Genomic DNA, 144,179 nt, shown 5'->3' with positions numbered 1-144,179 from the left:
ATCATTCCCAGAAAGGAAAAGGACTCATCTAAGATAATGAGACACCTCTTCCGGCTCCCAGGTCAGCGGTCTTTCCACCCCCTTGTTCTGCTTTTCCATCTTACCATGGCTGAAACTTTGTTTCAGTGCTAAGAAGGGCATCTTTTAAATTAGCTCCTGGATGGAAGTAAGCACTGGAGATTGGCTGGGCCACCATTGAAAAGCAGGCATTCAGTGCAAAGGTGAGCCAGCGTCATTTGGAGGCCTGAACATCTAGTTTTCTTCTCTCTCTGAGTTACGCTCTGATTTGGACAAGTCGTTTAATCTTTCTGGACCACGGTGTCCTCATCTACAAAGTCAGGACGTAGTAATTGCTTTTCAAACTGTATTCCTCAGAGCTCTAGAAGCTCCATGGGAGCCTTGGGCCTTGATGGCTTGGAGAGGAGGCTGAAATAGGGGAAGGGAGGTAGAGCTCTGGCCCTCACTCTCCTTTTACCTGAACAGTGCCACTTGGATCTGTTTTAGATATTCACTTTTCAGGTAAGCTTTTATTGCAAAAACAAGGTTCTGTGGGCCAAACTTCTCAAGGTTTCCTTTGGGCCATGTGCTTTCCTGCCTCTGATTAGATGTGTCTTTTCAGAGACTCACTTACACAGACTCAAATTTATATGCTGTCGAGCCCTCTGGAGTTTCTATAAATTAGGATGCACATTGAGATAATTACCATTCTGGAATTCTAAGCACTTAAATACAAGTCAATCCTTATAACCCCCTTTTAAACCAATTGCCTCATTGCAGACATGGTCACTCAATATATTTTATTGAACGCCAATAAAACAGGAAACTCGATCCGGCCGTTTTCCCGATTAGATAGCGCAGGCGGGTTAAGGCCAGAGTCCCAGCTGAGGTTCTGCCTGCAGGCTCTTGCTTCTCTTCATGGAGAGTCTGGCTGTGATTGCCAGGCCAGGCACGCAGGCGAACCCAACGCCTTCCATCCTCTGCTTCTGGAGGGTCATGGACTAGACCAACTTGTAGTCCCTTGTCTGGGGGCGGGGGGGGGGGCGGGGAGAAAACTGCTTTTCTGCGCTGTTCAACTATGTTTAACTCGTCATTAAAAGAAACAATACATCTAGGCCAAACATTGCTATCAAAGTTGAGTCTGGGAGTGAGCAGATCAGTGTCAGGGCCTGGGATTAAGGAAGCCAAGGTCAGTGGTGGTCCCAGAGGGCCAGAGAGATGGCTTCTCCAGGGCATCCTCTGAAAAAGAGCTTGGTCCCCCGTGGGACTGAGGAAGAGAATGGCTTCAGGACTCTAAACATGGAATGACTTTCCGAGAAAGCCCTTAGAAATTACATGATGGAGCCTCCTCATTGGATACAGGGACAATCTAAAGCCCAGAGAAGGACAGTACTAGCCCACCACCCACAAGTCAGTATTTCCTGTCTCTCAGCCTGTGTTTGTGTCCTCAGCCATCTCTATGCAGAGACTGCACACTTAAATGAGGTAACTGACCAGAAGTGTTTCCTTCTGGGGTAGAGGGTGAGGGGATTGGGTTTTTCCACTGTGGGTCATTGCTCAGGAGGCAGAACAGTGCTCCATTAGCCAAACCCAGGCCACATTCATCACAGCGTGAAGCTCTGGGGACTTGGGAGAATATCCAGCGTGTGTAGGAACTCCCTCCCTGCCTCCCCGGGCTCTCGGCCCACAACAGTCTGTGCCTGTCGTTTAGTTTATCTGGAGTGGGGAATACCACCACACCGTAAACACTCAGGCCTTGGCCCACCTCTGTACCGAGGGGTTTCTGTTGTGTTTATTACTGATGGAGCACCCTGCCTTTCTGAGGGTGACAGTCTGTGGTGCATCCGATAGGGACGGGGAACTCACACATATCATTTACTTCTGTAACTAGTCATTCAATTAATGAGCATCCACTGAGAAAACGAATGTTCATTTCCAGCCTCCTGGGCTCTCGTATTTGGTTACAGGAAAATGCAGATTAGGCACCAGATGAAATAAAGCCATTGCAGCCCAAAGGACAGCCTCAAGAAGGGTAACTGCCGCTGTCCTCTACAACTGTGGCCGGGAGTGTTTTGCCCTTGAATCCAAAATACCACCCCTAAATCGACAATTTCATTTCTCTTACAGCCTGCCCCCTGCCCCAAAGATCTGCTGAAAAGGCGAGTTTCATCTGGAAGGCACAGGATAATAGGTGAGTTCCATCCATCCATCAGTGATACTAGTCACAGACACTCGCGATGGCTTTTGTCTGCTAGTTTCCCTGAGGATGCACGCTGGGGACCTGGGGTATTTACACTGCCTTTGTGTGTGTGTGCTTTTTAAAATCAGTCCTCTTATTTACTTTCCTGCCTTCACCCAGGCTGTTTACTACCTATGGAGGGGCCAGGCCACTAAGTCAACATGCATTAAGACCCAACATCAAAATGTCATAATGCGAATGAGCAGAATTCGTAAAGGCCAGGGACATTGGCTGCTCTGTTGGGCACTGTTTAGTCTGAGGGTAATGAAGAGCTCACAGATGACCTGATTTCATTAAACTAGGTCAGATTCAGCTGAAAAGCAGCGATGACTCTCACCCAGTTATCCAGCGAGCCCTCCCTCCCCCCATCCCCGCCCCCACCTCAGGGCTTGAATGCTTTCTGGGAATTAACTCTGAGTATTGTCAATACAGTAGCTAAATCTCCGTGGAATAATTGGACCTTTCCCTTTGGCTTCTGTTTGTGCAGTGGCGAGGAGGCGAGGCATGGGAGAGGAGGGGGCAGAAGGGTCGGGGGATCTGAGGTTGCCTTTTGGAAGACCTTAACGCAGGACGTGTGCTTCAGTCGTAGCAGATTTCTCTTGAGCAAAACATTGAGTTCTAGCATCTTATCTGAGGGCTGTATTGACGGAAGCAGCTGAAGCGATTCAAAGAGGAGTTGCCATGCAAACAAGACTTCCAATGTGTGCAGTCTCCCCAGAAACACACGGCCCTCTGCAGCTTCAGAAATCTCGCTGTGGGGGCAGGAGAAGGGCCCCTCTGAGGGCGCGGGCGGGAAGAAGTGGTGTCTGTGTGGCTGTTGGGGGCCAAGGGGCTGTCCTCCTCCTCTGGGCTCTGGAGGGAAAGACTGGGTCAATGTTGGGCATTCCGGGCAGACGGGATTCAGCTCATCCACAGAGAAGGAAGCATTTCTAACAATTAGAACAGAACACAGATCGGATGGGCTGCCAGATGAGATTGTTTAAATGCTAGACTTTGTTAAGCATCTTCTATGTCTCAGGCCTTCTGTTGGGCCCTTCCTCAGGGTTCTACAACATCTCAATTGAAGGTGACTGATGAGGAAACTGAAGTTTAGAAATATGTGACAATTAGGGACCGAAGTGAGTATGTGGCAGAATCAGGATTTGAACTCAGGTCATTCTGTGCTCCTACTCTTTCTACTGCCACCACAGCCCCCCACCTTTGTTCGAAAGCAAGAGATTTGTACATTGCTGGGATTTTCCAGCAGGTGTTCGTGTATGGGATGGACACGGGGCTAGATATTCTCTTCAGTAAACTTTCTCAAGGAACATGGTGAGACTTCAGGATCGAAAAATGTTCAGATTTTTTTGTACATTGAAGACAAGATTTTTGGAAGAAAATAGCGATTTGTGGAATACCACCTCCCTCACCTGCGGCTTGTCTAAATCATCTCAACCTTCTGCTCCATCTCCTCTGGCAGCTTCTCTGGCCACCTCAGGCCTCAGGAGCCTCTTGTCTGCAGCACCCATGGTCCTGGCTGGGCCCATTCCTCCCTGGGCACCGAGCTCGCTGGACGATGGCATTACACTCTGCTTCCTTGGCTGGGAGTCTGGTCTCCCAAGAACTGGCCTAAATGCTGGGCATCCAAGCTCTACTCAGAAGAAAGTGAAGTCTGTGGACATGCAGCTGGTTTCTGAGGACACACCAGGTGTCCCCTCTCCACTCCCACAGAGCAGGATGAATAAATGTTTCCTAAACAGAGCTTGGCATTTGGAGACATAGGATGGGTTCTAGCGCTAGCTCTAGGGCTAGCTCTAATTCCAGTTCTAGCTCTGCTTCTAGCTCTACTTCTAGCTCTAGTTCTAGTTCTAGCTTTAATTCTAGCTCTAATTCTAGTTCTAGTTCTACTTCCAGGTCTAGGTCTAAGTCTAACTCTAGCTCTCATTCTAGTTCTAGTTCTAGCTCTAGTTTAATCTCTGCTTCTGCTTGTAACCTGGTACATCACTTTTTCTGGACTTCCATTTCTTCTTCTCTATAATGGGAATAATAGCATACATCTTACAGAGCTTTGGTCAGGATGATATGTATGCGATCATGCATGTAAAGAGGCTCAGTGGGCTGTAAAGTGCTGGGTAGATGTGAAAAATACCTTTAAGCTGCAGAAACCAGCTTGAGCAAACTTAAGCAAAACAGAGAAAATTATCTTATAGAGGTGGCTTGGAAGTTGCTCTCTGGAGCCTCAGGAAGGACTGGAATCCAAGACTGTAAGTCCTCCTGAGACGCTGGCAGCATTCTCTCTTTCCTTTACCCCAGTTTTCCCCTGTGTGTCTGTTTCCTTCTCCCTTTCTGTTTGCCAGGCTACATGGCACGGAAGGTGGCTGCCCCAAAGCTCCTGAGTTTACCTGTCACAGGACTGAGTCATAATAGGAGAATCCATTTCTCTCTGGTTTTCTCTTTCAACTTCAAATTCCCAAGATAGGACTTGCTTTGGCCCAATTTGGTCATGTCATTACACTCAGTTCCAATCTAATCATCGGTGGCTAGCGGGGTGGAGTTACCTCGTACAAGCAAGGCATGTAGATGGGGTGGGTTTATGTGGAGGAAGTTCTAGAGAAGCAGTGGGGAAGCTGGTATTTCCTGGGCTGGATAAGCATCTCATAAGCACCCATCATACTTGGCCTGGCTAGCAAACTCTGTATAACAAAGCACCCCATGATTCAGATGCTTAAAAACACCATCTATGATGCTTTCTGATTCTTTGGGTCAGGATTTCTAACAGGGGATAGAGGGGTGGTATGTTTTTGCTCCATGATATCTGGGGCTTGTTTGAGTACATGTCTGGCAGTTGTTGCTGGTGGTTGCTGGGAGGTCTCAGCTCTTCTCCACATAGGTTTTTCCATGTGGACTCTCCATGTGGACTCTGCATGCAGACTCTCCATCTGGGCTGCTTGAGCTTCCTCACAACATGGTGGCTGCGATCCAAGGGCGAGCATCCCAAAAGAGAGGCAGGCTGAAGTTATGTCGCCTTTTTGACTTGGTCTTGAGAGTCACACAGTGTCACTTCTGCACCTTGTATTTCCTAGCATTTGTTATATGTTGGAGACCACTTTATGTGGTATCAAGAATTGTAGCCTTGTGAGAGCCAGGCCTTGAAAGGGGCCTGTAAGTCTTGACCAGAAAACTGGGGATGCTGGCGATAGACATGATCCGATGCTAACACTGAGGGTTCCTGTGGGAAATCTGGCCTAAAGAATGCATTCTCCTCTAGAGAGAATCATCTTCTCCTTTTCTGGACAGCAGTTGGTGTCTAGAACAACTCATTATTTCATCTGCAGCGAATCAGAGGACTTGTGGGATGGGGTCTGCCACAGTTGGAAGTGAGTCACTAAGCCTGACTCATGTTCAAAGAGAAAGGAAACTAAACTCAACCTTTTTGATGAGAAGAAGGGCAAGGTTTTAGAAAAATACATAGGACCAGAAATATTGCTGTGGCCTATTGGGGAAAATACAATCTGTCATAATTTTTATAATCATTGCTATTGTATTCTAAGACAGCTTTAGAAGTAAGATGCTAAAAGTGCATCTGATAGGGTTGTAGGCTTAAACCAGAGGTATCCCAAGCTATTTTGGTTCAGGGTGTCCCTAAGCCAAAAGAAACAATCAACAGTTCTGTTAATTAGGTAGTTATATGCAACAACTTAATAATTAGAATAAATAATTTATATTTTATTCTTAAATGAACTACAACTAACAGGACATGTGAGTCTGTTAGGTACTACACAGCTTCTTAGATCTTAGAGTCTGATTGATACCACCATCTTCATTTCCTGTTCCACATTGATTTTCACATAGCACATGCTTGTTATCACTAAAATCACCCCAAACCCAGCTTTGCAAGGATGTGATGTAATTGAAAAGAATGTAGGATGAAACACTGAACGACCTTGAGCTCATGGTTTGTGTTGTCTGATGGATTCAGGTATTGCTCTGAAACACACAATACCCTTCAGTGTTTCTTTGTGGTTTCTGTGGGCATCTGGGCTCCTCAGCACACAGTTTGAGAATCATGGGCTTACACACAGTAGATCCGAATTAGGAACTGATTGATATGCCGAAGGTATAGCTCCTTAACAGATATCCAGCTTCTGAACAAGGGCATTTGTACTTGGGTAACTCTGAGTTCTGGGTGGTTAAACTGATTTGACCAAATGGATGAATTTTAAGGAATCTCTTTCTTTCATGTATAACAGTTGAGATACAACAGTCCAACAGTCCCTTCCCCTTCTCTCGGGGATGGTGAACCATGAGTTAAATATTGTCTTTAAGACATTGACAACTTCCCTGGCAATTGTCATATACAGAGACCAGGGGATGACATGATACGAGGGGTACACCTCTGTGTCTTGGGAACTGCCCAAGCCAGGTGTCACTGGCAAAGCATAGTTTAATTCCTAACTTAAGGCAGTACTCTTTCCATTGCCCTATTAGGCTGCCCCATGCAAGGTGAAATATCACATGAATTGTAAAAAATTAAGGTGAACCTACCCCACCTCTAAACCAAAATAGTTTCTGAAATTCCTGAAGTTAAATTAACCTAGAACATTGACATATGCTCTAAGGCAAGTTCTTATCTAGTTTAGAACATTATACATGACCCCAGTAAAGTCATATTGTGACTCTTAGTTTCTTTAAATAGAGCGCTGAGGACGTAAAAGTCCTTATTTCTCTCTAAAGTTACTAATGTTTCAAATGGAAGAGAACCTATACATTCAGCTGGAGAGTGGCTCACTTTCCAGAACTAGAAAAAAAAAAAATATGGCCCAATTTCTTTCCTCTCTCTCGTAATTCTCAGCCAAGACAATAGGCGTCATGTGATGTGACAGAAAAATTGGGCCAGTTAAAAATAGAAGGCATACTCCACCAAGTTCATTAGAAAGTTGAAGTCTCATTGTTGATTGCTATTAATTTATCTCTGCCTGCCACATGTGTGAGGGAACAGTGACAGACGATCGCCGGTTCTGAGGGCTGGAGCCCCCCGGTCCCCGCCCCATCCGTTGGTCCTATTTCTTCCCCTTGCTGAGCAGCATCACCCAGAAGAGCTCACTGGGACCTGCTAATACCCCTCCCAGCCCCAGGAGCTCTCTCCTCTGGAAGCAGTTTTAGTTGTGAAAAGCCCTGGTTAGCTTCTCCTCTCTCTCAGAAGGGGTGCTCAACATCAGCCTTTCTATATGGGAAATGGAGGTTCCTAGCCTCATTTATTCAGCATGTCGCTTGTATCTTTGCATTTGCTGAATCCTAAAGATGTCTCATGAACCTTGTGTGCATAGCTGCAAGATTTCAGAGGAGTGTGGTCGCAGTGAGACCAGTTTTGTAAATGGAACCAAATCCTCTTAGTACTCCTCTCTGTCACCAGTGTGACAGTACCCACTGTGTGTCAGGCAATGCATTAGCCTTTGGATATAGAAAGGCCACTGACACAGGCTCCCAGGCCCCAGGGTTCACAGTATAGGGGCTGAGGAAGGCCAGTCCAGACCCAGAGCACTCAGACCTGACTCCCTCCAATGGTGGGAATATTCTTCATAAGATTTGTCGATCGTGTCTTTCAACTGGCTATTCCTAAGCTCATTGCACAGGTAAGCATATTGAAGCCCTGAAAGGAGACGTGGTAGGGCTGGACCTGGAACCCTCGCCTTTTGGGTTGGCTGATGTGTCATTTGTGGGGGTCCCCTCTCCTGATGTTGCATTCTAAGCCTGGGCTCTCCTTGGGGGAGAATGCTAGACTTTGGGATGGGTGGGTAAATTCAGGCCCAGACAGTGTTCTTCCTGAAGTTAAAATAGTAGCAGTGGGGTTTGAATGGTGGAGCTCACACCCCTGTGTGTCCCTCAGAGTTGGAGCCAGTTGAGAAGCGGACCTTGGAGTTGGCGGACGGAGGTCCAAGTCTCAGCCTTGGTACTGATGAGTCAGCTTGTTGGGCGTGGCCTGGCCCTGTGGCCGCTGTCTTTCTTCCTATTGCTGCCTGCCCCAAGTTTATACTTTCAGACCCACCCGAAGGATTGGTAGGGGGACTCTCAGCTGTGACTTTTCCCATTTGTTGGCTCACCCTGTCAAATCCGCTTGCGAGAAGCCCAAGAGCTGGAGCTCATTCTGGGTGTGGCAGGCAGGCTGGGCCCTGACCTTGAGCACTCACGGTCACCTTGTGGAATACCCTGTGGAGCACAGGCAGATCATATCAGCAGGCCAGGCTGTGCCAGGGAGAGGCTGAAAGGTAATTCTCCTCCTTCTAGAGGGGCTGAGAGCAGAGGGTGGAGGAGGACCCGTGTATCTTGCCTCTTGATAGTTCCCCTCATAGTTCCCAAGGAGGGGCTGGCTGCCTCTTGTTTCACCTTCAGTTTGCTCTAAGCAGTGGAACCCAAAGTCATGCGCCTCACAGCCGTGGCACCCCCCAGGGCCCACCGCACATGGGTGCCCAGACAGCGTGGATCGAATGACCCACGGGGCTGGATTGAGCTGTGGAGGAGGCTCAGACCACAAGTGCATCACACAGAGAGGATGCCTCAGTGTTCAGGGCCGTGGAAGTCTGAGCACTGGCCCTCACATGACAGGTGAGGCATTTGTCAGAGAGCAGTGTGCCCCTCCTGCTCTCCAGGTAGAGTGTCAAGCCTCAACTAACCACAGAGCCCCATGCCAGCGGGACACACCCTCTCCCTCCCCCCACCTGGTGTGGGTTGGGGCAGCTTCCCTGGGGGCAGCTGTGGAGCAGGAACCTCTGGCGGGATGCTGGGAGGAGGGTGTGCAGAATTGCTCCCTTGTGAAGTGAGACACATGTCAGCCCCTGGCTCCCTACTCTGCCTGGAAACAGCTAGACCGGTTTCTTATTAGATGTCTGGGAAGGGGTGTTCCGATAGTACTTTGCACCTGCTGGGGTAGAGAACGGAATCTTGGGGGTATCACTAAGACTTTCTGAGAGCTTCCTCTTGTTTTTCCTTTTACTGCTCTTTCTAGTTCTTCTTCTCTGCCCATTCCTAAAATATAGGTTTTTGCCGCCAATTGACTGCTCCTGTAACTTGGCCAGCCCCACCCTCTGGCCCTCCAAACCCTTCTGCCTCTCTGCCCCCGACTTTTCTTCTTCCACAGACCTCAGGGGAAAATAAGACTCCATGCCAGAGGACGAGAAGATCCTAGAACTCTGGTCTGGTCTCTGCATTTTATAGGTGAGGAAACTGAGGCCCGGAACAGGAAAATAAAAACATTTCTTGGACATTTTAGGTATATATTGACAGGTTCAAAGTGAACTTGTAGAAGCTGCAGTTCTTTGTAGCGAGGAAGAAACATTTTATGAGCCGCAGTCTTCTTGAGTATAAAAGAGCATCCTGACGTGGTTCTAGCCCAGGTGTGGGACCTGTGGCACATGCTGTTAAATGGGGACATTTGCTTGTCTATGTCACAGGATTTTCCTGAGTGTTGAGTGAACTAGTAGTACACGGAAAAGGGCTACTACAGTACCTGGTACGACGTGCCTTGTAAATGTTGCTCACTCATTTTACAGGACAGCAGTTTGTGGTAGTTCGGGTATTGGTTCTAGAGCAAGATGGCCTGGGTTCTGGTCCCAGCTCTGCAAGCTCCTGGCTCTGTGACCTTGAGCAAGTTATTTTTACCTCTCTGGGACTCAAACTTCCTGTCTGTAAAATGAAGATAATGATCACACTACTCCATAGGGTAAAACAAAGATTAGGTGAACTGTGCCTAGCATATAAGCATTCAATAAATGTTAGCTGCTATAATGGACACTGCTCTTGGCAAACCATGATGCTGTGGCTTTAACTGTCATTCCATCTCCCAGAATGTCAGGACCCCGGGTAATGCAGAAGGCCGAGTGCCTACAGAAAGTTGGGATAAAGAACAATTTCCCCTGCTTCCCATCACTGGGATACCCAGGAATGATATTAAACAACTATTTTTTTTCTTTTTTGGAATGCTGAAAATAAGATTCCTGCATGGTAGGAGAAATGAGAGCTAATAGTCCCTTGAAGGACTCCATGTTTTATGACAACACTGTGAATTTCTGGGGCAGATACTTAAATAAATGTGCAAGGAGATCTCTGTCTTCTCCCACTTATTCACTCAATGCTTCCCGAACACCTTCTCTGTGGCAGCCACCACACAGGTTCTGGCAACCCAGCTTTGCACGAGGTATGGCCTTTGTCCAAAGATGAAGAGACAGACATAGTAAGTCCATGTTTTCAGGACAGTGTGTTGGGTACAGTGAGTTACAGCGTGTGGCGAAGGGGATGCTGTGACTACTTTGGGTGAGCTTCGCCAGAGAAGTCTTCAGGAAAGGAAAAACCTTTGCCCTGGATCTTGCAAGAGCGGTGAGCGGGAACGCCCCAGGCAGGTAAGCGGGGAAGGACATTCCTGGAGGAGGGAACACACCTACTTCTCTGTTCTCCCTGATGGCTTCCTGAGACACAGAACATCATGGATGTGAAATAACAAGTGAGAAACGTTATCAGCAGACTAACGAGTGTGCCTCTGAATTGCAACGAGTCTCGGAGCCCTCCCTCCAGCGTCACCGCCGTAGCGTAGCCATTCCGTTAGCAAGACCTTCCCTGGCTGAGGAGGAACTGGGCAAGAGGGTCTCTCTGTTTCTGAAATGCAGATTGAATGGAGAAACTTGATTTCCACCTTCACCTCCTCTTTTATAAATGTCAAAGAACGGCCTAACTTTCTCCCCACCTCCACCCCCATCTCCGATTTGTTCAAATCAAAAGAGGAGATCGAAGCTTCCACCTCAAAAAGCTTCTGGAATCTAATAACCCCTGTCTTTCTGCCTCTCTGCATCCATTCCCATAGCTCAGTCAAGTGTGGTGTGGGTTTCCATTTACCTGGGATCAGGTATTGAAGGCTGAGGGCCCACCAATGACCTGTACAAGGGCAGGGCCTGGGACTGGAGAATGCAAAGAGCCATCGTGTCAGGTGTATGTGATTACAGGAGAAAGGAATTCAGGGGAAAGACTCGTGGGGAAGGGGAAGACAAAGCAGAGTCTTAGGGTTTATGTGGCCCCATAGGCTCTGTAGAAGGCTTGCCCCAAGTGGGTGGCTTTGGGGCTGTGCCACATGGCTCAACCCCCACCAAGGGCTCCAGCCCGGTGTAGCAGAAGGAACAGGGGGCTGGGAAACACCAAGACTTTGACTAGAAGCATGGTGGTGGCTCTGGTCAACCATGTGACTTTGTACATATGCCTTACTTAAGTCCTTGTTTCCTTACTGATAAAATGAGGATAATAAGGCTTACCTCGGAAAGTAATGTCGATTACACAATATAATGAGAGTCAAGGTGCAGGCCTGGTGTTAGCTACATACCACAGAGCAGGTGGTCAGCAGATGTTAATGTGTCCTACAAGGGCATTTCTTCAACACCTGCTAAGAGCCTTCCATATTGGGCTGATGGTCTCTGACAATCATGTCTAACCCTAAGTCACTTATTCACTCAACAAACATTTACTTGAGATAAACTCTATGTCAAGCCCTGAGACTTGTTCTGAGAATGCAGACAAGAATAAAATGGGTAAGTGTTTGTGTGGAGCTCATGTACCATATAATCTCCGCAGCGTCATCTGTGAGGTTGAAATAGTGAAACCCTGAGGGCCAAAACAAGGGCAATGGTTAAATAGATGATCATTATGTGGAAGCATTCTTATATAGTGACGCTGGCAAGTGTTTATGATGTAATAGTAACTGAAACAAGCAGGAAATGGAATCAACTGTAAGTACCATTGATTCTTAATATGTCTATTTGCAATAGTCCTGTTCTGTAAAGTCACTGCAAACCCTAAATTATTGTTCCTGGGAGAGAGACAGTTAGGTTCCTTTGAGCCTCTGGTGACATTTTCATCATCCGATGTTTTATATGCACTTAAAAAAAAAAAACCCTACCCAAGGACATGCTTATTGATTTTAGAGAGAGAGGGAGAACATTGATGCAAGAAAGAAACATTGATTAGTTGCCTCTTGTACACACCTTGGCTGGGGACTGAACCCCCGTCCGGGAGCCAGACCCACGACTCTGGTTTACAGGATGATGCTCCAAGCAGCTGAGCCACATCGGCCAGGGCTCTGTGCACTTTTGTTTAAAGACACTTTATATAATAGACACTGTTGATCCATTAATATGGAACTTGTGTCTGACAGCACTATAGCTCATGCCTGAAGGACACTTTTCTAACACAGGTGCTTTTTCTGGAACCTGCATTCCAGGAGTGCTGGACAGTGCTATAGCAGGGGCCATTTTAAATAGTGAAATCATCAACAGAAAGCACAAAAACTGAGAGCAACATGGCACGAAACAGACTGTGGAAAAGATACCTGTGTATGGTGGGAGAGCGGAACCAAGAAAGCAGACATCACCACGTTCAGCCTCAGCTGGGAAAGTGAGCATGGGGTGCCCGACGGTTTCACCACCATGTACGCATCTGTCAATGACCAAGAAAGTGCTAGGACTGTGGGTTTTGGGGTTACAAACACACTGTAGGGAGTAGACGAGTCTGCAGATCAGAAGTCCACAAATAATGCGTGTGGACACATGGATGGAGACCGGAGATAATGCAGAAGAATATGAAAACAGCGGCCCTAGGATTGCCACAGGTGCTTTTCTGTCTTAACCTTTTTGTCACTGTCCTCGAGGATTTTTCCTTTGCCATTGTATGATAGATAGACCTCAGGGAAAAGAAACGTGAAGCCCGTGTGCAGCTCCTACTCCCTCCCTCTGCATTCGCCCTGCTCCCAACGGCTTGGTCTGTGGGCTCAGAGACAGCGGGAATGAGGCCGAAGGTGAGTGGTTCCCAGCAGGGGCGCTGCCAGGCCAACCGGTGTTTCTGGAATGGCAGTAACAAGAGCCACGCACATTTAAAACTGTTGCCCCATGACGCTGCAGTCACGCCCTGCCCCGGGTCCCCTCACCAGAGGGCCCAGCACTGACCACTGTCTCTCTGGCCGTGACTGTGTCATCTCTGGGTGGCTGCTCCCGTGACGTCAGCCCCATCAGAAACCCCAGTATTCATTTTCCTGTGTTTTGATGACTAAAACCTGGGAAAACGAATTATAAAGGTACAGTTTGTTTCACAGAAAGAGCCTTCCCCAGACTTGGGCTTTTTAGAGGAAAGGTGAAAACAAAAGAGTGCCTGTGATTGAAATAGTTAGAATTATTACTCTAAATTATGGAAAAGGAACTCTTTTCAGTTCCTTCTGAAGAGTATTTGGCAAGAAGCCAGCTCACCCATTGATGGGACCTTGGGTGCTGTATTAGATTATTCTAGGGGGCTATTTCCAGAAACTTCTGCAACAATACTTGCAGAGGCCAGGAGAAAGGTTGTTCTAATTCCTGACTACAGAGACAGGAAATTCCAGGCCACAAAGGTTGCTAACATTTTTACCTGATTTGCCTCTGGATTTGGAGTTATGTGAATGGCTTGTTTGTCTAACTCAGCTCTGCTCAAATCAATCTTTCATGGATCCCCCGCTAAAGATCACCTTGGGTCAAAGGTCATAGGTCATCATGGTTCTCAAATACCTATCCATTTTGTAAGAGTTCCAAAGTGGACAATTACCCAGAAATTAGTGAGGAGCAAAAGCAAGTATTTCAAAAGACTAATTGGGAAAAAATGAGTACAGCATGTGCACTAATGTTTCAAATATTGTCTTTATGGTTGTCCCAATTAATTGCTACCTTTTCTCCAGCCTGACATTTAAAAACATAGAATGTACTAGAAAGCACCTGCCCTTGATATAGAGTTATATTTGCTGCACGATGTCTTGACCATTGTGATATTCATTCTTCGTGCATCTGTGTATGTTCACATACATGGCATGTTCTTAGACATGGGTGAGTCCATACATGGACATACAGAGTCCTAACAGAAAGATTTCCCTAAAGTAATTAATTCAGGGCCACCACTGAGAAAAAAACATTAGAAGGACTTTCCAAAAATATCATTTTGCAGTCTGCGCCCGATTTCTTAGGGTAAAAAGCTACTAATTTTGAGTTAATAAAAAGTCAAAGTGTTCATGGAAGCAAGCAAGCGATACAAAGGGGCATTCAGAGTATATGGAAAAGAAGAACCAGGAAGGTGAGCTAGGGACAGGCCACGACCGTGGGGCCAGGCGAGCAGAGCAGGTGGGTTATATACGTGCATTTTAGAAGGTGGGAGGTCACACACGCAACAACTTACAGCCTTTGCCTCCTTGAGAGCCAGGGAGTCACTTTTGGATGAAACAAAAATAATATTTTACATGGGGAACAAGAGAGATGTTTGACTCCTGCTTCTTTGAAATGTGACCTTCAAATGTCAACATCAACATGCCTTGTATTTGCCTCCAATTTTTGTCCAATTTTAACATTTTATTGTGAATTTTGGGGGTGAGGATTAAAAGGAAATCCAGGTGTTGATATTTACTAGGGTTAGCAAAAGCCGAGTTAACAGACGTTTGTATGGAAAATAATACAATAATTAATAAATAATAATACAAGAATAAACTGTTTCATGGACTCATAGCTGTACTTACTTTTCCCCACTCCTGTATTTTTCTTGTCCTCTGTTGATCGAAGACTCTTTAGAAGAGCCCAACAGAAAACAACTTCTACCCATGTTGGTTAGGGGCAGCGCATGTGGCTCAGGCCCCTTCCTCCAGGAAAGGACACTCTGGAAGGCAGAACTTGGCAAGTGCTGCCCAGTCACTTGCTTTCTGTAGTCAGCAGAGTCAGATCCCAGAAGTACAGGCTTGGCTCCAAGGTGCTGAATGGATCCATGCCAAACGGTAGTATATTCTCTTTGCATTGAAGGTGAGGGCAGGAGCTTTTGGAGCATCTGCTATGCACTAGACACTGAACAGCATGCCTGTCAATCTCCTGTGATCTTTATAATAGTGTTGCAAAGTGGACGTGATAAATGTCCCTGTTTAAATGAAGTAGCACAGAGAAGTTAAGTAACTTCCCTGCAATCACCCAGCTAAGTGGCTGAGCTGGGATTCAAGTTAGATGTGTCTGTCTTTGTGGTTTCTATTGGGTCACACTTCCCAGAAGCTGAGATCACCATCCAGGGGAGGTGGTGTCCCTGAGAGCCCCCTGAGGGGTGAAGCAGGGGGGTGGTGCGTTGAGGCTCATCTGGCCAGGATGGAGAGGGAAGCAGAGAGGGAGCAGCCAGATGCTGTAGCCTTCTCAGGTCAAAAGAAGCCTGATCCTTTCTCAGCTTGATCTGACCTAGAACTGGGAAACAGATGGGTCCGGGCTGCCCGAGGGTCTGAGGGAGGCTGAGCAGACAAATGGCGCCTGGCCGGCCCTGCTCTTGTTTTGAGGGCCCGGGGCTGGGGCTGCGTTAGGAACTGCGCTCCAGCATGCACCTTTTGACTTATAAACCCTTAGATAGGAATTCAGTGGTAAGGCTGCAAGTCTGGGCAGCTCATCCTCTTGGAGGGCAGCAGACCCAGGGCAAATCTGGGAGATAAGGCAGATGTCAACAGATGCATTATGAACAATGGCTAGTTGCCGGAAGAGGTAGCTGAGGAGATAAACAGGGGCCAAAGAAAGGCGCTCAACGGACTTAATGTTCATTAAATGGCAAAAGCTCATCTTTTCGCAATACAGAGGTTAGATGGTCTAGAAAGGCCCTGCCATTGGATGAGTATGGGGCCTGGCTCCTGGAATTTTACTATATGTGTGTTGAATGAATAAATGAATGAATGGAGATTCATTCACTACTCACTCATAGAGAGAACAACTGTTCTTGTTTGCCTAGGGCCGAGTTGTTTCTTGGACCATGGGCCTTTCCGTGCTAAATTGAAGACTGCCTTGGCACATGAGGGCTAGTGGTCCTCTACTTCCTGAGAACCTGATAGATCAGACCCTGGGCCCCCACGGAGCATATGGAGCTAAATCCAATTTCATTCCTGTTCTCAAGTCCATGTATACTTGGGACAGATAAATGCGACATTATAGTCCATGTCATGAGAGGGTCATGGACAAGAGCAAGTCCATGGAGTTGGAAGCACCCAAGATGGCTTTTAAGAGGAGAAGCAAACCCAGGTGCGGGGAGTATGAAAAGGAAAACAGCTCACCAGGTCTCCACAAGGAGCTTTGGAAGCGACTTGGGGCTGGCCAAGGGACAGCTGGGACAAAGGCCAAGTGGGGTCTCACACAACAATGGTCTGGTTCAAGAAGCAGGAGGCAGCGTATGTATGTGTTGTTGTGTGTTTTGGGTACCTGTGTTAGGAGCATGTTGGGGAGAAATGGTGGAATCCTGAAATTAAAAGAGGTATTTGAGGAACCAGGCGACAAGTAGGCCATGTTAAGAAAAAAATGAAGCTTATCCATTGGAAATAGAGAGCTATTTTTTTTTTTTTTTAATGCAGGCAGAAATAGGCCTGATATACAAAATGTTTCATTTATTCAGTGAACATTTACTAAGCATCTACTATGTGTCAGGCATTGTGCTAGAGGAGCGAACACACGAATGCATGGCCATCTGCCCCAAAAAGTTTCTTTAATTTTCCATTCTCAGTGCAAGTCCTTGAAATCCAGGGCCAGCTGACATGACGTTGGGGCCTGTGGCCTCTGTTTGAAAAATTCTTCCATAGCGAGCAAATGTGACGCGCAGACGGCCGCACTGGCTCCAACTCTCCCCCTTATCTGTTTTTCTTTTTCCAAAAGACCTGGAGGACTGCAGCCGGTTCCACCACAAAACGTTACACAATCTGCCCGGCAGAAAGCGAGTTTCCACCTCAGGGGATGAATGAGCCCTTTCTTTGCTGGAGAGCCGGCCGTGGAGGCCCGGGCTGGGCGCTGCGGGAGAGGCAGTGCGGGAACAGCAGGCCTCGGTGCGCTTTGGGGGCGACTGTTTGTTTTTTCATTAAACCAAGTCTGCTGGCAGGGGCTGTGGCTGCTGGAGGCCCTGGAGGCCGATAAAGCAGGTAGCGGGCGCAAGCCTGCAGCCGCGGCCAGTGAGCGGCCCCGGACCCCACTGCTGCCCAAAGCGTCCATTTTCCAGAGTCTGCGGGTCCCATAAAGGGGACCTTTGAGGAGGCTGCCCAGCAGGACCCTCCCTGCAGCACCCACTCGGCCCCTGGTTTCTGAAAGCTGATTGTCCCTCCTCAAGCCCTGCCTTCCTGCAACATTCCTCACGCTGCCCATTGTCTGCAGAAAGAGGCCATTGTCTGGGGTGACTATCTGCTGACGGAGGCACATGAAACAAGCCGAGCTTTGGAGAGGAAGAAATCCACCCAAAACAACAAAAAACCTGAGCCTCGCTGGAGGGCAGGGCTTAGACGGGCTTGTTGAATTTCCTGATTTGCTGGTGTTCTTCCCAAGAGGAAATGCCCCCATTATGGGAGGATCAGAGTTTTATCTCTGGGCTGGAATGACACCATTTGTGCCTTTGTGTCAACAGCACTGAGAGGCCTTGTTTAGGGTTATGTGGCCGGCGCTGGGAAGGGCTTGTTTGAAGAGAAATAAAGAAAAAACCCAGAACAATGTTTACCCAGGAGGCAGCTCCTGCCAACCCCGTGGAGGCCACCCTCTGCAGCGGGACGTCGGCCTGCTCCCCAGGCCCCGTGGCTGCGTCTTGGCCTTGAGTGCAGCCTGGTGGGCAGACGGCTGGGGGGGATGGGGGACAGGTATGCTGTGCCAGCCCTTAAACCCCGTCAACAGCAGAGTCCCCGGGTCTCCCCTCCCCTTCCTCCACATTCCCCCCTCCCGGGGGCCCAGCCTTAGCTCCAGCCCCCTCTCACTGCAGAACTAAAGCGTAGCCCTGGGGAGCGGAATCGTCAGCTCTGGGAGCAGGCAAGTCCTGAGGCCTGCTGAATTGCTTTGAAGATTCAGCCTCAGAGATTCTTGCTACTCTAAAGTTTCTTCCCAGGACCAGAAGCCTGGGCATTACCAGAAGCTTCTTAGAGAAGCAGACCCTCAGCCCCCACCCCAGGCTTGCCTCATCTGAAGCTGCATTTTAACAAGACCCCCTGGATGGGTTTATACATTACGGTTGAGGAGCACTAGTCTAAATCAGGGCTTCTCAAACACGGCTGCACACTGGAATCATCTGCAGAGCTTTTAAAAGTTACAGTGCAGGCAGCATCTCAGGCCAACGATGATAGCATCTCTCGGGGTCAGACCAAGCATCAGTATTTTCTAAGACTCTCCAAGGGATTCCAGTGTGTCTGCAGGTCTGAGTCAAAGAAGTGAGGATGATGCCCTCTCTCTCCTGTCTTAGGACTGTTCCTGAGCATCTTCTATGTGCCAGGCACCAGCATTGTCTCTGAGGCTTCATCAATAAAGATGGTACATGTTCATGAGTACAACAAACTCCTATTCATACTTCAAAACCCACTTTAAAAACTTCTTCCTCTGTGACTCATTCCTGAATCTCCCAAAACAGGAAAAAAATGTTTCTTCCTCTAGATTCCAAACGCCTTCTGTATATTTCTAATATCTCACTTGCCACATTGAGGTTTGATGACCTGTGTACTTATTATTGGACTAGGACCCCTGAGAGGTCCTAGGGCAGGGCCTGGGTACAAAATTGGTGCTAAGTAAATGTGATTGACTGATGACATGAATACATGGGTGAATGCCTGAATGAATATAAGCACATATGTGAATATACATTCCCTGCCCCTTAAAAATCTAAAATTTAACAGAAGAAACCACCTTGCCCAAAATCAACAAGATGTTGACCTCTGGAGTCTCTGTAGTGTAAAAAGCAGCCATAGGTACTGTGTCAATGATTGAATGCGGCCATGTGCCCATGAGACTTTGTTTCCACAAACAGCTGGTGGGCTGGATTTGGCTCATGGGCCATAGCTTGCCAACCTCTGCTCTAGAAGGAAAGACAGGCGTTGAACAAGTCGCTCTAACTAGGTTGAGGTACTGCTCCTTGTGATTTTTCTCCCCCTTAGGTCACTCCGGAGACTCAGGAACTCAGCGTGGAGGGTGAAGTGACTCCTCAGTTCAGGAGGCATTATCTCCTGGTCCCTGCCAGGCCCTTCCTCTCGCTAACTAACTCCCACCCTCATTCCTAGTCCCCTCCCTTTATAGGCAACTCTTCCAGTGCATCTGCTTTGTACCCTTGAAATGATACACGGCTCTCCAAAGCATGTTGCCCTGTGCAATGTGTACTAAAGTTACAGAAATGCCATGGTGCTATTGATTATACTGTTTCTTTTCACCCCCATTCAGCACTGTGTTTTTTAAAATCTAATGCTGTGTGTATGTCTAGTTCATTACTTCTAAATGCTGCAAAGATTTCACGTGCACATCACCAAATTTTCCTTATCCACCTCCCTGGTGACAATCACTGCATTTGGTGCTGGCTCACTGTCCCCACCAACATCGTCTTATCTGTCCCCGTAAGGCAATGCACATCCCCTCCTTTCACTCTCCACACGACACTTTGTCTTAGCATTTGTCCATTGGATGGGGTGGTGTATTGAATGTCTGCCTCCACCCTGGACTGTTGTGAAGTCTGTTGTCAGATTCACATCTTTACCCTAGAACTTAGTCAAGGATGCCTGGTGCTCTGGAGGGCCAATATTTGGCGAGCCAATTACCGTATTTTGCTGTGTATAATGCGCTCTCATGTATAATGTGCACTCACATTTTTGGCCCATACTTTCAAGGAACAAATCATTAGTTTTAATTTTTTAATTCAATTTTTTATTTATTTATATTTAGACACAAAACTGATTATCATATTTCAGGGTGCTACTTTGCATATGGATATCGTTATCGCTTTATAGAATTCGCTTTTAATGCATAAGCATAAATAAAAGAATTGAAGACATTTATATAGATATGAAATTAGTACTACCCATGTATGATGCACACCCTTATTTTTCCCTCAAATATTTGGGCAAAAATATACAGCAAAATTTGGTAATCTTCGAGGGAAGACTCTGTCACACTGCTCTTGGTCTTCACTCAGTCTAGTCGAGCATCTGGTATGTCCTGGTGGTTCCCCAACAACAGACTGAAGACAATCCTCACCCCAGTAGCACCTTTGCTCTGTGGGACACCTCCCCCCAGTGACGCATGTTCCCATTATTGCTTCATGTTCAGTAAGATTCTGACTATCTGATGGGCTGATTTCTTTCCATATTGTAAACTAGGGAGTGCAATGGTTAATTTTATGTGTCACCTTGGCCAAGCTCTGGTGGAGTTACTTGGTCAAACTCCAGTCTAGATGTCACTGGGAAGATATTTTTTAGACAAGATGAACACTGAAATCAGCAGACTTTGAGTAAAGCAGATTACCCTCCATAATGTGAGTGGGCCTCATTCCATCAGTCAAAGGCCTTAACAGCAAAGACTGAGGTCTACAAAAGAAGAAGGAATTCTATCCCAAGATGGCCTGTGGCCTCGAGACTAAAATATTGCCTGTTCCCTGACTCTCTAGCCAGCTGGCTTGCCCTACAGATTTCAGTCTTGCTGGCCCCTCAATTATGTGAGCCAATTCCTTAAAATAAATTCTTTCTCTACATTGTACTGATCTGCTTCTTTGGAGAACCCTGACTAATACAGGGAGGTTCAGAATAAATCTACTGCAGAGTAAGATCTTTTTCATGACACTTCAGGCCTAACGGAGACTCGCAGAGACTCTGTCCGTGACAGCCCCAGGAGCGGTCTCCAGCACACTGTCATCACACACAGGCACGGGAAGCGCCAGGCAATGAGCCTGACATTCGGACTGAACCAGCGGGCTTTAAATTCAACACAGACCCACATCAATTCTTCCCTACATCTGGCTTGAGACTGTGCAAACCATCTCGTCGATCTGGGGACCAGTCCTCTCCTAAGCCTTGACCATTATTAATCACCCATCAAACCAAGCTTAGCCTCGATGTCAGAATCACCAGGGCTGGCCACGGAGGGTCAGTGCACGTCTCCCAGAGGAGAGAGCACGGGGGATGGTTTAGGGGAACAGGGCCTAGCATCTGATCCCTATTATTTTTCTTAAATTTATGGAACATCTGTTACTGTGTCCCAGGCCCTTGATAAAATACACTTAATTTCACAACAACCCTTCAAGGGCAGCCTTATCAATCCCATTTTATAGACGAGGAAATGGAGACTGGAGATGCTGAGTCTGTCTGGAACATTCAGAAGTGCGTGAGAGTCCTGGGGGCCAGGTGGAAAGCAGGTCATCGGGCTGAGGTTGGGGCGACGAGCCCGTGCATATGGCTGAGGCTGCTGGGATTGTATGGAGTCAAGCGGGAGGAGCTCAGAAATGCAGGCAAGACCACGGAAGGTGGTGCTCAGAGGGCTGGATTCATACCCTCTTCCAAGGACCACCTGGGGCCTTTTTTCAGGGCTGGGCCAAGGGTGAGGAGAGTGAGGAACTCACCTGGGGTGCAAAACTTAAGGAGGTGTCAGAAAACTCAGTCTCCAAGATATAGGATATCTGAAATCGCTGCAAAAATATCCTTGAAGAGCAACAGAGCAAACTTTTATCTAAAGAGAGGACCTGACCCTAAGCTTGCCCAACTCACCTCCCTCACCATACCATCATTGCGGTCCTGTTTCTGTTAAGAGTCCAGATTCCTGGTTCCCCACAGACAGGCTGACAGCCTTTCCAGAGGATGGCCCTATTCTTTCACAGTGCCCTGAGTGATTTTTGTGATTGTGTTTCCTCTTTTTAACCTTGTCTGTAGTTAATGACCACCTGAGAGCACTTGGTCAACATATAGACCCACAAGTCACTCCAGGCCTGAGTCTGAGTTGGCTACCAGAGGGCTCGGGAGCTTGGAAGTTTAGCAAGGACCTTGGCAGTTTCATACTTCATACCATCAGGTGAGGTGGCAAGTATTGATGAATGGCAGTGGGTTCCAGCTTTGGGAAGACCCCTCCAGTAGGCACAGGCCATAGGTAGTATGGGGGCTGATGCTGTCTACTTTGCAGTTTCCAAATGGACAGAAGTCCCAATTGTCAAACGCTGCACACGTGTTATGTCCCTGCAGTATATGATCTAGGAGCCTGTGGAAGAAAGCCTCAACTCCTAGCCATACTCCCACGACCCTGCTCATCTGCCCCCACCCCCTCTCTAAGCCCGGCCCCTTTTTGGGACTGCCAGTCTGTAGGCACCCACTGGCCCGCCTTCCACTGTCCCCGAGCAGACTGCCCAGGCAGGTCCCTCAGCTGAGGGGCCTCTCCCTCCATCCTAAAGGCCCAGAGGAGGCCCTTCCTTTCCTGGAAGCCCCCATGTCCCAGAAATGCTCCAGCCACAGCCTGTCCTCTGTCCTCTGCAGTCAGGCCTCCACCGCTGCCTCAGGCAGTTGCAGTTCTGTTTGTGCTTTTATGGTTTCTTGGGTGTTTATCAGACCCTGGAGGCCTCCGCCTGCCTTCTGCATTCCAGGAGGGTTCCTCCTGAAGCAGCCAGATGCTCCAGAAAGCTCACCAGCTGGAAAATCCGAAAACTTGGCTCTGAGTCTCAGCTCCACCTCTTCCGAGCTTGGGCGACCTCGGGCAAATCCTCTGCCCTTTGGTTTCTTGGGATGAAGTAGAGTTACCTCAGTAGGGGGTGTGAGTGGCAAAGGAGGCAGTGTATGCTACAAGCCGAGAGGGCTCCACGCTAATGAGCTATTATTATTCATTGTCAACACAGTGCCACTCACCGAGGGCAGCGGGCTTCTCCGAAGGCCCCCTGTGGACAGCAGAACCCAGGAAGAAAGTTACTCTTAAATTTCCTGAAATTTAGTGTTTTGTATTCAAGAGAGTCTGGGAAACATGCTTGTACAGAAGGGCATTCGGTGGGAGGTGGAGGAGGCGCGTGTTTTGTACAGGCCTCTGCAGAGTGAACGCCTTTCCAGGAGACATGACTCTCCCAACCAAGTACTGTGTCAGGAGGGACAAGTGTTGTTGTACCCAAACAGGCTGCAGTTGGGACGTGGGAGGTGCTGTGTTGGGGGCCCAGGGTGGGCCAGGGAAGCTGGGCTCCCAGACCCCACGCTTCTCATGTGCGTTCAGGGGGCGGAGGCTGGTGTTAGGCGAACAGATTCGGCGCCTGGTTTCATCTGGGCGGACACGGAGTCAGGGGGGCTGCTCCTTTGTGCCGAGAGCCTGCTGGTGAGCTCGGATGGAAAACTCAATTATCAGTGAGGTTAGGGGCCGGGTGGGAGGTCAGGGCCTCGCTGCCCGCTCTTCCTCTGGGCGCTGAGAGAGGGGCTCTCCTCTCCATGGGTCTGGGGGGAGGGGGCATTGATCAGGGTCAAGGGTCACATGTCATCAAAGGCGGTCCAGGCATAAAGGGAGCCCTTCCCAAGGAGTCTAGAATGGCTCCCGAAAACCCAAGGCCATGCACTCCCTTAGTAAACTCAGCCAGGCCTTATACTTGAGAAGTCCAGAATTCTTATTACCAAATTTACAAGAAAATGTTGCTTCATCTTAGGATAGCTTTCCAAGAGAGGGTGGGAATGGGGAGGATTTGAAAGCATTCTCTTTCTAGCCTCAGCCAAGAATTCAGAGCCCTCTGGGAGAGATACTACATGTCTTCCTTTTTTTTGAGGAAAAACAATTCATTAAAAAGTTCTTTGTATGAGTCTGGACACCTCAAAGATAGGACCTTAGCCACCCTTGTTTCACACTTATCTTTTCCCATGGGAATATTTCCTTTCTAGACGCCGGTGGTAGGGGGGAAGGGGGAGCAATCCACACACAGTGATTTGGAAGTTGAAAGTTAAATTTGAACAATCACATGCCCAATGGATTGTGTAGAAAAACCAGAAAGATGGGGGAGGGGAAGTGTAGGGGAAAGAAAGAGTCTACCAAAGGACAGAGATTTAAAAAAAAAAACAACCCAAAACAGGTAGAAAGAAATTCAGAGAGATAGCAAGTTCATTCCCCTAACCAAAAAAGAAAGAAAAAAATAAAAGAAAAAGAAGGGTACCACATAGGCAGACACAGCCCTTGCTAATCTCGTCAGCTGATTTAAAACATGACAAATATCCCCAAATGCAAGATTCTGAAATGGAAGGGAGAAAGGCGTTTTCCAACAGATGTACCTATATATTTTGATTAATAATTTCTTGTTCCTTACAGTGAAGTGTGGAAAATGAACAAAGGACCCAATTGTGCATATCTGCCTAACTCTCCATTTGTCAAAGCAAATTGAACACAGAGAGGACAGAGTCGATGACACATGAGAACAGGTTTGTATTTCAAGAGCAGATCTGAGTCCCAGCTGAAGAACGGGGCTGACTGAGGGCAAAGGCATGACCAAAGTCAGCAATCGGGTTCCCCTGCCTAGGTGCTCTGGTACGTATACACAGATATATACACAGATGCTTGCATGTATGTATACATACACAAACATATCAAAGTGTTAACAGGAATCTAGCTATACGTAGAAGTCCAGATTATCTGCCTGAGAGAGGTGGCCCACAAATGAGCCCTAGAACCTACTTCTAGATTGCTGGAAAATAAACACAAGGATAATATGTATAAGACATTGTGTTTCTGGACCTCTCCCAGTTTTACTTAATGTAGGTTAACTCTCAATACCCCAGTGAAATGCCACCTCCTCTGGGAAGCCCTCCCCAACTTTCTCAGTGACCTTTCTCTCCATTGAGCTCCTGCACATATCGGTTCTGTCTAGAGCTGCCTGGTGCCAATCCCTCAGCTGTGGGCCTGGCCAGGCCTTGGTGAAGTTTTGTTCATATCTTAGCTCCCTGTCTAGTCTGGAAGAAGCTCTTGGGCAGGGGCCACTGTGAGGAGTTGGGGCTTTGCTGGACTATAGTAGGTTCTCTCTAAAGACCTGTGGGCTAATTAGACAAGACAGCGGCCCCATGTGAATATCAATAATTCTGAATGGAATCCATTTCCTAGGTCCTTGTTTATCTTGCAAGCAGGATAAAAATGTCATTGGGGTCATATCACTTAGTCACGGAAGGGGTGACGTAGTTAGTGCTGCTGCTCATTCAACCTGTGGCTGAGGTCAGCTGGCTCTTTTTGTTTTTTTCATAGTAAGACTTTCTCAGTGAAGGCAGTGAGACATTGACTGACATTCTAGGGCAAGCTCCTTATCCCCCTGATAGACTGGTCACTACAATTTGAGGGGCGATGACAAAGAACCCTCTTCATTTTGCAGATGTGGACTTTGACATTGAGAAAGAAGTAACGTGTCCAAGATTTCACAGCAAGAAGCAGAGCTGCAGTTGGTGGGAGCCTGGGCCTCCGACGCCCAGGTCTATGACAATAATGAAGTGACAGCAGCAGTGTCGCCTGTAACATTCACACGCATGATTACACTGCACCTACAGAGCAACGCTGAGAAGGAAGCAGGACCCGAGGAAACTGAGGCTCAGAGAGGACAAAGACCTGTGCAAATACATGGAGTAGGGAAACGGGAAGAGCAGTGACAAGAGACTGTCCCTGCCCTCCAGGACAGCGTTTGTTCCAACACACCAGGCGTCAGCTAAGCTAACTGTTCTGGTTCTGCTCGCTCCACCCGTGGCCCAAGAAGTGTGGGGATGGGCCAAATCTCCAGGCCTTTTTAAAGTCATTGCAACATACAGATAGAAGTACTACATTCAGGAGAAGACTCAGCAATTGGAGCGCTCCAAGTTCATGGCAGCTCCATCCATCACGGAATTCCATCTCTACGAGGCCCTATGCCTGGACTTCCGTAAGCATGCCTGCTAGCCACCGCAGTCACTTTTGGGACAGAATATGGTAAAGAGAAATACATACATTGAAATTAAATCTCAGCATTTGCACAGCAGCAAGCAAGATCTCTGACACGAAGCACTTAGGAAATGGTGGACCTCATGCCAAGAGTGGGTATTGTTCTTATTTCTAAGCCTGTTACAACCAGCTGTTCAACATTTTTCAATTAAAAATATGGGCCTGGGACACTTGCCCATTAAAAATGTAACACCACCCATAAAAATCTCATTTTTAAAAAATTTTCATTTTTTAAGAACACAAATTAGGCCAAATGAATCATTTAAATGACTCCCCCCCACCCCCCACCCCCCGCCCCGCACCCACTTGCTTTTAAGCAAAGGAAGCCATACACAGGATCTAAGTCCCTTACAAAGATCTGCCTTTTTCCCTGGAGCACATATGCACCGAAGGGACAGTCACAAACAACTCTCTCTGAGATTTTTATAACTAAGGATTCACCAAATGTCCACAGGCCTCCCGTAAACCTCGCCCTGCACGTGGTGAACCTGCGAAGGCTTTATTGCTGCTCCAGCTTCCTGTCTGAATGCCAGCGCTCAGTCGGGGCGGGGCCTGTGCATCAGGATCTCTCTGTTGCCCGTGGTTGTCTAATGAGTTATAATGAAGTGAGCTGATCTGGCCAGTAGGCTTATAATTTGTTTCCTCTTTATTCCCCAGGAAAACGAGGACTCCTGGGAATGAAGTCTGGACTTGCTGGAAGGAAGACCTTGGCTGAGAAGGATGGAGAAAATGTTTGCTTTCTAGACCTGTGTTTTTCTAATTTCAGGGCCCAACAAATATGACCTCTTTAAGAGCATGTCTTTTACGCCCAGTTCCGACTGCAGCCAAAAGCTGAGAGTTCATGGTGGAGAACCCCTATTCTAATTTTAACACTGCTTGGCAAACTCAACCCACAAGTTTACACAAAGATTTTATGGTCCACTGCCTCTGGGATGAACTTGAAACTCCTGGGCTGGCCTTGGGCAAGTCAGTGTAACCAGGGAGTTGGGACCGAGGAGGTGGCTGGAGCTGGGTCCAAACCTTGACTTGTTACTGCCTAACAAGCCCTGATTTCCTCCTCCCTGAGATGGCGGTAACGATGACATCAAAACTCTTAAGACGAAGGAAGGTCATGAACAAAATATAGAACCACCCCAAGCACTGCACGGCTTACTCTCACTCGCTCCTTCCTCCCTGCATTGATTACCCTTTTGTCCCTCAAGATTGGTTGAGGTCATACTCAGAGGCAGGCCCAGGAGAAGACATGGGTTCAGTGTTGAGTCCTGCAAGGTTCTAGTCCTCAAGGTGTGCACACCTGCTGGGACATCCAACTGTGTGAATTAGTGATGTTGTGACACACAGTGTGTTTGTTTACAGGAGAGGGAATAGCTAGCTCAGGCACTTGGTGCTGTCCCTCTAGATCTAGCTGATGCCTACCCCAGTGTTGTGTCTACAGCTGTTTTTATATCCTTCATCCCTCTTACCAGGGGTTCCCAGCAGGTGTCTGGGGAGAGGAGTGTGCATACATGGAAGAGACACTCTCTGTCCCCTGGCCACCATGGTGGGCTCATGGTCTCCAAGGAGAACTAGAACAGGGTACAGGTGATCTGCTTCTGGGCTATCGTCCATAAGGAAGCACCAAGGGGGAGAACATTGTGCTGTGCAGAGAGGGGAGCAGGGGGCCTACAGGTGACAACGTGCAGGACTGGTGCAGGGAAGAGAGGCAGGCCGGAGATTATGACCGTCTGTGGGTCACTTCACAGATTACCAGAAGGGAAGAGGATTCAACTGAGTTCATCTAGAGGAAGAAGATTCAAATAGTCTGGAGCCATTTAAAGCCTCACTCAGCCCCTTTTCTGGGTCTTCAGATGTTCCCAGAGGTGGCTATTTGGGTATTGGGCAGACAGGGCTGCTCAGCAGTTAGAGAAATGGTCCAGAATTGGGGGCCCTCTGTCCACCCAACTCGAGGAGACTTCGCGGGCTGGAGCGCCGGCCCGGCAGACCCTGCCCGGTGGATGCAACTTACTGAGTGCTGCCTGCCCCCCGTCTCTCTCCCAAGCACAAAAGCCTGTTGTCTGGGGAGCTCGGGGAGTGGATACAGACCATCCTCTCTTCTCAGTGTCATTAACGTAATCTATTTGATCTGGAGGGTAGTTTTGTTTCAGTCTCTCAAGGGGTGTGGGGGAGGGGTGGGGGCATATCTTCTGACTTTGAAGAGCAGAATGAAAGGGTTAAGCATGAAAATGAAGCCAAGGAAGGAGACCCATCTTGGGTCCTCTTTTTCTTTTCAGAAAAGAGCTAATGCTTATGTCTATGGGAGATTCACCTATTCTTGGAATGAAGCTGTTTTTGTTACCGTAGCTGCTAATAATACTACACTAGTTTACATTTGTTTATGTACATCTTGTCTCTTTTTCAAGAGGATTTTAATATACTAGTAAAACAGATTTACAGTGAAGAAATGAAGGAATCATGGCTAAGAAAAAATAAAGACGGCAGAAATAAGGTGGTAACAGAGAAAAGATAAGAGGACAAAACTTCTCCTTCAGGGATCTGGGCCATAACTGAGTGAGGGCCAGACTCAGTCCTGAGCTTCCCAGTAGCCACGGGAACGAGCGAAACACTCACATAACATGGTTTACAGCCTCCACAAAAAACAAAACTGCCTCAGCAAAAGCAGACACTGATGATGTATTGGAAAATGTTGTAAAAAATCCTCGCCTCCCAAATTTGGATATTAGGAGACATGATGCTTTGGGAACACCCAAATTTACAAGTACCTGTAGAGCAGCATTTCCCGAATTGTGTTCTGTGAAACACCGATTCCGTGAGACCTCAGGACCTGTCCCTCAAACAGAGACTCTGTGGCCTGCGCGGAAGTGTGGCCTGTGCAGACGACGTGTGGCCTGTGCGGCAGTGTGGTTAGTCTCCTCACTCCTTCCCATCTTGGAGATTTGCAATGCACCCTATTTTCCTGAGGGCTTGGGGGAGTCCGCATAAAAAAACCCAAAACAAACAGAACCACCCTCTGATGAAGTTCGGTCAAACAATCATTCCCCAAAGTTTTTTGGCTGAAAGACCAGAATTTGGGGAAATCCCTGAATTTGTGTGGCAGGACTAATTTTTCTGTGGTACTTTTTGAGAACGGGGGCAACTTCTCCATGGAGCCATTTTCCACAAGGAAAGCCAGGTTCTATTTTGGTAAGAGAGTCACTGAGTCTGTAGGAGCTTCCTGGGCTTTCCCGCCCTCCGCACTCTCTCCAGGCCCTGGCTCCACTCAGCAGGAGGGCAAGATAGACCAGGTCCAACCCCAGCTCTGGCCTTACCTCGAGAAGCCATGCAGGGACAGGTGGCCTTGCGGGACTGAGTGCCTGCAGGACAAACAAAGCCGGCCGTGCCAGTAGCGCCCACTCTCCTTGCGTAGCATCACCGCCAACAGAGGCAGCCTCTCTTTTGTCAGACTCCCGAAGCACCAGGGATGGGGTGGGAGAAAGGATAGAAATGGGACACGCTGACCTGCCTCAAGGGTGTAGCATGATAGACGCACGACACAGATGTGTGGGGTCTCTGTAGGGACAGAGGCTGGCCGTCCTAGGTAGGCTTCTTGGAGGAAGTGACACATAAACAGACATTTAAAGGTCTGGCAGAAGTTATATGAAGGAGAAGGTACGGGGTCCCATTTGGGGCCCGGCTGGAACAAATGGTCAGAACTGGCTTTGGATCAACCAAATGGCAGAGGCGGGGGGTCAGCGAGTGAAGAGCAGGAGACAGTGGGCTTGGCTAACAAGTTTGGGTTTCCTTATCCTGGGACTGGAGGGGAGGTATGGAGGGCCCCCCCTTGGGGGGCAGGTAGCAGATGGCAGGACTTGCCTGTGAGAAAGAGTCTCCTGATGGCTTGTGGCGCGGGGGACATATATGAGCCGGTGAGCCAGGGTCGTGATCCCACGTGCCCCACTCCAGCAGCAGCCGCAGGAAGAGGGCAGAGCCTTGGGCCTGGCCCCCAGTTCCAGTGGCAGACAGAGAGACCTGACAAGCCTGGAGGGTCGGCGCTCCCTCTGGCTGGGCATCAGGACAAATTAAGGGCGCTGTCTCGTAAGTTCCACCTGGTCAGCGGGATGGTCAGGCTGGACTGGCAGGGGAGCTGTGTCCCCGGCAGCATCTTGGACCTTGGCCGCTGGCCTCGGAGCGGGAAAGAATCTCAGTGCCTGGCCTGTTCAGGGAACATGCACAGGAGTACAAGAGACGATGGCAACCGGAGACCTGTGGCTGGGTCTCCGTCGAGATTTCCTGTGCTCGCCAGTGAGGAAAACCGGGCCTCGCGCCCCTGCAGAATTGCGGTTGGTTTATGGAAGCAGCCAGAGGCTGTGGGGACAGGAGACCACATCTTGCATTTCTGTTTTGCTAAGTGCGCTCCCAAGGATTATCTCTTTTGATTTCTCTCTTGGCCTGTTTCAGCTCCTATGTTAAAAATACCATAGACCAGGGGGCTTAAACAAAAACATGTATTTATTTCTCGCAGTTCTGGAGGAAGGGATGTTCGTGATCAAGGGGCCTGCCGATCTGGTGTCTGGTGAAGGCAGGGCTCCTGGTTTCCCTGCCCGTCTTCTGCGGCTTTCTCACACAGTGGGGAAAGGACAGGGGCCCTTATGAGGTCACTAACCCTATTCCCAGGGGTTCTACCGGCATGACCTGGTCACCTCCCAAAGGTCCCACCTTCCTACACCATCACACCGGGGTTAGGTCTCAGCGTAAGAATTTTGGATGGACACATACATTCAGTCTATAGCACACCTCACAACACTTGTGACACTGGATTACACATTTTCTCCATTTTACAGATGAGGAAACTAAGTGGGGACTTAGTCTGATTCCTGCTCCGTGTTCTCTCACCTTCCTTCGGTGTGGAGGGGTCTCACAGCTGACAGAGCACCAGCCGGTGGGCAGAATCTCCATCCCTGCCAGCGTCTCCCCCGAGTTCTGGTACCAGGAAGGCTCGGTCCCTCAAGGTCAGGGCACATCCTGGGCTGGTTCTGGAGTGTGAGGACCCAAGAGAGCTAGAGCCGACAGGGAGACGACAGATCCCATTTCTTCATCCCATGCTTGGAAGTGGCCTTGGAATCGCAGCCAGGCAGGGTCTAGGAGGGGAGAGCCTTCTGGGTGCTTGGGAAGCACCTGGGCCAGGGCTGTCCCTTCACCTGAGCCGCCTCCTCTTGTGTCCCTGCATGGTGCCTGTGCCCCCTGCACCCCTGAGCTCAGAGATCCTGTTATCCAGCTGCCCTCCTGAATCTCCATGGGAAGAAAAGTGAGCCTTTTCTGCGCGTTCACTGCCTGCGGGGCGTCTCCGCTCACAGCACTTACGCCACGTCCAGACCGTGGCTTCACTGGTATCTTTCACAGCATGAAGACAGAGAGGGTGCTTAGCTTACAGGTATATCCCCAGCACCCAGCCTTGTGCATGGCACACATAGGGCTTAATGAGTATTAAATGAATGATTGAATAAAAGAATGAAAGTTTTATTTTCTTGTGGTTATGAAAAACATAGATGCTCAGGCCTTGCAAAAGCTTGCTCTATGCCAGGGGCAGCTGGGCTGGGGGATGTAACTGGGTAAACCTACACAAGGGGTCCACACAACTTACCAAGGGTCCACAGAACTTACCAAGGAGCACGGTGGTTTCTGGTATCAGCCAGCCAGTATTAGTTTGTCAGGATTCTGGGGCAAACCCTTATTTTGTTGAATTATGCAAGGAGTCAGTTGTTGGAATACCGCGTAAATCTTCACTAAGACCTGGTGATGCTTTGAGAAAGTAAGGTGGAACAAGAATAAGAAGAAGAAGAAGAAGGAGGAGGAGGAGAAGGAGGAGGAGGAGAAGGAGGAGGAGGAAGAGGAGGAGGAGGAGGAGAAGGAGGAGGAGGAGAAGAAGAAGAAGAAGGAGAAATCTTACTTGTTTGGAAAAAAGAAATACGTGCTTTCTAGATATAAAAAAAATTAAATGCAGATAAGCAAAGAAGAATAAAATTTAAGAAGCAATATAACCATCATCCTACCACTTAGAGATATTGAGCGTTAGCAGCAGGGGCTTGTTGGACATCTTCTCTGTCTTCTCATGGTCTCCCCAGTATCGTGGCTTCAGGGTAGTTCAAGTGCTTACCTGGCTGCCCAGGGCTCCAAAGGTCCAAGTCCCAAGGACGGAGTCAGATAGAAATGCTATTATCTCTTGCGACTTGGCCTCAGAAGTCACACGGCCTCATTTCTACCAGATCCCATTGCTGCAGACAGTTCCAGAGTTGCACCCAGGTTTGAGCGGAGGGAGCTCAGACCCCGCCTCTCAGCGGAGGGGAGTTAGCCCACAGGAAGACATATGGGAGGGGGTGGGAGAGCCACTGATGAGGCCTTCCTTGGAAGGATATGACTGTCACAGTGCAATCTCAGCATTTACTGTTAAAATGTTCAGTGAGACAACAGTTATTTCAATTGTTATACTAAAGTTAAAACAAAACAAAACAAAACAAAACAAAACAAAACACCCTTGGCCAAACGATGCATGGCTTCTTGGCATTGTACAGGACCCCTCGGGTTTGGGAAGTCTTGGCAGAGCTCCCCTCGTCTGATGCTCATAATTTTCCTCTGGGGATTGTCACCCCATTTTACAGCCATGGAAACTGAAGTCTAGAAAGGAACAAAAAAGAAGTCCTTCCAGCGCCTGACAGAGCTGGAAATAGATCTAAACACTCTGCTTCAGTCCCAGGGTCTCTCCTCAACTCCAGGTCACGCCACCGGTGGTCGGAATCCACTGGGGAGCCACAGCCCACTCCCAGGAAATTGTAACCCTCACCCAGGAGGTAAAACTTCCTTTCGAATATTTTAACTTTAGTGGGGCCTTCAGCCTTTAGCTCTAGAATGGTTTGTGGTGAGTAAATATTAACCCGGTGCTGGGGGACTGGCGTTTTATGAGCTGGAAGAATGCTGGGCAGAAGGGGCTGGGGAGAAGGGTCGCTTGGCTGACCCGGCACTTGGAGCTGGTGCCCCAGTCTTGGGTGAGCAGGTGTCTGAGAGTCCCTGAGGCGTGCTGAGTGGTCTAGGTGGGTGCCTGCATCTCGGTAAAAGCATCAGGACCTACCAGAGAGTGGTCTGGACTCTTGGAAGATCTCTGTGGGCCCTTGTACTCTTACTCTCTTGGACCCTGTCTGACAGCATATCAAGTATGTTACAATGCACTTACATTCCATATTGTGTATAACAGGATTTTTGTTTTTTCTTTGGCTATAGAAAAGTTCAAAAGAACTTCTATACTTTTGCTTTGGAAATTATTTAGCTATGGGTAACAATTAATCTCCCCCCATCCACCAACACCATTTGGAAATTCATGCTAAGTGAGAAAATGTGACCTACAAACTATTTTCTAATATAATGAAATTTTCATGAGTGATAAATTTAACAATTGATAAAGTAGCATATGACACAATGTTACATTTTTTAACATTTAATTAAACATTTATCCACTTTGGTTTTTCAGTTTTCCTGTTGTGTTTTAGAACCAGTAATTCTTTTTATTCAGCTCTCAAATAGTTTTTGTAGAACCCGAGAAGCTTGCCAGCGAGGTCCGGTAGCTGTGGGTCTGACAAATGCGATGATTCTGGCTGCGATGAGGCCAGCGCTTTCCTAACAAAAATAGCCCTGAAGTCCCCATGGTTGTGTCTTCAAAACTGAAGCTGCGAAGGGCAATCCTCCCTCGCTTTGAGCTGTCCTTTGGGCAAAGTTGTGCACACTCCAATGCTCAGTCCACAGAACATTCTGGGCCAGGAAGGTCACCCAGTATCAGATCAATCAATTCTGATCACCAACCCAGATGGATCTGAAACACCAATGGGACAGAGAATCCAATGGTGGAACACCTCTGACAGAGAAGAAAAAGAGCTGCAGAAGGGACTTGCCTAAGACCTGCTGTGGATGAGAGTGGAGAGTTCGGGCACAGTGAAAATTAAAATGCAAAACAGAGCCTGAGGAGCGGCAGAGGCGCTGAGGCGCTTCACTTGGCCCTCCAACAGCTTTTCAAGGTGAGCATTAACTCCACTTTACAGACTGGGCCCCGGGGGCTCAGAAGGGTCAATATTTGCCCAAGATGACTCAGGACAGGAACCCAGGTCTGCCTAATTCCAAGGCTCTGCTTTGTCTTCCTGCCATTGTGACGCAGAGACACGCTTGCGATTTTTAGAGGAAATTATCAGCGTGTTGTAAGATTTGTACTTGGAATACCAACGGGATTAAGGGAATTGCAGCAGCAATATCGTGTAGGGTTTTCTGTTTGCAGAAGCCACAACCCTATCACAAACACTCACAGAACAGGAGAGAAGTTGAGGGTGTAAAAAGAGGCAGCCGAGCCTTTGTCTAGAGCAGGAGAGCCAAGAGCCCAGTTTGTTAACAAATCTTCATGGAACAGCTACTCATGCCGGAGCCCTAGGAGATGGTACCTCCTGGTCTTGGGCCCTCTGTGACAGATACAAAAGTGTGACTGAGGGAGCTCTGGCCTGTGAGTCAGAAGACCGGAATTTGCAAATCTCTCCCCCAACTCCCTGGCCCTGTGGCCTGAGATTAGAAGAGCGTACCTCTTTGTGCCTCAGGGAACTATTTTGTAAGAAGGAGGTGATAATTGTTGCCTAACTCACTTCCCAGGCTGGTGATGTTCTCCAAAATCCTTGGTAAACTAATATGGGGGATTCCTCAGGACTTTCCCTAGCACAGACCCATTGGAGGCAGCGGAAGGGCCTTGTTTCTCTGTCCTCAGCACAGGGCCTGGGACATTGTAGGCAGGCGCTTCTTAAGGTCAGGATGAAAAAGGCTGTGAATGTCTTAATTTTTTTTCCCCCCTGAAACACAACCTTTTCTAATGTAGCCCTAACCAGAACCTTCCTGCCCTGTTGATGTTTTGAACCAGAAAGGTGATTTCTTTTCAAGGATTCCAACTCCTATTGCATGGACCAGCAGTCTCTTCGCTGATGTACCAAGGGCTTCATTAAGGTTGACTTTGCTGGGGGGAGGCAGGAGGAGGTAAAGGGGGATAAATGACAATGCACAGTGACAGGACTTGGGGTGGTGAACACACAATGCAATACACAGATGATGTGTTATAGAATTGTACACCTGAAACCTATATAAATTTATTAACCAATAAATTTATTGGTCACCCCAATAAATGCAATTTAAGAAAAAAAGCTCATCTTTGTTTACCAAACAATGTTATGGCGCTTTAAAAAAAAAATCTGAATGTATTCTGCAGCCATTGCCCTGAAAACAAAGGTTCCCCCTTTCTTTCCTCAACAATTTCCACAAGTACTATTCTCTTTTAATCCACGCTGGCCAATTAGACAAAGATCCTTTGAAACTCCCAGAATCACACCACCTGGGGCTGCCAGCTCTGGAAGGGCGCTTGGAGGTTACAGACAGGCGTACCCCAATTTTAGGGAAGAGTCTGCTACAGAAAGGAAAGAAACTTGCTCAAGGTCAGAGGCCAGAACCGGCCTTAGAGTTGTGTCTGCTACCCTTGGCTCAGTGGACGTGAGGGTCTCCCGGGACACCTCCAGACAAAGGCAGTCCTCTCCGGAATGCTGGGCCACCACGCTGGGCTCTAAAGGAGGTGGATGAGATAAGGCCTCCCTCTCCTCTCCGTTCCTTGCACTGTTGAGTCTATTTGCAAATGTTTTCTGATCCTCCACCCTGCACAGGCTCTGCAGACAGGGACACCCACATGGAGGTGTCTGTGGTCCAGCCCAGCGGAGGGCAGCAGTGTCTGGAGTGGCCCAGCATGCTCTGCGGCATGTGGGGGGACTTCCCTTCATCCCCTAGCCATAAACAGGGCCTGCAGAGAGGACTGGGATCCCAGAGGTCGGCCTGAGAACAGTGGCTGATTGATGGCGACAAGAGCAGTCCTGAATGGCCCGAGCAGTACCTTGATCTGCAACACGCGGGGGTTATTGGCTGCAATCGCAGATTAGTCAAATTCCCAGCTGGCGTCTCTGAGCGGGGAGTCGCGGTGAGAAGGCCTGCGACTTCCTTCCTCCCTCACTGAAACAGGCCTGGAGGATGAGGCCCTCGCACTGTAATTATATGGAGGCAGGAAACAAATAACTAAGACCTGTCTCTAAGTGAGGAAGGAAGGAAAACATCCAGGGCTCTGGGGATCCTTCATCTTCTGTTCTTGAGGCACTGGAATAATAAGAGCTGCTATCTACTCTTAAATCTTTCCCAACCCCGGTGAAAGAGGTATTATTAGCCTTCATCTGCAGATGGAGAGTTCGCTGGGGCTGCAGGGCGAGAGAGTGGTGCCGGGGAGCGGGGGCTGAAGGGCACGTCTGCCTGGCCAGCCCCTGCTGCTCTCCTTGTGTCTGTCCATTTTCTGTGACGTGCACACTTTCTCTTACTCGTGCAGGGTGGCCCCGTGAAGTCGCACAGGATCTCAGGAAAAGGAGGCTGCAGTCCAGCCCCGCTTTCCCTGATAACTGTGCACCCCGAGATTCCTGCATCTGCCAACAAGGCAGGCCACTGCTCCTTTGCACCGAGGTGCCCTCGGCTCAGAAGTCTTGCTCCCGAAGGGCTGCACCCACCCTGCAGGGTCACCTTCTCTAGTTCACACAAAGGCACCAAACAGATGAAGGGCGGCCTTGTTTTAGCTGTTGTCACTGTAACTTCTCTGGGCCTCAGACTTTTCTCCTGAGACGTGGGAATCTTTCTCTAGCCGTCTACACAAGCTCTCTGAGAGCAGGAACTGCTCTGCCAGGCCACGCAGGGTAAGGGTATACCTGTACCCTGCAGGTGGCACAGTGACACATTATTCAGGGTCTATTTCCCTGGGTTCCTGATACTTCCTGTTGGTGATCCCAGTTCCTGGAGAAAGGTCCAGTGAACGCAGGCTGCCCTTGCTGGGCGGTGTGGGTCAGAGGTGGAGGACCCTGGCCCCCTGGCCCTGGGCTTCCTGTGACTGTCAGGCTGGAGAAAGCTGTGTGTGTAGCGTCTGTGGCTTAGGCACCGGCTGTGGTGCTAGCGAGGGAGATAGAACAGCAAGTGGCCCTCCGCCTCTTGTGGGGGGGGGGGGGCTTAAGGAGAGTGGACAGAGTCCAGCTCTGCCCATGGCCCTGCCCCTCAGTCACCATGCAGGCGGACACTCCCTGGAAGGGCCATGCCTTTTGTGGGCACCATTCTCCTTGTAACCGCATTTCACTTTCTTCTCTGCCTGGCAGGTTCCCACTCTTTCCTTGGGACTCACCCTCCCTCCTCTGGCAGCCTCTGTGGACGCCAGCAGGTTAGATGAGCTCTTTCCCCCAGCACCTAGCACAGCACTGTGCACACAGTAGGTGCCTTGGTTATGTTTCCTGGATAAATGGACCAGCAAATGAATGAGCGGTTCTGATCATGCACAGCCATCCCCCCCACCCCGGCTCTGTGACCTTGACTTGATCCCTCTTTCCTGCAGGCTTTCAGCTCTCAGAGCCTGAGCCCGGCCCATTAAGCTGCCATCTTCTCTCACCTCATTATCACCTCTGCCTGGGGGGCCTCTGGGGACGCAGTGAGCCCCAGGAGTTCAGAGGTTTCCCCCAGCCCTCCCACTGGAACTGGCCTCTGGAAGGTCAGACGGAGAAAACCAGGCACCCCGAGGGAGTGTCTTCCCTGTCGGATTGAAAAAGGCTGTCTTTCTTCAAGCTCATTAACCACGCCCCAGAGAGCGGTGGGAGCCGAGGCCCAGCGGGCCAAGTCACCTCTGGTGGCCAGGCAAGGCTTCCCAGAGCCCGAGCCTTTATCTCTGCCCGGAGATAGACCCCAGCGGCTTGGCCCTCGTGCTGGGTGAATGAGGGAGCTGGGATCATAAAGTGAGGCGAGGCTGACAGTTGAGGACGGGATCCTGGGGACCCAAGAGCTTTGAACTCTGCCCTGGACGGGAGGGGGCCTTTATGGCCAGGCTGCTGGGTGAGAGCAGGGCTATTACAGAAGGGGGAATGAGGTCGGAGAGGCCCCCTTTGCACCCCGACTGCAGGGTGGGACAACAGAGCCCTGAGAGGTGGGACCAGCAGCGGAAATGGAGCTCCATCCGCTTTATTGACTTGTAAACGACACCATTAAGAGGAAGCCCCACCTTGCCTGCAAACAGCTGTGTGAGAAGCAGTAAATCCGGGGGGCCAATGCCAGGCATTCCCCAGGCAGGGGGACGGGGTGCTGCCGGAGGCCCCATCACCTCCACGTCTGAGCTGCACGGTGGGACTGGGGTTGTGACCATTAATGAGATGGGGGGGTTGGCTTGTTGGTGGGGATGCCAATGGCTAACTGCCATTTTTCCTCCCAAAAATTTAAAAAAAGGAGAAAAAGATTCCCAGAAATCCTTGAGTCATTATTTGCATAGTCAGCCCAGAGAAATGGAGATTGAGAAGAAACCCAGGACAGAAAGAAAAACGTGTGAATGGGGTCTCAGGGTCAAATCCATCTCAGGTTACTGTGCACTGGGGACAAGTCCCTGAGCTGCCCAGTTCTCACATTTTTGTTGACATTAAAAAATAGACATAATGATACCCTTCAAAGGCGGCGATGGCTGCCTGAGATGACGGAAGGGGAACACTTCTTTCTGGGAGGTGCTCAAGAAATGAATCTTTTCCTCTTTGAATGACAATCAGAAAAAGAAGAATTTGGGATTGGGCTCTTTTTGCTCTGTTCCCTTGGAATTAGCTCCACTGCAAAACCCAGACATGGCTGCTTGCTGCCGAAGAGCAGGGACAGCCTTGCCTGGTTCAGCTCTAGTTGCTTCATTGTGTGATAGGCGGTTAGACAGGAGCAGGGCAAGGACGATGGGCCAGGTACAGAAGGTCACTGGGGTGGAAGGCCCCGGGTGCCTAGCCACGGACAAACTGGGAAAACAAGGACCTCGCCCCCAGGGTAACCTTTCCTCCCTTAGCAGGTCACTGGTCATGCAGTTTGGACCCTCCCTTGACCTTTCCTCCCTTGGAATGTTACTAGTCATGCAGGTTAGACACCCTTGGAGAGGGTATGGCCAAGCTGTGGAGAACAGCTCTTAAGCAGGAAGCCCCCAGGACAATGAGATTGTGACCCACATCAAACACATCTCGGCCTCAATGGTGTTTCAGTTCCAGGTCCAGAAAAACAGCAAAACCAGACAAGCGACGCCAGGGCTGAGGTCAGGGCCAGCCACGTAGACTCAGGCCACCACGCCCTGGTGCTGACCAGTCAGTAGAGACCACGACCCTGAAAGGACACACCGAGAACGGTAATACATTATCCTGTTGAGACCCTCTGCTGAGACCTCCAGATAAATACCCTCGAGACAGAGGACCTAGTGTGGTCCTCCCTGTGGGGCGCACCCTGGTCTTTCCCCAGCCCTTTTCCCCAAGCACATTTTCCTTGACTCTGTCTTTCTCCTAAACTTCAAGGGCCCTTCTTTGCCTCTATAACCTGTTTTCTGGGCCCATTTCTTCTTCCTCTGTGACTTTCTAAATAGACTTCCTCCTATAGTTAGAATCTGGCTCTGAATTCTTTCTTAGTCAGAACTCAAGTACCAAAGCTGCTGACCCAAGGTCTGGTCTGACTTGACTGGTCTAACATCTGGTGCTGATTCACCAGCAACAATTGCTAAGAAGGAACCTGGTATGGAATACCAAGAGTGTTTTCAAAAAATGTTTGATGAATGAATAAAATAGGAAAGAAGGAAGGAAAAAAGAAGGGAGGAGGAAGAAAGGAGGGAGGGAAAGAAGGAAGGAAGGAAGAAGGAGAGAAGAAAAGAAAGAAGGGTCATTTTTCTTTGGTTGGAGTCTAACAGTTGGAACCAGGGGAAAAAAAAGAGTAGAACATTTGCTGATTCCCACTTTGAGCAGATACATTATAAAACTTGATTCTCACCACTACCGGGTAGGACCCAGAGGATAACGGCCCAAGTTCTGCATTATACTTACTAAATAATAAGTACATTTGCATTACAGGCATGTTATTAACTTCTGTCTCAGTGCCCCTGTTTTCTCCTGTCAAACGGTGAGAGTTAAAGGAGATGATTTGGGTAAACCTGTTAACACAGTTTTTGGCAAACAGTAAATGCTCAATAAATGTTGGCCACTATTATGCTTCAGGATGGAGAAACTGGCTCAGAGTGCTTAAGTAACTTGGCCAATTCACAAAGCTGAGACACGTCACAGCCTGGATTTCCACTTTGTTTCTAAAGCAAACACTCTGACTTGCGCCAGTTTCTGGAGCTGCTAAGACCCTGTAAGGGGCTGTGCATGTAATCCCCACAGCTAGGTGGTCTCAGGATTTAATATCAGATGTAACTACTAAAAAGAAATTTCTAGAGACTTAACTTATATATTGAGCTCATGAAAACAGTAGGAGGGGCCATTGGGATCCTTATCTTTACCTGAGGAACACTTTTATTCAGTAACTAGCAAACAAAAATGCAAACAAAAAAAACACAAGCCAAACGGAAACAAGATCATCGGGCCAACATTTACAGATCACTCGCCAGGGCCGGGTCTGAGCCAGGAACTGCAGAGAGCTGTGCGCTCGGAGACGGGGCCCTGCGCCTCTGGCTCCCCGGCTCGGTGCTGGCTAACTGTCGGGGGTGGGGAGTCTGCCGTGTTGGGTGCTGGGGGCACACCAGTCATGCCAGGTTTTGACTGAAGGGGACTGTGGCTGCAGAGGCATGTGGGACAGACAGTATGCCACGCATGATTCCTGTCCTGCAGGTTTTCCCTGAGCCTTTACAGGTTCCCTACTCTGAAGTCTCCACAATAGGGGCAGTGAGCCTGTGCAGCGATCCAGGTGCAGGTGACCAGGAAAGCCTTTTATTTTATTTTATTTTAATTTTTTCAAGGAACACCTCTGGACATGGAAGGGTACTGCTGGCTAGAAGTCCAGGGAGGGCCCTAGGGAGGGCAAGATGGGGACGTGAGCCCCTTGGGAGCCCTCCCACTTTGGCTCCTCATGGTTCTCCTGCAGGTTGTGGCCACAGGCTCCCCTTGGCATTGCCTGGAGGACAGAAAGCCTCTGTGGCAAACCCCCGGGGCTGTGGGGGGCCCCAGACTGCCTCCCACCTCTGCACATCAGTTTCTCATCTTTGTAACCAGGAGCCAGGATAGCATGTGGCATGTCCCGTCCTGTAATCCTTCAGCGCATCACAGTGAAAGGGATCCCAACCCAGGAATGACCGGGGTGCCTCTGCGTCTGAAAGGCCAGCCTGAATTTTCCAGGGGCTCCAGTGTTTTAAATGATACGGGGGTTCTATCAAATATGTAGGGAGCCCTTAATATGTGCAAAACACCATTCTAATGTTTACAAACATTAATTTACTTAATCCTCACTTCAGTGCTGCGAGGAAGTCATTTTTATTCTCATTCCGTCTTTGCAGATGAGGAACCGAGGCACGGAGAGTTTGGGGAACTTGAACCGGAGCAGCCTGGCTCCGGCATTGGGTCCACAGTTTTGCTGTTCCCTCTCAAAACTGAGCAAAGCTAAATGGGTTTCAAGTTCCCAAGTGTCTTGCAGTCTTCCAAGGAGGGACGGAATGAATGAAGAAGGGAAAGAGGGGAGAAGAAAGTAGGTTCACATGTAGAAAGTGGGCAGGAGGATCTTGGGGTCTTGGCTCTCTTTTTATTTGGGCAAAAAGCGGGTGGTGGGGCACCTGAGCTGGAATCGGCCGCACGCCCTGAGACGCCTGAGACCCAGGGCTTCTCTGTGCGTGGCATCCTCCAGCGTTTACTGGCCACTGCCAATGACTTCCTGATGACCCAGCTAATTCCATGCGCCTCTCAATCCTTGGGAGGCAGCTGGCAGGGACTGACACTCTGGACCCTCGAGTCCTGTTCAGGGTCCTAAATCTCAGAGAAAACTTCAGGGAGAGTCAAGCCTTCAAGGCCTCCTCTGAGCCTGGGCCCCACCTGTCACATCCCATTGTTCAGGCCCTAAAAACCTGCCATTCTTTTACAAAGCACTGGTCCAAGCCTAAATTATTCAGCTAATTGAGCTGCGTAGACATCATTTCTGTGTAATTGGAGAATATTCTATCTGCCCTAAGTTTCTTCCAAAAGCATTACTACAAACTTTCTTTAAGAAACAAATTTGCTGTTGCCATGGAGATCATTTGGGGGGCTCATTTTGTCGGGCTCAGGGGCCAAGGCTGGAAGCAGCTCTCTCACGGCCCAGGTTCTCTGCTCTGGAGAGACCTGGGTCATCTGGTCAAAGAGGCTCCTCCCAGACCTCAGCATCCTTTGAACGACGTAATTCAAGTGACGGTCACATTTTGGTTCTGTGTTTTAAAAGCCTTGACATTAACTGTATAGGCATTTTTGATTTGTTTTAATGAGAAAATACAGAAAATAAAGATTTGGGGCTGACAAATTCTGCTAATGTGTGCTTTCCGGAACCTGTTTGTGAAAGAACTGTTAAAATGAAGAATTTCTGAGCTAGAAAACACGAGAAGATTTAGAAAGTGTGAAAGGCATTTCTTGAGCACCAAACCTGGCTCCGCCCACTGAGGAGTAGGCGGGAAAGCGGACGCATAGAACTTGCAATCGCCTTCTGGGAGTTTGCAATCTGCTGCATATTAAATTGCTGGGAGGGACCTCAGTATCATCTCTTTTAAAACTCTGATTGTACAAATAGGGAAATTAAACCCAACTCTCAGAGCTGGCTCGCAGTAACTTGGGATGAATCCTTGCTGGAGCTGGACCATGCCTCTGGTCCGGCTGGTCTCCCGCCCTGATCATGTGCTTGGCTCCCTTGCAGACCTCATGTGCCTGCTCTTCTCTCATTGGCGTCTCTGCACATTCAGGTCTTGCTCTCTGGAAAGCGCTTTCATCCTCTTGGACATTTTTGCTGTCCTTCAGGGCTTGCCTCAATGTCACCCACTCCGGAATTCCTAGGCTGGGTCAGGCTCTCTCAGGCAGCCTGCATACAACCACTGCAATATTTACGTGTCCAGCCTCATCCAGGGGACAGCCAGCCCCTCGAGGACTGTGTTCTGTTCACCTCTGTGTTCTGGTGCCTCGGGCAGGACCTGGCACTTAGGAAGCACTTGGTGTGTGTTTGAAGGAATCAATAGTCCTAACAGTCACTATAGGAGGACCTGCTAGGCACCCAGGCACTGTATTCATGTATTAATTTCTGTCTTAGGCCATTCGGGCTGCTGTAAAAAAATGTCACAAGCTGGGTGGCTTATAAATAGCAGAAATTAATTACTCATGGCTCTGGAGGCTGGAAGTCTGAGTCGAGGTGCCGGCATGGCAGTGTGACGGCCTTTTTCTGGGTCACACACAGGTTGCTGACCTCTGGCCGTGTCCTCACATAGTAGAAGGTGCTAGGGAACTCTCGGAGGCCTCTTTTACAAGGCAGTAATCTCTTTCATGAGGGCTCCACCCCCACCCCCTGCCTTAAGCACCTCCCAAAGGGCCCATCACCTAACACCATCACTTCTGGGGGTTAGGATTTCAACATACGAACCTTGTGGGGGGCACACAGGCATTCAGACCATGGCAGACTCACATAATCCTCTCACTGATCCTAGGAGGTCAGTATGGTTATTTGTTTATTTCGCTGTGGAGGAAACTGAGGCACCGCCAACAGCTCACCTAAGCCACCCAGCTGGGTAGTGCTGGGGCGAGGATCCAAACCCAGCAATTCAGATGCTTTCCCCATCAATGCACAACCCTAGGGGGTGGGGGTAAATGTTATTTTGTAGCTAAAGAAATTGAAGAAATGGATGCTTACTGAATGATAAAAGGACTCTCCTAAGGTCACAAAGCAGCATCAAACAGTGGAACTGGGACTCGAAGCTGGGAAGTCCATGTTCTTACCCCTTCACCAGGTGGCATCTGAATTGAAGTATGAAACAACACGGTGAGGACCATAAATATTTTAGAGACCACTTCTCTCATGAGACTTTCTAATGGTCTCTTACAATCCCTACTTTAATTACTTCAGTGCAGAGCTAGCTTCTATTCAAAGGCACAGAAAACCCCCAGGTTTTCTCCTCTCTGTGTGTCTGAGACACGGAGCCAGCGTGAGGGAGAGCAGGTCAGCTCCCTCCAGCCGAGGGAACCGTCCCTGGTACCGAGATTGTGAGCACACGGTTTTCCTCTTGGTTCTGTTATTGCTATTGAAATAATAACTGAATGAGGCCCATTAGCTTGAACTTTTCCATCACAGGAATAAATAGTAGGGGCCTAAATCATCTCCACCTGAGAGACTAGGCTCTGAAGCCTGTCTGTGGAGGGGGTCCCTGGGAAGGGCTTCCTGCCTGCAGCACTTCCTGGGTATGAGATGCTCCATTGGCCTTTCTCTCTCCCTAGGAGATGGGGAGGCTCTTCCAGCCTAGAGGTGGGAGCTGGCTGGAGGAACTGTGGCTCCCAGTCTTGCAGCCAGTGGCACGCTATCCTGGGGACTCTGCTTGTCCCAGCTAGGCTGGCCACCATGTGCGTCAGCAATGACTTCAGAAGGGAGTGGGCCGTTGGGCTGCTGCCACACTGCAGGCCTCACTTTGTGTCTGTGTGGCTTAAAAACTAAGGATGCATCAATGCACTGATGGCCTGCGCAGCGAGGTCTTGGAGCTATACTGACTGGAAAGTTTTCCTGGTGAGCCCTTGCTTTGTCCTGATGGCCACATTCCTGTCACATGCTCTGGCCTTTAGCTCCCAGTGCCACCCTTATTGGGCACCTTGAGACCCATCAGCGTTTTACATCTGATCATCACATTCACCATCAGACGTGCCTGCAGTGGGCTGTAGCTGGACTCTAGTTAGAGCCCACAAATCCTTTGTTAACACAGTGCCCCTGGTCCACAATGTTGCATCGGACCATGCTGATGGGTTTGCTGGTGCTGGTAGAGCCCAGCCCATCAGGGGACGGCCAAGGGTCGTGATGATAGATTATCAGAGCTTTGTCTTAGACCACACAGACAGCTGCCCAGAATTTCACTGCTGTCTGCTTTGTTCCCTAATCAGTCACCATGACCTCCCCTCAGCTGTTCTGACATTCCATTCTCAAGGCCTGAAGAATGCTCGGTGGCCCAGACTGATGGTACAGAGTTTGGTGGATTCCTCATACACAGATCAAAAACACACACACAGAGCTGTAGCTGCCGTTTCAGGGATCTGGTGGCTACAGTCATGTTTGAGGCAAGACCAGTGTTAGCAAAGGAGGCAGGGAAGGGGAGTGTGAGAGGTACGGGGACATCCGATGGTGCAGTGTCATCAAACCAAAGGATGAAGGGAACTAATCTTCGGAGGCAGCTACTTCAGGTTGGAAACCTTGTAGCAGTCATTTTTTTCATTCTCTCGGGGAACTGGATTAGGTAGGCACTCTCATTTCCAAGTAACAGATGAAGAAACTGAGGACCAGAAAGATTGCCACCTGGCTACAGAACTAGCTAAGTCTGACTCCAAAACCTGTCTTCTTTCCACTGTACAATCCTTCGGAATCGGCCCTTAAACCAGGTTTGCATTCCGAGTATTTCACTATACATGGAAAGAGCTTCTGAGGCCTGCTAAGCTCGATTTGCATAATTCATTTTTAGAACATTAATTAGTTGGGATGTATAATAGTTTTTGTGCCAATTTGTGTTTCAATTTCAAATGCAAATACAAATTAGCAAATGTTATTCCTGTGGCACCTTAAGGATAAAACATTTGCTGCTCGCCATGAGTATTAATCTTTACATTTCTGAAACTATGACTGATAGAAGCAATAATATCCTTTAATTTGGAGGACTGAGAAAAAAAATTTAGTGTGGGGGGTGAGTAAGAAGTAATTCTTTTTTAGCAAAAGAAAGCAGCATGTTAGGTATCTGTCTACCACCCATTCATCCATTCACCATTCATTCATCTGCTCTCTACTATCCATCCATCCACTGTCTGTCTATCCATCCTTCATCCACCCATCCATCCACTAAAAACCCACCATCCATATACTATAGATCCACCATCCCTCTATCCACTATCCATCCACCCACCGTCCATCCATTAAATACTCTCTAGAACCAACTCATTATCAGACTTTGTGATAGGAGACAGAGATGGTTCTGGAAAGCTCACACACTCAGTGGATGAGTTACATAAATAAATAAGTACACTGTGTTGTGACAAGGTTTAGAACAGAGCTAAGTGGTAAACAGTGGAACAGAAAGACTGTAAGGACCCAGAAATGTTTCTCAGGGAATGACGCCAAGCGAGCTGACTTTGGAAGTGGAAGTTGGAGAAAGCCAGGTAAAGGGGGACAGAAGGTGTTAGGGGCAACAGTGGCACGGAGGATACAGTGAGAGAAGACCTTGATGTGAAGTTTGATGGATTTGAGGACCTCCCAGCCATTCTGTGCGGCTGGAATTTAGGCTGCCTGCAGGTGTGACAGTGGAAGCGGGATGGTCTGCAGCCTTGTTTCAAGTGGGATTGTTTGGAATTCTCCCTGCAGACCTTTGACCGTCATTGCCTGAAGGAGATGGTCAGATTGATATTTTAGAAAGCTCGTTCTGGAAGCAATGTGGAGAATATTTGTGGGAAGGAGACTTGAGATAAGGAGTTAAGAGACTATTGGAATAGCTCTCTAGAAGAGAAGTGGCGATAATGGCCTTGGCAGAAAAAGTAGAGAGGAGGGGACAGCATAGGAAAGATTTCAAGAATATCTTCATTGAGGTGGTAATGTGGGGCCACATGAATCCACCGTGTTCTCCCAGTCTTGCCCCCAACCCTCCGCAGGTGTCCTGTTCACTCTCTGCTGTAGTCTGCTCATCTGTGACACAGGCACAATCATAAAAATGAACACTTATCTCTGAGGGTTGTTGGGCACATACTGCACATCCAAGACTTGAAGGCTTGATACTGGTGGCAGGATGGTTGGTTACTAACTGAATGTTGGGAGAGAAAGGAGCCAAGGGAAAAAGCCTGGATTTCTCACCTGGATTGCTGGTGGACTTCCAAGAGCATGCAATGGAATCTTACCAGGTCTCTTTCGTACATTTTGTTGCTTAAAACAATTCGCAGAGACGATCCACATTCAATGGCTTGAATATAGGAGGGTGTTGTCCATTAGGAGCCATTGTTGGAGACTAGCCACAACAGACACATGCATAGATAGTCTTTGCCATAATAAAATAATAGTTACGAATGTTGAGCTGTTGTAGGCCAGTCTCTTTAGTAGGTACTTTATATACATTATTTCATCTTCACAACAAGCCTGCGAGGCGCATATTGCCATTCTCGTCTCACATTTAAGGAAACCAAAGTTCTATGTCATGGTCACAAAGTTGGTAAACTGTCTAAAATGGACCTGACTACAGATCATTCTGACAATAAAGTTCATAGCTTCTTCCCTCCAGAATGCTACCTTCATAGGGATCTTGATTTAAAAGATCCTTAGAAGCCCAGGGGATATTACCAAACCCTAAATTAGTGGCAACAAGGTGTGCTCCATGGCAGTGGAGATACTTGACCTCTAAGCTCCCTCCCAGTCCTAATATATTAAGTAAGTCATTTACTGTTTAGAGTGTATTAAGTTTCAGTGGGTGTTAACTTTACAGAGGATGAGACAAAGTTAGGTTGGTACTCTAGGACTTGGGCTAGAACTACAGGCATTTATGACTGACCAGCATCCCAGATAATGTTTTCATGCTTAAAAATATATGTACACTTGCAAACCATTATATAACTCACCATGGGAAGTGAGCTACACCAAACTCCGTGCCTCTGAGATGGAGGCATGAAACCTCAGCAGTCACCTGGTACTGGAGAGTGGTGGTATATTAGTTGTGGCAAGTTCAGCAGAGGCCATGGAAACTATACCAAGTCTCAGCAAATCTAAAAATAAGTAAATCTTTAGCATCACATTGAGGGTCATGTGCAGGGAGATAGTTGAGAGATATAGCAGTCCCCCTTATCTGCAGGGGTATGTTCCAAGATCCCCAGTGGGAGCCTGAAACTGTGGATAGTACCTAATCCTATATATACTATGCTTTTCCCTATACAAGCATGCTTAGGATAAAGTTGAATTCATAAGTTAGGAACAGTAAGAGATTAACAACAAGAACTAATAATACAATAGAACAATTACAACAATTTACTGTAATAAAAATTTCATGACTATGGTCTTTCTCTTTCTCTAAAAATATCTTATTATACTGGGCTCACCCTTCTTCTTATGATGGTGTGAGATGGTGCAATGCCCACATGGTTAGATGGAGCAAGATGAATGATGTAGATATTTTCTGGCCATGGTTCACCATGGGTAACTGAGATTGTGGAAAGCAAAACAGTGGATAAATGGGCTCTACTGTACATGCTTCTATCCAGACAACAGTCGCTCAGTTACTGAAACATCAGCGTGGGTAAAGCCAACTTTTCTTGTGAAAGTTAAAGGCCAGCAATGGGATTCTCCACAGAGAATGAGTATCTACCTTTCAAGGGCAAAAATCAGCATTTAAAGCTGATGAAAATGTCTTTAGAAAGCCAGAATGAAATATATATTAAGAAAATGTAGCAGCTAGCAGTGACATTTGACAAACTAATGATACTCAAGAAATGAACAAGAGAGAGGCTTCCTTGAGTGGAGGCAATAAAGATGACTTCCCGCCCCTCCTGCCTTCAGTGTCCCGGCCGTGCCTCCCATTGGCAGAAACAAATCTGGAGCCAGCTAATGAGGGAGTCTGGGCTCGCATGTAGTTTCTAGGCTTCCTGCTTCCTGCACTTTGGAACAGAGCAAAAAAGAAAGTGGGAATGGAGTTGTTAGTCGTCAGCAAAATGATTGGTGCATATCTTATCTTCTTATCACCAGTCTAGTTATGAGGCACAATATAAAATAGAAATAAATTGAACCACCACGGCAATATGACCCTAGTTAGTTCCTTCCTATATGCATGCACTGTAACTTTTCAGCTCCTCCATTAAGAAGTGGAGTCTATTTCTCCACCTCTTCAACCTGGGCTTCCCTTGTGATTTATTCTGGCCAATAAAACTTAGCAGAAGTGATAGTATGCCAGTGCTGAGTGCTTCCAGTTCTTATCTTTGAATCCTGCCTTCACCATGACAAAAAACCCGGGTTAGACTGTTGGAGATTAAGCGACTACATGGAGCAAAAGCAAGATGTGTCAACTGAGACCTCTCTAGACCAGTTAGCCCTTAGTCAACCTGGCAGCGAACCCCAGACATATGAGTGAATTCAGCCAACAAGAACCAATTCCAGCCTCCCAGACAATTCCTAGACTTGTGATTTGAAGCCATTAAGTCATAGAGTGGTTTGTTATACAGCAAGAGCTACGTGATATATCTGCTCCCAAGAGATCAAAATCCAGCAAAGAGCTGACACATCCACATGGAATGGAAAAAAATGGCAGAACATCATTGGATCATGCAGTATGTTGTATCCAAAAGGTTTTTGAGAAGGATGTTGATCTTTTGGGCTGAGTTTCCTTGGAATCTTCCAGAAAGAGATGAAACTTGAGCTGCTGCTTAAAAAACATAAGCAATGTTTCAGTTAACTGTGATGCAGCAAAATACACAGAAACATGGTTATGCCAACCAACCATGTCATACAAAGAAGCCGGGTGTATAGAGTAAAAATTCTGAAGGACTCACCACTACCTTCTCATTCACCTACATAAATATTCTTGGTTTGGCTAAGCCTGAGTCCTGTCAGATTAATTAAACGTATTCACACACATGTATTTTAAAAAACAAGTTAAAGTATTATAAATATTTTTCTAACTAGAACAGTAATCCATAGGTACTGAAGAAAGTTTGAGCATTTTATGGAAGAAAAATTTTTCATCTAACCCATAATCCCAGCAACGGATTGAGTCACTGTTATAGTTTTAGTGTATAATTCTTTCTAATCTTTTAACTTAGTTGCATAGTTAATATAAAATGGTAGATATAATTTTGTGTTATTCTTTCCACTTTCTATTTTAACATAAATATTTTCCCATTTATTAAACTGCCTCAGAAATGTAATTTTTAATTTTTGTCTTCTGAACATACCATTATTTATTTAATTTTTCTCATTTTCTTGGATATTTATGTTGATTTCTGTTTTGTTCTGTTATTAAAAACTCTATAAGAGCCATCTTTCTATATAAAACACATTTGTATTACTTCTTTAAGATAGTCTTGCTATAGGTGATCTAGTGTTCATACGTTTTTAAAGACTCTTGTTGGTGTTGTCAAATTCCCTCTTTTTCTGAAAAGGGTGATCTAACGTTTTCTCCCGTATAAATGAAAGATGCTGCTCATTTCATTGCATCTCTCCTGTACTGAGTATCATCTTATATATGTATTTGTTGCTAGTTTAATAAATACAAGTTGATAACCCATTGTTACTTTAATCAGCATTTCCTTGAGTTTGAGCTAGATTGAACATTTTTCACGCACTTATTGGCTCTTTGTTTCCCTTTTTCTGTGAACTGATTCTTCATGGTCTAGAGAATTGATATTGACATCAAAGTCCTTTTGCGGTTGACCAGCTGCTCCTTGCCTCCCATGGGATGTGGGCTGTGCAGTAGCAAAGCTGTCACCTCCTATAAAATACCTGTAGAATGGGCTGCTGCACATGGCCATGCTGCAGCTGTTCCCTGGGTGGCATTGCCAGGGCTCTGCTATACACCGTCCTTCTCTACAGGGTGACCTGGAATCTCAACCCTGAGGCTCCATGTATTGATATGTAGGTGCCTCCAGGGCCCTGCACTCTATGCCCCTTGTGCCCTAGGGGTTGTTTGCTTTGAACGATAGAAGCATTTTGAGAGCTTTCAATTTCCCTAAGGTACAAGGACCTGCTGTGACCAAGAGGAAAGTGGGCGCCATAAGGTTCTGTTGCTTGGGTGGTTTTCAGGGCAACTGTAGGCTGCTTGGCCTGAACTGTCCCCTTTCATCTCTGGCTCCATGGTGTGAAATGCTGAAGGCTCTGGGAGAGAGCTTTCGAGCCTCATTACCCATCTGGAGTACCATGTGATCCTTCAGTAAGCCACCTGTTATTGTCAGAAGAAAACCCAAATTGGAGTATAGTGACTACAGGCAATGCATCTATTGTGGGTCAGATAGACAGCTTGGTAAGGTGAGCGATGAAGAGAACTCGGAGATCATCTTGTTGCTGTTCCGTACCTCATGGTATTGGGACACCCTTTTATTACAGCATTTATCACTCTAGGGTGTAATTATCCATCTACTCAACTGCTCTGCCTCAAGACTGGGAGCTCTGCGTGGGGTTACGCAGCATCGTAGGACTTCCGGGTCTCCAGTGCTGCATGCAGGGGCTGGCACAGAGCAGCTGTTCTGTAAATATTCATCCAGTGCAAGAAAGGAATGGCATCCTTTGGGTTCTGAGGAAAAATCAAACCTTATGAAACCTTGCGTGAGTAGGCTATTTGTCAATGAAGTTCTCCAAAGCAACCGGTGACAGATGGATTCGGTGCCACGGTTGCTGCAGAATCTGTGCAGTATGCTCTCCTCTGCGTGGCCCGCCCTCCTCAGCCAAAAGGCTGCTGCTACCAGGAGGCCGTGACAGACCATGACGGCGGCAAAAGGAGACCTGGACCTTATAACTGATTCTTGCCCAACCCTTCTAACCGAGGTTTTCCCACCTGGTATAGTGTTACTGGTTAAATTACGTTGCTCAGAAAGATAGATTGAAGTTCTACCCCGCAGTATATTAGAATGTGGCGTTGTTTGGCAATGGTTAGTGTAGATGTCATTGGTTAAGTCAGGGTCATACTGGAGTAGGGAGTGTGACCACGGGAAGACAGAGGCAGAGAGCGGCATTTCACTGCCTTAAGCCAAGGAACGCCCAGGGCTGAGAAGCTGGAAGGAGCGAGGAGGGCTCCTCCCCTAGAAGCTTTGGAGGGAGCATGGCCAGAGGACCCCTTGACTTTGGACTTCTGGCCTTCGGTACATTAAGACAAGAATTCCTGTGTTGTTAGGGCACCTGAGTCATGGTACCTGGTCAAGCAGCCCTAGGAAATGAACACATACGCTTTGGCACAGCCTGCCTTTCCACGGTGGCAAGTGCGGTGCAAGTGGGGCCATATGTCCGTGCACATTACTCTCTTCCGCAGAGCTGGCCTAGTTTCTGAGAAATGATCGATAGACAGGGGGCTTGTCTCTGCAGCCTGCACGCATCTGTATCTACCCTGGAGCTGCATTTTATTTTCCCTTGCGGGCCAGACAGGGAGCTGGTTTCTAAGCCGGAGCTGGATTTTTATCATCCAGCCGAGTGCAGGGGAGTCTGGGATTGCACCTGCTCCACTGGTTTTGTGTAGGCCACGGGGGGTTATTCATGGACTCCTTGGTGGCAGGGGGGTCCTGACCATTGTTTCTTTGGGAAGAAACACAACGAACTATCTTTCCAGAGTGGATGTTTTAGACAGGGGACTGGAGGCACTGCCTGAGGTCTGACACCAGCAACCTCAAAAGGAAGGGAGCTGGAACTGCATGTTCTAGCTACTGGATCTTCTTCTCTTCCTTCCCACGGGGTCCTGGACAAGTCACACCCCAGGTTCTCCATGGATACAATTGGTCACATCTTTTGTCCAATTCCCAGTGGGGTCCAGGCAGGGCAGGGATACCTGGGCCTACATACAGAGGGCTGAGAAAGGCGGAGACAAAGCACATGATCTCACACAGGAACCTGCCTTAGGATAATCATAATAAAAAAGAAACCAGGAGCTTGATTTCTTAGTGAAACCCTTTCAGCAGGAAGGACGGACTCAATATCAGGAGACCTGGCCTGAGTTCTGATTGGAATTCAGTCAGGCAATGTAGACTGGTGTAAGTTCCTCTCTGAGCCTCGTTTTCGCCACCTGGAAAACACAGGTGAGGTGAGTTCGCAGGCCAGTGGGCTCTGTGACCTCAGATGGGGAGTGGGCATGCATGTGCCCGGCAACCCTGAAGCCATTAGCAGCCAGGGTGGTTGTTCTGCGTGTTTTCTTCCTTCTCATGTACCCTTCCCCCACCAGCGGGCCTCTAATGGCTTCAGCATCTCTGTGGTCCATTTCCTGGAGGGCGTAAATTATTTAGTGGATGAACACATCTGCCAGCAGGCCCAGGGCGCGGCCTCTGTGCGTGCCCATGGGAGGAGGCTGCAAGTTGGCCCGACATGCTTCTCGCTCCCCGGAGGCTGCCACCAGCCTGTGGCACACTCAGGGGCGGGAACTTCAAGCTGCCCGCTGGCCCTGTCCCCAGGCTTCCTCTCCTGGTCTGGCTGGCTGTGCTCTGAGCTGTGGGTCCCTCCCTTGGAAGGAAGTTTGGCCTCTTAATGGCCATGAATCATTGATGAGCTCTTAGAGAGGGTTCTGGTGAGAAACACTCCTCCCCATTAGTGACCCCGTGTATCCCCTTGGATGCCTCTCTCCACACCACCCTGCCCCTGCACAACAGTGTGTGGCTGAGCTGGGCGCTTGAGTGTTGATGGGAGAGGGGAAGGAGACTCTGAGAACAGTCAGGCTGCACCCCCACCCTGACCCAGAGAGAGGCCAGAGTGGCCGGTCTACCCACCTGACAACGGTACTGCAGTGAGCCAGTAGAGAGATGTGTGCAAATATGCAAGTGCAGCTGTTCTTGACCTTGGGGGCTGGCAGGGTGAGGTATGTAATGTGTTCTTCTGAGAGTTCAAGGAAGCTATAGATGCTTCTCCAAAGAACTGCACTCAGTCACATACCAGGAGATTTGGCAAGCCATTATAGTCGGTCCCCAAGGGTCCCCTGGTTCCCTTGTTAGTGGTTCCTTGTACTGGGGTGAGCCCAGGTTTTAAATTCAACTGGTTGTCCATCAGCCTAGAACATTTTCTCTTCTCCGGGCCTCTCCCAAACTCAGCCCTCACTCTTCAGGCCTCAGCAAATACTTCCTGGCCCCCCAAGTGCATTTAGGTCCAAGTGCTCTGTACCCTTCTTCCCTCGACACTGATAACTCTGGTTCTTTTGGTGTTATTTTTGGTTTTCTCCATGAGAACAGCAATCACTGTTTTCTTCTCCGTGTTTCCAGTGCTCAGCACCATGCTTGGCACATAGGAGGTGCTCAGCAAATGTTAATTTTGGGTAAACCACTCAACCTTCCACACTACTGTATTCATGGAAGGAATGACCAGAATCCACTTCCTAAAATACAGCTAGGCTATTTGCTGGGAGAGGGTTTCCATTTCTCCTGTAATTATTTAGGTTGTTGCATATGCTCCTATATTTTTTTCTGTCCTCCTGAGCTTGGGGGCTTTTGGGTCAGGTGTAACTTGCGTGGTCTTACTCCCAAGATAGAGACAGTAAAAAGGTCTCTGTCAAGTCTCTCACTAGCTGGGTGATTCTGGCAGAAAACCGGAAGTATTAGATATAACTTTTTACCAATTAGGGCAGAATTAAATTCTAGATAAAAGAAGCCTGCCAGGTAGACTTGTAGTTTACCAAGGATTTGGGGCAGCAATTTGAGGATTTAAATCACTCTGTGGGCAGAGAGTAGGGGAGAGAGGATGTCCCTGCTTCTTAAACACCTATCATGCACCAGGAATGGTGCTGGACACTCTGTCAAGTAGGTCATTCGTTTCTCATATGGCCCCAGACAGTAAGTACTTTTAATGTCCATTTATGGGAGATGAAACTGAGGCTTAGAGTAGGCTCATTCCTGAGTTTGTAGGGTAGGGAGGAGCAAGCAGGGTGTGCAATTTCTGAAAGGTCTTAGCTGCAACCTCTCTTGGAGGGCGGGGCAGATATCATTATCCCCTTTAGATAGCTAGGGGCAAAGTGGGGGCAGGCAGACCTCTGGCTGAATGGAATCCCAATTCATCTGTTCCTTGCGGGGCCAGGCCTAAGGGCAGCTTGGAGCAGGGTGGGCCGGGGACCTCCACTAAAAGGCTAAGGTTCTGGGGATACAATTGTCATCAAAGTAATGCCTCCTATAGAAACAACATTCTCTAATTTCTGAAGCACTTTTATACCTGCTATCTCCTTTAATTCTCCAAACAGCTCTACAAAGTAGGTATTTTCATGCCCTTTTTGCAGACGAGGAACCTGAGGCTCCGCAGTTTTGTGTGATACGCCCAGGATCACATAGCTAGGTGGCCGTTGACCAGGATCCCCATCTTCCCAGCTTCTAGGTGTTTACACTCACGGCTCAGCCTTGACAGTCCAGGCCAGTGACGTTGGCTGCCCTTGGATTTCCAGATGGCACTGTGCACGGTTATTCTGGGGGGAGGGGCTGCCCCTTCGCTTTCTAAGTCTGGCTGAAGAAGGAGAAATCTTGCCAGAGGAACTCAGTGACTTACTTGGGGTCCAGTAAAGAAAACATCTCTTCCTTTGGTGATCACAGGGAGCCCGTGGGATCTTGGTTGGCCGCCCTGTGTCTGGATAAGGGCTATCTGGAACTGTCTGGTGAGCTTCCTGCACCGTGCCAGCGCATAGCGTCAGCCAGTAGCAGTGAGAAAAACACAGTCAAGTCACTTGTCCCTCCGTTCAACCCAAGTTAACAGCTGCGCAGAGTGGATTTGCTTCTAGTGTATCTTTTTCATTTTCTTTTTGCTGCTCAGTCTAACAGGAGTCAGTTCTGAATGTAAGTGACTAAGAAGAGATTCTCTTCCCTTTTGATTCATTCTTTTCAAGATTTGCCATGAGGATCTGCATTTGGTATACAACCAAAGGCACATCATAGAGGCTTGGAGCACAGAAGTAGGGGGTGACCAACGAGACCAGACACACCTAGCTATGCACCTTTAGATAAAGCTTTTCCCTCCTCGTCTTCCCATTTGTGAAAGTCGGGGGAAGGGAACTAGCAGACACGGACGTTGCTCGAAGAGAGGCATAAAATTTCATTTCATCCTCACAACAGTTGCAACCATAATGAGCGTCAATGTGCTGAGGAGAAACTGAGGCTCTGGGCCTTTTCCCAAAGCCCCATGAAGAGTAATGGAGGTGAGTGGGGCAGGAAGCATTGGGGTCTGTCCGATTTTGCAGACATGTCCTTGTAGAGGGCACCCTTCTCTGGTTAATGCTGTGTTTTGGCATCACCTACATTTACTTTATGGCCTCTGATCCCTCTTTCCTGACTTGGGTCAGGACTCCATCAGCTCTCAGTGTTACCATTTAAGTAGTGGTCTCCCCTCTCCCCAGCCCACCCACCACCTGGCCTCCTGAAGGCTCCTCCCAAGCCACAGTGTGACCTCACCAGACTCCTGAGCTGGATCCTAATTGACCAGGAATATGCCTCTGAATGGGGCATTTCAAGCTTCTTACTTGGCCTGTGCTGGTCTTAAAATAACACCCACCACTTGCAGAAGTAATACACTTTATAAAAGAAAAATTCATATATGTGGACCTCGGCAACTTATCATGCCCCTGATTTCTAGTCAGTAGGTCTAGGCATCGCTCTGAAATTTTCCCGCATGCATTCCTGCCCCATGGCCCTTCTTCCTGAGCTTTCTTCTACCTGGAATGTAGTTTTCCTCATATCCACATTTCCTGCCCCCCAGGAAGCATTCTACCCTGGCCCAGAGCCCACCCTTGAATTTGCACAGTATCACAGAAGGCCAAGCTTTTGGAGGTGACCATCCATGCCTGAGCCATCAATCACTATCCCCACCAGACTCAGAAATGCCTCAAGAAAGTTTGTTCAACAAAAACATTAAATAGCATTTAATTAATTACTACCAATCAATCAATCAATCAGTCAATACTATTGCCTTCTTTATCAATGCCATTTGAGTTGAATTATTATTATTACAGTAATAATTTTTTACATTTATATTTACATTTACTTTTACAGTTACAATGTAAAGTACAATGGACATAAAGGGATTGGATCCTGGGAAAAAGTGGGCAGTGGAGATGTGCCCACGTGGGTGTAGACTTTGTAAGCATAGGGAGGGGCGGCCTGCTCACTATTTAAACGAAGGGTTCTCAGGGGCAGGTCTCAGGCTCCTCACTCCATATGGGCAGTCTGTCTCTTCCCTAAGAACCTCCCAGAATAGTTATTAGCCCACACCTTCCTTCATTCAAAAAGCATAGCAGTGCTCAACATATCTAACAGCCGAGGAATCATGGGAGAGTCAGGACAGTAGAAATGAGGGTTGTTAATGGGTAGTTGTGTTTAACAGTTGATATGTATTTTCCCTGACTGGGTGTTTGTGTGTACATGTTTTTGTCTTTCTTTTTCTCAATATGAATTGTGAAGATTGTTCTTGATCCATCTTTGACATCCTACATGCCAGAGATGACAATGTTTAAAAGACAAAGAAAGCTGGAAAGATGAGGCATGGGAGTTTTGATTGTATGTAAGCATGACACACACACGTACTTGCACGCACATGTGTGTGCATGAACACACATGCATGCATACGCACACCATTACCTTACAGGCTGGCTTGAGAGATCGCACTGACGGCAGGTGAAAAAGAAAAAAAAAAGAAAAAGAAAAACAAGACACTGCAATGAAGCATGGCGTGCAAATCTGGGCCCTTGGGGTGTTGCCTGTGTACTGCATGCTCCTTGGGATATGAGTTTAAGGGTGAGATTTGGGCAAACAATTCACTGGACACAGGCCCCTTTAAGGAGCGAGGCTCCTGTCAGGTTTCCTTTCTCTGGACCATGAAACTCAGCATGGCTCTGCTGGTTAACTGGCACGATTCGGTTCTGCTGCGTTTGCAGTGTGCAGGCTGCTGCACTGTCTTTAGACATTGAGCTGGGCAGACCCCAGGCTGGCTTCCTGTGACACGGGGACACCTGGGAGGAGATGCTGGGCACTTTGTGTAAAAACACAAAAAGCAGAACCTGCAGAATGGAACTCTGTTCTTGACATGCCCCTGGGTTTCTTTTGTGGGCCTGCGTGTGCCTGTGTGTCTGGTCCGAGCCACCAGTGAGGGCGGTAAGTGGAGGGACTCCTTCCTTAGCTTCAGATTTACCTTATTGGGTTCTCTGCCCAATTGTCACCTCCTAAGAAAGATCTTCCCTAATCTGTCATCTACAAAAGCTCCTCTCACCTTACTTTAACATATATAAAAAGTCAATCTCTGTAATCGACACTTGCAGCATCAGCATGGAAAGGTCATGTGATCAATATTCTGCCTGTCTTGTTCCCTGATGAGTCCCCAGCACTTAGTACTCTTTGCTGACCCAGGATGGCCAATGATAATGATTCCATATTATAGTGGGTAGTAAACAATTATATTAAAAGGAGAAGGCAAGTGTCATTTTCTGACCATCTACTAAATGTTCTACACACACGTTATATATCTAATCCTCAAGATAAAGTAGGATATAGGGAACATTAATCCCTTTCTACAGATTAGAGGAATTTGAGGTTCAGGGAAGTTAAGCAACTTTCCCCAAACCATACAGCTGATACTTGGCTAAACAGATAAAAGTGATCAGCTTACTCACATTCCCTAGGGAAGGAGATCCAACACATTCCTTCTCCTGAGACAGGGGATCTGGTTTATGGAATGAGAGGAAATAGAGGGGCAGAAAGAATTCTGGGTGGCCCGGATCCTGGGAGAAAAGGGGAGGGAGACAGAACCACTCTTGGCAACAAGCCTGGGAGACAGGGGATCTGGTTAGACATCTCCTTCCCTTCCTCCCCGGTAGGACCTGGTCGGGCCTTGTCACTCCGGGGCCTCCGTTTCTCATCTGTAGAACAAAAGGGTGGGTTAGATTAGTTGTTTTCCTAGTGTTTGTTGTACCTCAAGGGTTTTGGCAGCCTCGCAAGGAAATGGGGCCCTCCACACCTCTGCATTTGAGGACCACTGCCTGAGCCGCGAAGGGGATGTTCTCAGAGGAGAATGGCTGCAAGGATGAGGAAGAGGTGGACCATGGGGCCCGGGGACCAGAGTCGCATTCTAGTGATGCCTGAGTGTGAGGTCAGGAGTCCTTCACTGGCTCAGCCTCAGTTTCTCATCTGCTGCATGGAATTGATCACCCACAGTTCCTTGTTTCTCACAGCACCTCTTAGGGGCCTTCATAGCACAAAATGGTCTAGAGAAAGCCTGCGAGGTATGGCACACCAACTACACATGCACAGGGCTGATGGTGGCTCTGCCGCATCAGACGAACCTTGAGCTAATCCTGGCCTCACCTCTTACCGGCCGGGTGACTCAGAGCCCCAGTGATCTCAGCTATGAAATAGGGATGATAAGAATAATAGCCATTGCTCATATAACATACATTCCGTTTGTAGAAACTGTATGTATGTATGTATATGTATTCATTTAATCCTCCCCAAAACTTAATCAACTTGGTGCTATTATATTTCTGGCTTACAAATGGGGAAACTGAGGCACAGAGTGGTTAGGCAACTTGACACACAGCTAGGGAGAAATGCGTCTGGGATTCACCTGCGCAATCAGAGCAAAGCACTGTCCCACCTGTGTTTGGGAATCGGCAATAGCAGGTATGGTGTGTAAGACCCCAAGCTCCGTTGGAGTTCCTTAATCTGACTGCTTATAGGCAGCTATTGCTCATGTTAGAAAAACATGGACCCTAAAAGCAGAGATAGAGACCTGACTTCCCAAATTATATGCCATCCTTTCTCAAACCATTTTTCATGTTGACCTCTTTCTTTACAGCTTTGGGAACATTTTAATGGGTTTAAAATGGATGGGTTGCAAAGTTTAGTGTCTACTTCAAGCCAGCCTCCTCCACAGGGCATTTGAGGACCCAGAGGAAGGGAGAGAACATGACCAGGCCCAGCCGAACCAGCGCCGCCTCAGGCTGCCGTGTGTCTGCGGAGGTCTGTCTGTCAGCAGTCCGGTGCGTGTGGCCGTGCCTGTCTTCATCCGGGTTCCTCCCTCAGGGCTCACTCTCCTCGCCCTTGATGGGGAGGGGTGCCTGGCATAGTAACTCATGGCGCGCTTCAGTAACGGGTCAATATTAGCAAGGAAACGAATCCTGGACATTTCCCTCTGCAGGGTCTGGAAGATCGGATCTGGCTTTTATGGGAAATGTGTCAGCAAGATGGACACTGGGGGAGGGGGCAGGCGAAGCCCAGAAGACACACGCTCCTGCCCGAGAGCGATGGCTCCTGACGCTGGGCTCCCCAGATGCCTCCCTCTGGTCCCTGGCCCTGGTTCCAGCGCACCCTGGTTATGAGGAGCTGTGGTCTCCTCTCCGATGTTGAAGATCTTTGTGGCCTTGACTTGAGAGAGTTTCGGGGGCGGAGGGACGTGGGAGGAGGTGCTCTTCCAGGGAGGTCAGAGGAGTCAGGAAACAAGAGGTCATCTCTGTGCGGACTGGGGGGTGACTCAGCGGACAGCACACCATGTATGAATGACACTGGGGCCTCTGTGTGTTGGGGCCTGGTCAAGAAGTCTCCTTGGTGGTGTTATGCTTGCATTTGCTGCCTGACTGCAGGACAACACAGAAGGGCCACCAGCAAAGATGAAATGAAATAAAATAAAATGTAAAATAAATTCAAGCCATGCTTGGCCCTGGCAGCCCCCTGTGGTGGTGGCCCTGGCTCCATGCTGGGAAGTCACCTGTGCAGGGTAAGGAGGGGGAGATCCTCAAACCCCTCGCTCTCGAGCATCATTTAGTAATTCTATCCGAGCCACTTGGTGGAAAGGAGACCAGAGAGGAAGCGAAGGTAAAGCTTTGAGCTCCCACCCCTATTCTAACCTTGGGTCCTTCACTTCTAGCAAGTTTTATCCATTAGAATTTGGAACACTTGATTTACTTTTTGATGTGCTAAAAAAAACAAAAACAAAAAAAAAACTGTTTGAAAATCACTGTCTTAAGAGATATTGTACTAATTCCCTTTGAGGACACCTCTTGACCTACAAGTGGCCCGCTTCTTCTTTATGTCTTTGACCTGTCGAGGACAAACAACTATTTCCCCAAGCCATAAGATACTTGAGACCAGGCTATCACAATCAGAACCTTTCCTAAATGTTTCTGAGATAACGATGGGGGAAATAAACACGAAAAACTTGTATTGAGGTAGCCTGGTACATAAGACCCAGTTCATTCCCTAGTACTAGAAGGTTCCATCCGACTTCTTGGGCACTGTCTCAAGGGCTATCTGGGAGATCTTCTTGACTTAAAACAGCGCTCTGAGAGAGTGAGGCCCGGAGACTTTGAACTTAATGTCAAGCAATTCTCTGTTTTGTGCTCAAGACTTGGATTCTGGGTCAGAGTGCCCTGTGTGAGGCCACCTCTTCTCAGGATGAATGGCATGGGGATGCCCACCCCTTTCAGCTGTGACCCTTCTTATGCACGGGGGAATGGCCTTAGGGACCCCTACAGGGTCACCCTCAGAATACAACCCAGTCACATCCGCTTTCAAATAGGAAGGTCCCCACTTTACTAGTTAATCATCTCCAGGGTGGCCATAAATCTGTTTTGCCTGGGACAGTCCTATTTTATGCCTGTTGTCCTGGTGTAATTATGGGGAGCTCCTCTTTCACTCCTCAAGTGTCCTATATTGGGCAATAAATTATATGGTCACTCTAATTATCATTATTATGATCCGAGTGCTTCCTGATCCTCAATGCCCCACTGATGCTTACCTCCTCCAGGAAGCCCTCCTGCCATGCTAACTCGAGCTGAACTTCCCTTCCAGGCAGCCAACTACCAAAGTGCTTAGGTGTCTTCTCCACTTCTACCAGCCATGTGTATTATTAGTCTTTCTCCTACTTCATTCAACAAGTATTTCCAGCCCACCCACAATGCAACAGGAGTATTACAAACTCTGGGGAAAGGGGAGCATGGGTGATGCCAGAGCTGGCGATGCCAAGAGTTCACATAGTCTAGGAGGACGTGAGGGCCATTTTTCTTCTTCTTTTCCACAGTGATGCTCCTGGCATTGATGCTGATGTCCCAGTGACCTTGGTGGATGCTGACTGGGTGGGTCACACATCAGTCTGATTCTCTCGGTCACTGTGGCTCCGGGTCAAAACTTTGTGGGACAGCCTGACTCCAGCCTTACCAGTTTGGTCTGACTGCTGACCTTTTATGAGCTTACGGAAGTTCTCGAATGATCTAAATTCCTGGCCATGCCCCCTGCAGCAGCCACGGATGGTGCCGGCCTCCAGGAGGGCCGTATGGCACCTCTCTGCAGCTCAGCCTGCTTCACAGAACTTGACCAAGACAGATCTCAGGGGAGTGACCTCTTCACTTGACACTATTCTGTGTAATTTTATAAAGTCATTTACTAGACTGTGTGTCCATAAGACGAGGCGTATGGTCCTTAGAGAAGTCCCGTATTACGTGCTTGCACTGGGCTATTAAGTGAGTTCCTACTGCATTCTTATTTTTAGTGTATTTAAGTAGATATTCTCTGGACAATGTAGATTTTGCAGTTTATTGTTTTTCTCCTTTGCGCTGGGAACCATCAGTAGTAATTGGGCAAGAGCCACCAAGAACTCTAAACTAACTCACCACTGGCTTCCAGTTACCGTTCTACTCCTCCTTTCCCCCTTATTAATTTTTCATCTTAGTGAAACAACGTGAATCTTTTCAAAGTGATCTGGTTCTTCACTCCTAAGCAAACCACTGTTTCAGACACCTTCCCGTGTAAATCAGTTTTAAGCACCTGCTCTGTGAAAAGTAGCACGTTAGGGTCACGGAGGATGAAAGGAGCGGCAGAAAGTGTCGCAGAGTCTCTGCCCTTCAGCTTAAGTCCCCCTTCTGTTTGCACGTCAGTTTCTCATGGGTCAGATCGCAGCGCACGCAGGCATTCTATAGAATGAAGAAAGTGACCCTCAAATTCCATCCCTCTAAAGGATTAGTTATTTGCATAATTTACTTTGTTAATAATGGTGCCAGGCCTAGTACCTGCAGAGAGGAAATAGATTTAAAAAAAAGAAGATGGTTGGGTCGTCATTACTTCACCATGTCTGTGTTGGTGTCTTTGTCTTGAATGTAATTAAGAGCCTTGGTGTGAGTTTTTTAAATGTCTGATTGACCATCCCCCACACTTTCACCCAACATGGCCACAAAGGAAGGTTGAGACTCATTCAAACCAGAACTTAGCAGCCTCATACAGTCCTATGCATGAGGGGGGAGGGAAAGGGCTTGGGGAGAGAATATATTGAGATCTGCCCTTTGATCGTGTTCAATGCGACTTTGCATTTACCTGAGGGATTAAAAGTTCTCATTGACCAAGGCTCCGGGCTTCCTACTCAGCCTTTGACGGGACAAGTGTTAATTGGACAATATAATGGGGACAATGTTAATTCCCCTCTTAGAGTTCCTTTTCTTGTTCACTCAAATAGAAAGACCCTTTTAAATGGCAGAGAGAGGAAGAAAGAAGCTGGTTTATAAGGGTAATAGACTGCACATCTTCCCCCTTGTCTCAGAACAAGTGCATTGGAGTCAGCATAAAGCCGGCCCTAAACAGGGGAAGAAAGGGAACGATGTGGTGGTTTGCCTAGAATGTCACCCTGGATTAGGGATCGGGAAATTTGGCCAGTAGGCTCTGACTGTTTTTATCACAGTGCTGGGTGGTGAGAGTGGGGAGTGGCAAGAGTTGGGGAAGACAAGCCCATGAAATTCAGGGGTAAGAAAGGGACAGTTTGGTAAGGGTAGGAAATGGGGGTGATACGGGATGACAAGGACAATCAGAGACCTGGTAGGGTTCACTGGGATCCATTTGGACTGAGTCTGATACTCCTAAAACTCAAAAGAGTTCACGATGGTACAGGGGTGATGGACAAGAAAGGGCATCCTAGAAGTAACAGCCTGCTTCTAGGGGGTTCTATAATTAGAATCTTCCTTCTCTCGACCTTAAAATTGGCTGATGTTCAGTTTCCTATGGATTCGGAAGCCACTTCCCACTTCCTTCACTGGACTCACAGAACCAAACGTTTCCCTTCCTTGTTCCATCTCCTCAACACTCCTCCCGTTTCTCTCCTAAACAAAGTCTTCCTCCTTTGGAACTTCAACCATTCCTTCTTTGAGCCCTGAATTTATGAACAGGGACAATGGCCCATTCAGTTTTTCATTTGTTAATTTATTCAAGGGGCAGTTTCTGGGCATGTCCTATATGGCAGGCCCTCTGTCCCTTGAGCAAGGCATGTAAGCTTGCTGTGCTGCACACGTTCAGAGACGGGAAAAACTGCCCCGACTTTCAGTCTACAAGGTTCTCTTTGGGATCAATGGAGATAATGGATGTAAAAGTGCCTTATGAGTTGTAAAACAGGTGAACTGAATTATTCTTTTTATTCTTCATGTTCTCTGGGGAGGTGAAAGGAATGCATAAGAGATGATGAGGACCAACGACAAGACCATCTCAACTGGAAGACAAGCTTTCCAGGCACAGGCAGAGCACGACCCAGGAGACTTAAGACCTGGGTGATCAGAGGGGGCTCTGGTTGTCCAAGTGGAACCGCCGACGGGAAGTCCCAGTCCTGTTCTGGAATCTGGTTTTTTGATCAGCACAGTGCCAGGCTGAAGGGTCTCTCTCCCTCACAAATCAAGCTCAGCACCCTCACAGATCAAGCTTTCTGTGATCCTACCTGGAAGGGCCTCTTTCCAAGTTTGTCTTTCCAGGTCTTATCATCTCACCAATTTGGAGTAATTTGAGAACTCTCAACAGAAACTAAATTTGCAACTTTTAACCCAACCAAACATTCTTTTAGTTTTAGTGTTGACCTAGGAAAGGGAAGTAGCTGTCGGGGTCTCATTTTAAGGTGAAATAGCAGAAAAGGTTGGGGAGGCCAGCCTTCACTTTTTTTTTTGTTCTGGGGTTCCTTCTCCCAGGTAACAAGGGGCTGTGCCTGGTTTAACTCATCTGTCATTTCCTAGGTCTACACCAAACTTTCATGCTCTGCTGGAGCTGGATATCTGCAGATGACATTGGTTGGTCTCCTTTGCAGGTGGGCTTTCCGTCTGCTTCTGCCAATGGGAGACCCTGGTGGGAGGTTGACCAGAGGGTAGAAGAAAGGATAACTCAGCTCTGGCTCTGCCAGGGTGACATCAATGGCAGTTACCGCTGGCTGCTGTTGTGGCAGCAGAATGAGGTGACTCTGAGTTTCAGCCTGCTGGGAAGCGTTAGCATCTTGTTCAGCAGCTGCAGTTCTGGTTGGGAAGATTCTTCTCTGGCAGATCCAGAACCAACTGGGACACCATCTCCGAGAACTCAGCAGCAGGACCAGGCTCCGGGCCACTGGCTAGAGACTGTTAGCAGCATCTGATCTCTAAGTATCACACCCTGTTTCTTTTAGTTCCACCAGTGCCCCCTCATTCTTCTCTTTGGTCTCCTAGTCCTTGCAACTCCTTTGTAGCCAATTTCTTGTATTAAATTTCCTCCCTTTGAAACACTAGAGCCCATGGTTTCTTACTGATACAAAGACAGTAGAATATCCTTTGTCCATGGTTCTGGGGTTGAAAACAATTTCTGCTTAAAAGTGAAAAACTTAGTTAACATTGTTCCTTGCTGACCCTGAAACCAAGGGTTGAGGAGTGATTCCCTCTACCTCGCTGAGCCTTGGTTTTCCCATTTCTGAAATGCACATAATATTAAGTTCAGGTTGACATTCCTCATGGGAGTGAATTCTTGCTCACGAACAGACAAGCCCGCTGTGGCTGTGCTCAGTCTCGGCGCTGCGTGGCCAAGGCATCTGGGTGCACTTGGACCTAGTGCACTTCCTCATCAGTGTGTCTTCAAGCATCTGCTCCATCATCCAGCATCCGGTCTTTGATGGGCTGTTCTCCACTCTGAGCTGAAAGCTGCACACTTCAGACTCACCATCCCTTAAATATTTCATAGCAGACTGGCTGGGAATTAATATTTAATCACAGACTCCTTGGCACTTAAATATTTAATCACCGATGTGGCTGATGAGTAATGAATCAGCACCCAGGAAAACTTTGGGTCTCCAATGCCAGTTTTCAAGGATCTTTGGTTCTAGTCTCAGAGGACAGAGGGACTAATAGCAAGTTTATTTCTACATTAAGTTTCATTTTTTTTTTTTTTAAGGCTCAGAGAAATAGCCTCAATGACAACCTCAGGCTCTGAACCAGAACATCTTTTTCTTGAAGACCACAAACAAAAGGGGAGGAGCAATAGTTTGGGAAGAATTAGCTGGATGGCTGAAGTAATAAGCATGTATATCAGTTTACATCCTAAGAAGAAGGAAGGGGTATCCTCTGAGACTCAAGAAGAAGGGGCATGGGAAGGTGGAATCCCTTGTTTTCAGTGGTGATTTCAATATGTTGTTGCCTAGGTCTACACCCAGCTCTCATGCTCTCTGGAGCTGGACATCTGCAAATGACATTGGTTAGCTCCTCTTGCAGGTGGGCTTTCCCTCTGCTTCTGCCTATGGGGGGTCCTGGTGAAAGACTGACCAGAGGGCTGAAGATGTCAAGAAAACATTAGGAATTCTTTGAATACAGTCAGTTGATGCAGAGAAGAGGAAAAAAAAAAAAAAGACTAGAGGAATTCATGGAACTCCATGTTTAAAAAGTAATAGTAGAATTTCTTGAGTTGAAATACAAAAAAAAAAAAAATCCTACTTATATTCAAATACTGTGAAAAAGAACATCTTCATCACCAGAGTGAAGGATGTTTCTAGAATTCAGCATTAAAGGACTTCACTTCTCAACTCCGGAGGAGACTTGCCTTTGCCACCCAAAAACCATTGTTTCCCTTCTTCTTTATTGCTGGAAGCACCCTGAATTTATTTGGGGGGTTCACCCTTGGGCGGGTAAACCCCGAAGGATGAATGTTGATTAGTATAAACTGACCATGGAACTTCCACTCCCTTCTGCTCATTGCTTTAGTCATGGGAAGGTAAAGCAGTCCTAACCAAGGTGGCATGAATAGAAATTGGGGACATCTGGTCAAGGGGCTTCTGGGAAAGGTGTTACTCATGAAGAAAAAGAGACACAGGAGGAGGAACAACCCTGGACGCAGTTGCGTGGAGCTGTGGGGCAGTGACCCTGTCATCAGGAGACAGGCCGAAGGCCATCTTTGGAGATGGGAGGGAAAAAAACAGAAGCCTTCTCCCAGAGCCACTAAGGGGACCCAATATAGAGTCACTTTGTCTCTAGACCTCTTGTTATATGTGTAAGCTGTTTCAATTGAGTATTGTTATTTTTAGTCAAAAGCATTTTAATTAATGTACCATGTGAATAGGGGAGGTAGAGTCAAGAGTCAGCAAGAAGAAGATTAGAGGTAGCTGACAGGTAAATAAAAAATGAAACAATGATGAGAAACTCTTTCACACCATTAGATTGGCTTATAATCAAGGCTGACACATGCCAGGCTTTGGCGGGGATGGGGAGCCCCGGGGAACCTCTTCTGCACTGCCAATGGAAGCCGACCTTGGCCTGTCATTTCAGGGAACATGTAGTGAAGCAGAAGATACAATAACCCACAATCCAGCAAGTTCCCTTTATGCAAATAACTAGAGATACTCTTGTACCTATGCAGACAGAGACACGTACAAGGATGCACATAGCAGCATTTTGTGATAGAGGGGGTTGGAAGCAAACCTTAATGATCATGAACTTGAAAACAAATCACTTATCCAGACTTTGGTCCAATGAGTAAATTACAGCTACATGTACTGTCATGATTAAATATCAAAAATACAATTTGGAGTGAGAAAAGCAAGTTTCAGAGGGATAAGTAGGATCTGAAACTATTCATATAAAGTTTAATAACACAAACAATATGATATAGTAAAAATGTGAAGGACTGCATTAGGGTGAAAGCAACATGCTCGAAATGGTGTCTCCCTTTGAGGAAAGAGTGAGGGGTTGTCTCTCTCAAGTGGAGGTGGCTGATAGTGAGGCTGTGGGGAAATGGCTCATTTGCTGCTACTATGGGATGCAGCCCTCAAGAGCAAGCTGTGGGGGTCTTCGAGAATGGTTGATATCTGTAGGCTACAGCCTATGGGATGCAGGTCTTGCCTTATGGTCTGGTCATTGCCCATGATGATAAGTAAGGGAAGTGACAGATGCTTAGACAGAAATAAATACCTAAGTAGGCAGGAGATAGGACTCCAATGACCTTTTTCTCAGTAATAACTTTGGGCATTGGAGATTTCCACACAGGTACTCTAAGATTCTGGGTTCTGGGGGGTTCCAGGAGGCAGATAGGGAGGTAAGAAGAAAATACTCCTCACAGTGTGAAAATAAATGTCTTTGTTTGTAAACCAAATTTTCTCTTTTTGTGTTTCTTTCTGTTTTCCCAAACTCTTTAGTAAAGGTTTGTTTCCCTGACACAGCCAGACCTCAGCTGTGTTTGGGAGAGTGGTAAAAGCAGAGTGCCAAGTGACAAAAAGCATTAAGAATCAGCAAACAATTATCTCCACCTTCACCCACCCCAACAGGACTATGACATTTCTGCACCAGAGGGAAGAAAACCCATGGACCAGTAGGACCTGCCCATGTCAAATGTGGAGACTGGGATGCTGGTTTTTATTTTTTATTTTGAAGGAAAGAGAAAAATCCTCTTAGAGACATGATTATACGGGGTCCAGCAGAAATAACACGTGTCTGGGTGTGATTGGTAGGGTAATAATATGGGTGTAATAATTTATAGTTTCAATTTGAACATTTCACCTAAAATAACATAGGGTGTGCTTGAGTGTGATACTGTTTTGTTACAGAAGGACACGCTTATGAGTTTGTAATAACAGATTTTGTAGTAAAAGGGGGCATTATTTGTACCAGGCCCTATATATTCTCAGTGTCTCAGCCTTCTTCTGTCTACCTGCTCCAGGGCATCATTCTTTTCCTATAGCCAAGGATTTCAGTGATCACAACCAGGGATTGAAGGCCATTCTGTGGTGGGGTGGGGTGTTAGTTATCTATTGCTGTGAAACAAATTGCCCCCAAATGTAGCAGTTCAGAACCACGGCCATGTATCATGTCCCTTAGTTGCTGAGGATCAGGGACTGGCTGTGGCTTAGCTGGGTGCCTCTGGCTCAGGCCTCCCATGAAACTGCTCTCCAGCTGGGGCTGCTGTCTCTGAAGGCTTCGGTGGGTCCGAGAATCCACTGCTAAGTTCACATACATGGCTGTTGGCGGAGAATACAGTCCTTCCCACTGGGGCCTCTCCTTAGGGCTGCCGGTGACAGTTTCCCCTAGAGCAAGTGACTCAGGAGCAAGAGAGTGACAGAGAAGGCAGCGACCAGAATGGAAACTTCAGTCTCTTAGAACCTAATGTAGGAAATGAGTGATGTACTATTCTATCTGCCCTATTCTACTGGTCGCACAGACCAACCCTGGTTCAGAGCAGCTGCTGTGAGTACCAGGGGGCAGCATGGATGGATGAAATGCCAACTGCAAACTTGAAATTCAAATGTGCTCCAGAATGACCCATATCTGGGCATCAAAAATCTTAATGTTTATTTATGCATTCAACAGATTCTTATTAAAGATTTCCTTTGTGCCAATCACTGTTCCAGGTGCTGAAAACGCCATGGTGCACAAAATGTTCAAAATTCCCAACTTCAGGGATTTTACATTTTAGTGAGACAGCGAATGAACAAATAAGTAAGTTCTAAGTGCTATGAAGAAAACAGAAAAAGGACGTGTTTAAAGGGAGAACACACATGAGTCTATATGGCTTGTTTACTTCAACTCATCTTTCTTCACAACAACCCTTGAGGGCAATGTTATCAGAGTCCCCATTTTCCATGTGAAGAAGCCAAGTCTCAGAGAGGTGACAAGATTTCCCCAGAATTCAAGTTAGTGAGAGAAAGGACTGGGGTTTGATCCCAAGTCCTTTGCCTTTTTCCCAAGCTTATGTCCATCATTGCGGGGTGGTCCACTCTACCATAAGAAGAAGCCGTGAGAGCTGGATTTGTACTTTAGAACATCTGTTGACGGTCAGCCATGGAACGGATTCTAGTTTCTGCCAGACTGTGGGCTCCTGGGATAAGCCTGGTGCTTTGTCTGTCTCTGTGTCCCCTGTGTATCCAGACATTGTAAGACGGGCGGGCCCCTGGCCCTCTGAGGGGGGCATTCCGTGGGAACTGTGCTGGCTGTCTCCACTGGATGCAGCCTGTCCAAGTCAGTGTTGGGGCCCTATTGTCACTAACCACCTCATTTTCAACAAGAACACTTGGCGAGAGAAAGGGTGGGCTCTTGGTCAGCAAAAATGGGTGCTCAACACAAAAGTGCTTTCACTCGTGTTCTCTCACTGCCTCTCAAAACCGCCTTGTGAAGTGGGCAGAATGGGCCTTAATGGCCAATGTTACAGATGAAGACACCGGCATGCAGAGAGAGAAAACCACTTTTCCTAGGGTCTCCTGGCATCGTCTGTAGGAGAGGCTTTCCCGATCCTGTAGCCTGGGTGTCTCTCTACCCCTTGGCAAAATACAATTCCATGTGGTCCAGTTAGAGAAGCACTTCTCAACTGTTCATGTGCAAACCAGTTACCGAGGGCTCCCACTAAACTGCGAATCCCGATTCCTTAGGTCCGGGTGGCGCCTGAGATCCTAGTTCTCTGATGCCCTCTGGGAGTGCCCACCCTGTGGCTCCATAGACCACGCCCTGGTAATAAGCGTTACCCTCTGCCCTGTCTCCATATGTCAGGACCCCAGCCCTCCTTTAAAGTACAGGCCAATCATCTTTGCACCCGCCAATCATCTTTGCACCTACAAAACTGACATGATGTCTTCTGTTGAAAGTGCCACCTCTTTCCAGAACGCCACCCTGCAGGACACTGGTTACATGCTACTTGCTCCAATCTGCCATCCCAAATGCTTCTCGCTGGGCACGGCCCACATTGGGTTGGACTCACAGTGGCCCTGAATTTCTTCATTATTTTAGCACAGACCTTTTGTGCTATGTAGGCAGTCCCGGTAGTTAGAAAGAGGGCGTGGGGTTGCTCAGCTGGGCTGAATGGCTTCATTCCCCATTTTCTTTCTGCTGGGACATTTCACTAGCCGATACAATCTTACAGTGAGATTGATGAGGCCACGTTTTCAGGCTGTTGGGCCACTCCAAGTTCAAACTGAGAAGTCCATTGAGAGGCAGACACTGGGCTCTAAGCCTTTGTACAATCTTTGTAACTGGCAGATTTTGAGTCAGCTGCACCTGACCTTTACTTAGGGAAAAATCTCAAAAAACAGAAGACCTAGACATATGTTGAGTTTTTGTTGGTACCAGGCTCTGGTTTGTAGCAGATATAAGCTTCTCAGGGGCAGGGACCAGCTGTTAGTCATATCTAAATCCCTGTTATCTAGAACATGTAGACATACTCAATAAATTCTCACATACCAACAGTGCTGGACCATGTATATACATTACTACTTTAACAAACCCAAGAAAGTATTATACACATTCTCAGGAAATCTCAGTCTTTTGAAAGTTTAGGATTAGGCTGCCTTCTGGGTGAGGAAGTTGGTTATTCCTTTTTGCTGGACAGATGGGCACACAGATGCTCCGGGGACTTCATTAACCCCACCCTGACATTTTTGCAGTCCTGGCTTTGTCTTACAGTGGATCTTGGAACACATCCAAAATATACTTAGACATACTTCTCTGGGAGAAAAGCTTTTACACTTTAGAAACACACACACACACTTTTAATTTGAGGTTGAATTTTTCTGCCCTAATTAGCTGCGTCTTTGAGCTTCAAGAGCCAGTTTTACTGTGGTTATTAACGAGACCAATCTCTGATTGCTAGCCTCTTTCAAAAGCATTCCAGCCTGCTAAACAGTCGCCTTTCATGATTTGCAAGTTTGGAATCTTTGAGAGTTTTCAACAATTAAGGTGCTAACTTTTCGCACTCGCTCGGTCTCCAAACTTCTTAATCACAAAACCTTGAAAGTGGTCTGCGGCGAGGGGAGCTTGGTGCTTCCGCAGGTTGCCTCTCAGACGTGGGAGGGCCCTGCGAGCTCATCAGGTCCAGCGGGCCTCGTTGCCAGGGAGGATGTTGGCAGGAAGTCTCTGGCGCTGCTCGTGTGCGCGAAGCCTGCACCGACTTGGTATGAAGTCATGGCCCAGACAGAGTGCTGTCAGACTGACTCCAAAGCTCGGAGAGTAAACAATCGCGCTCTTTCACTGAGCACGTCACTGCTTTCAAAGCGCGTGCAAACTTGAAAACTCGCTTGATCTTTACAACAAGGGTGTGTGGTGTGCAGACAAATGCTCTTATTACTGAATGGGCAAAGTGGGGATCAGAGAGGTAGTGTGACTTGTCTAAGGACACACAGTCAGTGGCAGAACCGGGACTTGACGATTTTCTGGTTCCTAGTTCAAAGCTTATTATAAAAGGTGTGTCAACTCCTTCAGGCTAGAGACATGCCCCTTCCTTAGTGAAAGAATTTAAAATGGTGTCTGAAAACTTTTCTACCGTGATCTAGGAACCACATTTGAATTTCACAAGATATTTATGGATCCTTTAGACATCTTAGCCCAATTTGATCTAATGATGAATCCTGATGCACAACACCAGTTAACAGTTTTTAAAAAATTGATAAAGCTTGTTGCTAGTTAGTACTGAAAAACAAAGACATAGATGACAAGTTATGGATATGTAGAAAATAAAAAAGAGGTGACCGCATTATCAATAGCAGGAACCACAGTCCACATTATGAATGTGCAACAGGGTCTATTCTATCAAGACAGAAAAACACCCAGAATTCCACAGCTGTGCATGTTTATGTCGACATGTTGTAATGCAGGTGAGGGTGACACCTGCTCTGGGGAGCGCTGTGTACATGTGAGCTGTTTTATTACCATGATCGCAGTTATCAATGTCTATCAGGTTCTCTACACACTTGGATAAATCTTACCAACTGACTTAAAACTGTGGTTCCTAGAATATAAGCTCTGAGAAAGCAAGAAAATGGGTTGTTTTATTCACTTTGGCATCACCAGTGCTTCAAACAGAAGCTAGTGTATAGCATGTGCTCCATAAATATTTGTGACTCAATGACACATGGAGAAATGTAGGGGCAAAGATAAAGCACATTTGCTGAGCATCTACTACATGTGAGGTCTCATGCGCCTTCCTTATCTTTTGCCCTGCAACGATGCTAGGTAATATTAGCTCACTGGGCACAGTGACATAGACTGAGTCTCAGAGAAGCTTACTAACACATACAAGGATTTGGAATTTATTAACATACTGATTGGATGAAACATGGAGATAAGTGATACTCCACAGCTTGTGACTCTTTCATTGCACTATTTGTAAAGTACAAGGTTCCGGGGGGGACCCCAAAACCCAGCATTTCATTATAAGAAATTGTATATTAATTCTTACATGTTTAAACTTCAGTCAACTTCAAAGTACTCTCCATTTAATGCAATACCTCTATTGAGACTTTTTTCTGCTGCTCAAAACTCTTTTTGAACTCATCCGTTTTGATGCCCTGTAGTGCTTCTGCCATTTTTTGTCTCACATTTTCCACATCAGCAAAACATTTCCCTTTGAGGACTCTTTTTATCTGGGGAAACTAGAGAAAGTCACTTGGGATGAGATTGGGTGAAAAGGGAGGGTGGGGCACAGGGGTTATGTCGTTTTTGATCAAAAACCGCAGAACACTCAGCACAGTGCGGGCAGGTGCCCTTGTAAATCACCCCCTGTGAAATGGGTAAATGCATTGAAAGAGTGTTTCCCGCCCCCTCCAAAAATTCGCTGAAGCCGAATGCCGCCTCTCACAACACCACCAGCTTGTACACTGACGCAGATGGGTTCCTAGAACACTCACCTAGTGGAGGAATTACAAGGGACCCATCCTCCAGAAGATAATTCCATTTTTTGTGTCCCCCAGTACATGGTAGCCAGGCACCTGAGTGTCTCCTCGGTAGGAGCATATATCAGAACTTGTTAACAGAGAGAATATGTACAAAGAGGAAGTGGGATTGTGTTATCTGTGGGAGGACAACTAAGGGCTCATAATTCAAGCAAACCAACCATAGAAGTGAAACTGAAAAAAATGGCACGCAGCTACTCTCCTGGCTGGCTCGGTTGGTGTGTGCCTCTCCCGCGTGGTAATTTTCAGGGATTTGGATAATCATCATAATTATGAATTGGAAGGAAGGAAAGCAAATCCTCCTCTGATATCACGTTTTCCTAATACTTATCTGCTCAGCACACATTTGGCTCTTGCTGGGCCTCTTCTGTTTCCCCGACTAGATAAGGAGCTATGTTCCTTTTCAGCTCCCTTCCCAGCACCCAGCTATCCACAAAGCCTGATGTAGGGGAACACACGGTGTGTGCTTGTGGAGTGACTAGGACATCGTGCCTCATCTCTAATGTCTTGGGGACTCAAGAGGGGGTGCGGAGTCCCTGTTATCCCTTTAAAAATGAGTCAGAATTGAATTTGAGAGGGAGCTCTAGAGGACCCTATGAGGAGAAACCTTAAGAAACCACTTCTATACACACTGTGTCCTTTGTCCATTCTGACCCCAAGTCCATCTCCTTATTGTCAAATGGCAAGTGATACACCAAAGGCGACTTCAGATAAAGGTGCCAAAGTTTACATGTTTTCCCAGCTTACAATTATATCATTAGCTTGTAAATCCTACTGTGAAAGTTCATACCTAGTGTTATGGGTTGAATTGTGTTCCCTCAAAAGGACACGTTGGGGCCCCAATCCCCAGAATATAACCTTATTTGGAAATAATGTCATTGCAGATCTCATTAGCTAAGTAACATAAGGTCATATTGTATAGGGTGGGTCCATTATCCCATATGACTGGTGACCTTATGCAAAGAGGGAAAGTTGGACATGGAAACACCCAGGGAAGAGGGTCATGGGAAGGTGGAGGAAGGCATCTGAGTGGAACTGCATAGGCCAAGGACACCTGGGGCCTCCAGAGCCTAAAAGAAGTAGGAAGAACCCTCCCCTCTAAGCCTCAGAGGGAGTAGGACCCTGATAACACCTTGATTTTGAACCTCTGGTCTCCAGAACTGTGAGAGAATAAGTTTTTGTTATTGTAAATCACTCAATTTGTGCTCACTTGTTATGGCAACCCTAGGAAATTAATACACCTAGAAATAAAAATCTAGGGATAAACATCACCATTGGCTGGTTTGACTCCTTTAGGCAACCACATGAAATGAACAAATCAGAAAACAGGGAGACAAAGATGGATCTATTTATCTGCAGATCTCTGAATCCAGTCTGCTCAAAGGAGTCTGCATTTTGTGCAACATTCTTAGGTTTGAAGAATTGTGAAGAAGTGGCACAGGCTTCTGTAGAAAATGAACTCACTGGTGCCAGCTCACTAGAGTTAGTGCCCAGAATAACTTCGCCATGTTCCTCAAACATGGCCAAGTCATAGCCTTATATGCACATCTTTTCATGTTTGTATATTTTATACTCACTTGTCCAGTTGCTCCAGTCTGGTTCCCACATCCATCATGCCTCTAAGGCATCCAAATCATTACTCCAAACCACATTTTCAGCCATTTTTTTATTTGACATTTCAGCGGCTTTCGACACCATGAGCCACACCGTCCTTCCTGCGTCCTCTCTTCTCTTCGTGTCCTCCCATCCTTCTATCTCTCTGAGCCCTCTTCCATGGTCTTCTTGAATCCTGCTCTTAAATGTTGAGCTCCTTCAGACTCTTCTTCCTATTAGGTCATCTCGTCTACAGCCATGACTCCAGCTACCATCTGGACGCTGATGATTCCCCAAATTTCAAGACCCATCTGTTCAGTCACTTATGTGACATCCCCTACTGGGATGGCACAAAAGCTCCTCACACTCAATCTACCCAAGAAAGAATTCAATAATGTTTTCATTACTTTTAGTCCTCCTTGGGCTTTCCCAGCTCAGCAAATGTCCCTATCATGCACTTGGTTTTGAAAGCCTTGAACTTCAGTGTCATCTTGGATGACTTCCTTTCCTTCCTTCCCCCAACTCTTCCTATCCAATCAGTCACCAAGTCCTATTACTTTGATCTTTTTCTTATATCTGGAATCTGTTCACTTGTCTCTAAATTTCTCTGCCATCACTTTCACTAATCTCCTGCCCTCCTACTTCCAAATCCCTGTATACAGTGTGCAGAGTGGTCTTTTCAAAGCACAGATCTTTCTAAGTCATTTCTCTGCCAAACCTCCTTCAATGATAATTCATTGTATTTAGAGTAAGAACCAAAATCTTTACATGTCCTATGAGGTCTTACAAAACCTGGCCCCTGAAACTCATCCCGGTTTCTTCCACCCCTCTGCCCTTCCTCCATGGCTGATGCTGCAGAGGTCTTTCAGGCTCCATAGCCATCCCCACCTCTGTCCAGAAGGAGAGCGATAGCTGCTTGAGATAGCTCTCTTAAAAGAGTGCTGACCCTCTCTGCTTCTTCCTCTCTTCAGGAAACAGGGCACGTCCCCTTTAGGACTTCTTGGAATACATTGAAGATTCCTGAAGCAATTCATTGGCTGTGGGGATGTCATGGGTGGATTAGAGCGGGCCTAAAGGATCTGAATGGATGGATGGTGCATGAAGGATGAGGTCGCCTTGATTGGGTAAAGCAACCAGGATCTGCTCCGGGGTCCAGGGTAAGAGAACTCCCTTTCCTCTCAGTTTATCACCACACCCCAAACCCTACCGCCTGGCCGCCCCAGCTCTAGGGAGGGAAGAGGGGGCAGAAGGAATGCTGAGGAAGCCACAGTGTTAAATGCCACTGTACCCATCTTCTCCTTTGTACCTGGGCACGTCCTGCTCACTGCTTGGAGCTCAGCACAAACATCACTTACTCAGGGAAACCTTCCCTGAACTCTTCTCGACAGCCCCTGCCTGTACACCTGACCTCTGTACTACACACTGACACAGCCCCCTGTGTCCCCTTCACGTGACCATTGCCGTTGTTCAGGTGCTCTGACGTCCCTGCCACCCCACAAGTGCCCGCTCCAGAGGGCAGGTCCATGCCTGCCTTTTCCGGGGCAGTGTCTTTAGCTACTAGCACAGTGTTTTCCCCATTATATAGGTGTTCACTTAAATGTGCTGTATAAACTAATCAAAATTATAAATAAAATGTATGACAAAACAGCAAACCCGTTAGTCAGTCTACCCCATGTGGAGATTATCAATGCCAACAAGTCTTCAAATGTGCTTGCTTCCAGTTCTTTTTCCTATGAATATATATATTTGCATGGTTGGGTTTAGACGGCATAGGTAATTTTGTATTTTGGGTTTTTAATTGACATCATGATGCATATTTATGGAACCATTTCCTTACTGATGGATTTATGATTTCTACTTTTAATGACTTGATATATATATAATTTATCATATATTTATATATAAAATAATATATAAATAATACATAATATGAAATATATATTCTAAAAATGATATTCTAAAGACATTCCTTGTATTTAGGAAGGATTAAATTTATTCCCAGGTTATGCAAACATAGAATCATTCATTCTGAGATTGAGACTATTGAAAGATGTAGCTATTCTTTGTAAAAATGCTAAAAATACAGTTTCTGTGTTCCTGCCTTTTAAAAAATCTTTTGCGTAATCACCACCATTCTTAATGATTGTATTTCTTCATGCCACCTTTAAAATGTTTCTTTTTCCCTTCCTTTTCTTCCAATCACTGTGATTAAGCATGGATCTCAGGGAACACAGTCCTTTAACTGCATCCTGATTGATAACTTTGGTTAATCTGTAAACAAACAAAAAAACAAAGAGAGATAACATCTGATCTTCCTTATGAAACAGATTAGCACTTTGTGGAGCTCTGAATCCGAGACTGGATGAGAGTTTAAATTTTTTTTTTTTTTTTCACCTTTTTCCTTTTCATCCCCAGCAAAGGAAGCTCGCTGAATTGCCCTCTTCCTCCTCCGGCTCCTTCGGATCTTTTCCAACTAGAGCCACAGGACCCTGCGGTCCTGTACAGAACTGTCATTTTTGGCTCAGACAGATTTCCAGGAGACACGTTCCCCATATGGCAAAGAAGTCGTTCCCCTGGTCATTCTCTCCAGAATGTTGAGCGTGTGCGCAGGGCGTTTGTTGGGGCCTCTGCTGGGCACTGGAGACACAAGGAGGAAAGATCAACCATGTCCTCAGGGAGGCTGCAGTCTAGTGGGAAGCTGATAAGCCTGTAATTGAGAATCACCACAAAGGAGCTCTGATGCTGGCAGGGGACTGCCTGTGGCGGAAATAGGAGAGATCCCGGGGGAGGTAGACTGCTATTCCTAGACGCAGAGGAACCCTTGTATTCCCTGATACCTGGTCACGGGCTTCGCTGGGGTGCACCATTTCAAACACAAATCCTTACCATCGCATTCAGAAGCCTAGCCCAGGGCCTTTTGGTCAAAACTTTGGAGAGTTGCAAAGTAGACCCAGAAGAGCCCAGGCCTTGGAGCTCGAGAGCCCTGGGTTAGAAATTCAGTCCTGCCACCTCCTTGCTGGGTGGCCTCAAACAATTCCTCTAAACTCATAGAGCCTCGGTTTCCTCTTCTGTAAAATGGGACTTGGCCTGAATAGGGTGTTGCATGCAGAACACTTTGCCTGGCACTTGGATCAGGCAGTTCTCAACAGAGTGCATGGTGCCACATCTTACCCAAGGCTGATTTTCAAAGCTGCGTGTCTGTGAACACTGTTAAAGGGTGGGTTGCAGCATGCGGTCCTGCCCTCTGTGAACTGGTGACCTGCCTGGCCACGGAAGCAGACAGGTCATTTAAAAAATGTAATTTTCACATTGACATTCTTCATGCGAAGCCCAGGGCAGGCGTGTCCGTTCTGCTCAGGGAGAGCTCCGGGGCAGTAACCCAGAAAGAAGAGGCAGCCCTCACGTTGCCATTCTGCGCCCAGGCTGCTGACAAAAGAATTGTGCAAATGAACCTTTAAATCCGTAAATAGTGCCCCCACAATGCGGGGAAGAATGCAGCGGCGACAAAGGGCAATATTCACAGTTTATCTCAGGGTGATGGATCTGAATGGACGCATGAACACGGGTTTGTTAGAGAAAGAACGGGCCACAGCCCCCCGCCGGGAACCCAGTGGCCACAGTCTGCAGTGCAAACAGTCAGTCTAAATCCCGAACAATTAGGGGAAACCAAGCTGCCATTATCTGAACTTCAACTTGTTCTCATGATTGATATGGGAAATGAAAAGTTGTACACGGCTCGGGGAAGGCTCTGCTCGCCCTCACTGCACGCAGGGCCTCCGAGAAGGGGCATAATGTATATTTCATACACACGGCATCCTCGTTCAGCACAGGGACACATCCGGTCACATATCCAGTCAAATGCCCCTCTTCAGTCAGAGCTCCCTGAAAAATCCAATTCAGGAACCTCAGGAAACGACCACATTCTCAAGAGTTGTTCTCGAGACAGGATGGGATATCCCTTTGCAGGTGGAGGCTGTATGACCTTGGTCTGGTCAGCTGATCAGTTTTGTCAGCTGTAAAATGGGGATGAGTCCTACTTTACAGAAAAGTATGTGACTTGATGCGTTTGGTCCCTGGCACTGCACTGACAGGTACCCAGTAGATATGAAGTGCTCTCATTCATTCATTCATTCATTCATTCAGAAGCTTAGAGCCTGAGCATTTGCTGAGTCCCAGTCACTGTGCTCGGTGATGAGAATGGTACAAATGTGAATAAGACACCTCTTGCCTTTGAGGGTATGAAGTGGGGCTTGTAAGCAGGAAGAAACCGATTTGTACCTAACAGGCTTTCACCCTTGTCAAGGGCAGGGCTGCGGCTTCTCTGAGCCTCCCGTTTCTTGGCCCAGAGTCAGAGCTGCATGGCGTTTGTTGAGCTGACGCGAGCCCGGTGCTGTGGGGAGGGACGTGGCACAAAGGAGTGACGCATTTGCGCTGAGCTGCGAAGGGTGATGGGAAATGAAGGGGAAAGGCATCCTTGAAGCTGCAGAAGCAGCCCCAGCAAAGGCCAGGAAGCATGGCCGCCTGTGGCCTGGGGGAAACATGGTGTGGAGGGTGGAAAAACAGGCAGACCATCAAGGGTCTTGATGTAGGCAATGGGGAGTGATGAAGTGTTCCGGAGTGAGGGCGTAACACCTGAGTCATGTTCCGGGAGGGTCCTCTGAGGCCAGCTGCCTAGGCCACTGAGTGGAGCAGGAGTGGCCTGCAGGAAGCAGGGTCAACAGAGCTTGGAGACTCATGGGATGTGGGGACAGGTGGGTCGAAGCTGACAAAGGCTGTGAGTCTTTGGCTCCTTCCTCTCCAAGTCATGAATTAATGAAACTTCTTATTTCTTTCCAACAGAAAGGAAAAGTCAGAATTCCACACTAGTTGCCAGGAACCTATATAATCAATCAATGAATTAACTGCGTACACTTTCAGGGTAAGAAGCAGGGGAAGTGCACTTTTTATAATCATTCATTCCTTGCAACACATGCATGCGGGAACTCTTGCCTCTTCTGTTTCACAGACTGGGAAACTGAGGCCCAGAGGACTAAATGAATGACTGGCTTAAGTCTGAGCTGGGATTTGAACCAGGGTCTTTCTGATGGGAAAGCCAGCCACTTTCCTTTATGCTAAATCGCCTCTGGTGAGGCCAGCCCCGAGGCATGCGTGCAGTCACACAAAAAGACCTGCACTGGGCCACCGGGACAGCGGCTGAAACACAGACTTCCAAGAACCCTCTTCAAAGAAGCCAGAGGCATTCAGCAGGGCCCGGCATTCAGACTGGAAGGATTTCTCCATTGTCTCCACCATCAGAGGTAAAGTGACATCTTGAACGCCTCAAGAAGATTAAATAGCCCGGCTCCGTCGGAAAGCTTAAAAAAAAAGGAGTGAGAGGGAGAGAGAAGAAAGGGCCCAAGTTGGCTATTATGGAGCTGGTCCTTTTTTGTGGGAGAAAGAGCTTTCAAGGAGCACTATTGGAAGAAGCGGGCCCAGATAAGAGGACAATGACAGGGCGCGACAGAACTCCGAGAGGAACCCGGCCCGGCACCGTGAATGCGGATTACTGCGGCTCTGAGCCGCCAAAGAAAAGGGGAACCCTGGTCAGGAGGAAAATGAGGAATTACTTTTTTCCCTTCCCCTCTGCGACTCCAGTTCACTGCGCAGTGACAATGCGTGATGGGGGGCACTTGACATGCCCCTCTTCCAGGCCATGTTGGCGCCCCATGTGGGGCCCCCGGGGAACAAGGGCCGCACAAACCCAAACAAAGCCGATTTTAACCCAATAAACTCACCCCGCATTCTCGAATCGAAACGACGGACACTTGGGCAGCTGCATATTTGTCCACGGCCCAAACATGGGACAAATAGGACCTCGGGTCTGTGGACGTTTGAACATGTGAAACTTCGTCTTTTAAGGGAATTTCTTTTAATTTTCGTTTTCAATGGGAGGAAGAGCAGGGACGCTGATGGCACTGTTTGCAACCTCAGCACAGCTTGCTTCTAGTAGGTGGTGGAGGTGGGGACTGGGGAGGAGGAAGGGACCTCATTTGCTCAGTTCCTGGGAACATGATTTGCTTTTTAAACTTAACGCTGTCCTAATCCGCCTCTGGGTGGCCACTCTGTACATTAACTGACCATTTACAAAATGTGTTCAGAGGGAGGTGGCGGTGGATGGAGTAGCTTTAGACCAAAAGGCAGGGAGCCAGGGCGGGAGTCTGTACCCGACTCGCGGATGGTTGGGTAAGAGTTTCAGCTCAGCCACAGTGCTTGGAGTGCCCTGCTGCTTGGATAAGGCAGCTGGGAGCTGAGACGCACGTCTCCCTGCGACTCCAGAGAGCAGGGCACGTGGTGGGCGCTTCGTAAATGCCTGTCTGGGCGAGGAGTGCGCCGTCCTCCCTCCATCTCTGAGAAAGACTAAGTAAATGGAATAATTGCAAAATTGGTTTTGAAATTCTAAGTGCATGTTACAAGTGCGAGATGTTATATTTAGTATTTTTCCTTGTGAAAAACCAATCATTCAAAAATATTTAGTAATAAGCAGTTAGAGCACCCAAGCCCCTGGATGAAGTTCAGTCTAATGAAAAGTCAAATTATTTTCATTTACGTTAGGTCACAAACGGGTTTAAAGCCTCCTATTATTTTAAACATAAACATGTGGCAGGTGTTGAAATCAGAACTGTATCAGAAACCTGGAAAGTGAACTAGGTAAATTTTTATTCCTTTAACAGTTCTAAGCCAGTAGCTAATCCTTTTGTACCTCACGTGTACTGGAATAATAGCCGCCTCTTATTATCTAGTGTTAACATGTCAGCGCTCGCTCTCTCTCTCTCTCTCTCTCCCCCATTATGAGAGTCGGCATGCCTCTCAGAATTTAAGGCCACAGTGGAAAGGTCATTTGGCGTCTTCCGGTGCAGAAAGGATGTTTGTGTCGCTTCAGAATCCCTGCTTCTTGGAATGCGGACACGCAGGCACAAAGTGCGGCAGCTTCAGTTGACCAGGACGTGCCCTCACAGGCGCTCAAGGCCTGTGTCATCCTTACACAGGGAGCCCTGTGACCGGCAGAGGGGCAGTGAGCTTTGGCAGAAGGCACACCTGGAAGTGACACCACCCCACTGCCCCTAGCCCCTTCCAGCCATGGACCCTCGAGGGAGCCGCGGAACTGCTCTGGGGCTTCGTTTCCTCCGATAAGAACAGCAGTGCCGCGGAGCTGTCATGAGGATAAAAAGGGCTGGGGTCCCTGACCTGCCACGAAGGGCTCGCTGCAACCAAGGGGAATGTGCGGACAGGCGGGCTGCTCCCAGACGACCGGTGCGGGTTGGGGGGCGCTGAACCTGGCGTCACCGCGTCCTAGGGACAGAGGCTCCTGTGCCGTGGACTCTTCATCTGCAAAATGCAGCCACAGGTGGGAGCATCTTCCTGGCCGCTATGAGGCTTTGGAGAAGATGTAAGGAAGGATCTTAGAATAATGTCTGGCCTGCGGTGAGGGCTCCAGTGAATCTTAGCTATTTTGACAGCTTCCTTGGCCACGGAGTGGAGAGGGAAGTGGGAGAGAGGGGATATCCAGGGGGAAGATTAGCTGGACAAGTCTGATTACTCTCGGTTCCGACCATACCTCCTGAAGAGAGCTTACCTCAGGAAACCAGCATTTGAGTGGCTCTCCGGGGACGAGAGGGAGGGGAGGCTGAGTATCTGACCTTCCTCTTCCTTTTTGCCTCCCCCCACCCCACCCCGTCTTCAGGGATTGCAGGTAAAATCACTCAACGCAGAAAGATTGCGTGCGCATTCCTGACTTAGACGTGGTGGGGCTGGGCTGTAGGAGTGTTGGGAGGGGACACTAAGATCGTTGCCGTGAAAATTTTACAATGTTGCTTCAGCACGTTCGTTGTGAAAATGCCTTCCCCTTCGCGACGGAGCAGGAGCAGCGTGCTGGATCTGCGTGCGGCTTTCCTTGCGTCCCGCAGGGGAGGCAAAGCTGCCCCTCCCGGCATGGTGCCTCCTGCCAGCCCGGACTGACTCCTACGCAAGCTTCCCTTTGGCAGCAGTTTTACCAGAGCTCAGCTTTGCTGCGTGGTTTTTTTGTCTTTGTTTTTTTTTTAAAGTTTTTGATGAACCAAAATGTATAATGGTAAAAGATATTACTCTTATAACAAGAGGGTATTGAGCCCCTGTTACATAAAAATTAAGCTGAGTTTCACAAAGCTCCACTAGTGAAACTTCTCATGTCAAACTTTTATTACATTTGATGTTATGCAGAAACACATTAAATAGCAAAAATCAATACACTGTACTTCTGCATTATTTTAGTTAACAACAAAAATATTCTAAATATACTACCTACAGATTGAATAAAATGTCAGCAGTTAGTTTATAAGATTCAAATTATGTATTCTACAGTTATAACACATCATGATAACAATTATAGCCTATCACCTTTACATCGAGCCATTCTATCATCCTTTAATAGGATAATACTAAAAGAGACAAAATAAAAAAATGTCTCTGTGGGGAGAGAAAAATATCTTGCCATTGCCTTGGGTCTTCAGGTAGACTCCCTGGACGGCAGACCAGCTAAGAAGGTGACTCTCTTCTGTTTCCAGGTTCCGGGGACAGAAGAAAGACTCTAATGGTGGTGTTGGGATGTTCCTTGTTGCCAGGGAGACCGGTACTGGCCAGGGTACTTGGTGGAGCAGACTCTGGGGAAGCTTCTGCGCTTTCAGAAAGGGGAGAAGCAGGGCATGTCCTCTTCTTAGGAACTTCCTCCTGGGACACCTTTTCGACATCCGACGTCTGGAGAGAGGACAACGTGAAGGAGCGGAGCCTGGGCTGGCTGAGTCAAAGGAAGATATTGACCTCCACGTGCATGAGAGGCACTGAGACAGGCCACCTTCTTCTCGTGGAGGACCTGCTGACTCAGGATAGCATTGGCCATGCTGGACGGACTCCACAAATGGTAACGGGTCAACAGTGCTCCCCGAGTGCCTCTCCATCATGGCCTGATGCATTTCCTTCCTCGGGGATCTGGTGGCTGAGAGGATTCCTGGTTGAGTTTTCAGGCCTCTGTCAAATGCCCTGTCTGGAACATCAAGGAAGGAAGGATACTTTTCAGAACTTTACCTTCTACCTCAATCAATTTTTGTGTGATGTGTCCATTTTCTTCCCTTACGTGGTTGAGGTTTCTCTCAGCTAACAGAGCTCTCCTCCCAACATTGAAAACTTTCTTTCTTGGGAACTAAGGTGATCTGAGAGTATCCAGTGGTTCTTCTGAGTTTTTCTGAAATAATTCTGGCCTGGAATATAGGTGTGCAACTCTTCACGTGCATTGTTGATGTTTTCATCTGCATTGGAAGGAGTGTCCTCTATCTCTATGGGGTAAATTCTCTGCAAGTTGGACATGGGGAAACATTTCTTTTTGTTGACACAGTCCAGGAAGGACTTGGTGTTTCTTCCAGGGGCTTTTGAATGCCTCTTGCTACCTGGGTTGTTGTATGGCTACAGTCAAGCTTTAAGGACATTAATTATTTTAGCTTCTTCGCCTAATTCCATGTGCATCCCATTTCTTTTTCAGAGGGTTTTTAAACAAATATTCCACTCCGCCACATAAATCAGTTTCTTCCCAGCCCCTCTGTTTCATTTTGTGAGATATTGCCATCAGATGCCTTCGACATGGTCAGTTCCAAGTTTTCATGTTCGTGTTCAGTTCACCACCGAAAGCAGCTCAATGGCTCATCCTTCAGCAGGTGTTCACGTAGAGGCTGATTGTTAAGAACTTGTTCCATAGGCAGTTTAGCTTTTCCTGAGATTTTGTTTCTCTTAACAAGTTTGCCTACTCCATTTTTGATATTCTTGTGAAATCAGCTTTATGGTTCTCTGAAGGCTGAACTTTTCCTCCAAACCCTCTATTGTGCTTCTGAAGCCACTCTACCTGCTTCCTATGGGTTTTGAAGGATGTTTTGGTTGCAGCCACTTGCTGTTGGATTTGCTTGGTTGAATCTTCTAAGAACTGAGACTTGTTTACATCAGCCAGCAGCAGAACTTGCTGGAAACATTTAGATTTCTCTTTTTTTCATGCTTTTCTCTAAGAATTTATTTTAAAACCAAGTGGAGATTGTGGCTTTCCAGCTCCTTTTTCCTGGTTTTCATATTTGCTGTTTCTGATCATTTGTCCTTGAGTCTGACTTCCAATATAGTTGATTTAAGGTTTCCAAATTCTCTTTGAAATTGGCTCAGCCTCTTAAATATTTGATGTCTTTCTTTCAGAAAGACAGAACCTCCCATAAACAGTTCTTTGCCTCTTCTTGCATAGTAACACAAAGTTTTAAGCATTAAAAACTCCCTTTGTGACCATAAAAGATGTCACCTCCCACACTGTCCTTGGGGATTGGGGCCTGGACTAAGCTCCCCTGCAGACCTGCCACCCCCTGGCAGGGCCTCCAGCTCCAGCACCATGCAGAGCATCAAGGCCATCAGGGGACTCTCTGTGGCTCCTAAGGCCACTGCTGTATTGCCTAGGTTGCCAGAAACCTGCTGGCCACAACAGATGTCAGAGCCCCACAGTGAGCATTCTGTCCGGAACCTTCCCAGTGCCTGGCAACCAGGGCAGATCCCAGTGGAGGTGGGGAAGGGGGCATGAAAATCAGTGTCTCCCAGTCCTCCCACATCTTGACCCACAAGGCAAATGATCATATCACATGACCTTGGCGAAATGGATGAGGCTCTGCAGGCCAGAGGGAATGGCTGTGCTTCTGGCTACCTTAGGTCCTTCCTGGCTGCCCCAAGACCTAAGGAGAGCAGTATCTGTCCACACGGGTAACCATCGGGGCCACTAGTTGGGAGGTTCCAAGTTGGAGGGTTAGAGGCCTCCAGCACTGACCACTGCATCTTTTTCTCCCTCTCTTTTCTAAAATTGAGGTGACACTCACACAACGTTTTAACTATTTTAAAGTGAACAATTTCATACATTCACCACCTTCCTCTAGTTCCAAAACATTTTCATCACCCCAGAAAGAAATCCTATACCCAATAAGCTTCTATTCCCCTCCCCACCACCCCTTGGCAACCACTGATCTGTGATCTCCCTCTTTGGACTAACCTATTGTGAATATTTCATGTAAATGAAATCATGTAATATGTGATCTTTTGTGTCTCGCTTCTTTCACTTAGCATAATGTTTCTGAGATTCATTCACGTTGGTGCATGTATCAGTACTTTATTTCTTTTAATGGCTATTATTCCATTGCATGTATATACCATAATTTGTTTATCCATTTATTCACCGATGGGCATTGGGATCATTTCTATTTTTTGGCTGTTGTGGCTAGTGCTGCTATAAACCTGCAGGTACATGTATTTACTTGAGTATCGATTTTTGATTTTGAGGCATATATCTAGGAATACACTGAATGGAATTGCTGGGTCATAGGTAATTCATGTTAAATTTTTTAGAGGAAACACCAAATTATTTTCCACAGTGGTTGCACCAATTTACCATCCCACCAGCAATGTACATGGTTCCAATTTCTGCCATCTTCACAGCACTTGTTATTTTCCATTGTTTAAATTATAGCTATTTTCAGGAATGAAAGTGGTATCTCCTTGTAGTTCTGATTTGCATTTCCTTAATGATTAATGATGTTGAGCATCTTTTCATGTGCTTGTTGGCCATTTGTAGCTCTCCTTTGGAGAAATATCAATTCAAGTCCTTTATCTAAACAAAAAACTTGTTTATCTTTTTGTTTTTAGTTGTAAGAGTTTTTTAAAAATATATTCTGGATACTAAACCTTTAGCAGATATGTAATTTGCAAATGTTTTCCCCTGTTTTGTAGGTTGCCTTTTCACTATGTTGATAATGGCTTTTGATGTACAAAAGTGTTTACATTTGATGAAGTTCGATTTATCTGTCTTTTTGTAGTTACTCATGATTTTGGTGTCATACATAAGAATCCATTGCCAAGCCCCAGATCATGAAGAATTACCCTTATGTTTTCTTCTAAGAGTTTTATGGTTAGTTCTTATATTTAGGTCATTTACCCATTTTGAGTTAGTCTTTAATATTTATTTATTCATTCATTCATTCATTTTATTTGTTGTTGTTCTATTACAGTGGTCCCCACTCCCCCATTGCTCTTTTCTACCCTGCACCCCCAGTCAGTCCCCACGCTGTTGTCCATGTCCGTGGGTCATTTATGCTCATTCTTTAACTAGGCCCTTCCCCTCTTTCCTCCCTTCTCCCTTCTCCCCCTTCCTCTCTGGTCCCTGTCAGTCTGTTCTTTGTTTCCACCCCTCTGGTTCTATTTTGCTCACTTGTTTGTTTTGTTCATTAGGTTCCTGTTATAGGTGAGATCATACGGTATTTGTCTTTTGCCACCTGGACTATTTCACTTAGCATAACACTCTCCACTTTCATCCATGTTGTTGTGAAAGGAAGGAGTTCCTTCTTTCTTTCTGCTGCCTAGTGTTCCATTGCGAAAGTGTACCAAAGATTTAATTTTTATATATGCTGTGAAGTCCTGGTATCTTCTTAATTCCAGGATCAAGGTGTACAGTTCAGTGTCTGCTCAGGACATGCCATAGTCTAGGCAGAAGGAAAAGGAGCAGAGCTGAGCCACTCAACGGCTTATAAAAACACGGTTCTGACGTGGTGTGTGGTGTGACTGCTTTCAGTGATTTGGTCAACGGGGCAGTAAATGTTCTTCCCCAGCAAGTCATTGAAGGCATCCATGGCAATGGCAAGAATGTATAATCTCTTATGGGGCAGAGAGAGGCTGATAAGTAGGGATGATAATATAACCTACTAGGCATTCCCTGGGAACTATAATATGTGAATCCGAAAAATAGAATTCAGAGACAAACACTTACTTTACAGGAAACTTCTGAGAATTGAGTGTACAGCTCCATAATCCTTTGGCTGGCTCTACTGGGACCAGATGACATTAGAATTCAGAAGTTTTTGGATTTTAGAAAAGAAACATAATATACATTCTGTACGTATAATATAGAACACCCCCAGCAGGATACAGGGTAGGACATTAGTATTTTTTGTAGCAAGATGGATGACTCCTCACAAAGTAGAAGCCTCACTTTAGTTTAGATCAAATTTAGTTTAGATCAAATTTGCTGCCAAATAATTTTAGGTTGAATCAGGTCTTGCTGCCAAGTAAGCTTAAAACAACAACAAAATCTACTTTTTAAAGGAGCTTTCAGAGTTTGGAATTGCAGATAAGGGCTTGTTAACTTGTATTTTAGAGAAGTGCACACATATCTTAGCGTAATTTAGGGGGAAACAGTGAACAGTCCCATACCTTCTTTTCTGATATTCCTACCTTGTGATCAGACAAGACTTTTCCTGGACAGCTAGATGAATTCTAGAACATTGTTTTAGTTCTGTATTTTTTTTTTTTTGTCAGCAACTTAAGACTTCCTGGTGGCCATACATTAGCAGTCTATCGAACGCTGTTTCTACTCCGCACAAAGATCTGAGTGAGGGTCTTTGGGGAAGACCTGGCAGTATATGGCCTGGTCTTTGCCCTCATGGTGCTTATGACCTTCTTGGAGAGAAAAGATGGTGACAAGCAGGGCTGTTTTATGGCATGTGGCTGTACGGTTAGAGCCACGGAAAGGGCTTGTTTGGAAAGGGGTCCTTGGCGTCTAATCAAGGCAGGACCCTGGAGGATGGCAGGGAAGGCCTGGCTGAGTGAGGGGAGAGCCTCCGAGCTTTCCAAGCGGGGAGAATCCCTACAGGGAAGGCCCAGAGGCAGGACAGAGCCAAGACAGCAGGGCCAGGGCTGCGGGACAGAGAACCCAGTGTCACAAGACTGATTCGGGAGTCCATTCACCTATTTCCAAAGTTTGTCGATAGAATGGCTTCTTTAGCTCCTTTTTAGTGGAGTTATTTCAGAGCAAAGGATGTGTTTGCTGGAAAGTTTAATTAAAATGTACTTCCTCAGAATTATGTTCAGAGAGCAAATGAGTCTGAGCAGGTCACTTGGCACATACCAGTGGGAAGGTGCTGATCCCCTCATTCCTGACTGCAGGGAAGCGGGGGGAGGGGGTCTGCGGGGGGGAGGAGAGGAAGTGAGGCTGGGCAGGGGAGGCAGCGAAGGAAAAGGTTCCCGCAGGGACTTGTCTGGGTAGGCTTTCCAGGCTGCGGGTAAGCAATTCTCCCTAGAGACTGGGAGCCAGCCTTCTGTGAGGGCTTACAATGCAGCACACACCTGCCTGTGGATCTTCAAGGGAATTTTCCAGACAAATGCTCCCTGTCTGCCTGGTTATTAGTCAGGGTCTCCATCCTTGTTATCAATTGCACCTTCCTCAGACCTGCAGAAGCCTAAGAAATTGGAAAATTGCCCTATGGAACCGAAGCTGTGGAAGGGTACCCTCTAATGGTAGAGGAACTAAGAAAGACAAATACATGGGCTGGGCCTGACTGAACACCGGCGACGTCCTTGGTCCTACAGAACGGACAAGGATATACGAGGCCTGCTTGTCGCCCTTGATTTGCTTTCTTGTTGGGGATGCAGGCTGCTCTAGAAACATTTGTTGAGTTCCTGCCATGGCCTGAGACTTCCCTCTAGCATGACGGAGTTCCGAGACTGAAACGAGTTGGTTTAGCACCTATAGTACATTTTTGTAGACTTCTGAAAAACAAGTGATTTAAGAAGTCTTCACGAATGAAGAGGGCGTTGGACCAGGTGTTAAATGATGGGTTAGGTAAGCTGGCTCACGCCCCGGGGTTGGCAAGTGGTGGAGCAGAGCCGGGTCCTACATCTCCCTGACCGTGAGTCTGTGCCCTGGACCTCCACCAGCATTTCCAAAGAAGAGGAACCGAGGCACGGAGGATCATGCTGCCTTACTTGGGTGTTTTTAGTTTCTACATACTCTGTCTCTTCTGCTTAAAGCCCCCCTTCCTAAAGGACCCTTGGAGTAAATAACGTCTTTCATGAAGCTTTCGATAAAGACTTTCAGGCAGTGGGGGAGACCTCTGGGCCTCACAGTGCCATCTGCACACAAGCCTGCTAACTTTCCTCTCTCTGTTGTCACTCTTGTTCAACTCTGAGCTTCCTGGAGACTCGCAGGCTGGCAGCCTGGTGCCAGGCCCAGCAGGGTGCGCAGTGACTGGAGGTACAGGCAGGGCTCCCTGTTCCTGTCGATCATTGTCTCTCAGGCACAGACTGTGGGCCTGGAGCTCTGATCCATGTCAGGTGGCTCTCAGGTGGCAGCATGCGTGCCCCGGTTCTCCCACGGACCTGCCAGGGCGGGGAAGCCAGGTGCAGGATGGTGTAGGGGACTGGGTTCGTGTGCTGAATGTCAGCATTCTGGATGAGGAGGAACACTTCAGGCCTCGCCCCCACACTGTGCTGGGAAAGAAGAGAGAAGGGAGAGTGCTAGTGGGTGTCTGGTTGGGGGGTTGAACTCAGGCCAAGGCATGTCCCCAGACAGGGACGGGAGCCTCTTTTGGGAGAGCTGAGCATGGAGGGAACAGTGTGGGGGCAGCATGGGGAGCAAGAGGCGCATGTATCCAGATGAGGAGCCCAGGCAAGGCCTCAGGGTGGGTTGGGAATCCAGGAGCGAGTGGGGTCCCCAGACCCCACCCCAGCCCCCGTCCGGCTGCTCACTGGCCTCTGAGAGCTTCCTGTCTGCTTCTCATTCCTGCTGAGGACGTGATTGCCAGAGGCCTCGTCATAAAGAACAGAACATGCTGCTCTCCTGCTCAAAATCCATCAACGGCTGCTCATTGTCTGCCGGGTGCAGTGCGTGGGATCTCCGAGTGGAAAGCCAAATCCAGCTGTGGGAGGTTTCGCAGAGGATGGGACACGTGAGCTGAGTCCGGAGAGAAGAGCAGATGTTTAAAAGGCAGTCAGCAGAGGAGGCGGGGCCGGGGGCGGGGGTCAGGCTCTCCCAGGAGTCGTGGTGTGCAACAGCCTGGCGCTGTAAGCAGCAAAGCAGGGTAAGGGAGTGCCAAGAATTGGAGGGCAGCGGAAAACCGAAGGTGGGGAGGCAGGCGATGTGGAGAGACTGGGACCATGAGGGACTGGATTGCAAAGTTCCTGTACAGCAAGTTCAGAAGTCAGTGGGACCTCCTGAAGTGGTTTTTTTTTTCTTTTCCTGTTTTGATATTGCATAACAAGTACAAATTTAAAAACAAAACCAAAATTAGGATCTTGCTGTATTTGGGTTCCTAGTCTGTTTTTCATTCAACATTACGTTGTGAGCATTTTTACATGTCATCAACAAATTTTTCACAAACGTTTTGTGACCGCATAATAGTCCATCAGGGGGTATATCAAAGTGTGTTTACCATGCCCCTATTTTTGGATATTTAGCTTGTTTTTATATTTAATACTAAAAATAAAGTGGTAATTAAACACCCTATGCATATGTCTTTGATTTTCATCTCTAATTATTTCCCAAGAATTGATTCTCAAAGGAAATTTTCTGGATGAAAGAAATGGACAGTTTTAAAACTCTTGATACCTGTTGTTAAATTGCCTCCCTAAAATGTCATGCACACTTTATATTCTCTACCCTCAGGACGCATGAATACCTGTCTTGTGACCCTCATGGATGAGAATGATCATCTGAGAAAAAGACATTTTGAGAGAAAGAATGAGTGATTAGATTCATTGGATTTTTATTAATATTTGATGTTAAAAGAGTTCAGATGTTCATTTGCTTTAAGTATTTTTTCTGCAAATTGTTCACTTCCTTGCCTAGTTTTTATGGAATTATTTCCCTTAGTCACTTTAAAGAAGGGTTCACATATTAGGCATTAAAAACTCTACATAGAGCTTTAATTTTCTTCCCAGTTTATATTTGTTTATTTAATTTAATGAATGTTGCCATTTAAATATCAGGATGCCAGCCTTTCGAAGACTTCACGAGTTGGTGGGGTAAGGGAGGCAGGGAGGGGACAGGGACCCCAAGAGGCATTGCAAGTTCCTGGCTTGGACACTAGGGCTGTGGGTGGCCCTCAGATGGTTCGGGCAGCCCAGGAGGAGGGTGTAAAGCCTGCCCTGAGTATGTCTGTGGCATAGCCAGGTGGAGACACCCGAGAAAAGGTGCAGGTGACACCTGGCCCTCATTTCTAGTTGTGTGGCCAAGGAGTGTTTGCTGAAATGATGAGTAGCTGTCTCAGTCCAGAGCTCAGCAGTGAGTTCTGGGAGGACCCACAAGCTGTGGGTCTGAGGCAGGGCCAACGCTGGAGGAGCCCCAGCCTCCTGCCTCCTTGGCCAAGGCTCCTTGAGAGGCAGGTGGGTTTGGTGGGGGAGGGGGTGGTCAAATTTATGACTCACCGGATTTTTCAACTTCACTGTACTTTTTTTTTTTTTTAATGAACATCTGATCTTTACACTTTTCTCAATCTATAATTGGTTCTACTTACCCACGGGGAGGTGTGCTATGTATTGGTCACCTCGAGCCAAATTAATCTTGGAGGCTAACACAGGAACTTACCAAATGTTTACTGTCCTAACGAAGCTGCTCCCCATCTGCATTCATTAATTTAGCCTTTTCTACAACAAGTGGTATTAATATAGCATAATTGACTTTTCCATTACACTGGATTAATTAATAGGAATCAATATGGTAGGGACATTAACAAGGTACAGAGCAATTAAAGTCTTCCACAATTAGCTCCCGGTCCCTCGCATCTGTACCCTGGGACAAGCCAGCACCTCCACCCATGCCCCCCAAACACCCGCTTGAGTGGCCTCATGTTTTAAAAACTCCACTTTGTGACTTGGTAAAATGGGAGGAAACCATGGCATTTTATTTTACAGCATGCCTGTAATTTGGCGTCACTGGCATAAAAGTGTTGCTCCGCCAGATAAATCACGCAATAATGGTTTTTCCTTGGGGCTGGATCTCCGCGAAAGGTATTTGCAATGGAGGACTTGCAGCCTCGCCGGGTGGAGCCAGGAATGTGTCTGCGCAGGTTGCCAAGCGAATCTCTTTGTCATTCCGCTGTCGCCACCTCCCCCCTGCCCCGGGCGGCTGCCCCACTCTGGCCTGTGCAGGGGAACGAATGAAGGAAGGGAGGCGAGGCGTTCAGAGGGCGCCGGCCTAACAGAGCCGCTCGTGGGAGGCGCTGCCCTTTGCGTCCGCTGCGTTTCGCAGGGAGCTGCCAGGATCGGAACCCGAGCTCCGTCGCCGGCTTGTCATAGTCTAAAAGAGTCCCACCATTGATCCTCCCACCCGCGTCGATCCTCCTGGCAGGGAGGGGCGCTGAGGTACAGAGGGGAAAGGCAGGAGCCTGAGGTCTCTGAGCAATTAGGGGCAGTCCCGGGCCTCTTCCAGCTCAGAAACTCTTGTTTGAAAATAAACGCCCAGAGGGGCTCTTCACAGCCATGTCTCCATAATCCTAATTTTTGGTTGAAAGATCTATTCCAGAAAGCAAGGCTGATCCTGGGCTTGCAAAGAACTGTTGTTAATTTTCTTTTTTTATGCAATGTGTACGGTTGGATTTCTGATGTGTTCGCTTCCCCTGTTTGATTTTTCTCAGGTATTCCCAACTGTGGGATTGCATTTTGAGACCCGAAGGCACACAGACGTGAAGAAGGCAGGCCTGAAAAAAGATCCCATGAGCCCCTGGGCCCACGGATTGGGGCCTGGGAGGCCTTGGCTGGAACTGCGGGGTGAGGCCCAGCCAGCTGGCTGCTCCGACGCCAGCCCCGCCGGGGCCTCCGACGTTGCCTGGAAACAGTGCAACAATGCCTCCCGAGCGCCTGAGAGGATCTTTCCTGAAGTGGCAGCCCCTTCAATTATTTTATTTCCATTATATTATGTTAATTAAATCAGCAAAAAGAACAGAGCACATGCATGTCCCAAGTGGAGTGGCTGTGAAGGGTTAATCGGAATGGCCCTGGATGCTGCTGGGTGAGCAGAAGCAGCGAGCAAAGCACGTTAGGATGGACCGTCTTCCAACCGGCCCAGTCCCGGGGAGACACAGCCGAAGCGCCACAGCCTCCCGCACACCTAGGCCTTGGTGTCTGTTTCTACAGCTCTCCTGAGCCACTGGCTGCCCGTGGCGGCGGCACCCCCGACACCTGGCTGGGCCATTCACAAACCACCTTATGACCCTTCGAAGAGCCAGTCAGCGCCACAGGCAGGCTGTGGAAGCCACCATGCCTCAGTTAATCGAAGTGACAAGAGACCTCGTAGATGCCGCCTATGAATACTCTCAGGTTGAGGCTTTTAAAACATCAGAGAGCTTTGCTGCAATAAATCTTATACTGAATCCCCAAAATATAAACCAAGTAATAGTGGGGCCACTTGGATGGAGGCAGAGGTGGGGTGGGGGCCGCAGTCCTCTTGCCCCATCAAAGACACCAGTGCAGTTTGAAAACCAGCGCCTCAGGGCCTCCTAGGGGATAACAGAACCGCTGGCTTAGTCTGGACTCCCTGGTCCTGGACATCTGAGGACCACACAGTTGTGCCCTTCTGATGTCTCCATGCCTTTAGGAGTAGGAGTTAGGATCTCCAGGGAGCTTCTGAATTGGAGAACAGAAGGAACTCCCTGCCTCGATTTACTTGTCTATAGAATGGACATAATATGATATGTGGCCTCCTGGGCTCAGAAACTTTAAGAACGAACTTATCGCAGCTTCTTCCAGGCCTGTCTGTGGTTAGTGCCCCTGAAAGGTGACCAGCCTTCCAACTGAAATATTTCCGGAGGGGTGTCTTTGGGTCTCAGTAGATGCTCTTTTAAAAACTTCTTTCATGGTAGGGTAGCATTTACTGTTCCAGGCCATTATTTTACTCCTGTGTTTTTCTGTGTTTTGCAGAGACCTACTCGGTGGGTCTGGGGACCAGTGACCTGACTGGTTTTGTTGCTGTGAGACAGGAGTCCGACCCTCCCCTCTCTGGCCTGCGGTTTCTTCCAACGTCAACTGAAGACCTTACTGCCAGTGATCTCTTCGATTCCCTGCAGCTGTGGCATCTTCTCATTTGAATACCATCAACAAAAATAGCAGCGCAAAGCCTTATGTTTAAAAGACGACAGAGCAATTACTCTCAAGTTTATTTCCTGCTCCCTTGCCTTTCCGATATTGCAAATCTCCTCGGTTTTAAAATTCAGTTGTAAATGAGATTTGAGTTCCACATCACTCACTTTGTTCTCTCTCCAAGAGAAAGAGTTGAATAACCAGTTCAAAGAAAACGTACACACAACTGAAATTCAAAGGGGGTGGGAGGGGTTTTCTTTCTCCTAATCTTGGTTCCTGGGCTCCGACATCTGATTAACCTCCCCCAGGCACCGCTGAGATCCAACACTCTTAGTAACTTCCTCCTTGTTTACAGGACGAAGTCCAAGATCAGCGCCATCACCATCATCCTAGAGACGTAGAAAATAGTTATCAAGTGCTTCCTGTGGACCAGGCATTTCACATATATTAACATTAAAAAAAAAAAAAATCCTCACAGCCAAGCTTTGAAGTTGATATTCTTACACCCACTTTACTGGTTAGAAAGCTGAGGCACAGAATGGCTGAGTGACATACTCAAGGTTTTACAGCTGGCAAGTGATGGGCCAGGAGTCCAACCCAAGCTGTCTGTTTCCAGGGCTCTTTACTCTTAATTCCTGAACTTGACTCACATATAACCTCTGGGTCAGAGTGGAGGGCCTGAAGGATCTGGTTAAAACTTCCTCGTGATGTTCAAATTCCCTGGAAGACCAGCTGACTGGTGGTTGTCCAGCCTGCACTGAAACTCTCCTGGTGATGGGGACTACTTCCCTTGGAGGGGTGTCGGCCACTTACCCATTTGAGAATCACGGACAGCCCCCTCGGAGCACCGACCTCCTGCTCAGTGCTGGGTCATACAGATGAGTACATCGCAGTTCCTTCAGCTGAAGGACTCATGGTCCAGAACCAACCTCTTAGGTCCTTGAGTGGCCTTGGTTGCTAGAAACTCTGCCTTTACTGAACTGGAAAATCTCCTTATAACTAAAAGGATTGTATAATTACTGTCCAAACCAGGACATGGTTGGGAGGGAACAGAGGCTCTTCAAATAATTATGTCAGGGTGACAGGCGTCAGCTGGGCCTGTCCCTGGTGAACCGGGATGCGCACCCTCAACCAACAGTGCATATCCTGTCTGGCTTTGAGTCCATTCACGGTAAGTTCACTTCCAGGTATCAGCGCTTCCGATGTTTGGAGACCAGTGTCTGGCTGGATCCGAGCCCTCTTTTCTCCAGTCCACACCCAGTTCCTCACGTGAGTCCTCATGTCCTCAGTTGGGAGTCTGGCCTTAACATTCTTGGCTTTCTGGTCCTCTCCCTGATCTGAGCCCCGTTCAGCTGGGAGGGGAGGGAGCCTAGGACTGCAGTGGACCGGGAATGAAAAAGGCGGAATCTTTACCAGATGTATTTTGAAACCGTGGGATTCAGACCCAAAAAGGAGACTAGGAGCGAGGGCAGTGTTAGGGTGGCTTTGTGGCTCATGGTGGCAGGAGCGGGGAGTGCTTGGAAATGGAAGACAACACAATTTGGGGAGAGAGGTAAGAAAAATATGTTTCACTGGTATTTCTCAGACTTAGGAATCTTTAGGCAAACATATTTATTTTTAGGGGACATCTTTTAACCAACTGGCCCGGAGACCATTCATCTCTTTCTCACTCAGTCAGTCAACAACGTCTGACTTGCAATTATTTGCAGGGCACACAGATGACACAGTCTCTGCACTTAGGGAACTCAGGGCTTAGGTCAGGCTGCAAGCGCAGAGGGGGGAGTCTCTAACTCACCCCTTCCGCCGTGTTGGGGCGGCTTCACAGAGGAGATAATTACTGACTGCTTTTCAGAGGATGAGCAGAAATTTTCCTGGCAGAGATGGAAAGTGAGTGACATTCCAGGCAGAGGGAACAGCATGTGCAAGAGGCAAGAGGCAAGAGGCACGGAAGAGCGTTGTGTGTTTGGGTGGTTCGTGTGGCTGGTTGAGGGTAGGAGGGACCGGAGGTGGGCAGGAGCCACAGGTGGATTTGGATGCTGTTGGAAGCATTTGGAGCTGCACTGGGAGAGACCCGGACACTCATGGACCACACTCTGCAAGATGGAACACTGGTGGGCGGATTCAGATGTCCCTGCAATTAATTAAAGTGAGCGCCAGCATGAAGCACAAATGAGAAAATGCTTTTAATTGAGAGCCATGTTTTTCAAATGTTGCTCAGCTGCCAGCTGACTCCCTGCTCTGGCAGGAACGGTGAGTGATACTTAGCTTTCTTCAGGCTCCATTAATCGGCCCATTTTTTTCTGCTTCAAATTCCACTTCCAACACACAGTGGCTCCTCAAATGCAAAATGAAATCAGTGATTTATAGTCCCGTTGGGAGCCAGCAAGCCTCCTGCCAGGTGGGTAGGGTGGGTTTGGTTGATCCCGTTGGTCTTCACGGCGTGTCTGAACCACGTATGACACGGCGTGTCATACACACACACACGCGCGTGCCCACGCACAAGCATGAACACACACTTAGCCACACAACCCTTGCCCGTGTCTTCAGTCCCTTCTGGAAACACGGGGGAGCTCCTGGAAGAGCCCAGTGACCCAGCTCAAAGAATGGCACAGCCATTGTCTTCTGGGGGTGAGCCTAGCCTCTCTTCCAACATCTCTTCAGAGTCTGATGACACTAGCTGTCGCTATTTACAGAGCATTTCCTGTGTGCGTGGTACCACGTCAAGTACTTCATGTACATCATATCTCAGCTCGTAATATTATGCAAAGCAAGGATGTATTATCTCTATTCTTAGTGAGGAGAAAACTGAGGCAGAGAGAGGTCAAGTGAGTCACAGGTGCCAGCTTACACTGAGCCAGCCAGTGGGGGAGCAAGAATTTGAGCCCGTGGCGGTGGTGCTCCTGTCACTCCGCCCGGGGACCACCCGGCCACCTCTTCTTGCCCAGACTTGGGGTTGGGATACAAAGGCTGAATCACGGCCATTGCCTATGGAAAGGTTTGGGGAATCAGGAATTTGTTAATCCACTTGTCAACCAGTGACTTTTTTGAGGGCCTGCAGGAGCAGCGGGTTCAGAGGTGGGGATGCAGAGAGTCATGCCGTAGCCATAACCTGGAGAGAGGGGATTGTAGAGATCAGGTGATACTGTGAGCTAAGTGCCGGGCCCCAGCCATGGGGGGTGGGACTGTGGGGCTTGGGGTCAGCCCTCGCTCAGCTCTTTCCCAGGAAAGACAACCTTGGAGCACATTTAAGGAGTGGGTTTCTCAGCATCCTCCACGTCCCTGTCAGTCAGGCTCAGCCATTTGTGGGGTGGAAGCCTTTTTGGCCACCCTCGATGGATGGAGCCCAAATGAGCGAACTTGGAGGGAGGCGGGAAGGAGAGCGGAGGAGTCCTGGGGGAAGCCCCACTCCTGCTCAGCAGTGTCTCCCATTGCAGCCTGGGGCATAGGCTGGGGGGCCAGGTCCCGCGTGCCCCTGTGAGCCCTCCATCTACCTCCACTTCCTGTCACCCAGGATTAAGTGAGAAGCTGTCATGAAGAGCCTAGCACAGGCCACAGCAGCAAGACTGCCAGAGCACAGTCCCATCCCCCTGGGCTGGTGCAGCCACTGCCTTTGCCATCAAGTATCAAAACGCAGTCAGTACTAGAGGGACCGAGGCTCCACCCCTCATTACCCACGTGACTTTGGGTGAGAGGCTTCATGTTTTCTAAATCTCAGTTTTCCCTCCTGTGCAACGAGGTTTCCTTCACAGCCTCGCAGGGTGGTGAGGCTCCAATGGGATTGGCAAAATGAACCACTTTGCGTGGAGCCCAGCTTGGGGAACCAACTTGATAAAGGGTAGCTATGATCTATTATATTTGTCCTGACTCAGGTTTTGTTTTTCTGAAATCCTGACCATATGTCAGAGTGTTGGAAGTCAAGGTGTTTCCTTCCTGAATCCCTGAAAATATTGCCCCTGGGACCAGAAACATACCTTTAAGCATTAGCTTCTTTCAAGGGTTGAGAACATCCCAACCTGGTGTGAGACTGCCCACGGTTAACCCCTCGGCTGCAGTGGGGAGACTGCAGTGGAGGCTGGAGGATCCAGGTGGGTGATTCTGAGGCAGCCCCTCAGGATTCCAGGCGGGCCTTGATCCAGAGCTCCGCGGGCTGCAGACAGCACTCTGTGCGCGTGCGCATGCGTGTGCTGTACCGAGCCCTCCTCCTTGCCCCTCACCCCACCCCGGCGCACCCTGACTTTCCGTCTCTGGCTCGCAAAGCTGAAACAAGAAATGCAGGTACTTCTTGCACTTCCTGTTGCGAAGAGCACGTTTTTAAACTTCCTTGTCCTTTTATGCTGGAGAAACGCGGGACTGCTCATGACCTCCCCGCCATGCACCGGCCCAAGATGTCTAACGCGTAGTAGTAGGGACCCTTGGAAAGGGATGCTTTGGAGTAGTGGGGCCAGACTCAGGACATGGGATCTTTAAGAAAGTCATGGATAATCAGTCCCCTTCCTCCCAAAACACCCAGCTGGTGGTGGCTGATAGATCCTCTTAATGTCAGAGTCTCGGAGAGCATGATCGCATTAGGACTGTTAATTTTTTCACTGGGCATCTAGCTTGGACCTGCAATGGATCAGCACTTCCTGTATAAAATCCTACATAATTTACGTACCCCCAGATGGGTGGGTGTCATCACTCCTTCTGCACAAGGGGAAGGAACTGAGGCTCACAGAGAGAGAGGGACTTGCCCAAGGTCTTAGGCTATTAAATACGCTGTGTTTCCAGCTCAAGTTTGTCTTCCTGTGAAGCCCATGCCCATCCCAGTGCCTCTGACTGCCCAACGTGAATTCTCTCACTCTGCGCTCGGGATGTGATTTCCATGCCGGGGAAATGGGCATAAGCTGACTTTGGCTCGATGAGAGGTTTATGCTTCACTCTGAAGCTGGTCTTTACATTGTAGTTAAGTGGAGAGGATTCCAAATGGCACAGGAAAAAGAAACAAAGGTTTTCTCTAGGAGGTCCTCTAAAATTCTTTAATCATCAATGGAAGCTGCTCATGAACAAACCTTGCATTCTCTTGAAAGTATGTGAGCTAGTAAGTACGTAGGGTGGAAAGGGCACTGGCCGGAGAACCAGGACACCAGCCAGGCTCATCCGTAACTGGCCATTTGAACGTGAACCTGTCCCTTTCTCTCTCTGAGCCTCCGTTTTTTAATTTTTGTAAAATGGAGATGGTAATCGTAACTTGTCTATCTGGAGATGGACTTGAGAGAATCAAAACAGGGGATGAAGGCCGGAGCAATTTGTAAACTCTGAAATGTTGTGCTTACTGGGCACAGACGTCGTGGACTGTGTGATGTGGACTTCCTTCAGCCGGTGTGAAGCTGCAGCCTTCATCTGAAATGATGCCGGAACAGTGATGCTCCGATTGTTTTCCCTCAGTGAGGTGGGGCATATGGTTTTTGTCTGAGACCTTATTCAGCACTGAGCAGCCACGCTCTTTTTGAATGCGTGTGCCTCTGAAACGTAAGCCCCAGGGGGCGGGCACTTTGCGTCATTTACGCTGCAGCCGCGGCACCTAAAACAGTGTTAGCACATAGGAGACACTCAGTAAATATTTATGGAGTGAATTTATCAAACTGTTACCCATTACTCTTAGACAGGGAGGCATGAGAGAGGACAAGGAGTCTGTTTCATGTTTGTATCCACAGGCCTAAGCACAGCATGGCACAAAGCCTATGGACTGGTTGAAGGATTAGATGAATCATTATTCTATCCTATACTTAACATTAATCTAAAAATTTGCCATGTATTTCATTTTTACACCCGTTATTGTTCCTTCAAGAGGTATGAATCAAACCTGCAGTAGGCAGCTTTTTAAAAAATGTAATCTTTCTTGTATTTTTTTCCATTACCACTTAGTTCCCTTGCACGCCTCTCCCCCCAGCAATCACCACCCTGTTGTCCACGCCCATGAGTCCTTTTTCCTTTTTGCTCAGTGCCTCCACCCCCTCACCTCCACCTCCGCACTACTGTCATCTGCTCTCCATCTATAAGTCTGTCTCTGTTTTGCTTATTAGTTCAGTTTGTTCAACAGATTCCTCATATGAGTAAAATCATATGGTATTTGTCTTTCTCTTACTGGCTTATTTCATTTAGCATACCGTTCGCCAGGTCCATCCATACTGATGCAAAGGGTAAAGTTTTCTTCTTTTTTATGGCTGACTAGTATTCCATTGTGTAAATGTCCCATAGTTGTTTTGTCCATTCATCTACTGATGGACATTTGGGCGCTTTCATACTTCACAATTGTAAATTACACTGCAATGAACATAGGGGTGCCTCAGCTTTTGCTAGATTATGCTATAGTAACAAATGCCACTGAAATTTCAGTGGATGATGACAAATATTATTTTGCAAGTTCTCATATCACTGAGGCTCTGATCCTTTCTCATTCTGGAACTCAAACAGCCCCTTACTTTGATCTGGTAGCAGAGGATGAAAGGGCAATGAATTCAGGCAATGAATCTTGCAGCCTCTGTTGGATGTAGGAAAATCACTCCTGCTCATATTCTACTGGCCAACCAAGTCACATGACCAAACCGATGTCAGTGGGCATGGGGTGTATATTTTCACACAGGAGGTCCTGCAAATAGCATGGCGGTGGGGGGGGTGCTCAAGCCTCCTGCAGGTTGGGAAGTATAACCCACTACACTGGCTTAAAGATACCTTGCCTTGTTTGGAGGGCCTCCTCTCTTTTGACCCCTGAATCCCAGAATACTTGGTTAGAAAAGGATGAAGGCCCCATTGTTGCAAATCAGGAACTGGAAATTCAGAAAAAAGAAAGAACTTCATCATGAACTTCACACATATCACTTCTCCCTGCCCTCAGCACATTTAAACAAGACGATGAAAGTAAGTCTTGCTTTATAAAGTGTACGCAACAGAGTGCAAGCTCCGTCTTTACCAGTGTTGTCTGCACCCTCTCCACTTCACCTGAAGTCCTGGGGACACATGAGAAAACCTACAATGACAGCACAATGTGACACACTGACAAAGCCTGGGACCTTAGAGAGATTGTAATCCGCTTAGACTTGGGGACGGGAGGTGGCTTTCCGAAGAAGGTGGTCTTGAAGGAGTAGCCAAGGTTCAGATGCACAGCAGAGTGTGGTACATCTGAGGAATGGTGGGAGTGCAGATGGACTAAATGCAGCGGAAAGGAGTCAAAGCCATGGATCGAGCTGGAGCCGTGGGCTGGCATCAGATGGCGTAGGGCCTTAAGCACCAGGTAGAGGAGGGCACAGAGTTTCGGTGGGTGATAGGCAGCCCCTGAGGGGGTCATATATTTTTATAGAAACATCTTTCTGGCATTCTGTCTGGAGAGGATGTGATGGAGGTGTGGGCTGGGGGCTAGGGACTGCTCTGGCCAAGTTAGTTTTCCCATGAGATCGCGGTCTCGTTCACTTTTCCATCACGCACACACAGGCACACAGACTCTGATGGATCATCACCATAGCCTCTGGGCTGGGGTGGGGGTCCCTGCTTGCAGGTAAGGAAACCAAGATTCAATGACATGAAGCTACATGCTCAAGGGCACATGTAGCAGGTAGATGGTCATGCTGAAGTGTCCTCTTAGGTCTGCTTGACTTCATGTCTTCCTTCTTTCCAGACTACTCACTGCCTCTTTGGCCATAACAAAATACCACAGGCTGGGTGGCCAAAACAATAGAAATGTATTTTATCACAGTTCTGGAGGCTGGAAGTCCACAATCAAGGTGTCAGCAAGTTTGGTTTCTCCTGAGGCCTCTCCCCTTGGCTTGCAGGGGACCACCTTTTTGCTGTGTCCTCACATGGACTTTTTTCCGTGAGCACATCTTCTTCTTATAAGGACGCCAGCCCTATTTGGTAAGCCCCACCCTCACGATCTCATTTAACCTTAATTACCCCCTTAAATGCCCCATCTCCAGACACGGTGACACTGGGGTTAGGGCTTCAACACACAGACTTTAGGGGGATGCAATTCAGTCCGTAAGAGACAGGTGATGGGGACTACCATTTCCCCCAACATCGATTGTCCTCAACTGACAACCGTCCCTCACACCCAGGCTTTGATATGACTTTAGTAGGGTGTCATTTCACCTATAAAGGACCTTGGCACACAGTAAATTCTCAAAAAATGCTTGCCAAGTTTTGGAATGACTAGGCTGCACACAGCCATGAGCGTTCAGCTTCCTTCTATAATTCCAGTGCATTTAGTCCCGTGGCCAGTTAGGGTGATGTTTTGATTTTAAAGGGTGTGGTTTTCATTTGTTTATTTTTAAATTAACCTTGAAAATGTTGAGATGATTGTTGATTTACACTATTTTGTCATGGTTTCAAATCCCCGTTCCACTGCCTGCAAGCTGGGAGCCCTAGGTCCTGCTGCATTTCCACTAGACAGGTCCCACATGTTCCTTCAGGGGCGGCTCTGAGAAAGGAGAGGCGATGCGTTGCAATACTTTTGTGCCTCGAAGCTGTGGGGAGTTGTACAAACTGGGGAGCCCGTTCACCTCCGTCTCCTCTCTGGAGCCGACTTTCCCACCACTCTCTTCTCTTCAACCTTGCTCCTGGCTGGTTAATTCCATAATTAATTGGGCTAAGGTGTTAATGACTGACCATAGCTTCTGCATTTTAATAAGGGGCTTCCTGTCTTACTCCAATAGTAAGGCTAAACGGCCATTTCTGGCACCTGAGTCAACCAAGGGAGGGGTGTGTTTGTGCATAGGTGAGGGCCAGGACGCTGGAAACCTGATGGCGTTAGTGGGCTACCCCACCCCCAGCAGGCTCTCCGCCAGCCCATTCACACATCTGGGCAGGTCAGAAGCCAAGGTGAGGTTAACCATGTAGCCATTCCGCAAGGGCCCTTGTTAAACGCACAACATGCTTAGCTGTTCGAGGCTGACCTGCAGCCTGGCCCCAGCTGCACCTGGCTCTAAGGTGTCCCTTATTGCCCCTCCCCACTCCACCCCCCAGCAGAGGGCTCCTGAAGGCACTGGAGACTGGCTGTGACTGCTGGCAGAATGGCTGCTTCTGTCCGGGCTCAGCCCATCATCCCACTGGAGACCAGCAGCCTCAGAGCCCTGCCAAACCTTACTTCCAATCTCTCCGTTCGAGCGACTCGTTTCCTGCAGCCCCAGGACTTTCTGGAGCTCAGTTGTCTAGAGCATGAATGGCAGGCTTTGTCCCTTGCCAGGCCTATTTCCCAGCAGGCCCTGAGCCCACCTCCCAGCAGCTGTCGTCGTGGGTGTGGTGTGGACATGCCTCCTCATTTCTCCTCGCCCCCCACGGGTGGCTGGGAGCACAGGGTTGGCATCAGCACCCATCGGACCTGTCAGGTGGCCCCTGGGCCTCCTTGGTGGCCTGATAGAATGAACCTGCCCATTCTGCCTCTGCCTGCCTTGCTCATGGCGCTGCATGGAGGGGTCAGAGAAGTTACTAGGAGTGCAAATGTTTTATAATTTTTAAAGAAAAATCAGTACCATCATTTATTACAGAATCCACCCATGTAGGCTTTTTCTCTTTAAAAGAACGATGGAAATAACAGCACAAATTATTAATAAAATTTATGGCTATGAATTCTAAACCACAGATGCAATTATCAGCGTATACTACTCTGTTGTGTGCTGCAGATGGCTGGCATGAGCCTACTGTCAAAGCAGATACAAAAACTCTTGTCTTAAAGTTCTTTAAGGGCCAAAGACTTGCATCCTCTTGGATATTTCTGGTCCTAAAGGGTCTAGGAGGGCTTCTTCTACCGCCAAGACTGATAGCAATTCTGGATCCAGTTTCTATCAAGAAGAATAATTTTGTACGGCAGTTTTCTTTTGTAAACAGTATTGTCCACAATGTTTTTGAATAACCATGATCTTTATCTTGGCGGCAGAGAGGAAAAATCGGTGAGTCACATGTTCACCGTCCATGCTGGCCAGTCCTCTCTCTGAGACTGGAATTAAATTTGAGTGATGTTTGCTGTATACCAGGCCTCTGCTAGGCTCCAAGGAAGATATGGAAATAAATAATGACAGCTCCTGCCTGTGGGGAGTTCGCTGTCTAGTAAGGAACACAGGATGTATCCGGAAATGGTTGTAACAGAATTAAAAAGCACTTTGGGAGCAGCAGCTGGGGTAATGGGGGAGGTGTGGGTGGTTGATTATTTTTAATTAGAAGGTTTGGAAAAGTCTTCCTAGGGGAAGAAGCATGCGAGGTGGGCCTAGGAGGGGGCTAGGATTTCAGTAGGTGAATAGGGGCGAGGCGGGCACCAGGGATACTACACGAGAAGGAAGGTGTTTGCAAGATGTGAACTGGGAAAGGATAAGGCCTATTGGTGGATGGTGGGCCTCCCCGGCAGCCTGCGGGGTAGGGCCTTGCGGGGCCAGAGGAGGGCATGGAACTGGAAACAGACACTGGATCCAGGCTATGGAGGGTCTTGTGAGTGTGGAATTAATTCCTTCACTCACGGCTCCCTCGGGTGCCAGGTTTTGTCCATGACTTAGGGATTCCAAAGGGAAATAATGCACAATCCTATCCTCTAAGAACCTACAGTTTAGGGGTGGGAAGTGGAAACTAAAGAACTATAGGAATGTAATAGGGTAAACCCTGTGGTTGAGGTAAGGTCAGAGGAGGAAGAAACTATTCTGACCTGGGAGAGTTAAGGGAAGCTTTATGGGGCGGGGGGTGGGCGGGGGAAGGCCACCTCTGCACTGAGTCTTGAAGGAGGAGAGGAGTTCTTGGTTTTGCTTGAGTTTCTGTTAATCCAGTGGTTCTCCACTGAGGGTGAGTTTCCCTCCCAGGGGACACTTAGCAATATCAAGAGACATTGGTCGTCATGACTTGGGAAGCAGTGGTACTACCGGCATCTGGTGGGGAGAGGCCAAGGGTCCTTCTGAACATCCTGCAGCACATAGGACGGCTTCCGCAACATGGAATTAAGGTCAGTAGTGCTGACATTGAGAAACCCTGTGTTGAGGTTTGAATCAAACTGCACCAGGAGTTTGAATCAAAGTCACCAGAATTTTTAAGTGGCTAACGATTTCCTCCTGTAACTTTGGGCATGTCCCAAGTGCATCTGAATGGATCTTGTGCTATGAACTGAATGTCTGCGCCCCTCAAATTCGTATGCTGAAGCCCTAACCCCGAATGTGATGGTAACTGGAGGTGGGGCTTTTGAGAGGTATCGAGGGTTAGATGAGGTCTGAGGGTAGAACTCTCATGGTGGGATTAGCACCTTTTATAAAATGAGAAAAAGCCACCATCTCTCTCTCTTTCTCTGAGTAATACCAGGGCCTTGGAAGGACCCCCATGCAAATGAGGGGCCCTGGTCTTTAGGGTTCATGGGCGTTACTGTGAGCCAGGCCCCGGGGATCCCTGGCCCTGTCCAGCTCAGACCGTGGTGATGAGGCCCCGACACACAGACTGGAAGCCTCGTCACGACTCGGGCCTACCAGTCTTTGAGCACCTCCCTCGGCCGGTAAAATGTCAGGGTCTCTGGCTTTGTGCCACAGCCCGCGCAGTGTGAGGCAGAGCTGAGGGTCATGTTTTCCCAAAAGGACCTATCCACTGGCCCAAGAGCCCAGGGCTGCCACGGACCCCAGGCCCGGCCAGGTTTTCTGTTTCTTTACCTGAGTTCTTCTCACTTGCTCCTTTCTAAGTGGCATCGCTTGCAGTTTATGTTGGTTCTGTCCGTGATCCCCAGCAATAATAGGACACAGTATCAGGCCTGAAGGTTGCCTTCTTGTGAGTGCCATGAGAGCACCCCTTCGAAAGACACATTCAATGTGGGCAGAGCCCTGGAAAGGTGCCAAGAGGGCTGTCCTGCTCTTGGGGGTGTTGCTAACCAGCCAGGATCCTGGTCAGCTGCGTCTCCGAGGGGCCTGCAGCCAAGTGCTCGGGCTTTGCTAGATCGCCTGAGACCTTCCCAGTGGAATATCTATGGACAGACTTTGCAGCAGGCTCCGCCGCCCTCCTGAGCTCGGTGACCTGGCCCTTCTGGGAAGACAGCGGGGATGGGCGAGCCCTTGGGCATTACATGTAGGACTCCTCTTATGTGAGGCAGGCTCACCAAGAAGTCAGACACGCTGGAAAACAAACAAGCCAGCAAATGAACAAATTCACTAGATTAAAGTTCTGTAGAGAAGAAACACTGCTCCTGTGCTTTGGAGCACGTGTGTGGGTGTGGGTGTGTGAGCAGGAGTGGGAGTGGGGAGGAAATGACCTTTGCCTGGCTCGGTTGCATTATGCCGGGACTCCCCCCTACACCCCCCACCTTTGGGCAACCCTCCAGCAAGCAGCCCGCTTATAGGATGCAAGGATGCAGGAGAGGGTCATGGGGCCTTCATCATCAGAGGAAGAATTCCTCCGTCTGGCTGGAGAGGAGACAGTGCATGAAAAATGGTGGCAAGGGGTCAGGAGGTGAAGGCAAGTGAGAAAACACTTTCATCTATTATCCTGGGGTCAATGGGTTCCCATCAGGGAACCTTGAGGCCGCGATGAATGGCCCATTGCAGGAGGTGCAGCATTGTGCCGCTGCCGCCCCGTGGACCTGACAGGGCAGCTCGCGGGCCGGAGCTCCCACATCACAATCCCCCTTCTCGGGACAATAGCGCCTAAGAAAGTGGTGGGTGGCTGGCCTCCCAGGAGCCTGCTTCTTCTTATCAAAGGGCTTTCACGGGAACGCCCCGGCCTGCTTGGGAAGGAGGGAGAGCTGTCTGTCCAACACCGCAAAGGCATTTCAGACTCATTCCAGAGTCCCCGTCATGGCGATTAGGTGGGCCTGTATTGAATTTCATCCAGAACCAGTGTGGGTTACTCAGCTGTTCCTGCTTTTAGAAGCCATGCATATTCTTAGAAGTGAGTAATTTCTGTTTGACAGACAACACATTCCTGTTTTAAATAAAGCCCAAAGCCTAGGATGTAAAGGAGACATACAGTTTCTCAAGAGGAGATGTCCGGAGGGCCACGTGTGTCCACTCAGCAAAGCAGGCAGGGGTCACAGACAGGCGGCCCCTGGTTTGGGCAAAACCACCACCTTGCCTTCTTCCTGGCACTTTCTTGTCAATAACCCATGGCCGTGTGTGTTTGAAAACACCCTGTAAATTAGTTGTGGTCTGATGTAGTGACCCCTTTCATTGAGTTAGGGCTGTGTTGCTTCTGTGTCTATGAAAATACTTGTATGTCAATGGCATGAAGAGAACACAGTATTTCTGTAGTGTCCCCCCAAGTTCCTGCCACCCCAAGCTTTGGGGTCAGAACTGGGAAAGGAATGAGCGGTGGCCAGTGGTGTGATTTTGTGGCACTACCGTCACGTCTGGCATAGAGCCAAGGCCCTCCTTTCCCAGAGAGAGCTGTCTGTCCAACACCGCAAAGGCATGGTGTTTAGCAGAGCCCCAGGCTTCCGGTCCAGGACTGACACGTACATGGACACACCTGGGCTGCAGTGGCCTTCTTGCTGGGCAAAGGTGACTGTAAACAAACTGGGATTTGGCGTGAAAGGGAATGTTGGTCCTTATAGCCCTAGACGTAGCAAATGGCTCTCCTGCCCATTCGACTGGCATTTTACTTCTCAAGACTACTGAGGGACAAGCCTGCAAGAAATGGAAGATACGTAAAGAAACAGGACTTGGTTCCTGCCCATGTTGGGAAGAAACTATTATATAGATGAATGCAAACTGCTGTGCTTAGCATTATGAATGAGGTACACTCTACACTTTGAGCACCTTGAAAAAACTTTATATAGAATTTATTTCTAGGGCACAACAAGGTTGACGAGGGTACTGGGTTGAATAGTGCCACTCCAAAATTTGTGTCCGCCCAGAATCTCAGATGTGACCTTATTTGGAAAAATGTTTTCTTGGTAGATGTAGTTACCAGGAGGTCATCGTGGATTAGGGGAGGGGAGCTGGAAGCAGAGAGGTGTGACAGAGAGCGGAAGCTTAGGCCCAGCATGTGGCATAAGCAGAAACGGAAGAGGCACATGGGCGGGGTAGAAGGTGAAAATGGACAAGGAGACAGAACCAGGTCCTAAAGGCCTTGTGAGGTGCGCTAAGAACTTCGGGATTTATTCCTTCCCTACCTTCCCCACCTCTTCTCCATTAAATGTGATCTCTTCTTATATAGGCAGCACACAGAATAACAGATTGATGGATGCTGCAGGGAAAGACAAAAGATAAAGCTGCCCACATCTTCATAATACAGTACTGTACACAAAACAAACCAAACACAGATGCTAGATCACAGTAGTGTGACATATACAACCATGATTAAAAAAATAAAATGGTATATCTTAGACTTGTCTGTTTACCTTTTCCATTAGACACAAAGCAGAAATAAGAAACAGCTTTCTCCTATCATAAAAAAGGATCCTGCTGACATTTTTCAGGGAATTTTTATTCCAAAATAGTGATGCATCTTTACTGGATTTTTCCAGCGAGGCCAAGTTATAGGATTTGAAAACCATGAACTCAGAGGTGTTTTGAGCACTGGAAGATTTGGAAGTTCTCCATTAGCAAATTAATAAATTAACTAATAAATCCATCCATCTGTCCATCAATCCATCCATTCATCCCAACCATCATCAAAAAGTAATTCTTGACTTCTGCTCTGGTTCAGGCATTGCCCAAGTCCTTTAGGAAATGCAGATAATCAAGCCATTGACCTTGCCCTTGTGAAACTCTTGGTAAAACCCAAGGGGTCAAGGCGTGCACTCAATGCCTTGTGTGTAACAAAAGAGAAACCTAGATCCACTGAACAATTTGTCTATAGTTTCTAAACTAGTATTTCCTGAGATATAAATATTCTTTGAAAAAAAATTTTCCTAAGGTCCTTTTTTAAGTTAAGTTTATTGGGATAACATCGATTAATAAGATTATGTGGATTCAAGTGCACATTTCTGTGATCCATGATCTGTTTATTGCACTGTGTGCCCCCCACCCAAAGTCAAATCACCTTCCATCACCATATATTTTGTCCCCTTTACCTTTTACTACCCCCTTCCCTCTTGTAATCACCAAAATGTTGTTTGTATCATGAGTTTCAGTTTTATATCCCACACATGAGTGAAATCATATGGTTCTTAGCTTTTTCTGTCTGACCTATTTCATTTAACATGATGTCTCAAGGTCCATCCATGTTGTCACAAATGGCAGTATTTCTTCTTTTCTTCCAGTGGAGTAGTATTCCATTGTATGTGTATATGTATATATCACATCTTCTTTATCCAGTCGTCTATTGGAGGAGACTTTGGGTTGTTTCCATGACTTGGTCTCTGTGAATAATGCTTCAGTGAACATAGGGGTGCATATATCTTTATGAATAAATGTTTTCAAAATTTTGGGGTAGCTACCCAGAAGAGAGATTGCTGGGTCATATGGTAACTCTATTCTTAATTCTTTGAGGAATCTCCACACTGTTTCCCAAGATTTTTTAATGGCTGATTCTTCTGGTGCAGAAAGCTGATTCTATTTTTCCCCTGTCCTTTGGGAAAATACAAGCAAACAGGTATGACCCTGAATAGTTTTCTGTGCCCTATACATTCTGAGCCCTTTGCCCAAAATACATTTCCTTGGCTTGTCTGACAAATGCCTCCTTGCCCTTCAAGACAACTAGATAGGTGACCCTCCTCTGAGACACCTTCCCTGACCCTTGGGTAAAGGCAGATGCACTGTCTCCTATGTTCTCAGAGCATCCTGGGATGCCCAGAGTCCACTCACACTGCAGCGCTGTGGTCTTCCTACCATCTCTCCCCCTGCTGCTCTGTGACATCCTTTTCTGATTCAGCAATGCCAGGGTGAACAGGATCCAGGTCACTGTGGCATCCTGGGACTGGCTGTGCAGCCAGGAAAGACCTTCCTTAGGAGACGGCAGCTGAGGTCCGGTGTGCTGTCAGAGTGAGGTGAAGAGAAGAGGGAGGGGACAGGAATGTTCCAGCCAAGGGTATTGTGTCGTGAACTGAGATTTGCAAATAGGATGTGTCTTGATAAAAGAAAGGAGATGTGGCCATGGGAAGCGAAACAGAAAAAGTCCACGTGGACAAAATGGGAAGGGTCTTTTAGTGCCATCAGGAGAGGTTGCAGTTCCTCCTATAAACAATAAGAGACATGATGGTTTTCGAGCAAGGCGACTTGGTTTAATTCAAGTTCTCCAGATTGCAGGACCTAAGAGGTCCAGCTGGTGACCTGACCTTGTGGTCTGACAGCAGATGTGTCAGACACCTCAATGTTCCACAGTCCTGTGCGCCTCCTTGCCATTTACATTCAGAAGAAGCTGGTGCCTGTGTCCTCAAAGGATCTCTAATAGTCTCACTGGCCGAGATGTCACCAGACCTTGCTGTCACCCGCCCCACAAACACAGTTCCCTGCCTCTTCCTTTGCCTGAGGATGCCTGGGCCCACCCAATCCTCTGTTTCGCGCATCCTTGTCCACCAAGGTGCAGTGGGAGCCCCACATTTCCGGCTGCGTGCTAAGCCACTCAGAATGCAGTGGTGGGAACCAACCACCCTCATTTTATTAGTGCTCATGTTCCTGGGCTCCGCTAGGCTGTTCTTGACAGTGGTGATAGCGGCTGGAATCATTTGAAGGTTCTCTCACCCACATGTTTGGTGCCTGAGCTGGAAAGGCTCAAACATCTGGGGCTGAAACAGCTGGGCTTACATCACCTTCTCAGGCACTTCATGAAGATTTCTCAGAGTCAAGTTTATAAAAGTTAGTTTGCCCCTTGGTGAAGCTCAGAGGGCCGACTTGTCTGGAAGATCATGGTGCAGAAGTGCCAGGGCCTCTCATTTGCGTGAACCCTTTCCAAGCCTTCCCTATTGTGTAAGTACCAGCCCCCCTACAGACCTCTTCTTTCCTGCAGTTGCTTGCACATGCAGCTGGATTATTGCTCTAGAAGTGCAGCTGTATGCATGCTGCTCCCAAATTTGCTAGAAGTGCCAAGAAATTGACTACAAAGGTCACAAACTCAGATGCCTCTGGGCCAGGCAAGTAACACCAAGGTGTGAAGTGAGGACGGGGTCCCTGGTTAACCAAATATGCCCTAAAGGCATTCACATTCACTTTCTCTTTTTAACACTTGGGTACCAGACAACAATTGCTGTGGCTCAGTTTCAGCCGGCAGGAGGTAGTGAGCTTGTGGACTTGACCTAGATGTTAAAAAAAATCAAACACATCACTTTCCCATCTGAGATCCAATACAGCCAGCCTTCTCCGACCCTCTTGCCCACAGCCGTTCTGTGTCAGCACTCTAGGAGTTACCTCATCTGCCCGATGGGATTTTTTTGCTTCCTTGCTCCTGGTTCTGCTTTCTCTCTGCTTGGCCACTTTCTCTGCCGGTCATCCAGGCCCAGCTCAGATATCATTATCTCCTCCAAGCTCCCTTGAACTCCAGGATTCTTATGGTTAGTCCTTATAGCCAATACAATGTGGAGTCTCTGGGCTAGCTCTTCTGTTACTGTCTTGAAGTGTCCAGAAAATGTTTTTCTGCCTCTCCTTTATCTCCACAACTAGAGTGGGAACACGTTGAGGGCAGGGAGCCTATTTTTATTAAGTCTCCCTTCCTCCACTCTTCTAACGACTCACCGCAAAGCCTGGCTCGTCACAATGGATGCTCAATCAGCCTCATGATGTGACTGATGTTATTTGGTCATGTGTAAGTTTCTCTGCTGGCTTCATTGTGAAAGTGATCTGAGGGTTGAACTAGAAAACATCAGGATAGTTTCGTCTATTTTGACTTTATTGAACTGTGCTTTGGCTGTGAAGTGATCTTGCCTGTATCATCCCCTTGATGTGTTGTCGTCCTTCCACTGTGAGTCTGCAGAGTCCCTTGGCTGAGTCCGCTGCTCCTATGACCCTTGCTTGTGTCCTTCTGCCACCACCCAAACTTGTGATGGAGGAGGAGGCAGTAACAAAAGTTTAGTTTTAGGAACATGTTTAATTTGAGATGTCTCTGAGCTATCCAAGGGGAGATGTCAAGCAGGTAGCTGAATACGAGCCAGAAGCTTAGAAGAGGGGCCTGCACTAGAGAAAGGAATTAAGACCTTGGGGAAGGGAGGGCACTTTGCTTTTCAATATCCATTTGCCTCATTTTCTTAGTAAGAAGAACTCCAGTCAGATTATAAATGACATGCCTCGGCCTCTCTGGTGGCCAGGCATGGCTGTGTTTTGGCTACTGAAACATAATCACAGAGAATGGTTCCTTAGCCCCCTGTCTTTCCCCTTCTTCTGCCTTGATGTCTGGGACCTGTCTGTGATGGCTGGTGCTCCAGAACTCAAACCCTAACGCTCTGTTGTTACCATCTTGAAATTTTTCCTTTTTTGAGCAATAGTCCCACATCTTCATTTTGCAGGGTCTCCTGCAAAGTCTGAGGCCAGCCTTTCCTTCGCTGTGGCCAGAGAGAAAACCAAAAAAAAAAAAAGGCAACAAAACTGGGTCATCTTCATACACCATGGGCTGTCCTGGCCAACGTACTGGGCCATTTATTTTAACTGCACACAACAAAACCTTTACGATGCATCTGCCTTCAGAAATTCACTAAGACATACTGTCTGCTGGGAGTCGTTGGGTGGATACCACTCTTGCCATCCCTCTCTTTCTACAGGTCTCTTTGCTTATTAGGTTTTACGTAACAGAATTGTAAATCCTCAATTCATAAACACAACAGAGGTGTGGCGGCGGCGGCGAAGGTGAACCCTGCTACCAGAAGCACCTTAAAGGGACGCTATAGCAGACAGAGTGCGGAGCATCGTACTTATTTATTTACTTTTATTTTACAGACATGGAAACTGCAGCCCAGAGAGCTACTTTTTTTGTTTGTTTGTTTGTTTGTTTTTTACAAAACAATACTGCTAGTCTGTGAGGAAAACCCTTATCTGGCTTCAGTACTAGGAGGGGGGTTCTTGCTGATATTACTTGTTTGAATTCTCAGTTTTCTCTATTGGAGAGCCAGCACAATTTTGCACATCTTTCATCATGTTTTGGAGACCTCAGGCGAGTATTTCTAAGAAAGTAATCATTTTGTTTCCTGTTGCTACTTTGAACATCCTTGTTGCATAGCTAAGTGTCATTGTTATATGAAGAGTTTTAACTCCCTCGAGTGGCACATCAAGAGTGGCATTATCCCTTCAAGTGATGGGTATCTAGAGGAAGAAACCTATTCATGAGCTGGGAGTCTCCTTCTGTGTGGAAATGGAAGCTTTATACATTCTTCTGCTTTGGTTCCTAGCTGCTCTCCAAAGGGAGGGGGAATCGGACAGAGGGATGGGGCTGTAGGTATTTTGGGAAACAGAAGCGGCCACATTGGGCCATGCACTGGCCTGCTCCACCCTGCCCTTCACCCACATTCCTCCCTGCTCCCCCGGCCCCTTTTGGAAACTGGCTTCCGGAGCCTGACACATGTTTCTTTGTCTGGCCCCAACTGTTAGAATCTGTCTTCATTCATTAAGCAGGAAGGGAGTTCTCAGAACTGCTTCTGCAGTCTGATGTCATGGAGCTGCCACACTGGGACCTCGGCGACTTCAAATCAGAGATGCCACAATAAGCCACGGAGATGGCACAGAGCACTGCCACGCCTCAGGCCCCCGGCAGGGTCTCTGCTCTGGTGTCATCTTTAGTCCCCGTGGTAATCTGCACACTAGATGTCATTATCCTCATGCTACATGTCATTATTCTCACTTTCCAGAAAGGGAAACTGAGGCTCAGAAGATTGCAGGGCATCTCAGAGCTACTTACGTAAAAGAGGCAGGAGCTGTGCCCACGTCGGTCTGACTTCAAAGCTCCCCCAATACACCTCTCCCCACCGTTCACACCAGCAGAACACTGCAGCTGTCTTCCCTGCTCCCAAAAAGCCAAGAGCGCGTCTTTAGGAAATAGCCATGCCACCTTTGGGGAGACCCTAATTCCCCCCGAGCCAGGCTCCTGTCCCTGGGCTTGGCTTGCTTCGGCTGGGAGGAGCCTCTGTGCTCAGGCCAGGGTGGAGGGGCGGCCCACATTGTCCCCGACAACGGTACAGACCCATTCATCAGCGGGAATCCTATTTCAAACAGCCCTCCGACTCTAATGGCACGAAAAGCGTGAACTAAGCACAGTTTAATGAATTCTGATCTCACAGAGAGAGGCTGCCTGCTCACTCACAGATCAGGGACAGCCGTGCTCACTCATGAGGCAGGAGAAATCACCCCAGCCCGAGAAGCAGGGATGCATTCAACTGCTCCTTCCCTTCCTTCAAGATGGAGAATTTGTTTTTCAGCAGATTCCTCAGAGATGTCTGTGGTAACGGTGACACACGCTCCTCTTTCAGGGAAGGTGTATTTTTTCACCTGGGGAGCCACGAGGCCCTCTGATCTCACACACGTTGATAGAAGGAATGAGCTGCTTCACTTTAGCCTACTAATAGGATCTCAAATTCTCCTAGGTTTTTATGGGAGATCTTAACATCTTAAAATATTCAGACATGCCCTCCAATCACTCATCCATCTCTGAGAACAAGCGAGGAGGAAATAGCGCCATTGGAATGTCAAGGAAAGAACTTTGTGGCCGAGAACTGAGCGTCCTTCATCCTCATCAGCTGAAGAGCCCAGGGTCCTCCCTCCCCAGATGCTATCCCCATCTTCTCTGCGCTGCTGTGGGGAATGAAAGGGTGGCCCCCAGACCAAGGAACACAGCCAGTGGGCAATACGATTCAGGATTGTCCCCCTTGGATTAAATGTGGACTGAGAAGAGCATCCAGCTCGCGTCAGGTGTGGTGAGGGAGCACCTGGGATCCTCGAGCGTGCTGGCCCCGTGATCACCCAGAAAACGAGCTGCTGTTCGCCGCTGAGGGCCCACCTGCCCTGTACCCACTGTTTATTCTGTCCCTATTTTCTAAACGGGATTCAGTAAAAATAACTTAGATGTTTTTAGCTAGTATTTGACATGAGATATCTATTTTGTGAAACAATGCAAGTGATTGTAAATTCCCATATAATAATTTAAGTGCAATAGGGTACAGTCTTGTAATCTCTTTACACAGTAGTGCATCTAGTCCTTCGCCTTTAGTTATTGCACAGAAATTATAAAGACCAGCGAACAAGACATACGCACTGACGGGCAAACTGGCCTATGCAATGAAAAACTAGAACAGCAAACTGACTGGAATGGTCAGATTTAAGTCAAATGGTTTAATGGTGCAATTCAAGTCATCAAATAAGGCAGGGGGAAGAAAGGGTGGCCCCCCGAGATGGAGCTTTGGGATTCAGAAGGGCGGTTTCTGCCTGGAGCCAGGACCGCACCAGGAGATGGGCAAGCTGCAGCCCCAGAAATCAACTCATTTAGACCTCGCAGCTGCTCCAGTGTCGGGAGGGTTGCCCTCGTTTTGCAGGTGAGGCTACCACGACACAGAGAGTTTAGGCAACTGGCACAGGCTCATACAGCTGCAGAGTGGCAGGGCCAGAGGTTGTCCCCACACCCCATTTAAGGCAAGCCCCTTCCCCTGTCCAAGTCCCAGCTGTACTGTATATAAAATGAGAAGGCAGGGCTGTCTGAGCACTAGGTGCTTTTTATTTCCAATGGCTCCTACATCATAAAAGCCCTTGGGTCTTCTTCTAGGAGTAAGAATTGCACATTTTATTCCGGGAGGGAGGCAGGACCCGAGTTTACTTTTCACTCCATTCTCTCACTTCGCTACCCCCGTCTACCTAGCACTGGCTTCAGCGCTGGAATTCAGAGGTGACGAAGAACTGTTCCTATTTGTGAGGGGCTCACAGTCTTCTAGAGAGAACAGACACTTAAAAATAAACCCATTAAATCTGGGAGATAGATGCTCTCACACAGATGTATACAGGGACTTGTGGGAACAAAGGGGAAGCTAACTCTGGCAGAACCTACTAAGTCATGTAAATAACTTTGGCCCTTAGTGTCCTCATCTTTAAAATGGAATGGTAGTGACTTGCTTTGCTCCTTAACTAGATGTTAAACCTGGAGAAAGTTGCTTCATCCATCTGAGCCTAAGTTTCCTTGCCTGTAAAGGAGAGAGAATGTATTTGCTGGGCCAGGGCTGCAATGAGGATGGAATGAGGGGGCGTAGGTAAAGCACTGAGCCAGGGGCCATAAGTAGGTGCTCAGTAAGGGGAGCCTTCTCCTGTTTCCCTCTCCCTCCCCTTCCTTCCCCTGTTTTCTCTTTAGTCGTCTCCTCTGCCTCCTCCCTCTTCTTCCTTATTGTTATTGCAATATACAAGGACAAGTGCAGCAAGATCCACTGCCTATACTCCCCGCGTTCCAGTTTGCACAGGCTAAGATAGGGACCCCAGGACCATGCTTAGGGTCTGGAATCCACATTCGTCTATCTCTCTGGAGGCCTGCAGAGAGCACTGCAGAGGTCCTGGAGATGGGCCAAGGTGGGAGTTTCAATCCATGCCACTGTGGGATCATGGGCAAGTGGCCCTCTCTGAGCCGAAGCTTCCCCAATGGTAAAATGGGGATAATGACTCCCTCTCACAGGTCCGTTGAGAATAATAAATGAAATCATGCAAATTAACACAAAATGCACCCTCTTTTTCTTTTCTACCCATGGGCTCGATGCCTGCCCCGTGGAACACACATTGGGTTGTAGATGCCCCGTCACCCAATTTGGGCATGTCCTAGGAGAGGTCCTCGTGTTCCAGTGAGAGTCTTCCTCCAGGCCAGCCACCTTTCTGTGGCCGCTGATTATTTTTCCACCAGGAGAACCCTGAGTCTGAGGAGCTTGTCTTTTCATGGATGATATGGCGAAAAGTAACACCTGGTTTGCTTACAGAGGTAGGTTTCCGGGGTTGGCCACATCTTCAGATAACACCTTCGAGACAATCATTGTTACCTTGTGGGGGTCTTACATCTCTGAGTTAGGTGTTTGATAACAACAGAGATGACGGTTGTAATAGTAACTACAAACATTGAGGATTACCGGGTGCTAGTGACAGGATTAAGCACGTCATCACCTGAAAGAATGGGGAAAATGGGCGCAGGAGGCTTGCGGCAGACGTCAGGATGACTTTCATCGACTCCATTTTACAGATGAAGACTTGAAGTCTCTGACATAGGGGAAAGGAACCTGACTGCTCACAGCAGGTAGAGCTGAGAACTGAGCCCAGGACTGGCTTTTTCCCCGAGCCTTTTGCCTCTGGTGATGCTACTTTGGCTTTCTTGGGTACAGGAGAAAAAGGGACAGAGGACCTGAGCTGGGATAGGTTGAAAAGTTTTATTCTCTGATTTTGGGGTACACTTCATGATTCATTTATCATTGGTCTCCCTAGCTGAGGTTTTTGGGGCCAATGCCAACCAGTCCACCCCGCTGCTGAGTCCCATAGGGCTCACTGTAATGCATGTGCTCCCAGTGATCCACACTGTCTCCATGATCCACATTGTCCTGTGACCCCCATTCTCCCCTGTGATCCACACCCTTCCCCATGATCCACACCTTACCATGATCCACGTCATCCCTGTGCTTCATGTCTCCCACGATCCACATGCTTCCTGAAATCTGCATCCTTCCTATGCTCAGCATCTTCTGAATGATCCACGTCCTCCTGGACCACGCTCTAGCTCTCCACTAAAGCCTGTCCCAGTCATGGCCGATGGGGCAGTTGCTCCTTCCCTGGACACAAGCCTTGAGGACACCTGAGGCTGGATAAGTAGAATCCTGGCCAAGTGAGAGACCGATGAGGTCCAGCCTTGAGCGGCGAGCAGTTTCTCCCGTGACTTGGGCATGACTTGCTTCCTTGCCTTCCCCGTGTCATTCCCCGCCTATAACCCTCTTTAGACTTGCTCTGCCTGCCAAGTCCTCCTCTGTCCTCTGGGTCATGGCCCATGCTTCCTCTCTCCAGCAAGCTCCCCTTCTCAGCCCAAGTCTGGTAAGGTGCCCGTTCTCTGAACTCCGACAGCCTTGGGCCGGTGCCGTGGCAGCCCGGGACTGTCTCCTCCATCAGACTGTGAATTCTCTGAGGGCGAAGGCCTTCGTCCTCCCTGTTTCCAGCATGTTGAGAACAATGGTTGTGGCTGGTCAGGCAGGACCAGCTGTGGGGCAGGAACAATGAGTCCTGACATCTCAGTGGCTTAGTACAACATGGGTTAATTCTTCGCTCACACTAATGTTTGGTGCTAGACATGCCGTTCTCCTAGGCATGTTCCTGTAAGCACCGCCCGGGGGACACTGGCTCTTTCATGTGGCTGTGTTGTTGGGAGCACATGGCTTCCTTCCTTCCCAGTGCTCACGTGGGATGATGTTCAGGGATCACATGGGGTGTGCCTAGGGTGCTACTCACCACTTCCAACCCCCACTGCTGTCCCAGCCCAGCTGCAAGGGAGGCTGGGAAATATGGGGACTTGAATGAGCATGAGCAGTCTCTGATGCGGCCTCGAGATGTCGGCGTCAGCTCTGCCTCGGGGGAACTGCCTAACCATGAGAATTGATGATGAAATGAGACATTTTCCTGGGCTGAGGAGCTTAGAACTGGCCAGCTGGCAGAAATCAAGTTGCCTCTCTTCACCTTCGCCAGAGGCTTGTGTTCAGACAAATGTCAGCTTTTTCAAAACAAGTGGCCAGGCCCTGGAAACTCTGTTGAGCCCTGTCAGTCCTGAAGGAGTGTGGTGTTCCCAGCTCCCAGCGTCCTTTGTCCTCTGAGCTCCCGGAGCCTGGAGAGGTGACTTCTTTATTCCCGGGAGCTGCTATTTATAACTTCCAAAGGACCCCTGCTCCTTTGGTTCTGTACTGAGCCTCAGAAAAGTGAGTCTGCCTGCCCCCAGCAGCCCTCCCCCCTCACCAGGCCTCTCTCCCCCCCAGTGCAATCCCGTAAATAAAGGATGAAAGGCTCTGTAATTATTACCATTCGACAACACAGAGACTGTCAAAACCAGGGGTCCAACAAAAGCCTTTACATAAATCACAGCTGATACAATGGCTCTGGGCTGAAGGGGAGAGGGGCTTAGAGCTTTGGGGCTGCTGCTGAAAGAAGGTTTGTGTTTGGGGGAGGGCTCGCCAGAGTCAGCAGCCCTCGGGGGAAGAGATGGGGGCCTGGCATCTGAGCAGGGGACAAGCCCATGATCCCGCACCCCAGACAACAGAGGCCACAGAAAGAGAGTGAAAACTGAGGATAGACTGCACATGTGACAAATCCATGGGGGCCGGAGGTCCCAGATATTGGGACTGTGCGGTTCGCAACCCCGTTGGTGACAGTTCACACTCCAGCGTGTTGGAGCCGCACACCTGGGGGGGCCTGCTGGCCATCGGTGGTGCAGGCCAGGGCAGTTCGCATCCTGGGTGTCGGGGAAACACACAGGGCACCGGGGTCCAAAGATGGGCTGCGGCGTAGGCTGGGCTGCTCAGAGAAGGCTTCCTGAAGGGAGGCGTTCTTTGTAGGGAAGGCGGTTTTCTGATAGGCAAGGAGGAGAGTGGGCGCCTTTGGGGTCAAGTGATGTGGCTCCGTCAGGCCTTGTGCCAAGCAAGCACGTGCGCACAGAGCTCGGCTGCCCTGGGGATCCAGCCAGGGGGGCTGTCCCCGCAGAAACACAGAGACTTCAGGAAGCGGCAGCTCAGAGCAGCAGGGAATTCGGGAAGAGATTTCCTATGTCTGGGCACAGACGTCATTCCTTTAGAATAAGCTATGCAGTGGCGCGTTAAGGATTCAGTGGCATTTCACAAATGCTGGTGCCCCTCCTGTGTGCCATGCTCTGCTCTGCTCCTACTGCTTCTTCCTTTGAAGATGAATGAGACCTTGCCCCTAGGGGGTTTGGTCTGGGGCTGGAGGTAGACACAGCCACAAGAACTAGAAAGCAGGGTGTCTGGGCCGACAGACATATGCTAAGAGGCGGTGTGGCAGGGTGGGGTGGCCGTGGCTCCAGAATCGAACTTCCTGGGTTTGAATCCCAGCCCTGCTGCTGGCAAGCTTGGTGACCTTGGGTGAGTCATTCAACCTCTCTGAGCCTGAATAATGTCTGCTATCTCATCATCATCTGTGGGCACTAGTTTCACGTTAAGCTGCTTGGATAGTGAGCGATGGTTTATAAAGCAGGTTGATACCTGTGCTCTAATCTGGTCCAAACACAATGAAGATTGGCCTGATCTCTCCATCTAGAAGAGGAGCTGACCGAGGCTCAAAGTGGAAAGCTGAAGTCTCCAAGCTCACACAGCCAGAGTGACAGCAGGTCTTACCCTCTAGTGTGCCTCTTCTGTGCTGACGTGACTCCGCATGGGGTTTTGCCTCTTTGGTGCTGGGGTGGGAAATAGGGAGCTCTGAACTGTCGCAGAATTACCAGGCGATCCTGAAGCTGGTTGGACCTGGCCCTTCCCAGAGCTTGGCTCCCCGGCCGGGGCTGCGGGGAGGTGGGCAGGAGGCAAACCTGGGAACTGAGACTCCCTCTGGAGGTGTCGGCAACTTGCAGGGGCCGAGGGAGCTGCTGAGGTCCCTGTGGCTCAGGGTCCCCAGCTCTTGGTTTGAACCTCACTTCTGGGGATGGCATTGTCCCCACTGATCTCTCTGGGGTCCTGAGGTCCCCGCTAGCCTCTAGGGTGGCTGCACGCTCATCAGAGCCCCCCACCATATTCTACCTGATAGCACCCCTAAATTACCCTCCAGGGGTCTTGTGGGAAGGGTCTCTTTTGGACTTGTCATGTTTAGTGCCATTATAGCGAGCCACAGCCTAACATTCAGAGTGAAAGCAGAACTAAGCGGGGTGCTGGTGGCTCCCCAAACAACACATTCCCTGAACGCTCTTGGCAGACAATGACCCTGGAGAGGGTGTGTGTGTGTGTGTGTGTGTGTGTGTGTGTGTAGCATGCGGGGTTGCAAATCCTTCATGAGGGCAGAGGTGTTAGGGTAGGGGCAACGGTGAAAGCTGGAGACAACCCAGAGGACTTGTGGAGCCACAGGAAGGAGAGGGAAAGACATGTGGGAGTTAATGAGGGTCAGGCTCTAGAAACGAACCCTGGAAGTGGTCACCCCAGTTGCACCCCAATGTGTGCCCCAGTGAGCCGTGCCTGCTGGAAGCCAGGTCGCAGCCTGGGAGCTGTGGCTGGGCTGGTCCTCCGGGGCCTTCAATGGCAGGATGACCCTTCCGTTCTGCCAAGGATCTGTCCTACTAAACAATGGCTGTCACTCATTAGTGGGTCCTGATGGCAGGTCAAGGTCTGCACTCTAAAATATAGAACAGTATCTAGTAGACTAGAAAAGAGAGGACATTGTACACAGTAAAGTCCGTATTAGGTACACTGTGTGATGTACGTAATGCCGGGTGCTGGAGATGCAGAGGTAAATAAGACACAATAGCTCCATAGTGGGGGACAGTATAACATGTGTTCTTATTGTATGAGTCAGAAAGCAGTTACATCTCTGCTGTGGTGCTTGAGTCTCTGAGATGGGCTTGGCCCCTGAGCTCAGGCAGATCTGGGTTCGGACGGCTCCTCCAGCCCCTGGGCAAGCTGCTTCCACATCTGTTGGACGAGACAGGTGCCTGGTGGGACCACTGGGAGCGTCACACCGGATAAAGGGCATGCGGTACGGAGGAGGCTTACTAGATGTTTACTCCTTGACCCCTCCCTCACTCAAACCGCAGTGGGAGAGGGAGGGACTTGACGGTGGGTTGATCAGGGACCAGGAATGTGGGGACCCTGTGCTCTGGTCTCTCTGTAGTTAAGATCCTCCTCATTTCCATGTGGGGACTGTAGACACTATGGTCTGGGGTGCCATCCACCCACCTTCCCGTGTGCCTCGGACAGAGCTTGGTGCACAGGCAGGAGGCAGGGGGTGGGACTAGAACGGGACATCTGTGTTTGTCTGTGGAGCTGCATTGGTGATGGACCACCCTCGGCTCTCCTGTTCTCTCCCCTCCCCGCCACCTGAGAGACTCACACAGAGAACCGGCCTCGCCAGGCCTGCCCTGAGCTGGTGGCGCGGGGGAAGAAGAGGGAGTGCACTGTTGGCCTGCTGTCAGGGGCGCGGCCTGCCAAAGCCGCCCGAGTAATTTGGTTCCTTTCCTTAGCTGACTGGGTGCCAGCCACAAGCACGGATTAGGCAGGGAAATTCTGCATGGAGAACTCTCCCCCTTGGCGCTCCGATCCTATTGTCTCCTGAGAATGACAGCCCCTGGTGGTGCCAACGCACACCGCTCCCCTGGCAGGTCCCCAGGACAGATCAGCTTCCCGTTCCTGAAAAGAGGGATTTGTTAAAGAACTGGAGTTAAAAGGAAGGAGGAGAGGCAGGAGAGGACGAGGCCACGGAGTAAAAGTTACGCCTGGTTTGTTAATTAAAGAAGCAAGCCCTCTACTACTAATGCTGATGCCAGCAGCGGACATGGCGTTCCTCAAACTCAGCTCCCCTGGGGACGATGTCAGTCTTGCCCACACTCCCTGAGCACCTATTGGGTGCCAGGCTTCGGGCTCCGTGTTGGTGGGATGGAGATGAATAAACGTGTGGGAAAGAGTCCTCCCTACTTACTCCCAAGAACAGATGCTAATGCAGAAATAAATAAATAAATAAATAAATAAATAAAACTAGGATAACAATGGCTAATGATTGTTGAGGGGCAGGCACCGTTGCAAGTTTTTATTCACATCGACTAATGTAATCCTCACAATAATCCTGTAAGAACTATTATGATGCCTTTACTTTAAAGATGGGAAAACATAAAGTATTGACAGTGGTGGGCTGTACATGTTTTCACTGATCTCTGGAAAATTAAAAAATAAAAACAAACCCTGATATGCAACATTTGGAAATTTCCATGGCTTTCATACGTTTACCGTGTGACATCATTGGACACGGACTTGGGAGGAGCTGTGCAGAACTGGCCCACGAACTGGCTCTAACATACCAACGGATGTCAAGAAGCTTTTCCAAGCTCACACAGGAAGAATCAGCCTTTGTACCCAGGTCACCTGGTTCCTGAGCCTACCCCTTCAGTCATTAGGTAACCCAGCCTGGGGTGCCCAGGAGAAGGGGCTCACTGGAGAGGGAGTTGTTCTGAAGGCTAAATGAGATGAGGCGTGTCATACGCCCAGCAGCTCTGAGTTCCGGCTCCCCAGAGCCCTCCTTGCCCCTCTTTTTTTTATTCTTCTCCCCTTCTAGCAAATGGACCCAGTCACTCCGGGTTCAAGAGACCCAGGTAGGTCACAACACCTTTCTGATGCAGAACACCCAAAGTTGAGACACTCTTAGTATCCGAGGGGAAAAAAATTGTAACTACTAATGAGGTCTCTGAATCCTCTCTTTGTACATCATTTTCATTTCATCATCACAGCATGCCTGTGAGACACGCAGTTAAAATTCATCAGCACAAGAGTAGAAAAAACAGTTCCCACCTGCCAGTTTCCCCCTTTGGTGTATCCTACATCCTGGATGATTTGTCTTCTTGAATCCAGTTACCACCCGGGCAGTGTCTTGCTAGAGTCTTCAGTAGCTTCCCTCGCCTACATGTCAAGACTGGGCTCTTTAGACAGGAATTCAAGGCCTGCCAAGATCTTACGCATGCATTCGTTCATCCATTATGCGTCTGTTCGTCCATTCGTCCGTTCAGTACTCATTCAGTAAATATCAGGTGCTCGTTACAGGACAGGCAGTCACTCTACTAAGTGAAATATGGCCATTTCAACCTCACCTTCTCTTACTTTATATTCATTTATTCATACAGTCAACCATCACCAAGCATTCAGTATAATGCTAGGTTCTGGCGACATGAAGGTAAATAAGACACAAACTCTGCTTTTGAGTTCTGTATATGCAAGGCTAATTTGATTGTTTTGCTAAAACATTTTCCTGCATCTGCGCTTTTGTGCACACTCTTTTCTCGACCTGCCAGGCGCCCTCCACATTTCTGAGTATCTGAGTTTTATTCATTCCTCAGGGCTGCCATGATGCCTCCTTCATGAAGCCTCCCCTAATCCTCTGGTCCACCAGCTAGAACTGAGCACACCTTCCTGGATCTCGCGCTGCAGTCGTGGCCCTTCTTATGACCCTTCTCTTTCTGTCTTGGTTTACACCCATTTGTACTCACCTTCATGCTCTATTGTTAGAGCATGATCTCCTGGAGCTCTGGGAGTTAGTGGATCTGTACTCCTGTTCCCATAGGGAGCAGGTGAGCAGAAAGTGCCTGGTGGATGCATGAGAAAGGGAAAAAACCATAACGGTGAGAAAATGTTGTCTTCTCTTTGTTGCCAAGTCCTTATTTTTAGCACAAAGGATACAGCTAAGGGCCTTCCAAATAGAATACTCTAGAGCTGTTTGGGCTCCTGCAAATTTCCTGGTGTGTTTCCTATTCTCTCTCTCTCTTTTTTTTTTTTTTAACGGATAGCTTTATTAAAATGACAATCACTCCTAGGAACAAACTAATACATTCAAACATAAGGCATTAGAATTTGAAGAGACCTGAGAGACCCTTTAGATTGAGCCCCTGATTTTAGATCTGAGAAAATCAGACCTAGAAAGGCAAAGTAACTTACTCAGATCATCTTATAAGTGACCACAATTAATTTTATAATAAGTCATAATAATTGGTTATAAAGGCTCAGTCATTCATTCAACTACTCTGCAAGTCAACTATGTGTCAGGCAAAAAGACATTGCTAAACTGTGCAGGGAAAGGTGAAGTGTATTGTTTTGTAGTTCAATTCTTTAGAAGTGTTTCCATTAAGAGCAGCAAAAAGGAAACCAAATGACAGCTCACACGAGGCAAATTTCAGTTATCTGGAACACTTACCTATGGGAAGTGCCCACTTACATGCTAAGAGAGCAGTAAGACGTGATGGTATGTTGGTGACCATAGTTCCTCGTGTGCAGAGGACAGTCCAGATTTTCTCCCCTGTCCCAGCACAATGATTAATAGTGCCTTCTTCTATTCTCGGGGTGTTCAGGCTTGGACAATCAATTACAGAACCATCCTATGGATAAAGCTCAGTAGTTTTTGCTTGACTAATGTCTCTACTATTACAAAAATAGTTTCAAATTAATTGTGGGTTCTAAGCAATGCATCGCTGATCTGTTGCTGTGGAGCAGTGGACTTTTCAAGGCTGACAGCTTGAGAGCCTCTAGAAGAAACATCAGAAGAGCCGGAGTGATGCTCTTGTCTCTCTCTGTGTCTGTCCACTGCGACAATTTCCTGTTCCCAAATCCTATGCCCCATCCCTTCAATCTCAGGAAAAGAAGGGACCCTATAGAGACAGGTTGATCAGTCTTGGCAAAAAATAAAAAAGGCAGGGGGGAGAAGCTACAAGTAATCTCAGGGGCAGGAAAGTGAGGATGTTGACAGAATGTTATAGGCCAAATGCAAGTCATCCCAGGCACTTTTACATAAAAATCCACATCCATTTTTTCACAGAAAGTTGTCATTAGGCAAATTGCTTCAAAGTATTAAATATATCATAAAATTGTCCTCTTGGGAATTGCTAAATTTCCCCAAAATGCACTTTTCCAATTTTGGATACACAAATGTTTTGAATTTTCTTTCATTGTCCAACTTCCATTCTTTGGGGTTGATGGCAATGAAGATGACTTGAAAGGAGGCATATGGGGTAACTCACATCCAGGGCTCATGGGAACACTACCAGAGGCCCTGACTGGCATAGCAGCACCCACCCTCCACTGCACTTTTGCAGAAGTAGTGATACTGTGGATGAAGTGCCCTGGATTGTTGAAAAGACACGAAGACCCAATTTCCACGTATGTTTTGTTTTATGGCTGTTGTTTTTCATCCAGGTTCCTATCTCTAGACTTGCTTTCATACTCCACCTTCTTCGTGGCAGCCTGGGAGATCTTTCCGGAACAGAGATAGGGGCAGGCCAGAACCCTGCTTTCAACATTCAACAGGTCTCACTGCCTGCAGAAATAATGGCCAAGTACAGTAGTGCCAAGTCCTCAAAAAGCTGATCTCTGTGTTTCTTTCCTGCTTCACAGTATAAAATTGTTTCCTATTGTACACTTTCAAGCTAAAGTAGAAACAAAGGCATGTGCCAGAACCAAACGCGTCTGCTCTTGCCACTATCAGTAGATAGCATTAGCAGACACTTGCAAAGTATCACTTTGGATTTCAACAAATGGATTTGGAAACACACTCTGAGAATTAACGTTCCTGTAAGCAAGGGAGCTTCATTTTCTCCAGCTTCTCCATCTGTCCACCTAGTAGTCATCCATCCATCTCGCCATCCACCCAACCATTTGTCCATACATTTTTTTCCTTTTCAGTTGTCCCATTTTTTTAATCCCCTTTGTGGAGGACCACCTTGCACTGTCCCTTCTCCCAGCATCCCCTCCCCCGCTTAGTTCATGTCCATGGTGGTACATGTAAGTTCTTTGGCTTCTCCATTTTCTATATTATTCTAAACGTCCCTCTGCCGATTTTGTACCTACCAATTATGCTTCTTATTTGCTGTACCTTTTCCCCCATTCTTCCCCCTTCCCCTCCCCTCTGATCCCCATTTCTATGATTCTGTTCCTGTTCTAGTTGTTTGCTTAGTTTGTTTTTATTTTTTAGGTTCAGTTGTTGATAGTTGTGAGTTTGTTGTCATTTTACTGTTCATAGTTTGCAATCTTCTTTTTCTTAGATAAGTCCCTTTAACATTTCATGTAATAAGGGCTTGGTGATGACGTACTCCTTTAACTTGATCTTATCTGGGAAGCACTTTATCTGCCCTTCCATTCTAAATGATAGCTTTGCTGGATAGAGTAATCTTGGATGTAGGTCCTTCCCTTTCATGACTTTGAAAACTTCTTGCCAGCCCCTTCTTGCCTGGAAGGTTTCTTTGGAGAAATCAGCTGACAGTCTTATGGGAACTCCTTTGTAGGTAACTGTGTCCTTTTCTCTTGCTGCTTTGCAGATTCTCTCCTTATCTTTAATCTTGGGTAATGTAATTATGATGTGCCTTGGTGTGTGCTTCCCTGGGTCCAACTTCTTTGGGACTCTCTGAGCTTCCTGGATCTCCTGGAAGTCTATTTCCTTGGCCAGATTGGGGAAGCTCTCCTTCATTATTTGTTCAAATAAGTTTTCAGTTTCCTGCTCTTCCTCTTTTCCTTCTGGCACTCCTATGATTCAGATGTTGGAACATTTAGAGTCGTTCTGGAGGTTCCTAAGCCTCTTCTCATTTTTTTAAATCCTTGATTCTTCATTCTGCCCTGGTTGAATGTTTATCTCTTCCTTCTGCTCCAAATCATTGATGTGAGTCCTGGTTTCCTTCCCTTTATTCTTGGTTCCTGTATATTTTCCTTTATTTCATTTTGTGTAGCCTTTACTTTTTCCTCCATTTTGCGACCATAATCAACCAATTTTGTGAGCATCCTGATGACCAGTGTTTTGGACTGTGCATCTGATAGGTTGGCCATCTGTCCATCTCTTAGTTCTATTTTTGGAGCTTTGATCTGTTCTTTCATTTGGACCACTTTTCATTGTCTCAGATTGCCTATTACACAGGGAGGGGTGGAGCCTTAGGTATTTGCCAAGGCTGGGCAACTCTGGTCGCTGCGCTGTGATGCTATATGTGGAAGAGGGGTCTGAGAGGAAACAATGCTGCTTGCTCGGCTCTCCATCAGCTTCCAGTCACTTCCATCGCTACCCACAAGCAAATTGAGCATCTCTGGTGCTAATTCCTGGGTGAGTGGGTTTGTGTACATTCTAGGACTCTCCAGCGAATTCTTCTGTGAGGCTGAGAATTTCTCCTGCTGCTGCAATCCCCACAGATTTTTACCTCCAGGGACTTTGATGCTTTCTTTTCCTGCAGTGGAACCCTGGATTGGGCAGTTTGTCTTTCTCCTCAGCTGTTCCTCCAGTTTATCCACATGCAAACGTGGCACTGCCTGGCCCTCCAGATGCTGCCCTGCCATGCGTTTCCTCCACCCTGGCTGCCCGTCTCTGCCCTCCTACTGGTCTGGATGGATGTTTCTTCCTTAGCTCCTTGGTAATCATACAGTTTAATTTTCTGGCAGTTCTGGTTATTTTTTGTTTTTAAATGTGTTGTTGTCCTTCTTTTCGTTGTATGAGGAGGCAAAGTGTATTTACCTACATCTCCATCTTGGCCTGCCATTTGTCCATACTTTCAACAGTTAATTGATTGCTTGCTCTGTGCAGACACTTGAACTCCATGGTGGGAATATTTTAGGGAACAACACAGTCCTGGCCTCATGGAATTTAGAATCTAGCAACAGACTGCTGTTAGTACTGCCATGTGCTGGCCTATTGCCTGTGACCTGCAATGTTTTCCCCCTAGAATGTCACTATTCATGTTCTCTCTCTCTGGAAAATGCTTAATCATTCTTAAGACCTAGTTGAAGCATTTTTTTTCTGAGGTCACCTACATCTCCCCTGAGCAAGACTGTGGAGCCAAAACCACCAAAAATCTTCTGAACTCAGACAGATCCACAGAAATCTTTTCCCCTTTGGACACCCATGGGGCCTAGAATGAATCCTTTCATCTCTCTAAGCCTCAGATTCCCAAACTGAAAATAAGAATAATAAAAATTGCTCATCTCATCTCACAGAGTAGTTGTAAGGTTTAAATACATGTTTAGATGCCTTATAGCCGCTGACATTGTATTGATTTATCATTCCTTGAACATTTGCCCAGACCCTGCTCTGTGGGCCAGGCTCTGTGTTCACTCTGGGCATCCAAATTTAGGTGACCTCTTTCCCCAGGGAGCACAGAAGAGGGCAACAAGCATGGAACAATGATCACAGTGTGAGACGTGTGACCAGCGTGGGGTGTCGTGGCAGCGTGGAGAGGGTTGGTTCAAACATGAAAATCACATGACTTAGAGTAACTAAAGTAAAGACTTATATCACTCTCTGCACTCTATACTGTTCTGAGAACTTTACGTGCATTAACCCATTTCAGTCTCACACTTATTATCTCACTTTGAAGTAGGTACCTTTATTATCCCCATTATACAGATGGGAAAAACTCCAGCCCAAGATGATATAGTTAGTAAGTGGTAACGGTAAGACTTAAACCTCTCATGCTTCTTTATAACCAGGGACACTGGTGGGTGTGAGTGAGCATCACACTTGACTGGGCAGCGAGTGAGAGCGTTGGCATGAGCAGAGCAGAGGGAAATGAGTGGGAGGGAGCAGGTCAAGTCCCTAGGGCCTGTGGCCTGGGCCAACAGTCTGCAGCCTCCAAGGCTTCCCCAAGCAGGGATGATGTGGGACAAGGCCAGGTCTTCTAGAAACTTGGATATTGCCTCCTTTCTTGTTCTCCCTCCCACATCACCCATTCCTGGGGACACAGCCACTCTCCTGGACACTGGCCTTGAATAAGTTTGGCTTCAAACAATGGTCAGAGGCTAGACCATGTTTTGGTTTGTAGAGTCATAACATTCCCTGGCTATGCTTGTGTGACCTGACCCTAACACATCTGAAGACTGTGTGGAAAGAAAGCAGCCATTGTTCTAGATGTTTCCTTACCTATTCAACTCTTGGATAGATCATAAAAATTTGCTAAATAGCCAAGTGACATCTTTTTCTTTTTTTCTTTTTTGTCTCTATGACCCTAAGAATTTGGGTATTTGGCATCAGTCAGTCAACAATTGATTCAATTTGCCCTGAGCTTCTCTTGGCTAAGATTCCAAGCTCTGCTAAATCAATGATCTCTTTTCTTGTCTTTCAAATTGGATTGCTTTGGGGAATTTTTCTTTGAAAAGCTCTTATTGACTTTTTCTAAAAGGAGAAGTGACACGTTAGATTTTAAATGAAATCCCCTCTCAAAGAAGCCATGAATCCACAACAGCCAGGATCTTGAAGTTGAGAGAGCTCACAGAAGCATGCAGCCTAGCAGCTCTCGGGTCTGATCGATCACCAGAATCCCATAGGAGCTTCAGAGATAGCAATGACAATGATGGCAATGACATCATCATCATCAACAACAACAACAACAAAAGAATGGAATAATCAGGACCTGTGAAGGAGAACCTTGGACTCCATTTATGAAGCATATCCCCAGATGTTTCTGCAGCAGCTTGTGTAGGGACCTCTGGAGCTGCTGGTCTACCCAACAGGACAGCCACCCACAACTGTGTGATTGTGGCACTGCACACATCCAAGAGAGCATGTGGGCTGCAATCCAGCCTGAGCTCCAGAGGACAGCCACCTTTTTCTTTGTATGCCTCTGCCAGCTGTCTGCAAGCCTGTGTCCACACAGGAGTCATCTTTCCCTAATTTGCATGGAGCTCCCTATAGGCTAATGGGGCATTGCTAACTGACTCCCAATATTGCCATTATGTTAAGGACTATCCTAACTAATGGTCATATCAGACTGCTCTAGCAGCAGCCTATGCCCCTGTGAGAACCATGTGGTTATTACTTCTGCCACTTCCTCCCCCTCTCTATTACCTGCAACCATGAATCCTGCTCTGGACCCCAGGAGCCCCACAAAATACATCCAATCCCACTCCCCCAAGGCAGACTCTTAAGGCTTTGAAAGTAGCCAACATGTTTCCTATATTCTTGATTTGTTTGTTAAAATAACCCCACGTCCTTCAATCATTTTTTGAATAAATCGGCTTTGGTCCCTCTTCTCCATTTGGAAAAGTCTCCTGTTCTTGGTGTCATCTACTTGGATGGACACTACATTCATTCATTCATTTATTCATTCAGCCACCTCCTCATCCACCCGTCTCTTCGTTAGTGCATACATATACTAGTATCCAATAGTCATTCAGCAAATACTTATTAAGACCCTACTATATCTTCACTTCTTCATCAGCCTTTGGGGATATTGTGACAAGCAATACAGATCATGTTTCTCATTTTGCAGACCTTAAAGCCTTAACTAGTGGTAGAGAAGACAAATAATAGACAGCAAACAAATGAGTAAGAAATAACTTCAGATAGTGCGGAGTATTAAGCACCATGCAAGTTATGGAGGGGTTTGGGGACAAAAATGACAACATTCTGCAAGTTGTTTACAGTCTAGTGGGGAGGTTCATTCAATCCCTTAGTTCCATCTGGCACAGTGAATGCTGAAATAGAGGCTTGTAGGAGGGCTGTGTGCACATTGGGTGGCAAAGTCTTAAGGAGAAGGAGGAGGAGGGATCTCTTATCTGGGATCAGGCCTCCTCAGTTACCCAGGAAGATAGACTTTTCTTCTTTTGTCTTAAATAACTCTGGTTCAATATGTTATTTGTAAGGTCATGCTGGGGAGACTTGATTTTAGAGTCTGTTTTCTTTTTTTGTTTTTTGTTTTGTTTTGTTTTGTTTTTAGGGGTAGAAGGGAGTTTTCCATGAGAAAAAAAAAAAATCCCATGTTGCAATTCTCATTTCAGTCTGGTGGGTCTGGGAGCCAAAACAGTGTGTGCATGAACTGCTCAGCTCCACAGAGAGGCGAGATAGTCAGCCCCGGCAATCTGGTAGGCTTGGCAGGGCATGCTCTCGGTAACAATGACTTCCTATATACCATCTACAGTGTAAAAACGGTGGCCTGTGTTTTGTCTTGCTCCATGCCCTCTGGGGCCAACTCCAGTGCCAAGCTCCCTTTGAAGTCTCCATGCCTGGACCAACTTCACAGGCTCTGAAGTCAGATGAGAAATGGGCCCATTATTAATGGGGGCAAAGCATTTTGCACCCTCTTCATACAGTGTGGGAGGCTCTGGGCTTCCAGGGGATATCCTAGGGTACAGTGTCAGAGTGCTTGGAGCTCCAGCGCTGGGCTCGGGGCTGGCTCCTCTGGGACCATTGGCACCGAGTGGCAGTGGACCAGCGATGCTTTCCCTATGTGTTACCATGGAGAGATGATCAGTTTGGGGGATCATACATTAGGACAACAGATTAAGTCATTGTTTAATGGGTTGATCCACTCATTCTAATGTTGACTAAGTATCTAAATTTGCCAGATCCTGAGTCCCTCTCCTTTGGGGGGAATAAGGATCAATGTGATTTTAGTGGAAAGGATGGTATATAAGCCAACTGGTACAAAGAAGAGTTATGGACACCCCAGAATAATCTGAGGAGGGGGGAGTGAGGCACAATGAGGAAGTCACCAATTCTCTATGGCTGGCTGTTTAGAATAAGTCTTCTAAAGGAAGAAGTGTCTGAATTGCATTTTAAATGTTAATATCAGGAGCAAACCAGGGGCAGAGGAATCTGAGTATATTGCATTTTGATCAGACACATTCTACTCGTTCACAAAGCTTCCTGGGTGGTTGGATTCTGAACACAAGGAGAATGTGAATGATGCTGTTCTATTTGGTATGGTGTCACAGAGAGGACAGAGTGTCCTGGCTTTGTAGTAAGAAGTCTGTGTTTGAGATGAGTCTTCTTCTCCCCTCTGTGGGCTTTGGCTGACTCACCTGTAAAAGGAGACATAGACAATGACCCTGGTATTTTATCATTTAATAAGAAGAGTAGAATGGTTGATTGGGATATGGCTCCTGATAGGCCTCCCCTTTACGCCTGAGGGGACCCCTCAGAGAAAGCTGGGCTTTCAGAACACATCTTATCACCTGTGATCAAATGACTTCTAAGACCCTTGCTCAGCTTGATTTCTCAGCTCTAAGCTGTCACCCACAGCTGTGTGACCTTGGACCTGCCACTCCCTTTCTTCTTCCCTCATTTCCCCATCTGTATAATGACAGGGTTGGACAAGATGACATGGGAGCTCTGGCCCTCCTGGCTTTATAGTCTAAGATCTAAAGATCAACCACCCTGGCAGTATAAGCGGACTTGGTTTTCAGGAAAGAAAAATGATAGCATTTATCAAACCCTTCCTATGCACCAGGCACCGTGCAAGGGGCTTGGCATACATGACTTCCTTTAACCAGCACAAACATCTTTTGAGGTAGAGATCATTTTCCTTGTCTCAGAGATAGGAAAACCAAACCAAAGAGGTGCAAGGACTGGACAAAATGCCCCGAGGGGTGTGGAGGAGCAGGAGCTGGAACTGGGGCCCCGCCGCTCATCCCGGGGCCATCGCTGTCATTCCAGCCTTTGGCACCACTGACGGTCGGGCTGCCTTTCCCAGGCAATCTGTCCAACACGGCGGGCTTCCACGCAGGTGGAACCCGTGGCTTGGTTCCCGGGAGCCCCAGAGCACTCACTGTCCGCAGTGCCTGGTGGCCCAGCGCCAGCCTGGCTGGACAGTCAGGCCACACACCGCAGGAAATGCAGCACCCTTGGCGAGGGAGACTTGTCTGACTGGATGGGTGGAGACGCTGCGAAGTCCCTGAGGGGGGCCCTGGGCTCTGAGTCAGGGAGGCCCCCACTCCCTCACACGTGGGGAGCTAGTGTCTTGTGTTGGAAAAAGAGAGGTCCAGTCAGATCCTCCCGTGAAGCTCTTTCTTGGAGTGGTTACTGTTATCCCTAAGTCTGAAGGAGAGACAGCTTAAGCCCGAAAAAGCATAAGAGGAGTGCGTATGTCCTCCGCATGCCTTCCTGTGAGGCTACTGGGATGTACATGTATGTGTACATAGCATGCACACATGGCAGGCATGAATTGGCATGCATTAGGAGGGTCCATGTTGTGGGCTTTGTGGTCATGAATATGTGTGAAGAAAGCCTGAACATAGGCACATGTGTTTGTGTTTCTAGGAGTATGTACAGGTAAGAATGTACATAGTCTCTGTGATATGGGTTTGTGTGTAAAATGTGTGTCCTGGGAAATAGGCCTTTAGAACATGGGTCTGAAAAGGGGTCCCTTATTAAGGCGCGCATTACTTGGGAATAGGGATTTAGTTTAAATCTGTTCTTAGCGCCTCCTTCAGGGCCCAGGCCAGCCAGGGTTCTTAGCGAGTCATTGCCCCAGGCCTGGCCCTGAGGACAGGCTAGGCTGTCTAGAGCAGGCTGTCATTTGCTGTGATAAGACCGCTTGATGTGAACAGAGCAAGCACAGACTTGAATGAGAAGTATTTTCAACCTTCACAGAGCGAGCTCAGGACAAGCTGTGCCATCAAAGCTCAGGATAAGGCAGCCTAGAACCCCCGGGCCAGGAGAGGCATGCGTGGTCCTGCAGGGTTACTGGTGACCAGTTTCCATGACTCTCATGGGAAGAGGAAACGGAGGAGGAGGAGGAACCTCAGGGAGTTCTGGTCCTAAGAAATCTGTGTCCAGTCCCACAGGTGACTCACTGTGAACCAGACTGCTGGGGTTAATGACTTCTTCCCACCTGAGTGAGAACTAATGAGGTAATACCTTCTCTGGGCTTTGAGCTCCTTTGGGAAAGTGGCTGTAAAGCCATAGGGTGTTATTACCACTGGGGACACCAGAAGGTCACTGGGACGGGAGGTTCATGCTCCCAGCCACGGGCCTGGGGTGTCTGCCTGCTTTCATCTTCTGCCTCCCCCTCAGGTCTCCCCGAGCCTGAGCAAGTCAGCCAGGGCGATTCTGTGCCACCTGTCTGTCCTCAGGGGTGGCCACACCCTGGTGGGGGCTCTGAGGTGTGCAGACCTCGCTCCCTCTTATTGCAGGCAGTGCTTTCTGTTGGTTGGAAACCTCCCCTCAAGGCAGCTTGAGGGAGTGTCAGCAAACACCTTCCTTGCACCCATGTTGACCCCACCAGCAAAGGAAACGAAAGTGAATGAGACATGCGATGCTACAGGCATCCCGGACGCTCTGTGTGCTAGTCTGCCTTGTTCCAGCGATGCAGAATGACGGCCTCCATGTTCGGGAAACGGCGGCAGCCATGCGTGCTGGTGCGCGTAGGCACCGTTCACGTGGGCACAGCGAGCACACCGTCCAGCCCTTCTGAGCCCAGGGCCATGCCCTGTCCACTGTGCCCGCCTCGGGCCAGTCTCCCCACACGCCCCCATCCCTGTTCCGTTGCCTTCACTACCCCACCCTCTAGCTGACCCCTGTCCTTTTGTGGCCTATTTGTCATCCCACCAAATTCACCGCTCCTGTCCCCATCACCTTCCCTTCCAGAGCGATTCCCCAAACAAATTCTCTCAACTGGACAAGCGTTGCCTCCTCCAGAGAAGCAACTCATCCCTTCCTTCTGCGTCCCCCGCAGTTGCAGGTCTTGAACTGTTTCAGCATGCTCATGGCAGAGAAGTGTGTTTGTTTTGTAAAATGCCATGTTTTTAATTGTCGCTGAATTTTTTCGTTCTCTGACAATCACCCACTGGGGATAGAAAGAGATCCTGGTCCTCAGAATCTCCGAGTGTATGGCAAGGAGTAGAGGGTAACATGACAACACTTACTGAGCTCTTACTGCATGCACTGTTCTACATGCTCCATGGGCCTTACACCATCTAACTCTTACAACACCCCTCGTGGGTGAGTGCACGTCTTGCCATCGTCACCGCACACGTTTCTGCATGTTAAGGAGGTGAGTGCTCCAGCGTGAGGGTGCCACTGAGGTGGGAAATGTTGATTTGGCTGAAGGGACTGGGGGAAGTTTATAGAAGGTGACAAGGAGCTGGGTCTTGAAGCCCCAGAGGTCAGGACAGGCCGCTCCGAGGGTAGGAGGAAGGAGCAGCATGCGGGTCAGTGTCCAGCACCCAAGGCCAGGCACACCTGGCCACAGCAGCATGTGCTTCTGGCACAGGCGTCAGAGCCGGGCCAGACCAGCCAAGTCCCTTCTGCCCACCTGGCCTGGGGATTCACACCTTGCCTTCGGGAATGAGACACAGGACAAGTACAGTCAGTTCTTGTTATTCACAGCAGGGAAGGCCTGCAGTCGCTGCAAAGGCTGAGTCAGTGCGGGCGGAGCCGTTGTGACTCAGGGAAACACAGGGCTAGGTCCCTGCCAGCTGTGCGTACAGCATTTCCATCAACCCATCAATCAAAACCTTGTTTTCGTGTGTGTGTTTTAAAGGTGCTTTATTTAATGCTTGCCATTGATTCATTAACATTGGCCTCACGGCCACCAGCAGCTCAAGTCATGCCTGAAGGGAGCTCATCGAACACATGCATTTTCTCTGGGAGACATCGCAGCCTCCTCACTCTCGGGAACACCCAGCAGCGCTTCCCACCGTGCGTGAGGCCATTTGACACAGTGACGACACCAACGGAAAGCACGAAGACGCGAAAGAGGCGACACGAGGCAGGTGGCGAAAAGGGCACTCATTGACTGGATGAGAAGATGAGAAGGCGGACCATCCTCTCGTTCCAACTCCACTGAGACTGTGATGTCACGTGAAGCAAACGTTTCGCCGCTCTGCGCATGTCCGCTAGTGACCACAAAAGTGCCAAGGGTATTGCTTTACTAACAGATGTAGCTGAATTTGCGTTTACGGACTTCATGAGGGACAGGACGTGCTCTACTCAGCAGGGTTTTAGGAAGTCTCTCAGCGGCACTAGGGCACTATTTCAGAGTGGCGCTGGCCCAGCTCACCGCCTAGATGCTGGGAGCGCGGGCCTGTGATGTCCTACCCCGGGGAGCCCCTTTCTTTTCCTCCAGAAACTGCGTCCGGTCTCCGGATGGGGACACCCCAACTGGTCTCCCCGATCGCCACTCCCTCAATGCTTTGCCTTCCAACCTTCGCGGCAGCCCCAGGACTCAGCCTGGGAAAGGGTTACCTTCACTCCAGGAAGTGGAAACTGGTTCACGGCAGGTGAGTGACCCACGGTCCCACTGCCCCACCGAGGCCAAGTTGAGAACAGAGGCCCTGCTCCTGAGAGGTGCCTCAGGCTTCTTTCCAATTCGTCTTCATGTCGCAAACATTTAATCAAAGTGATGCCTTAAATGTGAAATTGCTTCCACTTGCATGGAAAGGGGGGTTCGGTGCAATGAACGTGCAAAAAAAAAAAAAAATAGGAGTCACAGCTGTGTGTCCTAAATTCTGATTAGCTGCTCATCCATGTGTGCCCTCCACGAGTAGGCTAAAGCACGAGCAGCCGCATTCTTGTTAGGATTGATCTGTATTCCCTAAATATCCCGACAGAAGAGCTGTGGCTGCCACCAACTGCTTGGGCCTGCACACTCTCAGGGCTACTGAATGTAACTGCTCCTCCATTTCTTTTCAGAGACACTTCTTGATGTTCTTAAATTTTTGGAAATATTTCAAAGAATCTCTGACTTCAGTTTCTCATGCTTCAGCACATAAGAGTTCGTTTTTCTTTGGCTAAGCCATTTCACTCAATTTATAGCCAACAACTCATGGGTGGGGACATGTTGGGGGGGTGGAATAACTGGAAAGGTGTGAAATTGCTCTTTTAGCCCATTTCTTTCCCCTCTCTGTGCAGAGCAGTTGTGGGATTCTGGGTCACTTGAAGCACTTGTGCCTTGGACCATTGGGTGTTTTCGAGGTATGGCTCCCTAACTCTCTGGCCTGCTCCCTCTTCTGCAAAAGGAGGGTAGAAAAGCCACTATGTCTTCCTTCCAGCATTTTCTTGAGGGTCACATAGTTAAACAAGGTATGTGGAAGCACCCTGCAAGTTACAGAGTGCTATGCTCTCCTTCGTTAAACTAGTCTACTTATTAGCAATGTGAAGGTTATCTTTTTGGAAAACATGAAAAAGAATAATAGCATAGGCTCAGGAAAAGCACATTCTGTTCTTCGATTTACAAATAAAATTCTGTACCCTAAAAGATGGCTTGCATAAGTTGACCAAGTGTTGTTTGCTGAAATTTATGTCGCAATTGTGGTAAGTGGGGTCCCAGTGTCTACCCCACAAAAATATGTAGTAGGTATGGCTTTATGCATAAATATACATACTCACACTTTGCATAGAGGAACTTGTACATGTGTGTTCCTTGTTGTATATGAGAACTACTAACATGGAATAGATGCATTTAAAAATGGCACTTATTTTTATGCCCATGTAAATTCTTGAGCCAAATATGTATGCAGCCCTGTGAACACACATGGAGTTTTAATACCAATGTCCCTACACATACGTGGCTTTGAGTGCTCCAAAGAAAAGGCCCATTGTCTCAACTGGGGGCATGGCGGGAACCCAAAGGCAGGAAGGTCTTGCCCTAGCTTTTCCAGGGACTCGAACTCTGACCTTATGTAAGGTACTTAATTTCTCTGCCCCAGATTCCCTCTCCGAACTTGCCCCATATACAAGGTGTCCATTCATACAGATGTTCTCCCTCTCTCCCAGGGGAAGGCCACAAAATCGTGCCCAGTATTCATCCTCTTCTTGTCTTGAAGTCTTTCACATGAAATCGTCCGAGACAATCCCATGTCCACTCTTTAAAGACGCCTGCTCTCTGCGGACCTCGGGGCAGAGATGTGGGAAGGACAGACATCATCGGACCAGGAGAAAACACTCCCCGCCTGTTTTCAATAACGCGAGGAAGAGGCTCCGTGTTGAAATGGAGGAATTTCCTCCAACGTCCCCTGCTCCAGAATGATCCCTTTTACGAACCTGGCTAAGAAAACATGGGCAGAGGACTCTGGGAGCTTCATGCCCTCCTGGCCCTGCCATTTATCCAATTTACACTGATCAGACCCACATTGGCAAATGAAAGCGTCCTCTTTCCTTCTGTTTGTATGAGTTACTCACGGGGGCAATTTGAAAGGATTGGATTTCCCCTTGGAAATGCTGGTATTTCCATGATTTGAAAAGTCTGGCTCAATTAGAATAATCTTCAGGCACTTCCTCTCCTTTTATGCAGGTAAATCACGGATAATTTAAAAGCAAAAGAACCTTTAGGACCATTGGGCCTGCCTCTTTCATCTCCTCGCCCTGGTAATTGCCCTTCCATTGTGAGACCTCCGTGGTGAGCTGGGAGCCTGATTGAGAGGTGAAGGGTTGGGTCTCAGAGAAGGAGGGTCGAGGGCCACCACACATGGCCTCTCCTTCAAAGACACTTCCTCTGCAGCAGGTATGTTAAATACCAAACCTGAGTCGGGTTACGCTCTCAATTGATGCCATATGATCCCAAGTGCCCAGACAAAGGCAGGCCATGATTAGAAAGTTCAAGACTGCGAATGCTTCGGGGGGCCAGGGGGAGCTGAGCGCCTGGGGACGGTGGTGGGGGGAGCCGGCCAGGCGAGCTGACAGTGGTCCGTAGCACCCCCCCCCCCCAAAACATGTTTGGAACAAGAGAAAATTGTTCTTTCACCTCAGCTGCCCACGCTTCCATCTGGCACGCGATGAAAGCTCACTTCGCCCCACATTCTGCCGTGTTGTGGGGATGGGAGAAATCACACAGAGAAATGCTGTTTTGACTCCCAGCTGTAATGAGGCATGTTTGCATATTCTCTGCCCCTTCCGCCTTGGAGAGGGGGATGCCTTGTTGTGACTAGAGCAGAGGCCCTGGAGGAGGGAGGTAGGATTCCGGCTGGGAGCACGTTTGGGGGGCCGGTAGGCTGGCCTGTTTGTTTTTACGGGTGGAGAAACTGAGGCCCAGTGTCAGCCAGCCGGTGGTGTCCCGGCAGGGCTAGAGCTTCCTTTGGCGCTGTGGCTGTCGGGAGGCGGAGGCAAGGCCGCCCGCCCGCCCGCAGCCGCAGCCGCGGCCGGCGCAGGCCTCTCCAGCCCACGGCGCAGCAGCGCCCAGAGGCAGGGCCTGAGGCTTGGTTCAGAGCGGGAGGCAGACAGCAGGGCGGGACCAGGCGAGTGTCAGTGAAGGAGGCCACATGTTTTCCGGGCACCCCCCACCCCGCGTGACAGCCTTGGAACAGAGGCAGAAGAAGGAGCAGGGGACAGAGGGGTGGGGAAGAGAAAAAGGGATGGGGTGAGACGCCTCGGCTCGAGTCCTCCCCTGGGGCTCACTTGTCCGGCTCCGATGTGCGGGAGTCTCTTTGGCGCCACGATCTCGTTTTCCTCTCAGTAACATTGTAGGGGAGAAGCAAGTGACCTGGGAGGATCCCACAAGTGCTCACCCCTAGAGTCACTCACAATTGAATTCATGGCTTTAGCAGACCCATCTATGGCGGGAACTGCTTGTACCAAGGCTGTGAAATGCCAGGGAGCCGTCTCTGTGTGAATCATGGCACAGACACGTGGGCACCAGGATCAAGTGGGGAATGACAGAGCCATAGCCAGCCTGGTCCAGCTGAAGGGTCTCTAAGGACAGACCCTCAGTGCGGGGAAGGCTGGGGAGCCTTACAGCGAATACGCACATATGGCCAGAGAATGGCAGCAAGGGAAAATTGAATTCGGTGGAAACAAGGCAATACATATTTATTGGACAACCTGCTAAGCAGTTGCTCTTCTCAAACCGATGAAAAGACCTGCTTTCTAATGCTCTTGCTTCATCTACAACAACCCTGGGAGTCAGGAGTGATGAATTTCTTAGTCTCTCTCTAGGTCTTGTTTTGGTTCCTTAACTACTTCCTACCTTGTCTGGGCTTCAGTTGTTACATTGTAACAATTTATATATCAGCGCCAGCCTCAGACTGAGCGCAGCTGGCGGGCAGGGACTATGTCTGGTCCCTTAGCCCTTCCTTTCTGCATGGGTCTTCACAGCCTAAGGAGCTCCTTATGCAATGTTTGCATAAGTGAACTGGAGTTTGCTTCAGTTTCACAGGTACGGCCAAGAGGTCCCATTTTACAGCAGAGCAAGCCTTAGGGCCCGAGAGCCTCAGATACTTGCATCCTGAGTTATTTCCTGTGAGATCCTGGATGTGTTCCTTCCGAGCTCTGCCTCTGAAGTTCCTCCCATCTGATAGGGTGTGAACACACCCACCAGACAGCGCCTTGGCAAGTGTCCACAGTAATGATAACTGACCTTCAGCGGGCGCTAATTGCTAGGCACTGTTCTAAGCACTTTTGATGTTTCATTTGTTTTAATTATCACCCCATTCTAGGAGTTTGTTACTATAACTATCCCTATTTTACAGATGAGGAAATGGAGACACAGAGAGGCTCTGTGGCCCATCCAGGGCCACATAGCTAGGCAGTGGCAGAGCCGGGATGTCAACCCACGCAGGTAGCCCGTTGCCTGAGCGGGTGCTCGCGGCCTTTCCATGTGCGCAGCGCCCCCCAGGGCCCACGGCAAGGGCTGAAAAGCAAACGCTCGTTCTCGGCTCTTGGTCGGTTCCCATGGGCCGTTAGGGAGCGGCCCCCAGTGCAGAGATGTGAGAACGCCCGAGAGGCCCTCGAGACCACCCACAGAGGGAGGAGGTTGCCGTTGCCCCTAGCATTCCCAGTCTGGAAAAGTCCACAGCATCCCTGCGAAACATGGACCCCCACCTAGACTGCCGCTGCCTCTGAGTCTCCAGGGACCGCCCTCCTTCCAGCGCCCCTCCTGCATGCCCTTGATTATGTTAGGAGAGGATCCCGGCCCCTGGGTGTTCCCTTCTCCAGGAAGCGCTCGAAAAATGCAGGGAGGCAAAGAAGTTCAAGGTTTGGGTATCTGCTGCCCTTGGTTCTGCTCAGGAATTCTTTAGCTGATTACACGGCTCTCATTTCAACAACACCAGCTTTGTGTCCTGGGCTATGGGAAGGCTCCTCGCCGCCACCGCCACCCCCGCCACGGAGGGGCATCTGTCGGGAAAACACATCTGGAGAGAAGTATTTCCACCAGATTTAAAAATACTCCAAGGGCAACGTTTTCTTGAAGAGTTCTTTCTTCTTTTCCCTTTTTTCGTATGAGCTAAGAGTTACTGCAAGGGCCCCCGCGTCCTTAGAAATCCCTGGAGTGAAATGGGTTGCAAACCATTGAGAAAGAATGTGACATGCCTCCTGTCTGAGGCCTGGTGGCTGGTGGTGTCCAGCTTGTGCTCAGCGCAGAGGACACGGCCTCTCTGTGGCCCGGGAGCCCACCGTGCTTTGTCTCGCTGCGAAAAGCCCAGGCCGCGGGCTGGGCTGAGCCCTCCAGCGTCCCTGCGGGATCTTTCTTTGGGCAGATATTTCTCAAGCACTGAGCACAGTTGAGCAGTCTATTTAGTTAGGCTAGCCTTCTGTGCAATTTTTATTTTTTTTAAATTTCTCTGATTATCCCCCTCTGTCTCTTTCACTCTCTGAGACTTTCTGCAGCAACGGGGTGAGGAGACCTGAGACGAATGTGTGGCCCGCGTCCTGGGGACACAAACAGCCTTGGATGAAAGGAACATTCAGTTCACTGTGCTCAGCCTGGAGGAGGTCCGCGGAGGGGTGGACCCAGAGATGAATAATGGCGACAAACACTTAGCCAGCATTTACTTTCGTGCCAGCCACCGTGCCGAACTCGCTTTACCTTATTTCACCCCATTGAGAACTCTGTGAAGGCTACTTTTAAACAGATGAAGAAACAGAAGCTGCAAGGGGTAACGGGTCCCTGGTCTCATGTCGGTAAATGGTCCACTTAGAATTCTAAGCCAGGCCCATCTGTCTTTCTGGCTTGTGCCATTAACTGCCCACCAACTTTTCTGGGTAACCCCTCAGGGAGCTCCCCATCCCCTGGAGGAGGCCACATGACAGAGGGGGGTCATCGTGCACACGGACACGGGCCACCAGCCCTGCAGTGGTTCGGAGGCGGGAGGGATCCTGTGAGGCCTTCATGGTGGGGAGGGGAGCTGTTAGTTAGGCAGGTGTTAGAAGTCCTCTGTTCTTTCTCTTGGAATGTCACCCCTCCTGTGTCTTCTTAGCCAAATCCTCTGTGAGCTCCCGGGCCCACACAACCTCTTCCAGGAAGCCTTTCTGAACTTCTCTTGTGCCAGGGACCGCTCCCTCCCCTACTTACCTGTAGCCGGTAGAGTCCGGACTGAACCTGAATAAAGCGAGGGCAGCCTACTTTCTGCCCCAGGGGGCTTGCCTTTCCAGCTGGATTGCAAATCTCTTGTGAGTAGGTGGGGCCCGGGGCCCCTAATTTCCCATTTTCCTGGCTGTAGAATCTAGCACCAGGTAAAGCGATGTAGCACAGAAACAATGGCAAACTCTGGTGAATAAGGGTAAAATACTGGTGACATGCTGAGGCATACTGGTGACAGAGAGGAAATGGTTAGCATAAGCGAGGAGAAAGAAGAGACTAGTATCCTCAGAGCCAAAGAAATAGCTTCACGGTGATGCTGTGACCAGGTGGGTCAAATGTAAGAGCAAGACTAGGGAAGGCAAGGATCGGGAGAGACCCCCTGGATGTGATTGTTCAAGGTCACTGGTAAGAGCTGGACCAGGGGAGTGGTGAGGGCACCAGCCAGGCTGCAATGGTTTCAGGGGTAAGAGGCAGGCCATGATGAAGAACCATAAATTGTATCTTATATTTATAGAGTGTATGCGAGGAGAACAGGAAAAGTCTGAATGGGAGCCAGAGGTGGACCTGTCATCCTTCAGGGCTCATTAGTTCTCTGACCTTGGCCCTGTTCCTTAACACCCTTGCACTTTGGC

This window comes from Pteronotus mesoamericanus, unplaced genomic scaffold, assembly GCF_021234165.1.
Source record: "Pteronotus mesoamericanus isolate MK-2021 breed Mesoamerican mustached bat unplaced genomic scaffold, CSHL_Meso_final contig_101, whole genome shotgun sequence".
NCBI lineage: Eukaryota > Metazoa > Chordata > Mammalia > Chiroptera > Mormoopidae > Pteronotus > Pteronotus mesoamericanus.
Note: the sequence above shows the minus strand (reverse complement) of the source record.